General features: G+C 38.7%; 2 protein-coding genes across 4 annotated transcripts; both read right to left on the bottom strand.

Moving 5' to 3' along the window:
- Positions 1–6,277: 6,277 nt before the first annotated feature.
- Positions 6,278–37,420, bottom strand: LOC114654691 (uroplakin-3a-like). 2 transcript variants are annotated; one of them, XM_028805398.2, is made up of 7 exons: positions 37,202–37,420; positions 36,570–36,737; positions 13,253–13,505; positions 11,589–11,665; positions 10,989–11,121; positions 7,662–7,804; positions 6,278–6,411 (listed from the first exon to the last, which is right to left on the bottom strand). In XM_028805398.2, exons 1-6 carry the CDS (start codon positions 37,407–37,409, stop codon positions 7,684–7,686), a joined length of 960 nt encoding a protein of 319 aa, XP_028661231.2. In that variant the 5' UTR covers positions 37,410–37,420; the 3' UTR covers positions 6,278–6,411; positions 7,662–7,683. The 2 variants fall into 2 exon arrangements, with proteins under 2 accessions (XP_028661231.2, XP_051785560.1); XM_051929600.1 differs by lacking the exon at positions 6,278–6,411 and having other exon boundaries at positions 7,348–7,804.
- Positions 37,421–50,774: 13,354 nt separating this feature from the next.
- On the bottom strand, positions 50,775–127,095 carry LOC114654679 (protein mono-ADP-ribosyltransferase PARP12-like). 2 transcript variants are annotated; one of them, XM_028805388.2, is made up of 12 exons: positions 126,579–127,095; positions 122,362–122,497; positions 115,190–115,442; positions 111,301–111,351; positions 104,403–104,529; positions 86,546–86,708; positions 84,566–84,686; positions 76,927–77,023; positions 76,511–76,604; positions 67,324–67,454; positions 63,627–63,778; positions 50,775–58,872 (listed from the first exon to the last, which is right to left on the bottom strand). In XM_028805388.2, the coding sequence occupies exons 1-12, from the start codon at positions 127,058–127,060 to the stop codon at positions 58,439–58,441; spliced, it is 2,241 nt and encodes a 746-aa protein (XP_028661221.1). In that variant the 5' UTR covers positions 127,061–127,095; the 3' UTR covers positions 50,775–58,438. The 2 variants fall into 2 exon arrangements, with proteins under 2 accessions (XP_028661221.1, XP_028661213.2); XM_028805380.2 differs by having other exon boundaries at positions 86,546–86,711; positions 126,579–127,002.
- Between the last annotated feature and the right edge of the window lie 17,084 nt (positions 127,096–144,179).

The raw sequence follows: 144,179 nt of genomic DNA, 5'->3' as shown, positions 1-144,179 counted from the left end.
ATTTATTTTATCTGCATTTGTAAGAAGGTTTTCATTTCGGCCTTGCATCCGTTTGTTCAGGTCATTCAAATGTTGAAATATATCAACCAGATATGCCAGTCTTGCATCACTTGACAGCAACTTAGCGTCATCACACCTCTCATTTGTCAAAAACACTTTTAGTTCCTCCCGCAGCTCATACACACGGGCTAAAACTTTGCCACGGAACAACCACCAGACCTCTGTATGCAGCAATAGCACTTTATGCTCCACTCCCATTTCCTCACACAATGACTTTTTACAGATCTTATTTTCACAAAGTTTATCATGCACACAACATTGTCCAATACAGGAGCTAGGTCTGCTGGTAATGTCTTGGCCACGAGTGCCTCATGGTGCAGAAAACAATGCGTTGCAATAACATCTGGATGTTGCTCTTTCACTCTGCTTACAAATACTTTGGTGTGCCCGAACATGGTGGCTGCTCCATCAGTGCAAACACTTATGCAGTTTTCCCACTTAAGTCCTCCTGGTTCAAGGTACTCTGATACAACTCAAAAAATTTCCTCTCCTGTTGTTCTTTCTGGCAATTCCTTGCAAAACAGGAAGTGTTCTCTGATGGTGTCGCCAAATTTTCCACTGACATGCAACTTTTCCACTTTGCATCAGAACAGGCAAGAAGTTCTCCCAGTTCCAGCCTTGATTTATTATCTGGGAGTGAGCTACCCAAAATTGTAAGGGGAAATAATTTGATGTGTGTTTTGTGTCTACAACAATCTATGTAAACACATTGTTAAACAGAAACATTTTTCATGTTTTAGTAATAAATATCAAAATGTAGACATGAACTGTATAATGTGTGAAGGCTGATGACCAAACATCAAATAAACACTTTCAGCAAAGGTTTATCCCTCCAGATCAGAGAATTTCCAGTTCCATTGTCTCAAAACACCACTCACATCTGCAGTTATTCCCAGCTTCAGATAAAAAGTAACTGTGTCAGATCTGGGGCAGGGGAGTGGGTGTTGTATCGTGATCATGACAGAGAGTATAAAAAAAAAAAAATGCTAACTTTTACAAGTACTATAAATTTACACCGGCTGTTACAGACACAAATTAAATGTATGTTTTTATTGTATAATATTAACAATAAGAGCAGTTCACTACTCAAAACGGTAAATTTGCCGGGGAGCTGGTTTCGAACTCACGACCTCTGGATTATAAGTTGTCAGTTCTAACCACAGCACCACAAAAGCTGTTGTACTGTACTTGCACCTTTTGTGAAAGTGTTTATTTGATATTTGGCCATCAGCCTTCAATCATTATACAGTTCATATCTACACTTTGTTATTTATTACTAAAACATGAAAAACGTTTCTGTTTTAATGATGTGTTTACATAGATTGTTGCAGACACAAAACATATATCAAATTATTTCCCCCCACAATTCTGGGTAGCTCACTCCCAGATAATCAATCAAGGCAGGAACTAGGAGAACTTCTTGCCCGTTCTGAGGCGGTGGGGGGATGGCATAGAAGGCTGCTTGCTGCTTGGGCTTATCAACACATTTAGAAGACAAAAGACGCTGACGGAGAGGTGTGAAGGGATTTAAGGTGGGCCAGATTTACGAGTTTTTTTGTTGGCTCTGGTAATTTTAGTGTTAAGAGTGCCAGGGCCAAGCATCTCATTTACAATGATTTTGCAGGCAGGTAGTATTAATGTCTCTGCCACCGTGTGGGGCTGTTTTGATTTGGCGATGAGTTCAGCAACATGATAGCTAGCTTTGAGAGATCTCTCATTCATCGTTGTGGTTTTCCTCACTAAAGCTGCCTGTTTCTCAGTTTGTTCAAGAAGTTGAATAAAATAGTCTGTGTTCTTGTTTGTGAATTTCCCCTTGGGATTAATAAAGTATCTATCTATCTGAAGTGATGGGTGTTTTGTTTGGCGATGACATTTAAGTTTGCTAGGAACCATTGCACTGTTGGACAGCTTTTCTCCACATACCAAGCATAATGGAATCGGTTTGGTTGGTTCCCCAGTAAAAGTAAATCCAAAGGAAAGATAACTTTCATTGTATTGTCTTAAGCTCACCTTTTTGCTTTCTTCTGACCACTACTCATACTAGGGCCTTCATCTGGGTTACAGTTTTCTCCAGAACCCAGTTTGTGTACTTTTTCTTTTCAGATATTTATCCATCGCTATCACTGCTGTCACAGCCGAAGCACCACTAATTCATTTGTTTGAATGGCAACAGGTAGATACACAGATTAATTAGCCATCTGCTGCCAGCTAGTGGAAGAGTATTTAATTGTTCTGCCTGTCACTGTAGCATAGACGAGCAAAGACAAATTATTTGCAGTAAATAATTTTCAGACCAATTAAGTGAAATTGGATAATTTTCCACGGTACACCTGATGATCTCTCACGGCACACTAATGTGCCGTGGCACAGTGGTTGGGAATCACTGCATTAGAGGGTCAGTTTAAGTTGAACGGTTGGGAGACAAAGTCAGAGAGGCGAGATTGCATTGGTTTGGACATGTGCAGAGGACAGATGCTGAGTATATTGGGAGAAGGATGCTAAGGATAGAGCTGCCAGGCAAGAGGAAAAGAGGAAGGCCTAAGAGAAGGTTTAGGGTAGTGAGAGAGGACATGCAGGTGATGGGTGTAACAGAACAAGATGCAGAGGACAGAAAGATATGGAAGAAGATGATCCGCTGTGGCAACTCCTAACAGGAGCAGCCGAAAGACTGTACTCTATCAAAAGCACAATGCAGGAATAAACAGAATTGAATATTCATGTAGGCCTACTGTATTTCTGCATTTTATTGTATTTACTGTAGGTTTGCTCTTAGAATTTAACATAGTGGTCAAAATTATATATGAACAGGCTGTGCACTGTAAGAAATCATATCAATTTTATCCAATCATTCAGTTTCTTAACTTGCTTATAAAGTCAAGTTTAAGGTATTTTGGTGATGCAGCTGAAATGTTCTTTTAAAAATGAAGGTTTTTTTTTTTGTTTATTGATGTTCTGATATCATTATGTTGTGTTTTCAGATCATGTTGTAACCAATGATGCTTTCTTCAACTAACATGAGATACGCCATATTTGAGTATGGCTACAGAACAGACTGTGTACGTACATGGAATATAAAAAATGCACCACCAACAACAAAAACCACACCACGTATTCTAAAAGAATTCAAGAGTAAGGTATTGTTTTATAAGTGAATTACAGGCTTCCAAGTGTAGTCTGAAGATGAATATTTCTTGTTTGCTTCCTAAAAAAATTGCTTGATCCAATGAACTTTTGTTTCAAGACAATTATTTCTATTTAGCAGTCCGTCACCCAAGAAACAAACAATTAGCCTTGCATACAAGCTATGATAAGGTGTGGGGTTGAAGAAGCACTTAAACCTTACTGTGATCATGGTCAGAGACCATGATAGCACCTCAGTACCAGCATGAACCTGGTTTTTAAAATAGTCTATCACCTTCAGCTGATCCTTGTTTGTCTGTCTGCTAAAATTATAAGTAGTGTTTTAGTACTATTTACTAGTGCTACTAATGGCTGAAGTGTGAAGAATCATTCTTACCCCTAACACCCCTCTCTCAATTGGGTGTCCTAGTTATATTCTATAGTTACAGTCCTCTGGTAGATCCCATTTTCTTATAATGATTATTAATAATAATTATTTACAATTCTATAGTGCTTTTCATAGTGAGTGGAGAGCCACTTCAACCTCCACTAACGTTTAGCATCCACCTGGCTAATGCAATGGCAGCCTTATTGGCACCAGTACACTCACTACACAGTAGCTGTTAGGTTGTGAAGGGGTGAGAGATGGTTAGCCAGTTACAGACAGGGATGATTAGGCGGTACAGTGACTACTTTGAGCTGGGCAATTTAGCCAGGACACCAGATTACATCCTACTCTTTACGAAGGATGCCCACTGTGTCAGGAGCTTGGTTTTATGTCTCATCTAAAGGACGTTGCCATTTTTACAGCACAATGTCCCCATTATTGCACTTGGGCTTTGGGATCCACACACAGACCACAGGGTAAGTGCCCCCTGCTGGCCTAGCCAACAGCTCTTCCAGCAGCAACACAAGCTTTTCCTAGTTTGCCTCCCATCCAAGTACTGGTCAGGCCCAATCATGCTGAGGTTCGGGTTGATGACCTGTTGTGAAGTGCATGTGGTATGGATGCTGGATATTGACAGGTAGAAAGCTCTTTTAGTCCCCCTTCTTGGCATCATGTAGTCCAATTAAAACAAATTTGATAACAGTCAATTGGATTACCAGTTTAGCGTAGGAGCCAAAGTAAAACACAGCTTTAATAATGCTTTATTGAGATGTAACTGGTATTCAGGATTTACAGAAAAATAGTACTTAATGGACTGTTCTCCTAGTCTGCCAGTCAAGAATGCCAGGAAAGCCAGAAGTGGCAGGAGAGACTTAAAAGGGAAAAGGACTTTGAATGAAGTACTTTATTTAAACGGTGAGGCATCAACACAACAAAATGTAGAAGTCTGATCAAAAGAAGCATGTTGTGTCTCACTCAGAAATGAGTGCCACATTCAAATACTGGACAACTACAATTATCTGAAAAATCAGTTCATCTCCCTACTGAAATTCATATTTCTTTTCAGTTTAGGTACCCGGCCGTTAATATTGATCACTTTTTAAATTGAATTGTGTTAATCCATTATCAAGCAAATCTCTCTCTTCCCATTTAACAGCCATTTTCTGTTTTCACTCAGGTTGGCAGATACCCACACCACTCCCTCACCCCCAAAAATCTTGTGTATTAGGACAGAAATTTATGAGCAGATACCCTTTACAAACATGCAAGAAGAATTGTAAAATTGCATAGCCAACACACAGTTAACAAAAATAAACTAATGAAGACTTGGCGAAAACTAAACTTTTATACAGAGTCCCAAAGTGACATCTTTCCCCTCCTACCTAAAAGGGCATAACTCAAAGTTCTCACTTAAAATGATCAGGTCTGCAATATGATGCCTTTACCTGCTCCAAATATCCTCTTGGATTATGCCATTCAGATTTACACATGTAATAAACGGGCATTCACTATAAACTTCATTCAAATTTGGATTAACCAATATGCATCCCTTTAAAGACTCTTCTAGAATAAATTCAATGATTTCCCACCGATTCTACTAATATTAAGCTCTTAGTCCCTTCAAAATCGTATGTAGTTGATACTAACAGTTGAAAAAGTTGGCAAAGTGTTTTGTCTTGGCAGAGTAATAATTTACTCTACTTTCCCCTTATGCATTATTAATATGTAGACTTTGTCAGAATGCCTCAAATCTCCCAGACTTACCACTGTTTATAAAGGTATTGTACCATAGAACTTCTCCCCACCTTCCCTTCTACATCTATAACCTCAGGCAATTAGGTGTAGTAAAATACAAGCAGGAGTTAAGTTACAATTTAAACAATGTACTATTGATAATATTCATAAACAACAATATGCAAAATACATTTGAATATTGGCAACCAGACAACTTGATAATTGGTGATGTGTAGCTTCAGGCAGCACACACACTTGTTAGTAACTTAAAATGTCTCTGCTTAAGGCCTCATTTTGTGGTCAGCTTTCTTCAGAACAGGTCGCATTGCCCGTGGCTGCCAAGCTGTGCTCTTCATCGTGTTGTCCTTTTCAGTTCATGGTGTGAGATGGTCATCATCAGTTTGGTAAGAGAGGGCGAGGGAGTGAGCAAATTTATAGGTTTTCTGTCCAACGCCTAGAGCCAATAGGACATCATGGTACTTAAAGAATTGATACAAGCCAATTCCAAACAGCCATACTTCAGACCAATGGGGGGATAGAACATCTTCACACCTGCCCCCCAAACAATATGTTAAGGTAAAGCTTGGCAGTTGGACAGCCTGGCTTTATGGGGTAGGGTTGACAGAGAGACTTTAGCAGAGAAACAATTACCAAACTTGTTTGAGGCACCCCCCCCCCCCCCCCCAACTGTATCGTAAAATTCAAAGAGACCCATTCCTAAAAAGGGGGTGGGAATGAGGGGATAAACATGAATGCTTCTCACTAAATGTAACACTAATATTACATTGCTTTGCCTAAGTTACAAATAAAAGACATACAAAATATTTATCAAAGTTGTATGCAAAATTTCACATCACAACAACACAAAGTCATTGGAATGTAATTTTAATTAAATTTAATTTTTTTTGTCCTTTCATTAGTATGATTTCTTGAATTTTGATAAGCACAAAAAAAAACCAAAAAACAAAAACAACACACACACATTCAGCTTTTACAGATATTTAGAGGTCAATTCCAACCTTTAATTTCAGTCCCCTCCTCGAGCCTCTTTTAGAGTCGTCTAAAGAGGCATCTCCCCCACACTCACCATTCAATATGAGTGTTCCTGCCTGGATTGGGATACAAGGAAAGAACATATGTAAATTTAACTTGATTGAACTGCTGAAAAAATGTAAACATGACTTGTTTAAATTGTATGTTAGACTAATAACCCACATTAAAATAATAAAAAAAAAGTGTAGATTAGTAAAAATGTATCTTTATTAAGCCACAAATGAAAGCACAACTAAATTTTTTTTTAAAAAGTTGAATTTTCCAGTAATGAAAAGGGCCAGAATGTAAATTTCTATTAAGAATGTCTTGGCATCACCACAAGAACAAAGTTAATATTTCCTAAATAAAAGCTATATTAACTTTCCTCAAAAAGAGATTCAAGGCTCACTCACTTAGCCCTGAGTTAGGCATATATTACTGAAAGCTAGTGAGGACCAGCAGTTCAATGCCAACAAATTTGATGGATTTTAAAAACTTAGTTTTCTGAAATATAGTGGCAGTCTTCATAGAGATTTACATGTTACAATCTGTGAAGAGAAATTCAGAGAAAAAGTATAAGACCATTCGTTTATAATGCCCTATTACATTGGGGAATCCTTTTAAAATCTACAGCTAAGATCCAAAATTAAAAATAAGAGACTTCTTCTAGGCAGAGGTACTTATTGGGCTGAAAATAATATTGAAATCAATTTTCTTCTAACTTGGAAATGGGTGTTAAAGACCAAAAGGGTTTTAACAAAACAGAAAGATGTAAACATACAGTTAAGGAAAAAAATGCTCAGAAGTAATATAGAAGGGAAAAGAAAAATCATTTTAAAAGATACTTCCCCAATTTTCCACCTACTTGCAGAAACCCATTTTATGGTCTTTACCCCCGAGAATGTATCTTGGCAAACCTGACCAAGATACAGATAAATATAAAAGCAATAACACCATTTATAAATATGCTAGGACAAAACTGTTATAGCATAAATAGTATAGTGAAATGTCTATTTATTAAAATGGGTACAAAAATGGTACAATAGTAAGTGTGTCTGTTTCGATCATACTGTGCATTTAGGAAACTGTTCAAGCAATATGCCAGTTCTTATGTCTCTTTGGCTTCTTGTTGCCTTTGATCATTGGACATAGACAGATACACACATGCTCTAGATTAAAGCATCAATCCTAATATTCAAATACTGGTCTCTAGGTTATGTATATGGAACCTTTATTAGCCTGTATTGCAGCTTTTATGAATGCCCAAACACAAGATACTTTTTGACATTTCCATTTTCAACCATCTTGAGTTTAAGAGTTTACATACTTTTCTTCAAGGTTTTGCTTCTTTATTGCTGAGCGTTTCCAGCTTCACCCAGTGACACTCTCTTATTAACCATTGTGAATGTGGTCTCTACCATTTGAGGTTTGTTGGTTACATCCTGAGAGCCACTTCCCTTCACACGATGACTTTTAAAGCAAAAAAAAAAAAAAAAAAGAAATTAATAATATTAATCTCTGCAAAACATAACCTTTCATAATAATCATGAGTGACCAGTTGGTTCTGCAAAGGATATACAACTACATATACAGTATTACTCAGTGCACAGAAAATTAAGACCCTCATATAGTTATAGCCTTGAAATGCATCTTAAAAACATGCAACAAAATCTATTCATACTTCAGCAGGTTCTTATCACCCTGTCACACAATTGGAGGAATTGTCACATATTGACCTAGAGGATATTTTATAGAAGGCTGAATATAGATAGATGCAAATCCATTATCAATATTGAAAACTCTTAAAAGTTACAATCCCTATAGTCTTTCATGGATTGACTACCGCACAGATTAAAGAAGGCTGACATTTGTTGTACAGGGACAACAGATAAGAGCTTCTTGGCCCTAATGTGTCCGGCGTTAGATTGATATCTTTAGTAAATGGTGAAACGCTGGGTTGCTGGTAAATTAAGGATAATTAGTGTTGACTGGAGCATACAAAGAAGATTTAGAAAAGTATTAGCTTTCCATTGCAGACCATGAAGGTGTAAATATATGAACTTGTAACAATTTTACTGTACAAATATTAGAAGTCAATAAGCGGGAATGTGCCATCTGGTTTAGATATCTGGAACTCAGAATGTCTCTACAGAAAATTGTTACAATTGAGTCCAACTTCTTAAAGTATAGTAGCCTTCTAAGGATACTCATTTTGGCAATATGGATTCTCCAAGCTAAAGAGGGAGAATCACCTACTAACATCTTGTTTAATGTTTTGTACACCAAAGATGTGTTTAATGTTATTTAAGTTTTTAGCAATGCTTATTCCATGTTCTTAGTAAGAAGTTATCCTGACTGGTCTGAGATGCTAGACAGTACAGGAAAACAAGCATTTACACAAGGTAAATAAATATCCCCATTCAATTCTACAGTATCAGAGGGTTTTTCTGCATCCAAAGATAGTAAAACCTCTGGAAAGTCAGATTCTGCTGGCAATTAAATGGCAAATATTAGAATTTAAATATATATTGGCAAGCATTTCAAATTCCAAGAAAAAGCAAATTCCATAAGTAAGAGTACTTCCAGCCTTCTTTGTTACAATATTTGAGATGGACAAAAATGTACCTCAAAGTCAGCAGCTGCAATCCTTTCTAAAACTTACACACAGGGATGTAAACAAAATCAAGTGCACTGTGGATGTATACACCCAGAGTCATTTCCAGGTCTTGTGTTTTGCACAACACTTCTGTGATAGTCTACCTCTTTGAGGAAACATAAAAAGATACAGTAGTTTGTTTCAGCAACAGAAAAGGTGCAGTATGCATGTACATGCCTGGGGATATATTCCCAGACTTGATGGAGTAATTCTTGCTTGAACAAACCATGTTTTGCAATTGAGATTCAGTTAGTTCCACAAATGCTAAATTTTTCTCAAAAAAATAAAAGATCAGTGGGAATATCTTTACTGTCAATTAGACCTAGAAAGTACCTCTCTACTGGAAGGCTCTCCCCTTGAGAGACACCGTTCCCCACCACAGAGAGGCAATTGCTGCATTCATAACTTTATAGTTTTGTTTATTTATTATTACAAACTTGAACTGAATATTTTTCAGACACACACACACATGCACATGCACACGCACACACACACACACACACACACACACACACACACACACGTCATTCAATGCACACTGACACTTTATGGACAAAGTAACTGCTCCTTACTGATTTCAACACACTTAAAAGGGATACATAAATTCAGCAGTTTGAACATCTAAAGTACCAATTACAGCCTGTCTGGACTGATGGTAAGGTTTATATTAAGCAATTTGTCATTGTCAATTCAATGATCAAAGGATTCCTGAATAGGTAGGTGTTGATATCTGCAGGTCTGGAAAGGGCTACAAAGCCACTTCTGAGGTGGTTCTGGGATATTATAGCACTCACATCGATTTAGTAATCTGCCAAACTGAACACAACTGGAAATGTAGCTAGTCTTCTCAGGAGTGGCCAGCTTGAAAAGCCACAGAGTAAAATCCAAAATATCATGTAGGACCCAAAAAACAATCCAAAGAGACTTCTCTAGCCTCAAACTTCAATGAGCAAGACTGGACAGTCGGAAAGAAACAAAATTGGCTTCACTGGAAAGTGACAAGGCATAAACTGCACTTAAAGAAGAAATACTTCTCTGATTTGCCAGAAAGCACCTTAATGTTCAAGGATTCTGGGAAAATGTTCTATAGATAGAAGAAACAAAAAAATGTAACTTCTGAATGATATGGATCCTATTTTATATCCAGCATAAAGCAAACATAGCATTTAAGTAAGAACATCATACGAACAGTGAAACATGGTAGTGGTAGTGTGACATAGGGATTTTGTGCTTCAAGGGTCAGACAACTTGTAGTAACTTAAAGATCCATGAGTTCTGCTCTGTATCTGCAAGTTTTTAAGGCAAATATGAGCAGAAGTGTAATTTGGTCATGCAGCAAGATCCGGAATTACAAACTCCAGACAAGAATGAGGCAAAAATAAAAGGTTTTGGACTTTTACTCAAAGACCAGTCTTGTAACCATTAGGAATGCTGGGATGGGGTTCAAAACAAGTAATTCATTCCAATAACCCTTTCAAACTTTCTGAATCAAAGCAGTGGTGCAAAGTGTTTGATTGCAGTCACTGTAATTAAAAATGTTGAAACCAACAGAGTAAGGGGGCAATACTTTTTTTTTTTTTTTTTTTTTTGGGGCCAAAAAAGTACAAATGTAACAAATGGATTTAAGTATCAGACCTATCAGTACACAGAATAAATGCCCATCTCTTGTATATGTCAATTAACGTTAATTGATTCCAACATTTAAGCCAAAAATTAAAAAATACATAAATTTGTCATGAAAACTCAAGCAAAATGACACCTTTTATTGGCTAACTAAAAAGATTACAATACGCAAGCTTTCGAGGCAACTCGAGCCGCTTCTTGATCTTGCCTCAAGAAGGGGCCTGAGTTGCCTCGAAAGCTTGCATATTGTAATCTTTTTAGTTAGCCAATAAAAGGTGTCATTTTGCTTGACTTTCCCTACATTTAATAATGGTTAACATGGTACGACACCCTAGTACTATAAATTTGTCATAAAACTTCACACAGATGACTTACACTAATTCATATATAGACATTGGAATAAGCAGGCAAAGCAGAAGAAAGGTGACTGAACTAAGGACACTAGCAATGACCACTGAACTCCCAGTCCTTTTCCCAATCCAGGTGTCCAAGTCCGCAGGATCCAAAGCTACAAGCACAAAAAAAAAAAAAAATTAAAATGTAAAGTAGTTTAATGTTAAACTAATTTTACAAGTAGTAAACACAGATCAGTGACATACACAAGCATTTTATCATTTGCACATCTTTATGAATCATATACAAATGAGGAAGCAAAGGTTTCTCTCAGTATGTTGTTGCATTATGATAGCTAAAGGTCATCTGAAATGAAAAAGTGTAAATAAAATCAGGGCATGGCTCAGTACCAGAAATTCTGATAAATCATTTCATTACTAAGAGAGAAATGAACAAGTTTTCCCCATCTGGATCTGAAAATAAATACAATTCCACCTGACTGAGACACTACTTCACCATGCCACCCACCAGGACTGGACTGGGTCAGAGACGTGGGCTGTGCAATCTGTCATGAAAGGCAGGTTGCCTTTCTCAAGAATTGATACTCTGTTTTTGTGGACAATGCAATAGGAAACCACTCACCTTGCCTCGTGAATACAGGCTCAGACCACGATGTCTCTCCTTTAACTAAGGCACCATCGATCAGCAAGAATTTAAACCTAACAAAACAGACTGGTTCAGAATAAAAAAGTGCCTTTATTTGCACAAACAGCAATGCTAAACTTAATAATGGATTTCTCCAATAAACTATTACAAACAGAAAAACCTTGCACAGACTAGACAAATAATACTATTGTCTAGTATTATTAACCAGAAAGAAAATTTGCATAGGCTATAAAACTAACACAACACAAAAAAGTAACTTTCAGAATTTGGCATCACCATCATATTCCAACATCTCTAGGGAGCTTTGGTTTAATCTGGACTTGTACTGGGATGACCTTACGGAATTAATAGCATCATTCAGGAGTAGTGTAAATTAAAAAAGGTTCAAGAACTATACAAAACATTTAGGAGTTACCTGAATTATACCACACTTAAGAATATAAACGATCATACCCCATACACAACCACAAAAATACAACTCGGCCTCAACACTGATAATAGTCCTCATAAGAACATTTGGGCTTTTTGTTTAATGAGTCAGTATTGCGGCGGCACGGTGGCGCAGTGGGTAGCGCTGCTGCCTCGCAGTTGGGAGACCTGGGTTCGCTTCCCAGGTCCTCCCTGTGTGGAGTTTGCATGTTCTCCCCGTGTCTGTGTGGGTTTCCTCCAGGCACTCCGGTTTCCTCCCACAGTCCAAAGACATGCAGGTTAGGTGGACTGGTGATCCTAAATTGGCCATAGTGTGTGCTTGGTGTGTGGGTGTGTTTGTGTGTCCTGCGGTGTGGTTGGCACCCTGCCCGGGATTGGTTCCTGCCTTATGCCCGGTGTTGGCTGGGATTGGCTCCAGCAGACCCCCCGTGACCCTGTATTCGGATTCAGCGGGTTGGAAAATGGATGGATGGAGTCAGTATTGCAAGAAGACCATCATTTATCTTATTTCATTCAAACATAGGCACCATACATAAGATGCTTTCCTCTAAGAGAAAAACCAAAATTTATCATTAATACTTTATTCTATTTCTCTCTAAAATAAAATTTTACTTAAGGTGGGAGTTATTGTATATAAAAAAAAAAAAAAAAGTGATGCATGCTTGCAAGATCCATCAACTCTTTGTGTTGAGAGATCAAATCAATTATAAAATGATTACAGGAAAACAAATGCGTTTACAGTCATGCAACTATTTCATCAACTACTCAGTTTCCATTGCATACTGGAAAAAATCTACACCATCAAAACTGTCCTGTGGACCTGCAATGGTAAAACATGCCACCTGATCCAAGCTGATCTGCATCAGAGTACACCATAAAACACTAAATCTGAGGGAATAATCCCAGAAAGAGCACGACCAACTGATGCATTATTTTCATGGACTCTTAAAGGCCTGACTTTCTTAAAACCGCAATATTTAGACAACCTTCTGAGAAAAAACACTTTATTTTGCAGGACAAAGCAGGATTTGTTATGGCCAAACATACTTTTAATAATATCTTCAAAATCTACCATATCCCACAGAAGGCTATACTTAGAGTGTTAACATTTCTGACAATGTGTTTACCCTGATTGGGCAGAATGTACAAAAGGAATCTTGAATCAAAGAAGTTTTAACTTGCACAGTACTTTACATTAAGCAACTGGTTACCTATAAGCAGCTCCCACACCAAGTGGACCATTGCAGAGATCTGTGGCAGCAGGATCATTAACACAGGCTGAATTATTTCCAATCTGGATTAGGTACTCATTCAAAGTACTTAGCAATTTACTAGGAATGGACAGATCTGAAAGCTTTGCTGGAGATGCACAGTTGGGAAGTTTGAAAGATGCAGCTCTGTAAGGTCCTGTGCTACCACCATTGGTCCCTTTATAGTTCTTCCATGGCGTAAACGTTGAAGAAGCTAGAAGAGGCAGGAAGGAAAAAAAAAAAAGAAGTCTGGTGAGAATTTTCTAAATTAAAAGTACCTCAAATTGCAAGGACACTACCCATTTAATTGACTTTTCACTAGAATTGCTTGTGTGTTTTTTTTGTGTTCAAAGACCACATATTTAGAATCTGGACTGTTATTCTGAGCCCCACACCCCAGACTATAAAAGGTATATTTCATCTAATGCATCACTTAAAAGGGTGGGGTGGAGGATAGAGGGAGTCATGCCACATGGTTGTCATTTTGTAATTAAGTGTACTGCTATTGGAACCCATGTACTCAGTTAGGTTGCTAGTCTAGTGTTTCGGCAGTGAAGGAAAGTCTCAGGTTTCTCACCAGGTACTCCACGTTGTAAAAAAATAGGTCTTATCTGGTTTAGTAAAGTTTACTACAAAGCATGCTTCCAATCCCTTTTAAGTTTAATCCAATTTTAACATGCTGAAATTAGGACAAAGGGCTAAAATCCAAAACAGAATCAGGATCATGTCACTCACCTTGTGTGCAGTGTGCTGCTTCCTGTAGAGAGACAGAGAGAGAGGCATCCTAATAGCAAACAGGAACACCATGCTGCAATTTTGAAACACCACTTCCCAAATGGTTAAGCAGCAACCAGCAAAAGCATAAAACAGGGAATGCATAGCATTCTTGCCATGACAGACATTCTAAAGGAGGAGTCATCAAATACTGTAGATGTGATGTGAATTCTCTTTGGGACAAATCCCACCCTAACAAAGCCCATCCCCTGAAATACACATGCCTTGCACACTTCATCACACATACACTTTAAGTCCACACAAGATAGAGAATGGGGGATTCAAAGAATAATGTGATCATCCGGAACTACCTCATCTCTCTTATGTTTTTGCACCTATTAAGTTTCCCTGCTTTTTTCTGCTCAATGACTAAAAAATACTGTTTAAGAGAATGTCTTAATCCTAGGCTCATAATACTCTAGTTGAAAGGAGTGACAGACCCCATCGGCATGAGCTGATTTGCCACTGTAGCAGCTACTCCCCGTGTAGGACAGCCATCAAAGCGACCAGACCAATAAAAGGTGTATCCACCTATAGAGATCTGGCTAGTCCCAGGTCTGTGCACCTCAGAGTGCTGCCACTGAAATGCAGAGTTTACAAAGCTCCTCCATGAGCAGAGGAAGATGATCATCGTGCCAGAGATACGAGACATTCCACGCACCTACCCAGAGGGGCCATCTCAAACTGGAAAACTAGTGCTGCCATGCAGCAGGTGACACCACAGTACCACACCAGTTCTGATCTTCAACAGGCCTGACACCATGCCGGTTTTGACTCATAAAGGATGAGGTGCCCAAGGGCTGTCCCCCATCTCTTCATAATGCGGATGGCTGCAGCACAGCAACTCCTACAGAGAGCAAAAAGGAGGCCTGTCTGCCATTTCGGAGCTGCATGAAGTTTACGGAGGCTGGAGTGCCAATCCTGCAAACCCACCAAGATTTTAGTGCAAGTTGGAGGACCACCTGCAGGGCCAGATGCAGTTAAACGTCATACCCAGGACATTTGCTCTGATGAAATTTATGCTTGGATCAGTATATGGAGGAAACACATAATAATTTACTGAAAGGTAATAGATGGCAAACAAATCAAATGAATTCATGTTTCAAATATCACAAACTCCCAATTCTTTAATGTTCCAGTTCTCTTCCTATAATCAACGCTACTCTTGTGAAACCATACCTATCAACTGAAGAATAATTAATCTTGTCAGAATTCCTGCAAGGTAAGAGGAAAAGAGGAAGGCCGAGGAGGAGGTGCATGGATGTGGTGAAAGAGGAAATGCAGGTGCTGGGTGTCACAGAGCAAAATGTAGAGGAAAAAGATGATCCACTGTGGCAACCCCTAATGGGAGCAGACAAAAAAAGAAGAAGAATTCCTGTAAAACAGCCTTTGAGGTGTAAGTAAAATGCTGCACATAAAACTGATAAGACTTTGTTATTGCTTAGGTTACACACTAAATGTAAACTTATTCTTTAAACTCGACTGATCACACCTGCAGCGATTACTCCCAGCTGAACACTATTTTATTCTCTCCTGTACAAATCAAATATGTTTCATCACATTTTACTGGTTATGCTAATGAACATTACTCTGGCTCAAAAGCCACAATGATCAATATAAATTTTGTTTGCCAATTGAATGGTGCCAATTATACTGCCCCACTTACTGTTCATCTTAGCAATTATGCAGTTCCATTAACACAATAGAGCGCATATCAGAGTGGTGTGTTTTGTGCTTTAAAGCCAAATGAATGTCCAGCCAATATGGATGTTCTCAAGCACTAAAAAAATTCATTTTAAATTTTGGAATGAATACAGAGAACATCACATTTGTAGAATAGCTACAGGTACAGATAAGCCAGTGGGAAAATTGAAATGTAGCCAACAAGCCATATTCATTACAATCAGAAATAAAGAAGCCTCCATTCCTTTATCAATGTAATGTAATGTATGGTGCTGCATTAAAAGGTAATTGATTGCTACCATTTGTAAGTCACTCATTCAAATGTGTGATGCAAGGTAAAGCGATTACAACTCCCAGATGATTAGTCACAAACTCATTACCTTCTCAAAACAAACAAATCATTTTTATTTCTGATGGGATAAATATAGCAATAATGAATACCCTTTTTCGCTTTGAAAAAGAGCAGCATTATTTAAACTTTATCAAATTAAACCAACCAGGATTTTTATATTGTCACTAAAATTCATGTGTTGTAAATTGAAGAGGCAAACCAGGAATTAAATTACTTCACTGTGAATTCTCTCCCACACTTTGTTAACTTTAAGAAAGCCTGTTATTTTCAAACTTTGCATTTGCCTACTTTTATCAAAGCCTTGGATTTACAGATTCTACATAATTTTAATATAAGTAAAAAATGAAATAATGAATTACAGGATGACGGGTTTGGTCTTGAGAAAAATTGCACACAAGATGATTTTGGCCCATAGCCACCAACTTCCAGTGCTCAACAGGGTATGCAAATACTATTTCAATATTCTACTCTACCAATTTTGAGCTACTGTAATTTGACATTAAATTCAGAATTGTGTAAAGTTCTATAGGTTTCTCATGCTTTACAAAACAAAAAAAAAAAAAAGTATAAATCACTAGCATTTTAATTTTCCTAGTGACTTCCTACCTTTTATGTAATCTGAGGTATAGAAAAACATTTTCATGCTTCAAATAAAAGCAATAAATCCACTAAATGTTAATCATCAGGGAGTGTTTCCTCAAATAATTCTAAAAAATAGTTTTTTATTAATTAAAACTAATATAAAAAAAAAGCCTGAAGAAAAAAACACACCCCCAAGAATAAATGAAAATGAAAGCATTTGTTGTAATTTTATATTTTCACCACACTTGACTTTGTGTATAATGCACTTGTCGATATATTTAAAAACTGCCCAGCTGTAATATTATCTTGGAGAAAAACATTAATGTGCAATTACTCCTCATTACACCAGCCTCAACCTCACCATCAGCCAACTTATTCTGTCGATTTCGTTGGTCAATTTTATCAGTCAGTTTTCCTCTCTAGAACAGAGAAAATACTGAAGCCTCATCACTTGCCAAGGACTTATTCTGTGGATTCATTAGCCAAAAATGGACAGTTAGTCACAGATTTTCTAATGGTCATTAGTGAATGGCAAGGAAAATTTACTGCCTTATTTTACAAAGATACTACTTGCTGGCTGTTGGGATCATTCCAGTGAATTATTAAGCAGACAAGTAGCATGCAATCAATGTCATCAATCAAGCCAGTACTAAATGTATACATTTATTTTTAATCAGGTTATCAGTACTTATGTTTTAACGTAGCGGTGCTGTGTCACAAAGCAAGCTTATATCACACAGTACATTGAAATCAGTTTTTGACTGCTAGCCTGATCAGGGTCTATATAGATGTTCTCCCCATCCATATAGGTGTCAAGTGTGCATAACTGCAGATATTGTTTAACAGCTGGATATTAAATGTGCTTAATACACTTTTAACTACCATACTAAAGTTCATTCCTGCATGTACTCTTAAATTACATGCACTCTGCTTAGGTTTACAGGGAGCTACCTTGATTTTACATGTTTCTTATTGAGTTAATAATCTGAGACATTGCTGTAACAGAAGTTCAGTATTTGATGTAAATATGCTTATAGAAATGCACTATATGCCTAGAAAAATCTTTCATCTATATTTCCATTATTAACACAGTTCAAGTAGCAGCAGTGATTATTTTTTGGAACAATGTCAAAGTAAGAATTCCCTGGAAGAAGTTGGTTAAAGTCTTTGTTTTTCAAATAAATATTCCTGCTGCTTGACTGGCAGGTTAAAAAGTGGACTCAATCCATGTTCTGTTATTTTCAAGATAAACTTGTTGGTGGCTAGCCACACATACACTCATTCCCAAAAAGGTTGGCTGTTGGAATCTCATTTGCAGCAGCGGGAGAGATTAATAAGGGCTTTTGGAACAAAGAACATGAAGAAGAAAGCAATTTATTGTGTTATAATAGTGACAGTTCTTCAAAAAGGCCCACGAGAGCACTGTAGTTACTAGTTCTGCATACAACAGTGGCGATTTTGTACAAACTGTAAACTGACACCACTTCAACACCTGTATAGAATAACAAGGCCACTCGCCAACTTTTTCAATGATCTTCAGAGCACAAGACAGGATAGAGCAGATGCAGATGATTCCTTACAGAATTTCAGTTGGTTTATAAGTGATGGAATATTAGATGCAGTTCTGAATGAGCCCAACATATATGCAAAGAAACTGATCCAGCAACAGACACTGAAACCAAGTTACATGTGCACATGTGGTACTGTGTCAGTCGTGACAAGATGCTGGCCTTCTTTGCGCTTGCTTTATAAAATTCAAAATTCAAATGTTGAAACATACAAGGCATTTTCAAACAAAAGCTTCCTTGTATACACTTCTCAGGTATTTGCATTTTATTACCCATCACTTCGCACAGTAGAAAGAAGCCCTTTTCAAAAATAACAGGGCTCCAGATGGCGACTAAAATGGTCACCAATGCGACTTGATTTTCTATTTTGCGACTAGTTTTTTCATTCCAGTCGCTGGTGGCGACTCAATCTAAGAAAAGTTTTAAATTTAAAGCAGCAGAAACGGCTTTTAATGATGTGCGAACACTCTCAGCCCGCGTCTGCCTTTCCTATTACACTATCACGTGATTAAAGCCAAACCGAAGCGAGGCATCATCTGACACGCCCACTCTGCTTCAAACGTCATCTCGCTAACTGATGCAGATAGGGATCTGAAATAGAAGAGAATCGGGCCACGACAACTCCTCGAATTCTGTCCTAACTTTCCACGTAACACGCAAAATGGCCAAATGAAAAATTTCCGACTTTTTCTCAATGCCCATTCATCCAAATCCTGCCTGGTCTACTTCTGAACGAACCGAAGATAATTCAGTCAGTGGGTTATCTGAGGTACAGCCACCAAGGATGACAACTCCATCCCGTTAGCAAAGTCTTCTGTGCCCGCGGCTCCGACGCCTGGAAGACAGTTTAAAGCGGCTTGGTTACGGTATGACAAGGGAAAGACGTATTGCAGCTTTTGTGCACAAGCCGGACAAGAAATTGCTGGTAAAACAGAATTCATTTGTGGTACGAGCCATTTTAAAAAGGAAACTGAAAAAGCATGGTGAGAGTAAGAAACACTAGAATGCCAGAGACTGTGTGATCACTAGGTCTGCTCCTCGTGACACCCCCATAGCAAAGGCAGTACAACGTGCTTGTGAGAAAGTGACAGAAAATGAGATGAAAGAATTAAAAATAAAATTCAATGCAGCATATATGATTGCACTGGAAGAAATACCGTTCAAAGTTTAAATCTCAAATTCTGCTGATGAAGAAGAATGGCATGGATGTGTCAAAAACATATGATAATGATACAGCATGTGTAGAGTTTGTAGGTTGCATTGTAGATGAATTAAAAAGTAATGTGCTGGAAGAAGCTTTAAAAGGTAAACTACATCTGTTATAACTGATTGTGGAACAGATGTCTCAGGGAAAGACTGTTATCACATACTGCAGGTATGTATCTGATGGAACACCTAAGACTCATCTAGTAGGTCTGGCTGAGATTGATTATGGTTATGCAGAAGGGATTCAAAACACCATTAAATCACTGCTTCAGAATGCTGACCCAACCAACACAAATTGGTGGGTACATAAAATGAGTGCTTTTGGAACAGATGGTGCAAGCGTGAACATGGGTGCAACAGGGGGAATAGGGGCACTTTTCAGAAAAGAGATAGTGGAAAGACAGAGCATGTTCACCTGTCTACCCCATCGGCTAGAACTGGCAATGCTAAACACACAAAGGTCAGTGCCAATGATTGAAAAAGTTTATGACCTTCTACAACTAGTGTGGAAAACGTATCATTTCAGTCCCAAAAGCAAGCGGGAGCTGAAGGCTATAGGAGCAGAGTTAGGATGCACAGAACGAAACTCATCAGCAGTAAAAACTCAGCGCTGGTTGCCACACATTTATCGGGCATGCTCAGTTTTTCTCCATTCAAACAATGCAACAGGTCAGGGGCAGTACACTGCTGTGCATCATCATATGGAGCACCTTGCAGTCATGTCCAAAAACATAGACATAAAGGAAAGAGCCAAACACATTGTTCAGCAAATGGAAAGCCTGTCTTTCGTTGCCTTTTGTCACTTTTTACATGACCTTTTTTCAGAGGTCTCAAAGCTGAGCCTTACACTTCATAAAAATTCTCATATACTTCCTCAGGCAGTTGCTGCAATTGTGGGCTGTGTGGTAACAATTAAAGAATTGAAGGAAAACGCTTTGAGAGAAGGGAAGCTGCAGGAATTCTTACAGCACATAGGTTCTCAGCCTGAAGGTTCAGTGCAACAGGAAGGGCCATCAAGCAGGAGTGAGAGGGCTGCAAGTAGCCACACAGTCATAACCTTCCAAAATGTTAAATTGAAAGGCCCCCAAAATCAGGCCACATTCAGAAGTGATCTAAAGGCAGCAATTGAAATAACAGTTGAGATTACTGTTAAAGAATTGGAGATCAGGTTTGCAAACATGATGTCAAGTGTTACACAGCATGGACATTCAAAGGGATCAGAAATCATCAAGTCATTTTCAGTGTTTTGTCATGATGCATGGCCAGAGGACATTAATAGCTATGGCAAGTGTGAGTTAGACACACTTGTTAAATGGTACAGGGAGCTCTTATCAAACAATGGCTGTGATGTCACAGCTGTGCAGAAGGAATGGCTAATGTTGAAAATATTAGTGAAGGGTCAGTTTATGGATAAGACTTAGTGACCTATGGACAGTGATGCTGAGCAAGGAGCCGTTCTGTACAGATTTTAAAAATCTGCTTCACTTAGTCGAAATAATGCTGGTGCTTCTGATATCTGCAACTCAGTGCGAGCGAGGATTTTCAGCACAAAACAGAGTAAAATCAAAAGTGCGCAACTCCCTAAGTGTAGAAACACTGGAAGACTTGGCAAGGATCAGTACAGAGGGCCCTACACTTGAACTTTTTGACCCAGAGCCCAGTGTAAAGTGCTGCTTGTCAGCCAGCCAAAAAAAAAAAAAAAAAAAGCAGACCAAAGTATACTGACTGGCCTAATGATGCTGACATTGTAATGGTTAGTGACAGTGAACTTGAAGAGTAAGTAATTTCTTTAGATTTGTACACTCATTGCGAAGTGATTATTTCAGGAATGATTGTTTATAATGTTTGTTATTGTGTTAATTCTTGGGTTATTATGTGTAAGACATTTTCAGTGTTTGTATTTGTAGTGTTCCTTACACATGTTGTGTATAAGACTCTGGACTTGAAGTATTGCTTATTAGTAAACATTTGCACTGTTCACATTTATGTGTCATTTATTCTTCTGTTATTATCTATAAGACCTTGCAGAGGACACTAGTAGGCAGGTCAAATAGCTCAGATAGGAGAAAGGAAAGGCAGTGTGAGGTAGACCGAAGAAACAAATAAACAATACAAGTAAATATTATTTGTTTATTTCACATTTGGCATGCGGTAGAGATTATGGCTCCCAAAAAAAGCATTTGGCTCCTAAATATTTTGGGTTTAGGAGCATATGTACACAATGTACACAAGCATAAGCAGTAACATTTAATCCTAATGGGACATATGTTCATTCATTTCTGTTATAGCAATTGTAATTGGTTTTCTGCAATGAAGAATGCTGTTTTAGCAGGATTGCTAACAGCAAATCTGTTCATCCATTAATGCATTACATTTCAAGGGTTACGTACAAAAGTGGTAAGTGCTTTTAAAATCCAACAGTCAAAAAACAAACACTGTCCAAATAGTGCAGTGCAAAAGTTCAATAAATAACCCAATACAAAACAGTGTTGGAGGCTAAATTTTAATCCAATAAACAGTTCATAAAAACAAAATTTCCCAGGCAAGAAACTCCTTTAAAATCATGTCCCTGGTACATCCCTTTAAAAGGGATATCTCCTCAGCTTACCTCTAAATGGGACCTTGCAGCCGAGGAGACACCTAACCGACAGTTCAATGAACCTTCTCTGTCAGGTTCAGGTCCTGGCAGTGCATGGCTTCCAGCAGGACAAAACTCCAAACCACCTTGCTCTTGGGCTCGGACCCCTACAGCCATGCAACTCCTACTACCTGGCTCACTTCCGTGCAATCCATGGCTCCCACCGCAGGACATCTCTTCACCTGGAGCTCATGCTGCCTTTCTCCCAGACAAACAGTGAATCACTCCATCAAGCACAGCGTTGCTCTAGCTCCCTAATCGCTCATCAGGAGTGACCTTCAGCCCTGGAGTGTTGGCCGCACAATCCCTTAGGGTCATCCTACCGGCTGCCTGTCTGCCTGCCCTCTCTCAAGCACCAGCTCTCAATGCCATCTACCTTCTCTCCATTCTCTAGTTTTAACCTCCGCTCTCTTCTGTTCTTTTCTTTCAATTCTTTCATTCAATTTCTTGAATCTTTGAGTTTCCTTTTTCCCTGTGCCGGCTCATTTCTTATTTGCCTCAGTGGGCGCAGCTCTTCAATTGCAAACAGCGGAAAGCCAATGCATCAATCAAGACAAACCACACCCTCACGCACAGGTGCACTGCGCCTCAATCTCCACACCAACCTCCCACAGCCGTGCTAGCATACATACCCATGGAGATCGAGCTGGGTATTTAATTATTTAAAACGGATCCCATGCTGCTGAGCCACAGACCCACTATTCAACAAATTGATCACATACAGTCAAAGTAAAAAGTATGTGAACCCCTAGGAATTATCTATATTTAGGTCTAATTCCCATATAAAACATGGTTGTATCTTCATGTCAGTCACAATAATGAACAAACACAGTCTCCTATAACTAAAGATACACAGATTTTCAGAGAATTTTTGACCATATTGAATAAATCATTCAAACTGAAACTGAAGGTTGGAAAAAGTAAGTGAACCCTAAGCTAATGACTTTTTAAAAAGCTCATCGCAGTCAGAATTTAGCACACCTGGAGTCCATTTAATGAAACAAGAGGTGTGGCCTAGAATTACTTTGGTTTTTTTTTTTGGTTTTTTTTTTTTTTTTTTTTTTAATCAATCACACTATAAAGTTGGACTTTGAGCTTTTGACAAGAAGCATATCCAGATGGGAATCATGCCTCGCACTAAAACAGCTGCGATTGATGAAACCAAAATTGAACTATTTGGGAGGAACAAGCAGAACTTCATTTGGTGTAAAAAGGGCACTGCATATCAACATCAAAACATCATCCCTACAGTAAAAGTATGGTGTAGTGAACATCATGATTTGGGCCGCTTTGCTGCATCAGGGCCTGGGCAGCTTACCATCATTGAGGGGAAAATGAATTCACAAGTTTATCAACAAATTCTCCAGGATAATGTGAGGGTGTCTGTCCGTCAACTTAAGCTTAGAAGAGGCTGGGTGATGCAACAGGACAATGACCCCAAACATGGCAGCAAATCCACAGCACAATGGCTTCAGAAGAACAAACTCCGCCTTTTGGAGTGGCCCAGTCAGAGCCCAGATCTCAATCCTATTGAGATGCTGTGGAATGACTTGAAGAGAGCCATACACAGAAGACAACCAAAGAATACGAAAGAGTTAAGGCAGTTGTGCAGGGAAGAATGGGCTAAAATTCCCCCCGCACGATGTGCAGGTCTGATCTGAAGTTACAGGAAGCACCTGGTTGAGGTCATTGCTGCCAAGGGAGGGTCAATTAGTTATTAAATCCCAAGGTTCACTTACTTTTTCCACTACCACTGTGAACGTTGATTGTGTTTGTAAAATATTTACATGAAAAGAGTAGAATTTTGTGTGTCATTGGCTTAAGCTCATTGTGTATCAGTACCTGTGACTTAGATGAAGATCAGATCACTTTTTATGACCAATTCATGCAGTAAACCAGATAATTCCAAAGGGTTCATATACTTTTTACTTTGACTGTAAGTATTCACCCCCTGTAATATGACATACCAAATTTTTGCTGGTGTAGCCAACTGGTTTTAGAAGTCACATAATGAAATCAATTGCTACAACGGGTTTGTAGTCAAGGGGCTGGGTTTCAATTGACTGCAGCACTAAAGCATTTCTATCCATGAACAAAATTGACTAAAAAGCATTAAGAAAAATATCCAAGTGTCTGAACAGCTCTAAGAGTACAGTAGAGGTCATTTAGAAATGGGAAGTATGACACAGCTAGAAATCTGGATAAAGCAGGCCATACACAAAACCTAAAGTGATTGAGCAACAAGATAACTATCAAAGGAGGCAACCAAGAGAACTATGTATACAACTGTTGGCTGGGTCCTCCATTAGTCATACCTTTATGGAAAACTGGAAAATAGCAATTCATTTTTAATAAAAAGAGGAAACCAAAATTGATCCTTCTGGTAATCATATTAAAACAGCATGTCAAACACCACACATTATCAGACACACACAATTCCCACCACAAATCATACCGATGGCATCATGCTGTGGAGATGCTTCTCTGCTGCAAGCCCAGAAAGGTTTGTGAGTTTGGAGAGTTACATGAACACAGAAAAATACAAGTAAATCCTGGGAGAAAAATCTGATGCAGGCTGTAAGATACATGTATCTTGGGAGATTGTTTTCCTGTAAGACAACTCCAAGCATAAAAGTAAAAGCTACAAAGGAATGGTACAAAACAACACTGCTGATGTCTTGGGGTGGCTAAGTCCAGATCTGAATCTAATTGGGACTAGACTTGGGAGACTCAATGGATTCAATGGCTTCCAAACATGCTTGAATCATGCGCATACTTATGCGATGAATTATTTGGGGTTTTACATTTCTAATTTACACCACTTTGCAGAGGTCTGTTTTCACTTTGACAAAGAAAAAAAAAAAAAAAAAGTCATCTTCTGAATAGTGGCTTTAATTTGCCATTTTGACACTGTGATTCAATGTTGTCTAACTGTAATAAACTTCCAAGAAAATTAATACTTTTTAAATAGGCACTGTATTTCTAAATACCACATTCAAAATGTGTAACACTAACTTGAAACAAATGAAACACATCTAATTAGTCACATCATTTTGTCAAAGCAATTTCAATTTTTTTTTTATTTCTGAACCAGTTACATAAAAGTGGCAATAAAACAGTTTCTTTGAAACACGTGCAGTATTTTACACTTTATTAAGTTAAACCATATAAAAGATCTTTAAATGTGCTCGAAACCAACAAGCCCATGCTGAAATTCAAGCCCTGGCAGACTATTTCCTCATTCCTGTAAGATCATAAATGAAATCCTGTATCTGATCTAAGCCACTACTTTTCAAGTTACTGACTCTTTTCAGAATAGATGAAGGTAAGGATTCAACCTCTTCAGAAGAAAACACTTTCCGGTCATCCAACATCATCCAAGTCAATGAGTGGCAAATTAATTGCAAAGAGCACAATAAAGGAGGCAATGCTAATTTTTTTGGTTGCATGCACAGTCTGGCATTGAAGCAGCAGCAGCTGTGATGGCAGTCACTCCTGACAATGGACAGGAGCTGAACATTACTTTTAACATGTGAAAGGGAATACAATTGTTCAAATGTACCTTGTGAAAGGGCATGATTCCCTAGAATGTGCCTTTCAGTTATACTATAAACTAACCAACCAGATCTGAAGACATACCATAAAGTCACATTGTGTGACCAGTTATGCAACACTGAAATTAGCATAACGTAAAAGGTCAATACCTTTCTTACATATTCAAATGACAGTTTGTCTTCAAGTAAGATCATAAATTCAAATTATAATCTGCTAGTGAAATCTGATCGTTTTACCTACCCTACCAACAACTAAAAAACTGCTTGGTAAATCTATACAGAGCATCTGTTGTTGGAAACATACTACATACATTTAATCAATTTCCGCGTAATGATTTAATGAAAGAGATGATGGCATCTACCCCAGTCCCTTTCATAATTAACATTTAAACCATGTTTCTTCTTATTTCTTTTAAGTTTAAAAAAAAAAGAAAAAAAAGTAGATGTGTCAGTCTTTCCATCTACAGTAATCCCTCGCTATATCGCGCTTCGCCTTTCGCGGCTTCACTCCATTGCGGATTTTATATGTAAGCATATTTAAATATATATTGCGGATTTTTTGCTGGTTCGCGGATTTCTGCGACAATGGGTCTTTTAATTTCTGGTACATGCTTCCTCAGTTGGTTTGCCCAGTTGATTTCATACAAGGGACACTATTGGCAGATGGCTGAGAAGCTACCCAACTTACTTTTCTCTCTCCCTCTCTTGCGCTGACTTTCTCTGATCCTGACGTAGGGGGATTGAGCAGGGGGGCTGTGCGCACACCTAGACGATACGGACGCTCGTCTAAAAATGCTGAAAGATTATCTTCACGTTGCTACCTTCTGTGCAGCTGCTTCCTGAAGCAACATGCTGCAGGGTGCTTCGCATACTTGAAAGCTCGAAGGGCAAGTATTGATTTTTGCTTGTTTGTTTTTCTCTGTCTCTCTCTCTCTCTCTCTGCTCCTGACGGAGGGGGTGTGAGCTGCCGCCTTCAACAGCTTTGTGCCGCGGTGCTTCGCATACTTAAAAGCCAAACAGCCCTATTGATTTGTTTGCTTTTCTCTATCTCTCTTACATTATCTGCTCCTGACCCGCACTCCCTTGAAGAGGAAGCTATGTTTGCATTCTTTTAATTGTGAGACGGAACTGTCATCTCTGTCTTGTCATGGAGCACAGTTTAAACTTTTGAAAAAGAGACAAATGTTTGTTTGCAGTGTTTGAATAACGTTCCTGTCTCTCTACAACCTCCTGTGTTTCTGCGCAAATCTGTGACCGAACCATGACAATATAAAAATAACCATATAAACATATGGTTTCTACTTCGCGGATGGCTCTGGAACGCAACCCCCGCGATGGAGGAGGGATTACTGTTTATACATATACAAATTATATATAATTATATATATATATATACACACACACACACACACATATACATACGTACACATATACTGTATATATACATTTCTACTTATTGGCTCCTGTATTTAGGATATAGCGGGTTGGATAATGGATGGATGGACATTTGTATGCATAGCCCTATTTGCCCGTTTTCGTTTTTTTTCCTTTCTTCAGTAATATTTCAGCAAACCCGGAGCTTGTCAGTTCAAATCCTGGTACTGACACCACTGTGTGACCCTGAGGAAGTCACTTCACCTGCCTGTGATGCAAAAAACAAAAGTAATGTAACAAATTGTACCTCAGATGTTGCAAGTTGCTGGAATAAAGGCATAAGTAAAATAGATAAATATGTATTACACACATAGGAAGTATTAATTTATTTTCAGTCAAGTCATCTGCAGCAAACCTTTATAAATGAGGGTTTCTCCTTTTTAGATAGTGCAAACTGTTTCTTCTTCATTGAGGTTTTCTCTTGGAGAGCTTTTTTCATTTCATTGAAAATTAAAGCAGCAGCTGCCAAAATATGTAGCTTTCTTATTAATTTTTCAACATTGTGTAAAATAACTTTATAAAGTAACATAAAAGGTTTAAATACTGGTTATCCTTTTACACTAAAATATTACTAAAGAGATACAAAAAAAGTAAAATGCATATGTTCTTTATCTTTAAGGAGATTTAATATTATTGAAGAAAGAAAAAAAAAAGTAAAACAGCCAAATGGGGCTATGCATACAAACTTAAAAGGTTTAAATAAAACAGAAATATACACTTTTATTTTTACTTCCTTAACTTGTGGAGGGTGTATCCTGTAGCAAAGCCCTAACTTTTTTTGTGAAAGCCCGTTTCAGTCAATAAGTCTTAAAAACAGGTGTAAAGATATTGACAATAAGCTACGCAAACCCACCAAGACATGGAATCGTTTAAATCAAGTATCATTACATCTTCCTTTCTTAAAGAGAAGTAAGGCAGTACTTATAAGCTTACATATTATATATATATATTATATTATATATATAATCTATCTAAATCCCCGCGAAATACTGCTTTTAAATTTTTATTAAGAAGAAAAGCTTTTTAAATTGAGGGAAAATATCCCAATAGCAATTTGTTAAGGATCTGTTTTTTTGTGAAGCACCCTTAACAGTTTTTCCGCTGTTTTATAAACCAACGCCATATAAGGTCTTCCTTTTTCCTTGCTTCGCCAAGGAAGGAGCCTTTTTATTAAATCCAAGGGTTCTTCGCTTTTTTTTGTTTGTTTATTACAATTGTTATAGTTCTGTTTGTATACGACGTTGTCAGTTCAGCACTCAGGTTGTAATATGACCAAGTTGTGCAAGCTTACTTTTAAGAATGCAACGTATAGTTGTACATGAGTAAAGCAATCTTGCCTCAAATCAATGGCAACCTTTTGTAGGTCTATGAACTTAATTTAAAGTTTAGGTTTACATGGTGCTTTCTTTCTGAAGTACCTGCACTCATGAATATGTCTGTATGCATCAGTCGCTCAAATCCCCGCGCTTCGCACCGGCGAAGTACTGCTTTTAAATTTTTATTAAGAAGAAAAGAAAACCTTTTAAAATTGAGGGAAAATATACCAATAGCAATTTGTTAAGGATCTGTTTTTTTGTGAAGCTGCCTTCACTCGAGTGATCACTTCGAGCTGACTAACCATAAGCGTTACCTGGTAGGTAACCACCCATACAATCAGATTGTGAATCAGACTACGAATGCCGTGAATGTAATTAACCCGATGTACATGCTGTCAAATAAACGAACCACACACCGTGGCGCAATTTTAGGGGCTTAGCCTCTAGCGCTGACGTCCGAGGTTCGATTCCCGTAAGGGAGTGAAGTGAGCGCTTCGCACTGGCGAAGTACTGCTTTTAAATTTTTATTAAGAAGAAAAGAAAACCTTTTTAAATTAAGTCTTAAAAAGAGCTGTAAAGATATTGACAATAAGCTACGCAAACCCACCAAGACATGCAATCGTTTAAATCAAAGCGTGAGTCGAAAAACACCATCCCATAATATTAGTTAACGATTAACACATTTCTATATGTATTGTAAGCATACAATACAACTGATAATATGTTGCGCTTATTTATCTGGTGTACTGACATTTTTGCGCGTTTAACAGCTGAAATCTAACGTGGTTTGTGCCCTTCAGAATGAAAAGAGTTTGCATTTACCTTTTTAATAAAAGGCGAGCTTTTAAGCCTGAGAAATCACCCCGTAAATGCACACGTTTAATTGCACATGTGTTAATATGTATGCTTACACAGTATTAAAAGACACTCAACAAGTACACAGTATTAAAAGACAGTCAACAATTAACGTCATTTACCTTCGTTCCCGCGTTTGACTTGTGCTGTAAATCTCTTCCTCGTTTTCAGTTCACGTGATTACGTAGGAGGCGTAATACGTGATGATGCGATACGTGACTCCGCCTCCTCCATTAGAGTATATGGACAAAAAACAGGTTCCAGTTATGACCATTACACGTAGAATTTCGAAATGAAACCTGCCTAACTTTTGTAAGTAAGCTGTAAGGAATGAGCCTGCCAAATTTCAGACTTCTACCTACACGGGAAGTTGGAGAATTAGTGATGAGTGAGTCAGTCAGTCAGTGAGTCAGTGAGGGCTTTGCCTTTTATTAGTATAGATTTACATTTGTCAAATTACTACTCCCTCTAAAAAATGTATACTTACATGAAGCCATCTGCCCAGCTCTGAATCTAACAGTAATAATTTTCCAGATGATAGGTTATCTGCTAGTATTCTTAATATGTCACCCATGGTTCACTGGCAACTGTCTGCAACTACATGCTGCTGCAACAAAATGATGCTTTGTAAGTCAACTGGAGAAAAACACTACAGTATTACGTATGGATTCTGGTGTCCATGTGTTATATCAACCGGTTATTCTACCTGCCCCAACAAAACCCATTCATCATGCTGTTCAAACACAAAAAACATACCACACTTTAAAAAACATGAAAGTTCTTCTGCAGTGCCGAGAGTGTACATTTCTTTTAGGGATCATTATGCCCCCTAATTTACGTAACATAGCAAGAACAGCTTGATTCTACCCAAATCTGTGTTTCTGGCTCAGATTAAGCCAGGATAATGCAATTCATGTGGCCAAAAGATAGATATTTTTGAAACCCTTCTTTCTAGAATGAGCTCCAAGACAGAAAGTAGGGCAATCAAATTTACACAATTATGGCATTTCTGAGCAATAAACTGATAATAGATGTGCTTTTGAAACAAGTGACTCACATTCATCCCTTCTGTGAAGGCCCTTGCCTTTAAAAGAAGCCCCTTTGAAGACATTCTCAAACTGCAAATATCTATGCCTATACACTTATTAATGCAGTTTTCGTTTCAATTTTTGTAATGGAATAAAGCAACAATAAGACTTTGTATCGTATTCTAGTTCATTAATATGTCAGCTTTTACTATTGCTTATAGAACTCCGGACTACTACATTATCATTGCCACTCTTGCTTTTATCAATTTGGCTGTTAAAAAAAACCAAAAAAACACATACACATCTTTATCAAAGCAGCACAAACAGAATCAGGATGGAGCTCTCAACGTGGTTTTTATTATGCGTTTCTTTTATTGTTAATATTGCAAAAACAGATTACAATGTTTACTTCAATGCATATACTATTTCAAGTAAGGTAATATCATTAGTGATACATTTTAACAATCTGCTTCTCGCCCTTCATTCACTGGTCAAGAATTCTGAGCATGTGAATGGCTAACTGACATGTGGATTATGCTACAATCCCCTCCACATTGTTTGCCATTGTCTAGCACTGGTGGGTATTTTCTGTATGTCGCTTAAATCATCCGAGATCAGATGCCTCATCTTGGATGAGTTAATGCCAGTGAAACTCATCCGGGATAAAAGTCGGTTTTTCAAACACAGCCGTGCAGTAGATTAGTCTAGCTGGATCTAATCATCTGAGATGAATGCGCGCGCCCGCGCTGATTGAAAAGCCCATATATATTGGGTCTAGAAGACATGATCAGCGGCGCTTTTTTTTTTCTTCACACAAGCGGAGCAAGACCTTTTATTCGAAGGACATGAAGAATTTCAAGATGTAATATGCACAAGGGGTAACACTGCAAAAGCAGCAAAAACCAGAAGAGACGGCTGGCAAAAAGCGGCCGACAAATTAAACGCGTGTGCATTGTACTTACCGATTAATTATTATTTAATATGTCATCATTCCAGGTCAAACATGAGCACAAGGAGAACATGGGAACAGGTTAAAGTGAAGTACAAGAATATACTTCAAACTGGTAAATATTGGTATATAACTATTTAAAGAATTGTTGACATAAATAATCATATATAATATAAAAAACATTAAATTTTAAAGCTAATAAGAAGGCAGACAAGCAAAAAACAGGTGGAGGTCCACGCGGTCCAGACCTAACCCCTGTAGAAGAGTTGGCTCTCCAGCAAAATGCCCATCGCCCTGTTTCTGAGGGCATTCCAGGGGGAAGCTCCTCCTCAAAACCAGTGGCAGGATGCAGTGATCACTTCATTTCAGGTAAAGGATGGTCATTGCATATATTTGTCCTCCATGTGTGCCATAGGTATGTTCCATATAGCCCTCTTTTTTGTTGAGTCAGTTGCAGGGAATGTCATATCCCTTGAACCTGTGTCTGACCAACGAGATATTGACGAAGGTCAAATATTTGATGAAGACACTGTGATTATTCATCAGGAGGAGATGTACATTTTCCAAATAATGTTTGATCAAACTCCACTCTGATCAGTCCCATGTGCCCCAATCACATTTGGAAATCCTGGTAATGAGAATGTTAGGCTGATTGAGATTCTTCATGGAACTGTGGGTGTTTCATGCCATTGCAGGTAGGTAATACACAGACTAAAACGCCTCTTTTATTGTCTGCACACGCAGGTGTCCAGGAAACACTATGAAAACCTGAAGGAAATATTTCAGAGCCAAACAGACTTTACGAATTGCCTGGCAAACTGCACTTTGTTAGATTTTCCGCATCGCTTACAGTATATAAAAAATTGCCACTTGTAAAAAACCTCAAAGCAATGCATGCTGTCTGTGTGGTTGTGAGAGCCCGACTTCGCCTAGTTTGACTTCGAATATAAGGTGCTAATAAATCTTTGAGGTACAATATTCCCCCTCGGCTAAAGCGGTATCTTTCGAAAAGAATTTCCTCCAGGAGCAATAAAGGATCTTGCCGATTGCGCAAAACCCTCTCTATATGAAATTCTCTTCGTATAATTTGCGCACCACTATCCATTGGTCGCTCATTCATGAACAGCGAAGCCATGACTGGATGACTTCCACACACCGTCACTGATTACGTGTGTAAACTAATCCTTGTTTACGTAGAACAAACCTGCTCCGAGCAGGTTTGAGGATTAGGATGTGTTGCTATAACAACACTTCCAGCAAGAGTTTAGAAAAACCGACAGATCCAGGATCAGGCCAAATCGTCAACAATTACATCCAGCTAAACAACTAATCCATGTACGAAAAATATCCCCCTGGTCACTATTGGGTCCTTTCTCTAATCTTTGGTACAGTATGTACTGTGATGGACGACCGGCTATGGATTCCGGTCGCCACCCCCAGGCCGCTAGGAGGAGCCCTCCAGACAGCAGGATGGTGCCCCGACTTCCAGCAGGGCCTCACGGACTTTGCAGTTTATACACACAGCCCTGCTGGATACCTTGGGGGCCACCGGGAGTCGCTGTAGGGGGGCTAGTGGGCTCTTGCGTGCCCTATAACCCGGGAGTGCGTCAGTCACGTTACTGGAGGAAATGACGTGCTCCCGGGATGAAGAAGAGGACTGTTTGCCCTGACCCGGAAGGAAACGGACTTGTGGGTTGTGCCAGGAACCACTTCCGGGTCAGGGGCTATAAAAGGACTCTGGGAAGCCCAGTACACTGAGCTGAGCTGGGAGGTAGGGTGGCAAAGTGTCTGGGCGAGGAGGTATTGGTTTGTTGAGAGAGAATTATTGTTATAGGAGTGTGGAGTGGAGGGTGCACTGTATAATTATAAAATAAATAGTTATTATACATTCACCAGGTGTTCAGAGTGGTACCAGAGGGTTCAAGAGGTGGCTCCACGCCTCTACTGCTACAGTACTTTCTCCATGAAAACGGAACTACATTTTTTCGGCAGCCATGACAAACTACACGGGTTAACTTTTTTTGAGACGGAGTATTCCTTAAATTAAATTTACTACAACACTCAAACAAGGAGAACAGTAACACACAAAATACATACAATGCAATTCACACATATGGGTAAATATTCTGAAGCTGCATTCCACCTATATATATATAATTCACTAAGCCGACAGAACAAGCAAGACAACCATGGGATACACACGACATAGCCACGTCCGCCAACTCACAGAGACCCGCTCACCAACGCTAAGACCATGGGATACGACGACAACTCAGAGCCACGCCCAGCAACTCTAAGAATTCACTAAGTCCATGACAAGCAAGACGCACGCAAGACAGAGCCACGCCCACCAACTCACAGAGCCCCGCCCACCAACAATTCACTAAGCAGCCGACCATGGCACACGCACGACAGAGCCAACAATTCGAGCGAGAGCGAAAGCATTTGCCAAGAATGTTTTCATTAATCAAGAATGAAAGTCGGAGGTTCGAAGACGGTCACATACCGTCGTAGTTCCGACCATAAACGATGCCAACTGGCGATCCAGCGGCGTCATTCCCATGACCTGCCGGGCAGCCAACCGGGTAACCAAAGTCTGTGTTCCGGGGGAAGTATGGTTGCAAAGCTGAAACTTAAAGGAATTGACAGAAGGGCACCACCAGGTGTGGAGCCTTTCGCTTAATTTGACTCAACACGGGAAACCTCACCCAGCCCGGACACCGAGAGGATTGACAGATTGATTGCTCTTTCTCGATTCTGTGGGTGGTGGTGCATGGCCGTTCTTAGCAGGTGGAACGATTTGTCTGGTTAATTCCAAAAACGAACGAGACTCCCGTCTGCTAAATAGTTACGCAACCCAAAAGCGGTCGCTGTCCAACTTCTTAGAGGGACAAGTGGCTTTCAGCCACATGAGATTGAGCATTAACAGGTCTGTGATGCCCTTGGATGTTCGGTAATGCACGCGCACTACACTGAATGGATCAACATGTGTCTTCCCGGCGCCGAGAGGCGTGGGTAAGCCGTTGAACCCCATTCATGATGGAGACCGGGGCTTGTAATTGTTCCCAACGAACGAGGAATTCCCAGTAAGTGCGGGTCATACGCTTGCACTGATTACATCCCTGCCCTTTGTACACACACCCCCCCCCGCTACCACCATGGTCGGGTGGCTTGATGGATTATATATAGAAAAGCAGCCGGAACCGCAAAGAACAATGAAAAATCAGCATGGCTCAGAGGTGCATGTGGACTGTACACAGACAAAAGCTACTCAGGTGAGGTGTTGGGGGCGGGCACATGAGCAGGCAGTGTGTACTGAACGATGACTAAGATGACTAAGAAATCAGCAGACTAGAATGGCGGGGGGGCCAGGACGGAGGGGGCGGAATGGGCGTCCTTCCCCTCTCCCCCCTTTCCGCCCGAGTGCTGTCCAGCCCCGTCCCTCGCTCTGGGAGGAGAAGGCGCGACGGCGGTCCTCCAGTTTTCAGTCAGGGACAATTGTATGTTGGTTCGTAGCGTGCATTGTTGCAATGTTACTTTTCTTGGTGGTTTATTAAATTACGGATTTTTCAAATGTTCATTTTTTTCCCCGTGCTTAAAAATCATTAAAAAAGCGGCGTGATTATGCGGCGTATGGTACGCCGCGGGTTGGCTAGTGTATGATATCAAGCACTTCAAGGAGAGTTGCTTCATCTTTAAAAGTGGCTTCATTTGACATTCCAAGTCTGTTGTCACATCACCAAAAGGTATTGATGGCAACATTATACAAACAATGGATTTGTGCAGAGATTAAAAGGACCCCCAAAAGTCCAGCTCCCGGTACAACTTATCATCCCATCCACAATCCTCACCCCACCTTGCACCCCTGCCTGTAGGAATGAGAGTTTTCTTTTCTGCCACTTTACTTTAAATTTATCTAGTACTGCTAATGGAGCATCCTCTAAGTCAGGGGTCCTCAATCGCAGTCCTGGAGGGCCGCAGTGGCTGCAGGTTTTTGTTCTAACCTGGTTGCTTAATTAGAAAGTAATTCTTGCCAATAATTTAATTTCATGGTTTGTTAGTGCTTTAACTATGTCAGGTAATTTATATCCTGGATTTTCTTTCCCTTTCTAAGGATATCATCCAAATGATTTGAAGGCTAAAATGGATGAGTAATTCTCAGTCCTTCACTTTTTCCTCTTCAATTTCCTTCCAAGTATTTAATTTAACCCAATAGTGCATGATAAACACAGGTGTAAATGGTAACAAGCTAAATGGAGAAATGCTGGTCTCTTTTGCCATTTGCATGTTATTGCTAATTAGGAGCAATTAAAGGCCAAGAATATGGCTGTTTAAGACTAAAATAAGCAATAAGGGTTCAAAATCTTAATGAGCAAGACAACTAGAGTGAAACAGAAGTGTTACTTGAGCATTAAGTGCTTCTTATTAAGCAATTGGGTTGGAGCAAAAACCTGCAGCCACCGTGGCTCTCCGGGACTGTGATTGAGGATCCCTGCTCTAAGTGATTAAACTAGCAGCCAAAAGATTAAAGTCAAGGAAACACACACACACACAAAATGAGATGCAAAGCTAGCCAGCATATGACAAGCTAATTTGTGGTTGTCAAATTCAGTACCCAGAGGACCAACATTTCTGGCTGCAAACAGTCCCTTGTATACAGTAGAAGTCTGTTAATGAATCACATTAATTCAATAGCGTCATATTGCTCTCATTCTGAAATACCACACATTGCTTTTCTTTTTTTCTTAAGACCACCAATGTTTCATTGCTCTGGGTAATAAATATTTCTTGGACCGTCACTCACCTCCAGGGCCGTGTTAACATCATTATAAGCCCCATGGCAAAGCAGTGCACTGGGGCCCCTACCTACACAACCACTCAGCAAGTCACAACATACATAGATAAGCATGGGGATAAGCAACTGCCCAACATGCCCATGCGTTAAGACGGCCCTGCTCATCTTACTCCAAATATTTTATTGAAATAGATATTGTTATGGACACACAGTGTCACATGTTATCATGTTAGTTGGTTATCGATTGGCTCACATTCTTGTTTGGCTGCTGGAAATGTAGTACTCCTTAAACGGAAGATTATAAATAAGATCTTTACTGTTTTCCTCACGAATATCTTTATATTCATACATTCATCTTCCAAACCCGCCGATCCAGAGATGGGTGACGGGGAAGCTGGAGCCTATCCCAGCAAGCACTGGGCTACCCGTGCGTACGGCTGGAGCAATGCCAGTGTAGGGGGTCAGTGCGTTGTACGGTGAACACACAAGAACCAGTTTACCTAAACTTTATAGTGACTCAGTGCTTTGTGAAATCTGTACTTACCCACCGAACTCAACACGACGTACACGTCCACGTTGGCGTTACTTGAAGGATTCAGCGTGTCGAAGACGCAGAAGGGCTTCTCCAGCGACACAGTGGTCTGCGTTGGATTGTAGGGCAGCAGGAGCGGCGAAGCCAACTGCGGTTGTACCAGCACTACCGGGTTATTTGCTAAAAGAGGGATAAGAAAAAAGGTAAGTTATATTAAATAATTTCTTAAATATGATTTAACGCCACGCATTGGGGAAGTCTTCAAAGTCCTGGTTTCTGGCTTTACCTTTAAAGCGTTTCATCGTTTAAAAACTAACATCGTTTGGTTAGACATTCCCAGCACTTTCTTGAAACCGTCTTACCAAAAAAAAAGCCTTGATTCACACGGACAGCTTTAGTCAAGTACCAGTGTGAGTAGGAGGCCTATCATGTGGAACACACTTTACTTTGACCGCCTTAAAGTACATTAACGCCGAGGATCCCCCGTCCACATGGACGCGTTCTTCAGTCTTTGGTGGCATCCCAAGTAATCGGTTTAGGGCAACCGAGCGCAAAAAACAAATTACCCAATAAATGCAGCACCGTGCAATGAAATAATTAAAACCATGCTTCGAAAGCGCTTAAATATAACAAAAAGATTTTACCTGAATAGGAATTCTGACCAAACCATATCAGAATAATTCCGCAAATCAATAGTTGCATTTTGTTTAATCTAAATAACGGGACAAGCCCAATTAAACAGAAACGAATTTCAACGTGCACAGCAAAATAACAAAACTTCATGGGCTTTTTGTTATAGTTAGGACTACGAAAAATATTGATGCTTACTTGTGTAAGACACACAATGAGCATTTATAGCGGTCCCGAATAATTACACTGTCTTATTGGGCACTGCGAAAGGAGACACCGCCTACTTGATGAATTGATTGCACGATGATGTTCTCTTGGCTGAAAGGTTTCTGTCACTCGCCTGCCTGAGGAATCGGTGTAAATGTAGCCTACCCCAGCAACTTAAAAAGATCTGCGTGTGGTTTGTGGTAATGTAGCACCCTTTTAATATTTTTATAGTTGTATCGTGATCATAAAGAAAAGTAAACGAAAAACAAAAATTGCTGTTCATCTTTTAGTTTGTAAAATGATCGATTTTTATATTAGTCACCACTTTTTTTAGACTAATATATTTTGAAGAACAAAACATTGTATAACAAAGGTTGTGCAGATCACAGAGCAGAACATTTTCATGTACTATTTCCTAGGTGGGGCACGTGTTAGTTAGATTTTTGTGTGAGTCTAGAGTGAGGTGAGCAGGCTGATCCCCTCCCTTTCAGTGCTGCCAACAAAGGCTCCAGCCTCCACATTCCAAAACTGGAGAAGTCCATCCATTCTAACCCCCTTTTCTTGAGCAGGGTCACATCAGACACAAGCCAGGGGCAATCCCTGGACTGGGGAGCAGTGTATAATGTGAATTGGGTAAGTGGGTTAGAAAATAGAAGAGTAGACGTATTAATTTCCTAGATGTTAATTTAAAATTAGCATATTTTCTAGGTATTCTACAAAAATAGGTTTAGGTTCACTTTGGCAACATCACAGAACCGTAATCAGTTGCAGCACTAATTTCAGAGATGGTTTATATCCTTAGGACATGAGGTTACTCAACAACCATTCATACTGAAAATGGCAGGAGTGTTTCCTGTATATACAATATATTGTCTGTATGGTTACAGTGGCATGTAAAATTATTCAATCCCCTTAAAAGTCATCATAATTTTCTGCAAGACAAAAGATTTGTGACGTCAGTATTCTTAATGTGATCTCTCACGCTGTAACAATATTATTTTCTTTAGATATTTAACTTTGGAGTTTTTCTTTTTCAGTTAGTATTTGCATAAGTATTAAAACCCTACACATGAATACTTTTTATCAAGAACCCTTTTGCTGCAATAACAGCCTTAATTGTTTTGAGGAAGATATGTACTGTACTGTACCAGTTTTGCACATTGTTCAGGAGTGATTCTTCCCCGTTTTTCTTTGTTCAGGAGTGATTCTTCCCCATTTTACTTGGCAGAATTTATAGAGATCCTCTAGATTGGTGGGGCAGTGCCTCTGGACAGCAGTTTTCAAATAGTTCCACAGTTTCTCAATAGGGTTAAGATCAGGGCTTTGACCTGGCCATTCCAAAACATTCGCCTCCCTACTGCTGAGCTATTCCAGTGTCGCTTTGTTCTTATGCTTAGGGTCATGTTGAAAGATGACTCTTCTCCTGAGCCGTAGGTTCATAGCAGACTAGAACAAGTTCTCCTGCAATATTGTGTGGTATTTGTGTCTATCTACTGCCCCTTCAACTCTGACAAGATTCCCAGTCCCAGCACCTGAAAAGCATCCCCATAGCATGATGCTGTCACCACCATATTTTACCACAGGTATGGTGTTTCTTGAGGCATTGGCAGTGTTAGTTTTATGCCACACATACTTTTTGAAGTCTGGCCAAGAAGTTCTGTTTTGGTCTCATCTGACCATAAAACCTTCTCTCACATCTTAACTGGGTCTTTCTCATGCTTTGTAGCAAATGCCATACATAAATTTATGTGTCCCTTCTTAAAGAATGTTTCTTTCTTGCTACCCATCCATAGAGGACTGTTTTATGGAGAGCTCTTAAAATTGTAGATCCATGCACCCTTACTCCAGTTTCAGCCAAGGAGCATTGCATACTTCTGAGTAGCCTCTCTCACCAATTGACGTCTTGCTCTGATTTTTTAGTTTTCAGGGTCAGACACCTGTTCTAGTAAGGGTCTGGGTGCTCTGATGAATCTACTACTTTCCGATGTTGGATACAACAATGCTTAAATGGATAGTCAAACTCAAATATTTTCTGTAGCCATTCCCTGCCTGTCTACATTTCAATGACTTTGTTTCTCACATCAGCAGAATGCTATGGCCCTTATAATGGATGCTGGTGATATCCAGAGAGAGATAAAGGACTCACAAGTAGTACCTAATTATGCTTAATTTTCGTCAATTGACTGCTACCATTGTAGCGGTTGTGATTAATTTGTCATTTGTATAACCCTGAAGCTTCCAAAGCACAGAGGTTTAAATACTTATGTAAACACTAACTTTTGGGTTTTTCCTCTTCAGTTAAATATCTACAGAAAATGGTTTATTTTGACTTTGGAAATGTATTATTACAACATAACAAGTCTACATTAAAAGTACTGAATGGATAAATATGTGTAAAAATCTTTTGTCATGCAGAAAATCATAATGGATTTTGCACGTCACTGCATGTGAAAAATTAAGTACACCCTATGAAATGTTTTTCCTTTATTAACATATGTGGATATATTAAGATTTGCCTTCATTTTAATAACATGGCATAAATAAACGTTGCACAGCAAATATCATGCCACATGTACATTTTGTATTATAATTGTATCTAAATAAACAAACTTTTTCCACATGCAAAATTTGAAATTTAAGTTTACCCCAACATTTATCACTACCTACAATATCCAAAATTAAAATCAGGTGCTCCAGATCAGTTTGCCCTTGAATACCTAGGCAAAGACCTGGACTTTTGAAACAATGTGCTATGGACAGGTGTGGCAAAAATAGCTATGTGACCACAGTACCAGAAGGCATGTCTGCCAAAGATTAGCAGCAGCAACTGACCTGATAGGATGCTTGAGAATGATGTGAGACCAACTGCCATAAGACTGAAGTTCAACTGAAAGTGGACCTTGAAAATATGACAATGTCCTTAAACATAGTAGCAGTACATCCACCAAGGAATGGCAGAAAAGAAAGCAATAGCAGGTTCTGGAATGGCCAAGTCCAAGCCTGGATGTGAATTCCATTGAAATTCTTTGGTGGGATTGAAATGGGCTCTGCACGTAACCCATCCTCAAACATCACACATATAAAATATTCTGCATGGAGGAGTGTGAAAAACTTCCTCCAAGTTGATATCAGAAACAGGTAGTTCATTAAAGGAAATGTCTGCTTGAGTGGGCAACAACATTTATTTATATAGCCTGTATTCATACAAGCGGTGTAGCTCAAAGTGCTTTACAAGATGAAGAAAGAAAAATGAAAAATATAAAAATAAGATTAGGCAGTACTAAGTAACAAAGAATAAAGTAAGGTCAAAAAGGCCAGGAGTGCAGCTGTGGCACAAATTGAGCAGGATGGCCTAGAACCTGTCTCAGGCAAAAGTATGGTAGCTCGTTGTGTGAATGCACAACATGCATGTACCTTAAAGCTGACTTAGTCTGCATGAGAAATGAGGTGCATGCATGTGCCATCTCAACCAAGTGCAAGTGACACTTCTACAAGGTTCTGGATCTTCTGTAAATTCACATCAACACAACTGCTTTGGTCATGGTGACTCTTTCATGTATCTATTTAAAATTACAAAACAATAATACAAAAAAGTTAAGTGTGTACCTAAAGAATTGCATATACATCCAGTACTGTATTTATATACAGTACTACCTTTAAAAATGTTATTAAATAAAATTTTCATTTAAAGGTTGAAAATTTTATATTCAGTTCACAACGATACACACATCATCCATCCGAAAGTGCTCCAGGTGCTTGATCATTTGTTTCTGATTGCACTTCTGGGCATGGCTGTAGAGTTGTCCAGGCCGGCTCAGGGACCCATGCAGCACCCCCTGGTGGCCACCCCAGATTCCAACAGGGCTGTGGAGAATTCCCTCTCCCATGAGGCTGCCATCAAGCATCCCGGGGGAGGTACTGAGACGCCCATGTGTAATGATTATCTGCACCCATTACTCCAGTTTACAGTATCTTCACTAATTTATGCAAAGCACGCAACATAACCATCCAAGTAATGCACAATGTCATTTTTTTAAGTGAGATTGCAGCTACGGAGATCTTTTTTAGATCTTTTTTGTAGGTACAGCAGTGCCTTCCAAAGTTTTTTCTGTGGTGGCCACTTTTTGTAACCCAAAAAGTCCCAAGGCACACCATGATTCTGCTAACAAAAAAGCATTATATATCTTAGATCTGCTAAACTGTCCAAATGGTCAGGACAAGGGGTGGTAGCTAGGAAATTGCCATTCTCAGTCACAGTACTTAGTGAGCACTTTGAAAGCCTTTCCCAGCTGCTTCATCCCTTTGTACACTCGTAGAGATGGTCCTCTCTCTTCCTTACCCCACTGATCCATGGTCAGAGGCAACTTGTATGCCCACTGGCTCTCGGCATTGCGAGAGTCACTGGCAAACATGTCAGGGGTCCATCTACCTGGGTGCATATCTCCTGGCTGCTAAAGTGCTCTCTAAGTGCCGTGTCTGCAAAATGGTTGATCACAGAGCTGCTTTTATGTTGGCTTCTCCAGGTAGTCCTGTCTTCCTCTGACGTGTCTTAACCACCTGATGAGCGTCTCTGGACTTGTGTAGAGTATAATTATCAAGTCATTGATGGTGATGAACAATTGAGGAACATATTATTTCCGGCAACCAGAAATGGTACTTTACCTGAACGCATTTCAGATTTTTTCAAGTAAACTATGGCTATAAATAAAGATATATGATTCAAATTTTGTGTGGATGTTAGATCTGAAAAATAAGTAGATATGAAACTTGAGAAAAATCGCGCAACAGGAAGTGGTACTATGGTTATTGTAAGAGCCAATCTTAGAAAGTTAAAGCTTCGAGTTAAACTCATATTAGTGTTTGCTTAATTTGAATAGAATATAATTTCTTTCATAGCCATAGACAATGGTATAGTCTTTTCCCTCAGTAAGTTAGTAAAGATAACACACTGTATCTCAGTTATAGCAAGAAAGTTCTAATTGTGTCAGTTGTTGTTTAGAACAGATCCCAGTTCTCAGGGACTTAAAATACCCATTTTCCATACAAATAACTCAAGTTTACAAAAAAAGGTTCAAAACAAATAAACACCCACCCCCTGAGAAATAGAGCTAAGCCAGCAGACTAAAACTTTAAGCTAGTAAAAATAAGTAAATAGATAAATTAATAAATGAAGAAAGATAAATGGAGTAAAAGATGGGAGAGAACCTGCTTCTTCAATTTAAATGCTTATTCTAAAATGTTATTGATTAGGTCCTGCCAGGTTTTGAAAAAGTTCTGCACAGATCCTCTAAGTGAGAATTTGATTTTTCCAGTTACAAATTACAGTAGTATATAACATCAGTTACACACTGACTTAGAATAAGAGAGTTAGGATTCTTCCAGCAAGATAAGTCTGCGTGCCAATAACATAATTAGTAATATTTAATAAACAAGTACAAGACTCAGTTGGATTGAGCAAGTTTGAATTTGTAATGGGTGGGATGGAGTGATCTCATTTTTTTGAGTTTGGGGTTCTGGGTCCTTCGTCTGTGCATGTACAATGCAAATTTGGAAATAACAGATCAAATCAACATAGTTTTATTTGGTCTTTCATTTAGTACTCTTTCTGACAATGGCCCAAAGGCTTTTTTTTTTGTCCTTCAGATCTTCAGAGTACATTTCAGGATCTTCCACCATGGTTGTGTATTCTCATCTCTTTTCTAGTTTTCAGTTCTTCTTTTTTGTTCATCTTTTTATTGGTCAGTTTGATGGTTAAAGAGTTAAGTACAATGTGCAATTAGGTTTGATCATATCTAAAACTGTATTCTGTCCATTGTACAGTGGGTAGCATGAGTAACTAGTAGTCTCTATCACAATAATATAACATAACTCGCTTTCTTTCATTCCGCTTTCTTCACGGTGCAACGTTTAGTGGTTAATCTGTTATCCTAAAGGATCTGGACAAGAAAAAGAAAAACTAAAGATCTGAGCCTAGTCAGGGTTCTTGTTAATTGTAAAACACCAGACAAAAGGAAAAAAACGCAAAATAAACCGTTCTTTTTGAATTCTAAGGTCACTGAGCTTGAGGTGGTGAAGCTTCATAAAAGACATTTATCTCTGTCTTTTATCTGTTCAGCTAAACTACCTTTTCTGCCTCCGTGGTCATAAAGACTCTTGGATGAAGGTGGAGGATGAATTTTGAATTGGACAGCTAGTCTGTGGAGAGACCTGAATTCAACACATTAGTCCAAATGTAATTGGAAATTCCATTCCATTTCAAAATCATCATTAGTAGTGTAGAGTTTCCCCCACCCTGCCCACTTTGTGACTATAACAGACGCCTGAGTGGGAATCTGTCCATTCAGCCAAAAGAACTTGCAATTAGCATTCCAGTTCATAAAGGTTTTCAGTAAGGTTGAGGTCAAGTTTGTCCATGCTAAACTCCTTATACCATGTCTTTGTGGACCTGGCTTTGTGCACCGTCATGTCGGAACAGAAAAGGGCCTTCCCCAAAATGTTGCCAAAATGTTAATAGCACATAGTTGTCTAAAATGTCTTTGTATGCTGTAGCATTAACAGTACTTGTAACTGCATTTATCCAAAATTACCAAAGTTCTGCAGCTTGTAGTTTGCATCATAGGATGATTCAGGCAATAGTGTGATGCATGTGCAAATAATTCCACGGACCAAACATCTTCATTTTGAACGTTTTAGTAGAATTGAAGGCATAACACTTAACATTAAAAATAGAGAAAAAAAGTAGCATTAAATAAAAGTTCTCTTTATTTTGTTTAATCTCTCTAAGTTTGGTCATACTATCATACCTGAGTCACATTAAGCAAGTTAAGCACAGTCAGAAAACTGTATGCCATCTGCTATTCTATTTGCAAACATGCAGTCGTGGCCAAAGATTTTTATAATGACACAAGTATTGGTTTTCACAAAGTTTGCTGCTTCACTGTTTTTAGATCTTTTTATCAGATGTTTCCATGGTATACTGAAGTTTAATTACAAGCATTTCATAAGTTTCAAAGGCTTTTATTGACAATTACATTAAGTTTATGCAAATATGAGTCACTATTTGCAGTGTTGGCCCTTATTTTTCCAGACCTCAGCAATTTGCCCTGGCATGCTGTCAATCAACTTCTGGGCCAAATCCTGACTGATGGCAGGCCATTCTTGCATAATCAGTGCTTGGAGTTTGTTAGAATTTTTGGGCTTTTGTTTGTTCACCCGCCTCTTGAGGAGTGACCACAAGTTCTCAATGGGATTAAGGTCTCAGGAGTTTCCTGGCCATGGACCCAAAATTTCGATGTTTTGTTCCCCAAGCCACTTTTGCGTTATGGAATGGTGCTCCATGCTGGAAAAGGCATTGTTTGTCACCAAACTGTTCTTGGATGGTTGGGAGAACTTGCTCTTGGAGGATGTTTTGGTGCCATTCTTTATTCATGGCTGTGTTCTTAGGCAAAATTGTAAGTGAGCCCATTCCCTTGGCTGAGAAGTAACCCCACACATGAATGGTCTCAGTATGCTTTACAGTTGGCATGACACAAGACTGATGGTAGCACTCGCCTTTTCTTCTTCGGACAATCTTTTTTTTTTGGAAGCCCCAAACAATCATAAAGGGGATTCATCAGAGAAAATTACATTACCCTAGTCTGCAGCACTCCAATCCTTGTACCTTTTGCAGAATATCAGTCTGTCCATGATGTTTTTCTTGGAGAGAAGTGGTTTCTTTGCTGCCCTTCTTGACACCAGGCCATCCTCCAAAAGTTTTCACCTCACTGTACGTGGAGATGTACTTACACCTGCCTGCTGCCATTCCTGAGTAAGCTCTGCACTAGTGGTGGTCTGATCCCACAGCTGAATCAACTTTAGGAGACGGTCCTAGCATTTGCTGGACTTTCTTGGGTGCCCTGAAGCCTTCTTCACAACAGCAGTGGAAAAGGGTTTTACGGGATTAAGTTCATTTTCATGGCAAAGAGGGACTTTGCAATTAATTATCGTCATTCTCAAAATTTTTGGCCATGACTGTACAGTATCTAACAGACCATGCTAGAAGTAGGACTATTTCCTCACTGACTTAAGTAACACTCTGTTTTACAGATATATAGCTAAGAAAGTTCTATTTCTTGTAAACTTACAGGGGGTGAAATGCTATACCATATTCTAGGTAGCTGTAAGAAACTGATATTGAATAGAAATTTAAAAATATATTTTAACATTAAACATTAGCTTTCTAAGATTGGTTCTTACAGTACTTTTCATTGGAACCAAGACCATTATCGGCCTTCCACGAAACGTTACTGTAGGCACTATGCAGGCATTCAGCAAATTAAGATTCATCCATAAGGCAGACAGATGGTGAAGCGCAATGTTATCACTCCAGAAAACACGCTTCCACAGCTGCACAGTTGGCATTGTCAAGAACAGGCTTGTTAAAACCCATTGTGACACTCCTTATGTGATTTTTGGGCAATACAAAAAATAAATTGTTGTTGTTCATTACAACCCATTCTACTACTAACAATGGGGAGGCTGAAATACCTCACTCAACTCAGTAATTTAGAGGGGTGTGCACATAATTTTGGCCATATAGTCTGCTTCTGGTTCCTGTTAAAGGGATAGGCCCGGACTCCCCCCATCATATATTGGAAAAGATATTAAAATGATTCAATGCTCTACAGCATGTGGCTTAACTGAGTTTGTTTCTCATTATATTTTTAACTAACTTGTTTACATGTTCAGTATGAGAAGAGTGTGAGAGACGGGATGGAGTGTGGAAGGTGCTGAAACGGAGATGCCCTGTCTTGATGTTGGTGAGAGGGAGGAGGGGCACATTGTTTGGGAGCAACAACTGTATGGATGAAGAAGAGCAGCACAGTGTGCAGGAACAGCACAGCACAGTGTTCAGTAGCTTTCCAGCCACATAGGACCCTTGAATCTCTAGCCGGATCATTAAAGTATGATGTGTGGCAATTACAATTGCAAGGCATTGCTATTACCCCGATAAAGGAGTTTAGTTCTCACTTCATTTATTTACTGTTGCTAAGAGATAGAGTTTTACGGAGTCCCTAAAGAAATGTGGGCAAAGAAAAAAAGTCCTTTAAAGTTTAGTGTGCGCACATGAAACTTTCAGGTTTTTTGTTTGCCCATGACCCATTAGGGACTCCTTAGAGTTGGTATGGCCGTGAAGCTAATTAAATTATAGCCTGCAAAAGCACTGACGTGTGTGAAATTTTGAGAAGGAGGCAATGTATGGATTTACGGAAATATTTCAGCTCTACTCGGCCAAAACAGACCGGTCAGAATGAAGAACAGGGACAGAGGAAGAACAGCAGACCGCCACAAAGCAGCAAAATTCAGAAATAGCTGACAATAAGGCAAAAAGAAAGTGTAGCTTTTTGGTTTCACAGACAAAACAATTTCCATGGCTAGGACATGATAAAGTAAACAACACGATGCTCTGTCGGTTGTGTGCTGTCAATTCACTGCAATTTCTGATTCGTCAAGCACTTTTGTGACTGAAAGCAGAAATTTTAGCAAAGACCCTATCAAAAAGCATGACAAATCTTTGCATCACAAGAATTGTATGGGTGCCCAGTCTGTAGCTTCTATCCCAGAACAAACACCAATAGCAAAGAATATAATAAAAATGAACAAAGCACAACACTAAGTACTGAGAAACATTTTTAGAACAGCATACAGCTTTGCCAAATGTGAACTGCCATTAGCTAAATTTAACACCCTTTGCAAACTTCAAGCAGCAAATGGCTTAGATTGGTTCTTGGTTCTACTTGTCTCAGTGATCATGCATGCAGAGATTGTATTGGAGCAACAACACAAAAGTCAAGAGATCGGATTGAAAAAGAAATACAAGAAAGTTCTTATGTGAAAATTCTTATCAGTTCTTGCAGATGACAGCACAGACACTTGCATCATAGATCAGGTAACTGGTTCATGTCAGGTGTGTGAAAGGTAATGGTGACATATGCACTTGCATGACGAAATGTCAGCCAATGTAGACCGCAAATGCTCCTGGAGTTTTAGAATTTGTTGATGAGGTAGGGGACACCATGGATACCAGTAAAGAGACATGGAAGGAGAAAGTTGCGTGTGCAAATTTTAATGGAGCTGCAGTGGTGATGGGCGAGAAAACGGGAGTAGCTGAGATTGAAACAACATATACCCCACATCATAATAATCCACTGTGTGGCACACAAATTAGAACTAGCAGTACTAGATTGTGTGACAGGCTTGTGAGCACCTGGTCAAGTTTGAGGAGTTATTACCCAGCATTTTCCCAATATAATCATATCGAGATTTGAAGGGCATCCTTATGTGAGAGAGAAGTCATGGGGCCAGAAAGAAAACCAGCTGAAAGAAAGATGGTAGTCAGCCAAGGGTGCTTAACGAAACTGGAATACACAGGGCTGCTAGAGGAAGCTCTGATGGGAAAGCTAGAGTTTCATTTGCAAGGGATTATTATTCTACAATATGTAGTTTTGTGCAGTATTGTAAATAGAATCCCAAATTATGGTTCACATATTTCATATTTTCCTGCATTCAGTGTTGTTTTTTTCTTTTGGTGGTGGTGTTACATAAAAAACCGTCTCTTATCTGAACCTGAATCTTTCAAGGTTTCTGCAGCAAAATTTGACTTTTTGAGTGTGTATATATGTCTGTCTTGAATGTTCGCCGCCTGCACAAAAAGAATAATTTTGTCAGGCAGCTGCAACCTAATAAGACAGATACTGGTTGCTGCGCAAGATCATATTCTAAGAGCCAGACATCTGCAAATGCATCATGACAGAAAAGAATTAGAAAATTGCCCTATATGTATGTAGAAATCAGTGACCATGGGACTGGAGCCAGGTCTAGTGAGAACACTGTGTTTTGGATGTAAAACAGTGGTTATGAAAATAGAGTAAATCCATTGTGAAATATTCTGATTTTGTGTTGTTTTCTGCTGATCATACTTCTCTGCAAAGTTTCAGATTGGCATAACATGAGTGAAAAAATGGGAATTGAGCTACACTGTGAATGTAGTACTATTTGTTAATTTTTTTTTTTTTTAAATCAAATGCAAGGTTGTACATGTTTCACAGCATATGGGCTTTAGGTTCTCATGGTTTAGTAATAACATTGTTGCAATCAGTAACACAGTGGCTTTTATGTAAAGGAACAACAATCTCAAACAACAAAAAATACAATAATTAATAAAGTATTTAATAGAACAAACTAGGACATGTTCAATTTGGATTATAAATAGTAATTGCACAAATAACTGCAGTGAAGCTATAAAAACAAACTAAAAAAAACTTAAAAAACACGGCAGTCCCAGACCTGTACTAATTGGGTTTCTGACAAATTAGTGACATACTGCTTAAATCAGTCCCTAGAAAAATGCTAAATGGGGGTTCAATTGTATATAGTGCTATCAGTTTATTTTCAATATGTTTGTTGTACTAGTCAAAGTACCCAGCATTGCCTTAGGTGTGTTTGTATCATGGATTAAGATAAGAAAGCAAATATTATGCTGATCCTTTTGTCATTCCTGGTTCATTTTATTTGTACTGGTTGTAGTGTTTGACTGCTTTAGGAATGGAAAGTGATTCAGTGCAGCACGGTCAAGGTCTCTTTCAAAAAATGAAAGCTTGCACTTAAATGTCAAAACCATTTTTAATAGTGAAATAGTTGTGTTTCTCTTACCTTGCAGTTTCATGCTAAGGCCATTCAAGTGTGAAGTTACATTGACCAAAAAGTAAAACTTCGCCAGCCAAAATGGATCATCAAGATGATTGGAGGGGTACGTTCTTATGTAGAACAGCTGTAACATTCTCTGAGCAGGTTTCAAATCGTTTTAGCACCTGTCCTTTGGAAAGCCATCGAACTCTAATGTGCATTAGAAGTTCAGAACGTGTAATTCACAAAATTGTCTGTGGTTTAATTCCACAGTTTTGTTTATAATCTATGCAGTATCGTTCATCACGTTATGAAACTCAACAAGCAAAATTTATCCTTAATTCTCTGTTTATTCTAGGTTAATTTTGAAGTTATTCGTTGCATAAATTTTGCAGATTTTATCTGTTTGATTGTACACTTATAATCTTGAAATAATTATTTAAAAAAAAAAAAAAAAAAAAATGAAACATAGCGCACAATACATTTTGATGAACCATGCAATGAAAAGACATGATAGTGTGATTTACTGTCTTTTTTCAAGAGTGTTACAAATCTCATTTGTGACTCTCACATACTCGGTGCAACATCAGTTTCAACAGAAATCAGATTTTCAGTACAGAAATTTTTGACTCTCAAATAGTCAACCAGAGCCTTGAGTAAATCTCTCTGTGTTTGGCCTTTTAGGCAGTTCTTCAGTTTTTGAGAACTTCTTCTTGGAGGCCATTAGAGTTGACATATCAACAAATATCTGCACAGTGTCACACATTGCAAAGAGATACGGGGAAAACATTAAATCTTTAATTTGCTGATGCTGATATTGTTGCCCATTTTCACAGTCTGAAAGTGGCATGTCCTTAATTTGTTTAATTATATTTTTATTTTTGAAATCTGTAAACAGATGATGATCCTTTTTGATATAACACTCTTTAAAGGACTTTGCATCAGTTTAGAGCTTTCAGGTCAGGTTGGGGAGCATGCAGTAGTACAGTACTTTGCCGCACCCAACACACGACAAACCACCTCAGGATCACGGTTGACAACCCCCCAGGCAGACATGCGGTCCAGTCCCACCCTCTGGAAATGACCCTCTATCTGCCACAGCCAGGTGTTACGTGGGCATCCCCTTGGCCTGGTCCAGATGCTCGAGTCCTCAACAATGAAGATCTTACAAGCTGGATCTCCCTTGGGGAATCACACCACATAGCTGTAGTGCCATAACTGACGCTCCCTCACGATGCAGATAATGTGCCTCATTCAGGACTCCATGAGCAAATGTTAGTTTGACACAAAGTCAAACCAGGGGTATCCAAAGATTCTCTGAAGAGAGACAATACTGAAGGAGTTTAGTCTTCATCTCCGGTCATGGGATAGCATCCATGTCTCGCAACCATATGGCAAATCAGGGAGCACCAGGACTCTAAAGACTTGGACTTTCATCCTTCTGCAAAGATATCGGGAGCGCCACATACCCCTTTCCAGTTCCCCTCATGATCTCCCAATACAGCTGCTGACTTCATAGGAAGAGTCATCAGAGACATGAATGTTGCTGCCAAGGTAAGTAAACCTCTCGACATCGTCAACATTACTTCAGCAGAAAGACACACTGATGATGGCTGTGTCCTGGAAGTCATTAAAGGTCTTGTGATAGAGTGTATATATTGCAGAGTTCTTCATTAATGCAGACCATAAATGGAGATGCAACAATACCCATCAGAGAGATACCACACATTTTTATTTATCAGTTTATTGTCTTATCAATAATACAAACACAAGCCATAATCATGTAAAATAGGCACAGCACAAAATATATAAGGAAAAACTAATTTAAAGTACATAATGTAAAATACTGCATAATGGTTATATCAGGACTGAGAAAAAGTATATGGCTTCTACAGCTGTCATGTCTACTTAAACATCTGTCTTATTAAAGAAGTAATCCAGGACTCTTGTAGTTTTACCAAATAATGTATGTGCTTTAATCTCAAACCTTGTTCTGCAATTGCACATTTTAGAGTATATTATGAACTCTGGTGCCACAGTTATGCTGTCTCTAATAACTCTAATATGACAAACCACACAAGAAAATTAATTGTGTGCAGCATATTTTATAATTTTGTTTCATTTAATTAGGAATTTCATGATTTAAACTTAATTTAATGTTGCATTATCATTTCAAAAACAAAGAACCACAACCATACCAAAATATCAGATAAATTACACAGAAAACGTTAAATAACTGTCTTATACATTAAATAAGGAAAGAAGAATGGTGTAGTGGTTAGTATTACCAGCTTACAGCTTCAAGTCCTGCATTCAAATTCTTACAAGTTTACCGTCTGTGTGAAGTTTAAATATTCTCCTTGTGACTACAGTATATGGGTTTCCTTCCAAATTCCCAAGACTTGCAGGTTACTTTGGCATCTGGCCCTGCCTGAATAACCACGCCCTGTGACAGACAGGTGATGATGCATCCCAATGCCTGTCCTTGCCTGGTGCTGCCAAGGTAGGATTTGGGATGCCTGTGGCATGTTACTATCAATCCTTAAAATAGTACTGCATAGTCAAAATATGCAAAATAATGTTTGTATTTAAATTTTTATTTGCATTTTACTTTTTTTTTTTTTTTTTTTTTTTTAAAGGAAATCAGTATAATCGCTACTGTGAAATATTTTTCATGATTAAATAAATTTTAGGAGGATTCACTGGTATAGACTTGTATTTCCTTGTATCTAATAAAAATGCAAAAGATTACATGGCCAGTAATGATATTCACAAAGGTTGTCTTGAATTAAGCAGCAGCTGTGACACTCATTTCAGAACCCACTGGGTTTGTTAAGTCATACAAATTTGGTATGCAGAGGCCCTGGTATATGCGTTTATCTGCCTTACTGTTGGACAGATGTGAAGAAGGGACAGACAAACAGACAGGCCATCTACCTGTATGTATACATAAAACTGTAATTGTCAAAAAAACACTGGCACAATGTGCAGGGTTGGTTTCTAGCTTTGGAGGGGCTTATAACATAACACAATATCAAATACAAATGACATGTGTAGTTTAGATAACATACATTATAAGGAGCTGCAGAACAGGGCAGTTCTAAAGGAGATGTGTGAGGTGCTGTAAGGTATGTTTGGAGTGGACCGTCACTGAAACAAACCAGACAACAATGGAGAATGTATTCACACTAATGTACTAGGATTTGCTGGGAAATATTTAATTTCTTTATTGGCTTGAAAAGTACAACCACTGCTGAGTGTTAGTGATGGAAGCAGTGTTAATGTCCCAGCTGAGAATGTTTGTAATAGCTGTACCCAAAAATCTGAAGGATTCCACCATACTGACTGCAGAATCTTTAATTACTAGTGGGAGAGGCTGAAACTGCTATTTACAAAACGTCAATTACTGTCTCAACTGTCTTGGTGATACTAAGTACCAGTTTATTGGTAGCACACCAAGACAAAAGACGAATCATTTCCTTTCTGTAAGCCGTTTCATTACAATTAGTAGTTAAGTCCAATGGTGGTGTCACCAGCAAACTAAATGATTCTTGCTGAAGAATCAGAGACAGTGTTTGGTGTGTGGGGGGGTGTGGGGATAATGTACACAGCCTTGAGGTGCACCTGTGCTGATAAAGAGGTAGTCTGAGAGGTGGCAGCCCATCCATTTACAGGTGGAAGCATTCAGTTCAGCTTTTAGAAGTTAGCAGCAGCTTGGGGACAATGGTGTTAAATGCTGACCTAGAAATATCACTTTGGCACAAGTTCCTTTACAGTCCAAATGCTGTAGCACAAAGTGCAGTCCCATGTTAATGGTATCGTCTACACATCTATTTACTCTATATGCAAACTGAAGAGGGTCAAGATGAGCAGCAGTAACAGAATTAAGAGGGTTTAGAACTTGTCGTTTAAATATTTTTATTAGAACCGCTGATGTAAGTGCAGAAGGGCCTGTAATCGTCGAGGCAGCTTATTTGTATCATTTTTGGGAACTGGATCAATAACAGAACATTTAAAGCAATCTGAAAACAATACACTGCGTAAGAGACTGGTTAAAGATGTCAGTGAAGAGAGGTGCAAGCTGGCTTGCAGAGTGTTTGATTGTTGCAGGCAAGACTGAATCAGGACCACCAGACATTCTGCAGTCATGTCTTGTAAACAGTTTCCAGACATTGTATTCCTTGATAGATAAGGAAGAAGAAGGGAGAGGCTTTTGCAAAGAAGTGACTGGTGCCAAAACCCCTGCAGAATTGGAGAAAGAGAGGTATTGTTGATACTCAGCACCTCATTGTCCAAATCTGCTAAATAAGCACTGGGAGATGCGTTTTTATAGACAGTAACAGACTGAAATCTTCTTCATACAGAGGACCTGTTATTTGCTGAAAACTGAAATTCCAGTTTACTTTAATGTTTCTATTTAGCATATCTGAATGCATTGTTTAGCCGCATCCCGACCTCTTTGTAGGCATCATTACCACCAAGTTTATAAACAGTTTCTATTGTGTGACAAAGAATCCTCAGTTGTTTGGTGAACCACTGTTTTCCATTGTTGTAAATTATAATGGTTTTGCTGGGAATGCAAATATCTTCACAGAAGCTAATATAAGATGTATCAGTATTAGTCTTATAGATTTTATTACTGGTTTAGCTGATTTTAGCCTTGGTTTATAAGTGAGTCGCAACTGTATTATATCATGGTCAGAATTACTCATTGGAGTGAGAGGCAGAGCTCGGTCAGCATCAAGTATAGCGCAGTAGCAGTGAACCAAGGTCTTCCTGTCCCTAGTAGGGCATTTAACAAGCTGTTTGTATCTGGTAAGTTCAATGGTTAGGTTTGCGTGATTAAAGTTGTCCATCACTATAATTGGGAAGTTGGCGTGACTGTTCTTCAAACTAATGATGTAATCTGCTGCCATTGCGCTTCATTTACATTCATCTCAGATGGGATATAAACTCGCATGAGAAATTATTGAATATTCTGTAGGTGAAAAGAATGTTGTACAGTTAATAGCAAATATTAAGTCAAAAGCAAATAGTTCCAGATTGCCAGAGTAAGTGCCATGATAATATGGAAACATAGTTGCACCAATTTGACCCAATTGCCTTTTGACTCATTAGATACTGTGTTACTGTCTACTCTGTAAAGCAGGGGCCCCAGCAGTTCTAATGCAGAGTCAGGGACTGATGTGTTAAACCACACTTCCACAAAGCAATATGCTAATGTCAAAAAATAATCCTTACTAGTTGTGAAGATGTTTAAATATGATAAAACAACAACATAAGTTAGTTATCACAAGCCTAGCATACTTATTCTAAAGTAATGTTAATTCTTTATCCATTTTAAAAATGTTTTGCACATTTCCTCTGAGAGAATTTGATTTGTTCTAATTTGAGAGAATACAGAACATCATTTACCCTCTAAGTTATAGAAGGTGCTAGTGGTGCGGTATTGGCTATTACAATTGATTTCCCACTATGCACTCTAATGCCATCTAGGAGTACACCAAATACCATTATTAATGGATCAGGAGTGATTGTAGCACTGAGGCTATTTGACAAGTATTTACAACATTTTTATCCAAAATTATGTTAATTTAGTGTAGTCCCAAAACATGTGGCCTACTGGTGCCTAAGCTAGATAACATCACTCACAAGTTGGGTTTTACCCTGGGTACATTTAAAATGACATAAATGTGATTGATGAAAGACCTTTAACTGAAATGTGGAATGCTTGGTGCATATAGAACTAGAATGTATTCTATGTACAAGTGTAGATAAGATACTCTCATTTTCTGTGATGCCATTTGAGAGGTTCCTTTCTCACTGTTTCCTAGGATCTTTGAAGGGTGAATACTATGAAATATTTTTATATACTGCTGAGATGCTCACCGATGTCTTCATCTAGACTAACAAGTATGGCTTGTGGGGCTGATATAGGTGCGAGATATGGTAGGTTCAGCTGGTTTTCTTTTAAGAAAACTTCTCATTCACATATAGAAAAAACTGTATAGCCGCAAATTTTACATTTTGAAGTATAATTGTTTGTAAGAGGCAAATTGTCTATAAGAAGATCTGTAAGTGTCTTAACCTTTAGCACATTCCATAATTTAAATTTTTAAATACTGAGTGGATCTGAGAAGGTGATTATCATGGTTAGGAGCAACAGATAAGAGCTTCCCTAATTTTAAGTAATAGGTGGACAACTGGATTGCTGGTAAATTGCCAATAGTTAGGAGTGCAGCACAAAGCAGGGTATACAAGGAAGATTTAGAACAGGATTTGTTTTCCACTGTAAGCCAGGCCAGTTTGAATTTATGAATTTCTGCCAGATTCCAAGATTTTATTGTGAAAGTGCCACAATGCCTTCTGCTTTAGATGGGGAGTTGCCATTAGAACACATGGCTATTTCAACATTTCTTGAAGAATTTTTGTTTATGTGTATGGAATAGATAGAATAGTTTAGGGAGGATGTTAATTTTGAAAGTACAGTACAGTGATCCCTCGCTATATCGCGCTTCGCCTTTCGCGGCTTCACTCTATCGCGGATTTTATATGTAAGCATATTTAAATATATATCGCGGATTTTTTGCTGGTTCGCGGATATCTGAGGACAATGGGTCTTTTAATTTCTGGTACATGCTTCCTCAGTTGGTTTGCCCAGTTGATTTCATACAAGGGACGCTATTGGCAGATGGCTGAGAAGCTACCCAACTTACTTTTCTTTCTCTCTCTCTTGCGCTGACTATCTGTGATCCTGATGTAGGGGGTGTGAGCAGGGGGGCTGTTCGCACACCTAGACGATACGGACGCTCGTCTAAAAATGCTGAAAGATTATCTTCACGTTGCTACCTTCTGTGTGCAGCTTTTAAGTATGCTGCACGGTGCTTCGCATACTTAAAAGCTCAAAGGGCACGTATTGATTTTTGACTTTGTTTTTCTCTGTCTCTCTCTCTCTCTCTCTCCCTGCTCCTGACGGAGGGGGTGTGAGCTGCCGCCTTCAACAGCTTTGTACCAGCGGTGCTTCGCATACTTAAAAACAAACAGCCCTATTGATTTGTTTGCTTTCCTCTCTGTTTCCTTTGAAGAGGAAGATATGTTTGCATTCTTTTAATTGTGAGACAGAACTGTCATCTCTGTCTTGTCATGGAGCACAGTTTAAACTTTTGAAAAAGAGACAAATGTTTGTTTGCAGTGTTTGAATAACGTTCCTGTCTCTCTACAACCTCCTGTGTTTCTGCGCAAATCTGTGACCCAAGCATGACAATATAAAAATAACCATATAAACATATGGTTTCTACTTCGCGGATTTTCTTATTTCGCGGGTGGCTCTGGAACGCAACCCCCGCGATGGAGGAGGGATTACTGTATTCATTCTCCCTGCAAAGATGAGATGGAGGGTGGACCATCTGTTAACATCTTGTTTGATTTTGTCTAAAGCGCTTCCAAAATTGTATTGGAAAAGATCTTTATACTTACTTGTGAAGGTTAACCCTAGATATTTAAACTGTTTTGATATTATGAAGAAATAGTTTTCTAATCTAGTATGGCATGCTAAAGACTTCACTGAGAAAAACACATTTAATTAGATTAATTTTGAATCCACAAATCTTATGAAATTATGTTAACATGCTATAGACTAATTGCAGATAGTAGATAATTGTAGGTTTGACATATAAAGTACCATATTGTCTGAATATAGTTGTATTTTCTTCTTCTGGTCCCTTTCTGATAATTCCCTCTATCTCTGGTTTCTTTCGGAAATAAATAGACAACGGCTAATGCAAACATAATTGGTGATAGGGGGCACTCTTATCAAGTACCTAATTCTAATCTGAGTCTCTTTTATTAATGTAGACTGAGGCTTCTGGACTAGTAAAAATTAGTTTAATTAATACAAATATTTTGATGCCAAACACATACAGTATCTATGCAGAGCAGCAAATGGATAATCTCATTTATCACTATCAAAGGATCTTTCTGCATCCAAAGAGTATAAGAAAGACTTCTGGCAAGTCAGAATTTTTGGATGAATGTTTTACATTAAACATGTGCTGAAGGTTTGAAGCTGTGTGTCTGCCTTTAATAAATCTGGTGTGGTCTTTGCGATATTACAGAGGCAAACACATTAAGACTCGTTTACTTCAGTTTCACTTCTGGATAATGATGTTAAAATACTAGCGGAAGTCTTAACTAGAACTAAGTACTTTCAAAAATGCATAGATGTATGAATGTCAAAATACTTTAGGTGCAGTAAACGGGTCACAAATTGGGCAATTTTATAAATATTTATTTTGAAATATTCTTATTACAATTTTACATTTCAAATTGGTTTTATTTCATTTTCATTACTGTCTTATTACAAAAGCACCTTTTATAACCATGTGTTAAAAATAACTGTCCTTTGTTGCTATAATATCAACTTTGTATTGCATAATTAAAATGTGTATAAGTTAGTGTTTCTTCATCCATAGTGGAATATAACATACACAAGATGGGTAACAAAACAGCTGGTTTGCTTTTGATGCTGTGAGTGTTAAATGTGCTTTATATACCCTGCATGGAACTGAAATCAAAGCTATTCAGATACAATTCAGATTATTAAGAAAACATGTCAGAAAACTTTTAAATGTTTTTGTATGTATTAAAAATATTTCAGACATTCCTTTACATGCCCAAATTTAACATAAGCCTGAAACAATGCTGAAAACAGGCCAGGTTTCCTGTAGTGGTGCATTTTTCAGAAGACGAAAAGGGAGAAGTTAATTTGTAAGTAAAGGAATGCATTGAATTAGAAATGTATACCTCACTGTATTATTCAGTACTGACTGACTCAGAGTTTAAATATACACTTCTGTAACTATGTCCAAAGCAAAATTACTATATATATTGCAGTCCATCTTTCTATTAACTACTGAACCATCATTTTTCATTATAGGGTTCTGAGGATCAGTAAGGATGTGGGAGGAAACCTGGGAAAAAAACAAGGAAGCACAGAGAATATTTAAACCACACACTGAAAGAAAAACAAGCAAAAATAAAGACATTAACAATGCATTTCATACTGTCCAAAATTCACATTATCACATAAAATAACTGAATAAAAATGTTAAAAATCTGAATTGCACTGGGTTACTTTTGCTTTAGTTGTGTTAAGTTGTCCAGCAAAAATATGTTAAATATAAGGTTTTACATTAAATGTGTGAATTTTACATTACTAGTTAATTTATTAATTACATTTATGTGCATTACATTATTTGTTAAAAACACTGTTGCATTTATATTCTGTATTTTTTTTTTTTTTTTTTTTTTAGCTTTTCTCGTTCTTCATCTTCTTGAAAAAGTAAGTTGGAGTAATCTCAAAATTTTAATAAAAAGGTCTGTTAAGATAGTAAACAAGAATCTTGTTTTTGTTGTGGCTGAGGTGTTGGCTTTGGGCGTACTGGTGATGTAGTGCTGTACATGCTGGTTGAATTTTGTTGCCAGCTGTTTGATGATGAAACGCTTGTTTGTGTAGTAGTATATGTGGGTTGAAATGGAAAATATGAATTTGCCCAGCTATTTTCAAGATACTCTATGAGGTATTCTGGGTATACCTGGTGTTTTTCAAAAACAACAAAAATGGAAGGATTCCGAGTATTGTTAACACAGCTGTCATAAAAGTTGCAGTCTCCTCCATCTTTTGATGGGGGTCTGACATAACTGGAGTTTCCTACCACATAGTCGCCCACTAATATTCTAGCAACAAACATGGTCCTGTGAGATGATGAACCAGTGTAATCATGAGAATAATTTGCATCCCTTGCAAAGTAGCTTCCTGAAAGAAAAAAAATAAATAAATAAAAGCATATGCTGCACTCTAGTGGAAAAATATAATAAAGATTATTAAATTCAGTGTATACCTTTAATTTACAGTCAGAATATCTATGGTGATTCCCAACAACAGCACTAATATAAATATCTAAGTAATGGTTGTAATGGACTCTTTTTAGAACTGCAATGCTCAGAATGACGTGAGGAGTTGAGTGTCATTGGATGAAGCACAACAAGTGAATGCACAGGTCCACCTCACTCCAGCCCATGAATCCCGTTCCATCCTTTCAGGGTGACCACAAGGACAATCTCTGAATGTAGGGACATCATTTGGGAGAATGACTAATGTTAGGATTGAACATCATCAACAGCTAAGCCCTGACCCCAAACAGCCAGCCATGCTTTGTTCCTTTCACTGCAGCAAGGTATACTCGGAATAACTATGAAGATGATCAGGTGTTAGCACTTAGCAGCATGTTCTGAAAAGCATCTCAACAACTGTACCCATTCAGCTTCATATCAGCACTACCATCTGAAGACTCTGACTTTCGTTTAGGAGCCATGATAAGGGCCACAAAGTCGCCAAATAAAGCCACACAAACGGAACACTTCCTCCATGTGCAACCAAACTAGTTTGCCAACTCCCTCACTCATACACTGCTTTACTGCGTGTTCTTTCACTGTGCGCCACCAAACTAGTTCGCCCACGTAGTCTGTGTACGATGCTAATGGCATAAGTCAAAACACTCCTGTCTCAATTTTTTTTTAAGTTTTTATGGGAGTGAGCGTTGTAAACTCGAAACGTTGTATGTCGAGACGTTGTAACCCGAGGACTCCCTGTATTCATAAAGCCTGGGAGGCCTGTATAGCCATGTAGGCAGTTCCACACAGCATCAGTACACAAAATACTTTTTAAATTTTGAAGTAAGGTACTTTAGCTGTGGAGCTAGAGTGGCAACGTGCTTTATTTAGATTAGCACATGCAAGAAAGAATTTCATTTTGCTATATATACTTGACAATAATAACTTGTCATCTTTGGAAAGAAAATTCTGTAGACTGTCAGAAATAATGAACCATTTTAACTGGCTAGCCATAACAGCAGCTGTGTAGAGTGTGTGTGTGTGTGAGAGAGAGAGAGAGAGAGAGAGAGAGAGAGAGCGAGCATGAGAGGAGATAAGATCTAAATCACTTAGATTACACCTCTTGCAAGATCCAAACCTCTGCTTTACTCCATTGGACTGGGCACATAGCTGCTGGTGAGCCTCATGAAGCATCCTGGCATGAATGGTTTTAGAGAGTTTGAGAAAGGTGCTTCCTCTGACTCCAAGTGAGCAGAGCTGGCATCAGAAATGAATAGGCAATGGACATGGAAGAAAAAAATATCACTGGAGCTTTATTGGATTAGCCATGGAAAATCAGAGTGGTCTTGGAGGGTAGTCGAGCAAGGAGTCACCTTTCAGTAACACTCTCATGAGGGAGTGATTCAAAATAAAGAATTCATTTGCAGTTTAAATTTATGGACATTAATGAAAATACGTCACACATCCTCATATATACGAACTGAAACAAATGTTTAATGTAGATTTTACTTATTGTTAAGGTTCTATATTGAATTCAAAGATTCCAGGCAATGAACCAAAACAATGGAAGAATTGAAAAATTTTATCATGTTCTTTATAATTTTTAAATTCCAATTACTGAGCAGAATCTTGGTCACTAGTTTTCATTTATTGTACTGGGCACTGTTACAACCTACTCTAAATCTACTGTTGGGTAAACTAAGCTTGTTTTCTGTAATTTGGTGCAGATGACTTACATTTGAGTCCTGCCCTAATTACCCACCTATTGAGATGCCTATTGTGATTAAATCACTTGGGTTTGTGGTTGGGGTGTAAGTTATAAAAACAAACTTGTTTTGGTTTTAGGGTAGAGAGTGGGAGGAGAAGGATTTGGGTTTAACAGAGCAAGGTATGGAAAGTTGAGGTTGGATGGTCTGGCTCTGGGGTTTTTTTTGTGCTTGTTAAAAGAAATGCAATTGTTTTCAGCTAGCCATCCAAGTGGTAATTGTGGAGTGTGGATTCTGTTTAGCTAGATAGCTAAGTTAATGTTGTCCTCCTACCTTGCTTCTGTTTTGTGTGTAACTGTCTCCATATTTTGTGAGGTTTTCTGTTTGAAAATAAATGGTGTCTGGTTTTGTTTTTAGATGGTTTAGTTTTCTTTGTCTCCTTTTCTCTTTCTCTCTCTCTGTGCATGGCTTACTTGCAGTACATTCTTGCGTATAAGTCAGGTGTCCCTATTTAAGGGTGCTATATTATGGCTTATTGCTGCTGTTAACTACAGAAACAAACTACAACTGAGAATCTGACTGATCATGTCCTCCTAATGTGAACAAATTCTTGCTTAGCCATACACTTCAACCACTGGAACCAACACTGGTATAACATGCACAATTTGAGCCCACACTGCACTATAAAAGACTCGCACATTACATTAATGCAAATTAAAGTATTCATCAAATTACACTTTTTCACTGAAATAAAATATGGTATATTAAGTGTACAGTTAGGTCCATAAATACAGTGTATTTGGACAGAGACAACTTTTTTTCTAATTTTGGTTCTGTACATTACCACAATGAATTTTAAATGAAACAACTCAGATGCAGTTGAAGTGCAGACTTTCAGCTTTAATTCAGTGGGGTGAACAAAATGATTGCATAAAAATGTGAGGCAACTAAAGCATTTTTTTAACACAATCCCTTCATTTCAGGGGCTCAAAGGTAATTGGACAAATTAAATAACTGGAAACAAAATGTTCATTTCTAATACTTGGTTGAAAACCTTTTGCTGGCAATGACAGCCTGAAGTCTTGAACTCATGGACATCACCAGATGCTGGGTTTCCTCCTTTTTAATGCTCTGCCAGGCCTTTACTGCAGCGGCTTTCAGTTGTGTTTGTTTGTGGGCCTTTCTGTCTGAAGTTTAGTCTTCAACAAGTGAAATGCATGCTCAATTGGGTTAAGATCAGGTGACTGACTTGGCCATTCAAGAATTTTCCACTTCTTTGCTTTAATAAACTCCTGGGTTGCTTTGGCTGTATGTTTTGGGTCATTGTCCATCTGTATCATGAAACGCCGCCCAATCAATTTGACTGCATTTAGCTGGATTTGAGCAGACAGTATGTCTCTGAACACCTCAGAATTCATTCGGCTGCTTCTGTCCTGTGTCACATCATCAATAAACACTAGTGTCCCAGTGCCACTGGCAGCCATGCACGCCCAAGCCATCACACTGCCTCCACCGTGTTTTACAGATGATGTGGTATGCTTTGGATAATGAGCTGTTCCACGCCTTCTCTATACTTTTTTCTTGCCATCATTCTGGTAGAGGTTGATCTTGGTTTCATCTGTCCAAAGAATGTTTTTCCAGAACTGCGCTGGCTTTTTTAGACGTTCTTTAGCAAAGTCCAATCTAGCCTTTCTATTCTTGAGGCTTATGAGTGGCTTGCACCTTGCAGTGCACCCTCTGTATTTACTTTCATGCAGTCTTCTCTTTATGGTAGACTTGGATATCGATATGCCTACCCCCTGGAGAGTGTTGTTCATTTGGTTGGCTGTTGTGAAGGGGTTTCTCTTCACCATGGAAATGATTCTGCGATCATCCACCACTGTTGTCTTCCGTGGATGTCCAGGTCTTTTTGTGTTGCTGAGTTCACCAGTGCTTGCTTTCTTTCTCAGGATGTACCAAACTGTAGATTTTGCCACTCGTAATATTGTAGCAATTTCTCGGATGAGTTTTTTCTGGTTTCGCAGCTTAAGGATGGCTTCTTTCACCTGCATGGAGAGCTCCTTTGACCGCATGATGTCTGTTCACAGCAACCACACCTCAAATCAACTCCAGGCCTTTTATCTGCTTAATTGATAATGACATAATAACGGACTTGCCCACACCTGCCCATGAAATAGCCTTTGAGTCAATTGTCCAATTACTTCTGAGCCCCTGAAATGAAGGGATTGTGTTAAAAAAAATGCTTTAGTTGCCTCACATTTTTATGCAATCGTTTTGTTCACCCCACTGAATTAAAGCTGAAAGTCTGTACTTCAACTGCATCTGAGTTGTTTCATTTAAAATTCATTGTGGTAATGTACAGAACCAAAATTAGAAAAAAGTTGTCTCTGTCCAAATATTTATGGACCTAACTGTATTTATTTATATACTGTGGTTATTAACCATTATGAAAAATACCTTATTTTACCTTTTATGCTCAGGATTTAGAATGTTATAACTCTTTGCTTGTTTCGATTGCAGTTCCCAATGTAAAAAAGGTGTTGTATATGTTTTACATAATACTTAGGGAGGCAGCTGAAAGCTGCTTTAAAATAACTAGAATAGTTAATTATTTTAAAATCTCAATATATAAATAAATAGCAGGCCTGTGACCGTGTGGCATGATATACAGTACACAGAAGATTAAAGCAAGTTTGAATGCTTTATACAGAAATATTTTGTTCAGATATACTCACGTCAACCCCCAGATGTCACTTATTAAAGTATGCTGTAATTAGAAATACCTGTGATAATGTGCCATGGAGCTTTAAAACTCCTTTTGATAGCCACACATTCTTAAACTGGTTCAACAATACATGCCATAACTAGTTCATGCATTTGTTATCTTTGGCAAATGAACCATGTTTAGGTACTACAATTTTTTCTACAAATCAAGGTACCAGGAAATGAAAGAAAATTTAAGATAGTATACCTTTTCCATATAATGTGCCATGTGTTCCACAAATTCTCCAGTCAAAGTTCTGCTTACATATGGCTTCAACATAATCTGAATCAGTTCCATGGAACAGTTGTCTCTCATTGACTGGCTTCCCTCCCTTATTTTTTTTCATTTGTTCCTTTTGCCTGAAAAAGCACACTTTGGTTACTGCTACGTAGTTAAGGACAATACCAGACAATACCTTATCTTGGTGATATTCACAAAATATATCTGCCAAATCATTTTATACGAATCTAATTGGACATTTAAGTATTTTAAAGAAATTTTGATAACATTGTTTTGAATAAAATTGTATACTGACTAATTAAAAAAAGAACAGACAGACAACCTCTAGCTCACCAGTTACCGTAAATACCCGCATATAGGACGATACCATGTATAGGATGCAGTGGATTTTTGACCCTAAAAACCATGGAAAAACCTGTGTACCTGTTTATAGGACGCATCCTGATTTTGTGTTACCGGGGTACTAATTAAAAGCTGCTGCTGCCAGCACCAGTGATTGTATCCATGTGTTTGTGTTAGGCTGGAGTATCTCTGAACAACAACAAAGAGCAAGAAACATACCGGTACTAAACGGCGAAAATGAAGTATCGGTGACGTGAATACAGTAGTCTCCTGCTTAAGTACGCAACTTGAACCTGCGAAGTTTGTGCGTACTTAGCTGGTAGGTGTGTACTTTAGGTTGGCCACTCCCAAACGCAACTTGAACCTGCGAAGTTTGCGCGTACTTAGCCGCCACTCCCAAATAGCTTGCATTTCGCTACGATGTCAAAGAAACCAAACGGCAAGCGTCTCAATGAGTCTCAACGCTGCAAAATCATCTCGAAGCTAAGCAAAACGTCTGCACCCAGTACGAGGGCCATAGCGTGCTCTCGACATCGAGGATTAGCTGCTCTGCTCTGAAGTTCAAATTGAAGCTGAAGATACATTCAATGATCTTAAGAAATCGTTTGAATCCTTTCAGAGCAAGATCCGGGCTGTCTCCCTCAAAGCCAAATGCAAGAAACTTCAAAACCTTCGCCAAATGACGATTCATGACATGTTTAACTAATAAATCTTGAACCTAGAATTTTAGGGAAAAATATGCATACTTAACCGGGATGCATACATAAACGGGTGCGTACTTAAGTGGGAGGCTACTGTATTCAAAATAAAACAATTTCCAAATGTTACAATAAGGCATACAGGTGGATGTATAGTAAAATGAGCTTTCAAACACCGTGTCATTCTCCAAAATTGATACAGTATTAGCGACGCTACATCTGAAAAATACTTTAATTTGAAATGGTGTGAAATGCCAGTGCGGGGGCAACGGCTAATTGCGCATGGACTGAGGCACACCCCGGTAGCTACAATTGCAGCACTGCTAACCGACTGTCGCTTGAAAACAAACCTTGAAATTCAAATTGGATTCAAACCACTCCTCTCTGTCCCCGTCACACAGCCATCAAAGGCGAAGGAGAGGCACTGACACATGCGCACACGATCATAAAGTCCAATATCTCATTACGTAGTTTTAAAGAGGTAGCTGTTCATTATTACCCAGTCAACATGGCGAAGACAACACGACAGAGCTATACTGCAAAGTTTAAACTGAAAGTGATCACGTACGCGAAAGAACACGGGAACCGGGCAGCTGAGCGGCAGTTTGGTCCGACAGAATGCGTAATCAGAAAATGGAGAAAAGCCGAAAGTACCATCAAAGAAATGCGAAAAGAGGGCGAACAGAGGCTCGTTTGGGAATCGTTGTGTGCAGCATGTAAAATAGTTTGCGTGTGTGGCAGCAGAAGGGTACCATAATCACTTTTGGGAATCGCTGTGTGCAGTGTGTAAAACAGTTTGCGTGTGTGGCAGCAGAAGGGTACCGTAATCACGTTTGGGAATCGCTGTGTGCAGCGTGTAAAATAGTTTGCGTGTGTGGCAGGAGAAGGGTACCATAATCACATTTGGGAATCGCTGTGTGCAGCGTGTAAAATAGTTTGCATGTGTGGTAGGAGGAGGGTAGTCGCGTTTGGGAATTGCTGTATGCAGCGTGTAAAACAGTTTGCGAGTGTGGTAGGAGGAGGGTTAGATTTGGTGGGCGGGGCTCTGTCGTGTTGTGCGTAGTGAATTGTTGGTGGGCGGGGCTCGGTGAAATATATATATAGATTTATAATTTTTGTAATAAAAGTATCCATGTGTAAGACGCACCAGGGTTTTTAGGCCTACTTCTTAAGAAAAAAAGTGTGTCCAATATGCGGGTATTTACGATATGTGTTACTTGATAAAAAAACTAAACCTCCCAAAAATATCAGTGTGCTTAAAAAAAAAAAAAAAATCAGAAATTTTGTGTATAGGTGTGACAAGTAATGTTCATGGCGTGACACATGGTAAATAAATCTGGAGTCCCAGTTTGTGCAGACTCACTTTCACACAGTTCCCAGTTCTTTCTCTTCTCAGAGTTTGTAACATACTTTTTCAAATAGTCAACAAGAGCTATACAGGCAGTCCCCGGGTTACGTACAAGATAGGGACTGTAGGTTTGTACTTAAGTTGAATTTGTATGTAAGTCGGAACAGGTAGATTATTTTAATAAATGCTATTGTTGACCGACTGTAACCAAGTGCTCTGCCAATGAATGATGGAGTTTCACCTCTCTCTGACCTTTTATTATTTCTACTTTATTTTCAATGGTGATGGTTTTTCTCTTCTTTACTGTATCACCAGCACTTGCATCAGTTTTGTATTTCAGAGACATTCTTGACGGGTGAAGACAAAAGGTTAAGATGAGATCTTCTGCACAGCACTGTACACGCTATCACAGCAGGCAGGCATCCCTCGTCAGCACGTCTGGTATACTGACAAGAGACAACTTCCTGCTAACAGTAACAGTACAAGCAGGCTTGCTATTGAGAATGAATTGGAGTAGTGAGGGGCGGTTCACCACCCGCCCACCACATAGTCACCTCCACTACAGTGTGCAGCCTGCAGCGTGCGTCCGCCCTCTGAGAACGAACACGGTGCGGCCAAAGGCGTGTAGTGAATCGCCCACCACCGCCCCCATTCAACAGGCAGCCACCCGAAGCACACTACAATGCTACCCCCTGCTGCCCCGTTCACCCTCAATGGCCTCCGTTCAGCCACAACTGGGTCACCGGTTGCAGCATTACCGGCCGCCCACCGAAAACGATCCGGGGGGAGCCGTGTGTAGTGGGCGGGCAGTGAAACGCCCTACACCGCTCAGGAGCAGTAGCTGCTGCGGCGGCGTAGTGGGCGGACAGCGAACCGCCCCATTAAGCCTCCGTCCTGCACACGAGCGATAGCTGTGGCCCCAGTGACTATGGACCACGGGTCACCGCTTGCTTGCCGTCCGAGTGACACAGGGACACTACACTACACTGCACGAGCAGCGAAATCGCACCCCTCCAGCCACTACTTGCAGCGTCCTCTAGCCAAAGATGACGGAGCAGCAGTTAATGAGGCGCATGCGTCACAGCTGCGGCTTCGTTCGTAAGTCGTAGGTCGAGTGTCCGTAACCTGGGGACTACCTGTACTGAAAATGGCACACTATTTTTCTGGTTAAATCCTATTTCACATAATATTAAAAAAGGTATCTCTAAGCAGAAAAAAAAAACATACATTGATGCTGCCATTCAAGGACTAGGAAGTAGACATAACATTAACGTACCACTGAAAAACCTCCCAAAGTGATTTGTTTTGGATTCTTTCTATTTTCACAATGGTATATCCAGGCATGGTGTTTGTGAAGAGATTCTTGATTTTAGTGTACTCCTCACTGGATTCAAGCAATTTAACAACCTGAAAGAGAGGTCATGGGAGTTCAAATTAGTGCAGATCATAGTAACTACTTTTGATAAGTACACATTTGAAATTATATGGATTTAAAAAATGGATATATGTATACGGATACATCTTTTTTTCTCTTTAATGCCCTCAGCTTGTTTTTTCCCTTTACCCTCAACCACTCCATCCTGGTTTATAACCAAGCACCACTTTTCTGGACATACTAAAGTCAGGATTAATTATATAGCAGATTTAAGAAAAGTGGCTTTTACTGTTTTTATGGAATGTGGCCACCAGGCAGTGCTCCAGCTCCCCAAACACCTGACACAAAGGCTTGTACACAGGTTCTGCAAGCACAAATAGGGTTTTATTGTGGGAAACGCTTCCTGTAACACCTCAACCACAATACAATACAGGACAGCAACACTCTTATCTTCTTCTCTCTCTCTCTCTCTCTGCCTCTCCCTCAGCTCCTCCCAGCAAGCTTTGTCCACCTATTCCCAACTCTGGCTGATAGAGTTGTGGCAGGCAGTTCCTTTTAAGTAATCCTTGGAAGTACTTCTGGTGTCCCAAAGGCTTGGGCAGGGGCACTTCCAGGTAAGGCGGAAGCCCCACAAAGTAAGATTCGCTAGTCCTCACAGCACCCCCTGGCGGCACCCACGGACACCAACAGGGATGAGCTGAAGAACTCCAGTTCCCATGATGCTCTGTGGGAATCTGGGGCACTGCTGCAACCCAGGGGGGCTGACATCTAGTGTTCCGGTGCAGACAATACCCTGTGCATGCAGTCTCACCCCCCATTCCTTCCACACTTAGTGCATCCTTGGCAGTTAGGGTTCCTGGAGGTTCCTCACAGGAGGTAAAAACATACAAATTCCATTGTCCATGAAACTACTTTCCTACTATAAACACAAATTTCTTTTATCCATCCATTTACAGGTGTGACACATTTGTGCATGGGGGTACCTTCAAGACACTGACAAGGTAATGACACCACCACTAGAAGAGAGGAGGGTGCTGTCACTAACAACCTTGTCTTTCCATCCCCAGCTCTTAAGGACCACAGTTGGAGAATATTTGCCCACACCCCGAAGACCTCCCAAGCCCTGCCCCTTCTGGCAGCAGTAGACATTTTTCATTCTGACCCTGAATATGCGAGAGAGGAAAAAGTACAGCAGCGTCACTCATTGTTAAAGAGCCTCCTTATTTGGCAGAGTATTTATTTTTGTATCATTACAACTCTGGTTTTTGTACTTAAAAGGGGACTATTGGATTGCTTCTTCAACAGTTTGAACCTGTGTTCATCCTTCTTTCCACACATGATCATGGAAAGTAGCTGTTTATTCAGGCAGTAGCTAAGCCATGACAAAAAGCAACTCTAGAAATGCCACCACTAAGAACATTTTCATTTACTGTTTAAATTTATTTTCAGTACACGATGCCAATTTTGGATTGTAGCAATCAGGGGGATACCTTATTTATTTGGAAGAACAACACCTGCTGGACACACTGTGCTTATTGCAAAAAAATAAAGTGGAACTCCCTGTGAATACCCTGTCATTATTGCAATGTATTAGAATTCGTTTTTCTCATCTAAAGCTGCGTAAGGAATAACTGGAGTAAAAAATGTAAATGAAAAGCAATTACTGATTACAATGAAAATACAATACATTTTAATGGAACAACAAAGGGTGAAACTGATAAAACAAAAACATCGCTAAATAATAGTGTATACTATGAGGTTGACAGTTCTAATGTTAGTGAAACGTAACAATATGAATATTATATATCATATTTCTATGCTTCTATCGCCATAAAAAACTACTGTGTAAAAGAATTTAAAGATCTCATAGAAAAACATGAACACCATCTAGTGGTCATTTCAGAAATTGTGAGTTACTGATTTGGGAAAACTGACCAATTAAAAAAACAAAGTTTACAGACTAATAATACATTCTATACCGAGTCTTCTGCTTGGCAGTTTTAAGTTAAATAAAATGGTAAGTAAAAGGTCAATTAAAAAACGATTTAAATGTGCACTGTAGTTTCAATTTAACAATTAAAAAAATCAAATATTTTGTGCAAGATCAAGATCACAGCAAAGTTTTAAAAAATAATAAGTTAAAGACCACCCCTAATTTAAATATGATGTCTATACTTTGACTGTATGTATATATTATATATAAATACATATATACATACAGTCAAAGTAAAAAGTATGAAACCGTTGGAATTATCTTGTTTACTGCATGAATTGGTCATAAAAATTGATCTGATCTTCATCTAAGTCACAGGTACTGATATACACAATGAGCTTAAGCCAGTGACGCACAAAAAATTCTACTCTTTCATGTCTTTATTTTACAAACGCATTCAACATTCACAGTGGTAATGGAAAAAGCAAGTGAACCTTGGGATTTAATAGCTGGTTGACCCTCCTTTGGCAGCAATGACCTCAACCAGTCGCTTCCTGTAACTGCAGATCAGACCTGAACATCATGCGGGGGGAATTTTAGCCCATTCTTCCTTGCACAACTGCCTTAACTCTTTCGTATTCTTTGGTTGTCTTCTGTGTATGGCTCTCTTCAAGTCATTCTACAGCATCTCAATAGGATTGAGATCTGGGCTCTGACTGGGCCACTCCAAAAGGCGGAGTTTGTTCTTCTGAAGCCATTGTGCTGTGGATTTGCTGCCATGTTTGGGGTCATTGTCCTGTTGCATCACCCAGCCTCTTCTAAGCTTAAGTTGACGGACAGACACCCTCACATTATCCTGGAGAATTTGTTGATAAACTTGTGAATTCATTTTCCCCTCAATGATGGTAAGCTGCCCAGGCCCTGATGAAGCAAAGCAGCCCAAATCATGATGTTCCCTACACCATACTTTACTGTAGGGATGATGTTTTGATGTTGATATGCAGTGCCCTTTTTACACCAAATGAAGTTCTGCTTGTTCCTCCCAAATAGTTCAATTTTGGTTTCATCACTCCACAAAACATTTTCCCAGTACCGTTGTGGAGTGTCCAAGTGCTCTTTCGCAAACATCAGGCATTCAGCAATGTTCTTTTTTGATAGCAGTGGCTTACTTCTTGGTGTCCTGCCATGGACTCCTTTCTTGTTCAATGTTTTGTGTATAGTTGACTCATGAACAGAGATGTTAGCCAGTTCTAATGACTTCTTCAAGTCCTTTGCTGTCACTCTAGGGTTCTTCTTTACTACATTGCTGACTTTGCATTGTGCTCTTGGGGTCATCTTGGCAGGGCGTCCACTACAAGGCAGAGTAGCCACAATACCAAATTGTCTCCATTTATAGACAGCTTCCCTAACAGTAGACTGATGAATATCTAAAATCTTTGAGATGACTTTGTAACCCTTTCCCGCCCTTATGTAGATTAACAATTCTCGAGCGTAGCTCTTCAGACAGCTCTTTCGTGCGAGGCATGATTCCCATCTGGATATGCTTTTTGTCAAAAGGTCAAACTTTATAGTGTTACTTATCAATCAAAGTAATTCTAGGCCACACCTCTGAACTTGTTTCATTAAATGGACTCCAGGTGTGTTAAATTCTGACTGCAATGAGCTTTTTAAAAAGTCATTAGCTTAGGGTTCACTTACTTTTTCCAACCTTCAGTTTCACAGTTTGAATAATTTATTCAATATGGTCAAAAATTATATGAAAATCTGTGTATCTTTAGTTATAGGAGACTGTGTTTATTCATTATTGTGACTGAATTATTGTAACTGACGTGAAGATACAACCATGTTTTATATGGGAATTGGACATAAATATAGATAATTCCTAGGGGTTTACATACTTTTTACTTTGACTGTATATATATATTTTTTTTTACAGACAATGCAGAGATTTATTATAAAATTCAAGCAGACCAGCTTTTTCCCTGTATTACTTGCTTATGTTGCTGACACATTGACTAATCAACTCCAAGACTTTTAATGTTATAAAATGAACTTTGAGGCAAAAAGGAAGGGAAAACATAAAATCTAACTTAAATTAAGTCATTGTGTCTTTTATAGGAACTGGGTAAGGAGAATCTATTGAGCAAAAAGCATTACTGTGTTTGTGAAATATGTGCAAAAACCCCAGGGCACATCTTCTACTCCATTTCATATAACAAGGTAAGCTGCATGTTTCTAAAAATAACCAAAATATATTAAAATATAACTCCTTATTTTACATTTAAATCAAGACAAAATTTGTTGCTTCTGAGGTAAATAATGGCAATAAAGGATGTCACTTTATTTTGCCAAATTTGTACTAGATAATTAAATCTGATCAATTTAAGATTTAAACTTTTTTTGTATTAATAACATAATGAAAATGAAATTTACTATTGCAAATAGACATAAAATAACAGAATTTTGTGTACTGGAATAGCATACTCAATAGTGTGCAGTCCCCAGCTACACTAAATTACGGTCCTCACTGCCACAAGTATAAATTCATTTAGTATTCACTTTCAATCACAGTTACATTCCCATAAGGCCGCCTTAAGTAGCATGCCTATATATAAATAAATCATAGTTTATGCACTTCACATACTTCTTACTGACTTTAGACACTATTACAGTCAACTAAAATCTACATCAATCCAGCTGTCACAGAAAAATCCAAAAAGAATGATAAAATCTACCAACTTTGAACAATCAGTTCCTAACTCTGCTTGGGAGCTTAGGTGTGTAATAGTGGTGTTTTTGGCATGAAAAGTCTCAGAACGAACCCTCATGGACGTGGGAGAGAAATGCTGCAAAGTGTCCGGTGGCTGTGGCCTCAAGAATAGAAAGGCTAGATTGGACTTTGCTAAAGAACATCTAAAAAAGCCAGCACAGTTCTGGAAAAACATTCTTTGGACAGATGAAACCAAGATCAACCTCAACCAGAATGATGGCAAGAAAAAAGTATGGAGAAGACGTGGAACAGCTCATTATCCAAAGCATACCACATCATCTGTAAAACACGGTGGAGGCAGTGTTTATTGATGATGTGACAAGGACAGAAGCAGCCGAATGAATTCTGAGGTGTTCAGAGACATACTGTCTGCTCAAATCCAGCTAAATGCAGTCAAATTGATTGGGCGGCGTTTCATGATACAGATGGACAATGACCCAAAACATACAGCTAAAGCAACCCAGGAGTTTATTAAAGCAAAGAAGTGGAAAATTCTTGAATGGCCAAGTCAGTCACCTGATCTTAACCCAATTGAGCATGCATTTCACTTGTTGAAGACTAAACTTCAGACAGACAGGCCCACAAACAGACAGCAACTGAAAGCTGCTACAGTAAAGGCCTGGCAGAGCATTAAAAAGGAGGAAACCCAGCATCTGGTGATGTCCATGAGTTCAAGACTTCAGGCTGTCATTGCCAGCAAAGGGTTTTCAACCAAGTATTAGCAATGAACATTTTATTTCCCGTTATTTAATTTGTCCAATTACTTTTGAGCCCCTGAAATGAAGGGATTGTGTTAAAAAATGCTTTAGTTGCCTCATATTTTTATGCAATCGTTTTGTTCATTCCACTGAATTAAAGCTGAAAGTCTGCACTTCAACTGCATCTGAGTTGTTTGAGTTGTTTCATTTAAAATTCATTGTGGTAATGTACAGAACCACAATTAGAAAAAAGTTGTCTCTATCCAAATATTTATGGACCTAACTGTATTTTGTCATGCAGTACTACCATAAAAAGACAGTATTACAAGACATCTCAACATCAAATATTCAACACATAAAACAAAATCCAAGTGAATATTCTGAAATTTAAATTTTTTCTTCAACACACAAAGTGCTAAATCGTATCATTCATAAGTAATCAATATGATTTATGATAATGATGACAACTACTCCAAAACCTCAAGACACACAAGTTCACTCACCTCTAAATTGTGTCAGAGAAAAAAAAATTAAAAGGCCGCTTAAAAGGTCTCATGGAAAATTGGAAAAAACTGAGTATGACAACAACGTTGGGTTTGCTATATAACATATATTTCACAATAAGGTAAATTATTGTGCCATGTCACTACCTATTTAATTTTTGTACAACAGCATTTGCTCATAATTAGGGGTCAGTGTCTCTCCAGCCCTTAATGTACAGATGCCATTATGTATAAGAAATACTAACTAATGACATTTGTGGCATGTTTACATGTGATTTTCTTCAGTTGCTGGCCTGATGTTACTTAGTCTGCAGCTAACAGACTACAATTTGAATTAGTATCACCCAGGGGAGGCAAATGCAGATCCTTGAGGGTCACAGTAGCTGCAGGTTTTTGCTCCAGCCAATTTCTAATATGTCAATGACTTTCTCTTAATTATAAATCTCTTTATGTAAGTGTGCTTTATTTATTTGTTGTATACTATTTATTCATAATTATTCTTCCCTAATTTTAATTTTTCTTAGCTTGTAACAATTTCTTGCACATCTTGAGCTACATTCCGTGTACAAAAATGTGCTCTAGAAATAAATGTTGTTGTACTGATGCTAAAGGAACAACACTCTTTAATTGACTTGCTTTTTAGGATTCAGAACCCATCATTTCTTTTTAATTTTTTTCTTAACCAGTAGCCAAACAACAATGAGCTGTAAAGCGAGCCAACAAATGACTTGTTTAGAATTCCATAAAACATATAAATATTATTAATTTGCTGAAGGTCGTATTCAGTATTTCACTTAATTCCATACATTTAAGTGCTTGTGAGGTAGCGTGCAAGTAATCACTGCAATACGGTCTCACACATTAAAGTCAGCTAAACTGCTGTGACTTATAGGGTATGTAAACTCTTTGCTGATTTTTAGAAAATTTTGAAGATTATAAAATGTATGGTTATTAGGGTCTTATTGTTGGTAAAAAGCAAAAGAATAATTTTTGTACATATTTTTTTAAACAAAATAAGATGTTATTAGTTATTTATACTCTATCTGTTTATAAACACGCTAGAAGGGAATTTGGATAAAAGTAATTCCCTGAACCAATTTTTTTTAATAGTTTTTCCCTTCTTCCATTGGCCAGTCATCCACACAGTCTCTACTGCATCAACAACTCCTACCACTTCTATGGAAAGTGACGAGTGCACCTCTGAGCATTAATATGATGACCAAGTGAGGAGACAACACAAGGCTACACACAGAAAAAGCCATTGAGCCATATAGTATGAAGTCAGTTCTCTAATTCTTAAAGTCTGCGCTGACCAAATTTGTGGTATCCTACCTGCTCATTCTGTCACTAAGGCTCTAGCAATTGCCACTGCTGTGGAAAAAATCCTGTATTGTTCCAGCTTCAAAGAGATGCCTCATCATCTACTCACTACCTGTCAGTGGCCCTTACATACTATATCCTGAAGACTTTTGACAGGCTGATGTTGGTCTCCTACATGACTCCTTTTGTGAAAGGCCACTTGGACCCACTGCAGCTTGCCTATCGGACACACATTGGAGTGGAAGATGCAGTTATCTCCTCCACAAGGCTTATTCCCATCTAGACTAAGCTGGTAGCACCGTGAGGACTATGTTTCTAGATTTCTCCAGTGTGTTTAGTTTAATCCAGCCATCCCTGTTAAGGAGTAAACTCAAAGATATGCATGTGCATAAGCCTGTGATTTCCAGAACATTGGACCATCTGTCCAGCACACTACAGTTTAAGAGTTTCAAGGACTGTGTCTCTGATATGGATGTAACTGAAGCACCACCATGTACAGTGCAGACTATAAATATAACACCAGATTGTGTCACTTGAAGAAATTCTCTGATGTACTAATATGTATTGACAAGGGAGATGACAGTACAGGAGTCAACTTTGTTTCTTGGTGCGAAGAGATTTGTGTGCATCTTAACATCGGCAAAACCAAGGAAGTGGTTATTGACCACCGCAACAAACATCCTCTACGCCTGGTCACTATTCTATCAGTGGATACAGAGGTGTAATATTGCTACAAGTACTTGGGGGTCCACATCACTGACAAGTTAGACTTTTTTAGTAACATAAAGGTACTATGTAAGAAAGGGCAGAACATTACCTATTTAATAAAATGTGCCAACAACATAACACAGCAAAGCATGATATGCTTTATAATACACACAGTATATCATAACTGTAGGGATTGAACAACATGGTTTGTGCTCAGCAGTAAACTACATTAAACTGCAAAGCCAATATGTACTGCTTATAATAAGCAATCCATTTCACTGAGTAACATAAACAACATTAACAAAGCATGCATGGTGTGTATGATGGCACATCTCTGGTGCATCCAGCTCCAATTCTGCACGTGGCTGCATGTTCACCTGCTTGCTACTTTCTTAACCAATCACCAGTGCCTGCTGTTAACTGACTTCTGTTCTCTTCATTTTAATAGACTTGTTTATATATGACTCAGTCTTCTCAATTTCTTCTTCTTTTCTTAAACGGCAGGCAAACAAAAATGAGATGTGAAATAAGCCAACAGATGACCAGCTAAGTTGGGGACTCAAATTCCAACCAATTTCACTGCAACAGGTTTCTGAAGTCGATTCTTGTTGTTAATTAAACCAGCTATTTCTTTCTGTGGCTTGTTGGTGCTCTCATTCTGTCACAGCAGCATTTCCAAAACTGTTCAATTTTTTTTTTCTTTCCAAGAGCGCCATCAAAAGGTTTTATGGGCATGAGCAGATAAACATTACTGAGATCTTCACCTTTCTTTATATTCAGATATTATATGATGGACATGTGTTGGATCATGTTGTATGTCATTATTGTTTCTGTTAATGTAAAAATAAATAATTAAGGGGTCTTTTGAGTTTTAAATAGCAAGTCAAATAAAATCAAGGCAAAAGAATTTGATCAGCAGCACAAACTGGTCACTAATTAAGAGTTAGAATGAAAGTCTGCACTCATTGTGCCGCTCCATGTTTAGTGTTAAACACCACTGACATAGCTAAAAAGACAAGGATGTGCTTAATATACACAAGTGGAAGACAGTAACAAAAAGAACAATGAATGAACATGTGAACCTTTGTTACAGAATGCTCTAAAATGTTAGCAGATGGCGAGGAGCACTTGCCTGTATTCTACTGAATCAATTTACCTTGTATCCTGTTTCAGGTATAAGTGTCTTGTCCCAGTGAGGTGGTATTGCTTTGAAATTTGTGGTGAAATCTGCGATTATTGGTGATTTTTTGCTGAAATACAAGAACATTCTTTTTTAAAGATCTGTGATTAAAAAAAAATCTTAGCAAATTGGATTTAGAATGCCATTTTTTTATTTGGCACTGTAGCTCATTTCCTTTTTAAGTATATCCATACAATCCAACAAGTGTCTCTACCAAGGTCTTGTCAAAAAATATGAAATATGTTCTGAAACAGTAGCTGTAAAAGCTGCTCTATTTTTAGATTCCCATACTTCCACCTGGATTTATCAGTCTGCCAAACAAAGGCAAACATTTCCACTACTTTGAAAATAAAACAAAAAATAAATGCTAATAAATTGTAATTTAATAATACCTTGTTCTGATCTTCACTACATCTTGTTTGGAGACAAACTCTGGTCGCCTTCGAACAGTCCGTATGGTTCCATAGTGTTGATTAACCTGAATCATTTCTTGGGCAATAATAAAAATTTTGATAGCTTTTTTACTTTATAAATAGAAATAATAACTTTTCTGAATTGTAACATAAGTGAAACATTTACAAGTTAACAGTTTAACATTTCAAAAAAAATTAAAGGTGAAAGGTTTGATATTTATTGACTAGTTTTCAAATAAAACCTTTTCTAAACAAGAAAAAAAAATGTGTAGTATTGTTAAGACTAGTGTTTCTCAACCTTAATTATTTCTCGCCAATGGGCTGTGAGGACCTGTTTTTCATTATGGTAAAGGGTCACACTCTCCGATGATGATTTACCAAAGTGGGGTGGTTGTAGCCAAAGGTCTGAAGTGTGCCACTGTGATCCAAGGGGTTTCTTCCAAACACATTATTTGACAGAAAGAACCTAACAGGGAGATGGGAAGAAACGAGTTTTGACAATGATCAATATATGCCCAAGGGGCCATTGTCTGCTACTTAAAATAGTTTTCTCTGTGAATGTATCCATGTCTGGCAAATGCATGTTTTTATTTTGGAACCTGAAAAAGTATAAAACTCAGGCAATTGCACTGAACCTTAGAGCCCACCTTTGGACAGATGGATGACATCACTCCTGCCCCTACCCAGGACAATATTCCTTCCACACTCTCTCTCGAATTGGACAACTCTGACTGCATCACGCTTTCGCCAATAGCTGTCCTTCAAATATTTATTGTGACTGTACAGTCGATATTGAAGTGAAATGAAGCTAAGTATATTCTTCCCTTAACCTTATTTTGTCTTTCTTCATCTTAGAATCACTGCACTGCTGTACCACTAGGGAAGATAGTATTATACTGTAATATTATATATATATATATATATATATTTTTTTTTTTTTTTTTTTTGAAGCTGGAGATCCACAAAGGGAGAAAAAATGAATCACGTATCATAAAGTAGTTTTTATTCCTGAGCTTTCAACCCTGCTTTCAAGCCATGGGTCTTCATCAGAGGATAATGCTTCGACTTACAAGAATCAAAAGCAATATATAGCAAAACATTACGTGGAGGGGGTGGGGGGGGGGTATTGGGTGTACAGTTTATTTATTATGAACATGTTCTTCTTAAGTTTGCATATGCTGGATTTATGTCCAAGTGTCTGTTGATGGCGTTCTCATTTGATAGCCAAGATTCGGCCAGCTCTCTGCCACTTTTAGTACTGGCCTTAAATTTTACTTGTACATTGTCCCAGTTAAATGTATGTCCTGTTGATTTAGTATGCGTGTAGATCAATGAAAGTGAGTCCTTCCTTCTGACACCGTTGCGATGTTCCTGTATACGTGTTGTGATTCTTTTTGAAGTTTGCCCTATGTATACCGCTGAGCAAGAACTGCATGGAATGCTATAAACTAGGCATGTCAAACATGCGGCCCCCGGGCAGTATGCGGCTCGCAACAGAAATCTGTGCGGCCCGCATGACAGATCCTAGTTAGCACTAAACTTGTACAAAATGATTACTATCGTTTGTGATTGAATCATTCTGCATCTTCGGCTTTACTTATTGACTTTTCTTACTTCTGCAGTCTGACAAAAAAAGCGCATTTTCCCATGGCATTACGGTACTGGAAACGTCATCTGCTAGTATAGCCACGAGCCTTGTCCAAATTTAATGAGCTGCAACATCGCAACTGAAGTGCTAGGCTGCAGCAGCCTGGCAGCAGGGGTGGCCTTAGGCATGTGCAAACTGTGCACCTGCACAGGGCCGCCACACCAATATATATTGAATATAAAACAAAAAGAGAAAATAACGACACACAGCTGACGGCGATGTGGCCGAAAAACATTGTGTTTCTTGTTAATTAGTACGCTGTATTTACTAATGTCGCTTGAGTCAGAGCAGTAAGCTATATGTAGTATTATAACGTTCTGCCGTAATGAGAATATCATGGGCCGCCACTTGGTTTTCATATAGAAGCGTGTCATGAGCACGAGGCGGCTATGCAGTGTCCGCAACGGACGTGGCCATCTGCCAGGCATAAGATACCATATTGACATTGGCGGGCGAAGGGGCCACCGATTCTTTCTCTGCCCAGGGCCGCCACGAGCCTAGAGCCGCCCCTGGTAGGCTACACTACTGGCTAGGCTGCTGAGACTGGCCACTGGGCAGAACTGACCATCACGAGTAGTAATAGCTTGCATATTTTCACGTTTTTTTGATCTAGTTTTATGTAATTTTGTGCTAGTATTGTAACGAACAGTTAGTGCAGACTACAGCTGAAGATCTGAAGTGGATGCGAGAAGTTGGTGAGTTGTTTATTAACAAATTTTTGGGATTTTGAGTTTGTAAAATTAGTGTAGGTCAGGGGGCTTTTTGCATATCGGCTTATTTTATAATATAAACTTTGAAGTAAACTTAGTAAAGTAAAATTTGATTTTTGGAGGATTTGTTTTCCAACTTGAATTACTGAGCAATGAATTCAGTGAGCGTTTTCGTAATTTCAGTTCACACGAACAGGACTTTGCGCTGTTTGCATCACCATACTCTTACAACGTTGAGAATGCGCCTGAGAATATCCAAATGGAATTGATTGAACTGCAGTCAGATTCTATTCTGAAGGCAAAATACAACGAAGTTGGTGTGCCAGGCTTGTATGCTTACCTGCCACCCTCGTATGTGCAGATCCGTAAGTTGGCATCGAGAGTACTGTCTACGTTTGGAAGCACTTACCTTTATAAGCAATTGTTTTTGTTAATGAAAGCTACCAAAACCCCACATCGCTCAAGACTTGCTGTCTAGCACCTTTCACCCCTCATAAACGCTGCAGCTGCACAAGATTTCAAGCCTGATATTGACAAACTGGTTACTAACAAGAGATGCCAAGTATCGGGACAAAAGAAATAGATCTCACACTGTAAGACTCCTTTATAAGCAATGAATATCCAAATTACTAATCGAGAATGGTAAACAGGATATGGACGCAGGGACCTGCCCGTGGACGCAGGAGACATAGTGCACTGGCACCACACAAAGCCCCCCTCCCCAGAGTGAAACGGGAGAGACTACAAACCGTCTGACATGCCGCAAGCAGGATAAAGCGAGGTCAGAAATAAAAGACAGAGTAGGAAACAAAGTAAAACGTCATAAAGAGGTTAAAGAACGGGGCCAAACACATGGAGAGAAGGTTACAGATGCTGAAAACTGGAATGCAACAGCTTAAAAAAAAACCTAGGCACGAAACACATGCACAGCGAGATACAGAATATAAAAGCAGAAAAAACGACAGTTAAACGTCCACACCACACAGCGGAGGCAGACCCAGAAGGTGCAGGCACCTACATCGCGCATCGGAAGGAGCGGGAAAGTACGAAAGGCAAAGGCGCCTACACAGCATGGTAAAACCTGACATAATACGGAAAGCGCAGGCGTTGCCGCCATATTGTGAGTGGCACTAATGCGTAATGAATGCGCAGGCGTCACCGCCATATTGTGTGTGGCACTACTGCGGAATGAAGTTAAGAATAATGTGCTGCTTGAGATCGTACAAAACGCGACCCACCGTCTGAAACTGCGGAGGCAAAGCAGGCACGGGTTCAAACCAAACGAGCTCGACTGACGGATATACGCCTACAACGCGTGTCTCAAACCGCAGAAGCAGGGCAAGCATGGGTTCAAAAACAACGCAAGCTCCTACAACGCGCGTCTGAAACTACGGCTGTCCATCGGGCACGGGTTCAAAACGCTGGGGGGTAGGCAAGCGAAGCCCCCTTGTAATATAATAATATAAGGACCTAGCTAAGAGGCAAAGACTCTTAATTGTACGCTGTTGTACGGAGATTGTATGGAAATAAATTGCTTTTCTTTAAACATTTAAGTGTTACATTTTTTAAAGTTTTCAGTATTGGAAAGAAAGCTACAGTAACTTTGTATAATAGTATACTAGTATTTGTTACAGTGCGGCCCGCTGACGCATGTATGGCAGTCGAAGCGGCCCACCAATAGTAGTGAGTTGGACATGCCTGCTATAAACTGCGTTTTGTGTTTCTGCTATCGATTTCTTGTCTTTAGCATTAAAGAGGACCGTGAGCAAATTGTTCGTGGGTTTGTGTGCTATTCTGACGCCTGACTTGGCCAGGATGCGCGCTGTACCTTCAGACACCTTGTGGTGATAAGGGAGTGAGTGCCAGGTGGGGTGGGGGGTTCTGATTCAAGTCGATTGTTTGCCGAGTTTTTTGGCGTCTTCTGTGTAAGCTCTGATTAATGAATGTTTTTGAGTATCCGTTTGAAGTGAAAAGATGGAAGAGATAGCGTCTCTCATTCATTTTTGTTTCCTTCGTATTACAATGGGTGTGGACTCTTCTGAATAGAGTTTTAACACAGCTCTGTTTATGAGATACCGGGTGGTTGCTGGTGAAATGTAATATCTTGTCTGCATAGCATTCTTTACGGTAAACACTTGTGGTCAGGGTGGCGTCAGTATTTCTTTTGATGTAGATGTCCAGGAAGCTGATGTGTTGGTTAATTTCTTTTTCCAATGTGAATTGGATTGCAATATATATAGTAAATGCCACATGGGTTGGACAGGCATCCCAACCTAGAAAGAGGATGGAGCCAAACCTAGAAGAGAGGGCCTGAAGAGATGGTGGACGGACAATGCATCAGTTGTAACAGACGTCACAGGGGATACGTTACACCCCCAGGACAGTAGATGGCAGCGGCCCTGGATATCAGTCCCCAGTACGGAACCAGTAGGGCTTGCTGGGAAATGTAGTCTGGCAACACAGCCCTGCTGGGGTCCGTGGGTGCCACAAGGGTCGTTGCAGGGAGATGCACTCCCCAATAAATGGGATTTCCGTATGACCCAGAAGTGCTTCCATCGGGCAGTAAGTCTCCCTTATCCAAGTGAGTCGTAGCCGGAAGAGGGCAGTGCAGTGGTGAGAGATACTGTGAGGAGAGGTATTGCGGAGAGTAAATACTTGTGCTTTTTGTTACTTTTGGAGGTTTTTGTAATAAAAAAACATCCTTTATTTAAACTCGGGACTGTGTGATCATGTTTGGGGTTTGATGATGCTCTGGTTTCCATCACAATTTATATATTTATTTTTGCTTTAATAAAAGCTGCAATCTTTAACGAAAACAATTCTCTGGGAGTGTGCACCTCCTTCAGGATACAGGGCACTCTCCATGCTATAATGTTCAAGCTCGATTCAGCAAAGTGCACATACAGTACTATGAAGACTGCATTAGGTTCCCCATGAGGACCCAATGGTGGGTCACAAAGATACTTGCTTTGGAAAAAAGCAGGTCACGACACCAGAAAGGTTGAGGTTAAGACAACTGGAAAAAGTAGTTTCATTAGAACGTACTGCAAATGTAATAAAAAAGGTTTAATTCACTTATTAGTGCACCAATTAAAGACAAAAAGTGCACTGACAAAAGTGTGCAGTGACAAATATGTATAGGAAAAAAAAAAAAAAGTGACAAATAGCCACAGCTCAAGTTCTGCTCTTTTCATCTCAAGCAGGTCCTGTGGAGAAAAGTGCAGGAATTTAATTTAGTGGACACCTACAAAAACAACAGATCCCTTGCACATTAAAACATTAATAGCTTTCAGTTGTACCTTATTATGACATTCCTATGGATTTCAGAGCTTGTGAATGCTTTTAAATGTAAATTAATTCCAAAAAAAAATTGGAAGTGAAATTGTTATGATGGTGTGCTTAATGTCTTAAAATATGTTTTAGCATATTACCTTTTTTGTGATCTGTGTGTAATAAGTGAACCTACGTCTTTAAGAACACTTCCCATTGAAAAGGAAACAGGAATTTTTTTTATTATTATATTAAGGGTATGTCTTTGTGTATGGCCTTATATATGAATTGTGTATACAGTAATCCCTCGCTATATCGCGCTTCGACTTTCGTGGCTTCACTCTATCACGGATTTTATATGTAAGCACATTTAAATATGTATCGCGGATTTTTCGCTGGTTCGTGGGTGTCAGTGGACAATGGGTCTTTTAGTTTCTGGTACATGCTTCCTCAGTTGGTTTGCCCAGTTGATTTCATACAAGGGACCCTATTGGCAGATGGCTGAGAAGCTACCCAATCAGAGCACATATTACATATTAAATAAAACTCCTCAAATATATTGTGAGCAGGACACTCCTCAAAAAACGCTGAAAGACTACCGTCACACTGCTCCCTTCCTTGCTGGGTTTACTTGTTACTTTGTTGCGCGATATGCTTCCCACACGGTGCTTTGCATACTTAAAAGCCCAAACAGCACCTATTGATTTTTGATTGTTTGCTTCTCTCTCTCTCTCTGACATTATCTGCTCCTGACAGAGGGGGTGTGAGCAGGGGGGCTGTTTGCACCCCTAGAGGATACGGACGCTCGTCTAAAAAATGCAGAAAGACTACCTTCACATTGCTCCCTTCCTTGCGGCTGCTTTGTCACGCGATATGCTTCCCGCATTGGGGCTTCGCATACTTAAAAGCTCGAACAGCTCCTATTGATTTTTGATTGTTTGCTTTTTTCTCTCTCTGACATTCTCTGCTCCTGACGCGCATTCCTTTGAAGAGGAAGATATGTTTGTATTCTTTTAATTGTGAGATGGAACTGTCATCTCTGTCTTGTCATGGAGCACGTTTAAACTTTTGAAAAAGAGACAAATGTTTGTTTGCAGTGTTTGAATAAAGTTCCTGTCGCTCTACAACCTCCTGTGTTTCTGTGCAAATCTGTGACCCAAGCGTGACAATATAAAAATAAACATATGGTTTTTACTTCACGGATTTTCACCTTTCGCGGGGGATTCTGGAACGCAACCCCCGTGATGGAGTAGGGATCACTGTAATAAGGGAGCCTATTCCTTTAAGGAGTTTGCCCAGAATGCTATGCGATTTAAAGCAGAAGGAAAGAGACCAAAAACCTGCTATCCAATCCATTTGAGCAGCAGAGCATTAAGCTTTTCAACAGAAAAATAGTTGCACAACTAATCATGAATACATGTGTTATTTATTTAAAATTTAAACAGAAAATTCACATTATCTTACTGAAACCGATTTCTGGCCACACAGACTACTCCTACATTCTAAATATGATATTCACAGATTAATCCCTGCCTGCAACAGTTACTAACAGTATATAGACAGGTTTCACTTTTAAACTTGGTGCTAAGCAGTGCACAATACACTTACATGGGTTTGTATTTCCCGTGCATTTGTGTCAATACATTTCATTACTAAAAATGTTTGTGATGCACCATCTTTTGGAATGACAGAGACAAAGCAACCGGATGGACAAACACATTTATCCTTTTATTATGATAATTTGTAGGAATTTTTAGAAAATAATCTTACATTCAGTTCTAAGATTATTTTATGCTTATTTTTATAAACAAGGCCCCTCCTTGACAATTTCTGTACTTTGCCCTGCTACACGATACCACAAGTTTTTTTTTTTTTTTTTTAGTAGTTAACTTTGAGCAGAATTTACCAAACAATGTATATATTGAAATAAAACACAAAGGACAATGCTTTATTTAGACTATTGTCAAATATGTTAATGTTTACTAAATACCTGGAAAAATAAGATTGTAATCTTCTCTTCCAGCCTTGAACTGTATAGTAGCATTGCTGTCTTCCATATAGCTCTTTTCCAGGTCTTCACTTTTAATAGTGGATGCATCATTACTGCCACTCTAGAAATTCCAACAAGTAAAAATGTAAAATTTATTCTTGACATATATAGATAACAGATGATTAAAAAGACTTACTCTAATTTAAAGGGGATACTAAAAGGATGCAGAAGGCCAAATAAAAAACATCAAATGTCAAAAACAAAACATGATTAACAAAACAGATCCATTAGAGAAATTAAATGAGGTAAACAGCAGTAATGCAACACAAAAATGGAAACAGAAAGAAGCCCTGAAGATGTGAATGGTACAAATTAGCTAATACGCTTCCACCAAAATACCCCAGGCTGCTAATTTCCTTGTAAGCTTGGCCTGTTCACTGTAACTGAAGGGTGAACCATCTCATAATACTGATAAAACTTTGTGAAAGACTTTGGACTGATTTTTTTTTTTAAAGCTTGTTAATCTCATGATTTATTTCCAAAGAGGCCCAAAGAGAGGATGCTGGTAAGTGCAGTTCATGCGTCACATCTGGCAGTGACAGTTCATTCACATTAGCCAGGATAACTAGAGCATAGGAGTTTGACAGAAATGTTCACCTCAGACTGAGCAAACCAGAATGTGGTTGTGTCTTTTAAAAGTCTTAGTCATCATGAGTCCAACGTCTGCTCTGTAACTTTGTGACCAAGCACAACTTTTAACAAAGTTTTATTTAATTCTGAAATTTTAGTCCAAAGCTAAGGCAAGATCTGAGGCAGTATGCCAGCAGAAAATACAGCTGTTTACATAGGGGTTGACTTACAGCATCAGGCACCTTTGGTTGTTTAGTAAGGAACCATGTGTTGTGTTGCTCAGTCTCTCTGGGTGATCTTGGTGATCTTGGCACCCTATTGGTCACAGTATATATGTCATTTTGATAAACTGTGGTGCACGGCAAGGTAGCCCTTAATCACCAAGAGTGTTACCTCCACTAAGAAAATAATAAAGACAATTTTGAAAAGGAAAACTATAAATAGCTTTGACAGGAAACATGTTTTATTTCATGCTGGTTATAAACCCAATCATAACAGGGTCAATTTACACCCACCATTTAACATAAAATGCTGAACAGGAGGAGACCATGTGTGTGCTAGATACAAGAGACACAGTGAAAAAGTAAAGATGTGAGAAAAAACAGTTCCAGGGGAAAAGTGATGGATATTCTTGTTCTTTTTTTTCTTGTGTCTGGAAACTTCTAGATTTTCTCAGGGCAAGGTGATCGTCATTGGTGGCAGTTTGAATGGGTATGTTGAAGCCAGTGCTGATGGTTATGAGGGAGTATAGAAGTAGAACCAATGTAGAACATAAAAGTTATTATGATGTCACCCAAGAAGCACAGTTTATAAAAAGTTAAGGGCTGTGTGATGGACACTGAGGGGTGCTGTTTATGTCATTCAAGCTGCACATGCTCTGGACACTGAGGGAGAACCCCGACCCATCTCCCCCGACCCCTCCAAGTCTAATAATTGTAACTGTGTGCTATGGGCATCAAGGGGCGCCTATGTAACTAAAGCAATTTACTTTTCAGAAAAAGGTGGAACTTCTCACTGTCATTGTATGCTAGGAAGAAGATACATGCTGCCTACACATTTGGCATTCTAGTCATCTGTATGAGTTGAAAAACCACGCTATGTTCCAATTCCATTCTAACGAAATCCCCATTAAAACCAATTATTTTTTCAGCCCGAGCACTTAATTCTAATAGAAGTTGACCTGTATTCTAAATGACTGTGTCAGATAAAATGTTTTTTTTTCTCAACTGGAGTCCTACATTTTTAAATGGAAAAAGAATGACTTTTCATTTGATATTTCTAACATAAAATAAATTGGCACCATTAACAAGCCACAATGTGTGTTTTGAAAAATTTTACATATTAACATACCGTAGAGCCATAATCGGTCCAATTGCCATGTTCGTCTTCCCAATGCCAGATCCAACGTGTTGTCAGAATAAAGTTAGGTTTTTCCACAGAAGAAGCCGTTGAAAGGCGCCGCACTTTTCTTTTTCCTTGTGTCATTGTATAAAAATTTATTGATGGGGGTCCACTGCTGAAAAAAATGCAGAACAGTCAAGTTTTATTTGTGCTTCTTCATTATTTATCTTTTAAAGTTAGGATGTCAGTTGTCTGCAATTCATTCACATAATTGTACTATGATATATTAAAAGTCATTAAATTCCACTATTGTGTAATGACAGCACACAAAAATTCAGATATACAAACATCTGAATCAATTTACTGCTTATTTGTCTTAAAGAACAAACGCTAAAAAAGAAACAAGTAAACACAAGTGTACAATAGTGGCCAAAAGTTTTGGCAGTGACACAAATGTTGCATTTTGCAAACTGTACTGGTTTAGCATTTTCAGATAATTTTTTTTACATGTTTCTGTGGTACAGTGATCCCTTGCTATATCGCGCTTCGCCTTTCGCGGCTTCACTCCATCGCGGATTTTATATGTAAGCATATTTAAATATATATCGCGGATTTTTTGCTGCTTCGCGGATTTCTGCGGACAATGGGTCTTTTAATTTCTGGTACATGCTTCCTCAGTTGGTTTGCCCAGTTGATTTCATACAAGGGACGCTATTGGCAGATGGCTGAGAAGCTAGATTGCTTACTTTTCTCTCTCTCTTGCGCTGACTATCTGTGATCCTGACGTATGGGGATTGTTCGCACACCTAGACGATACGGACGCTCGTCTAAAAATGCTGAAAGATTATCTTCATGTTGCTATCTTTTGTGCAGCTGCTTCCTGAAACGACATACTGCACAGTGCTTCGCATACTTAAAAGCTCGAAGGGCACGTATTGATTTTTGACTGAAAAACAAACTCTGTCTCTCTCTCTCTCTCCCTGCTCCTGACGGAGGGGGTGTGAGCTGCCGCCTTCAACAGCTTTGTGCCGCGGTGCTTCGCATACTTAAAAGCCAAACAGCCCTATTGATTTGTTTGCTAGAGATTGTTTTCTCTATCTATGTGACATTCTGTGCTCCTGACACGCACTCCTTTGAGGAGGAAGATATGTTTGCATTCTTTTAATTGTGAGACAGAACTGTCATCTCTGTCTTGTCATGGAGCACAGTTTAAACTTTTGAAAAAGAGACAAATGTTTGTTTGCAGTGTTTGAATAACGTTCCTGTCTCTCTACAACCTCCTGTGTTTCTGCGCAAATCTGTGACCCAAGCATGACAATATAATAATAACCATATAAACATATGGTTTCTACTTCGCGGATTTTCTTATTTCGCGGGTGGCTCTGGAACACAACCCCCGCGATGGAGGAGGGATTACTGTATACTAAAGAACAATTATAAACATTTTATAAGTTTCAGAGGCTTTTATTGGCAAATTCATTAAATGTATGCAAATAATCAATATTTACAGTGTTGACCCTTCTTCATAACTTCTGCAATTCACTCTGGCACGCTGGTTCATCAGCTCATGGGCCAAATCCTAACCGATGGTGATCCATTCTTACCTTTTTAGTGCTTGGAGTAGATCACAATTTGTGGGCAGTCGGATGGAGGATTCAGCTGAAAAAATAACTTTGTACCAGTCTTTGGCTGTCCAATCCTTGTACTTCCTGCAGAATTTTGGTCTGTCCTTGATGCTTTTCTTGGAAAGAAGTGGCTTCTTCGCTGCCCTTCTTGACACAAGGCCATTGTCCAAAGGTCTTCGCCTCACTGTGCATGCAGATGCTCTCACACACCCACCTGCTACTAATACTGAGCAAGCTCTGCACTGGTGGCAACACAATTCTGTAGCTGACTCCTCAGGAGGAGGCGGTCCTGGCACTTGCTGGATATTTTTAGCTGATTATTTTATTTCAGGGCCAAAATAAGTGAGAATGGGTTTTTGTGATAAAGTTAACTTTTTATGCAAATAAAGCTCTTTGCAATGAATGAATACACATCTGATCATTCTGCACAATAAATATAAAAACAATGTGAATTGCCACCACAAAAACTGAAGCTACACACTTTGCAAAACACAACATTTGTGTCATAGCCAAAATTTCTGGCCACTACCGTACAATCACTTAATACCACTTTTGGTTCAACATGCTCATATCTGTGTTTTCCTATGGTAATAATGGTACACAGCACTGTCAGCTATACTATAACTATCTTCTCCTCCAGATTCATGTGCTACATTCCTTTTTGCATGTTACTCCCTCTATATAGCACTTTATAGATGCTGTCCTTTTACTTTGTACATAGAAAGTCAATGTAATCAGAATAATAAGTTTAATGTCACTGTGCTCTGTACAAAAATTATTTTATAAATCCACTCACATGTACAGGCCAGGCCAAAGTTAGCACACAGGGGCTCTTAGCATTTAGAACTACTAGGTAAGCATTTGAAGAGAGAAAGGTATAACTACGAAAATGGGCACTGTACTATTTCTGTATGTTAGACATGAAATTGAATCCTCTCCTTGCCTTGTTTGGAACCTAAGTAAGGGCCTGCACGTGGAGAAAACAGTATAAAACACTTGGACAGCAGCCAATTCTTCGAAGCCGATGGACTGATGGAAGATTACGTCATCCGTCCTGAAAACCCTTCCAGCACAGCGACAAAAAATGGCAGACTGTATACATCGAGATCCCACCTTGATAAAGTATTGTCATTCGGCTTCCTCCATCTGTAATGCCGCGTAAATCGTCATTAAAGAAAGCTAAGGTATTTTCTCTTATGTGATTTCTTACCGCCATATCACTATGGGAGAGATATCGCCTTTTAATATTATATCTATATAGTTTTCGGTTACTTAAAACGCTGCAATTACAAAAGAACTTATTCTAACTAGGGAGCTATCGCCCCCTACAGGAAATAGTCGCAAATAAGAACACCCCAATGCAGCTCCACTAGAATTACACTTTATCCACTTTATGAAAAAGAGTAACGTCTAGTCTGTGTTAATGCTTGCACTTTTCCAGTTACGGGCTCTCTGATCCAATAATCCCACTAAATTTTATAAATCTCTTAATGTTTATCCAGTAAATAAAAAGATATTAAGTTTTCATGTATATTCAATGCTGCCAGCAACCCTAAGTTGCCTACTGCATCCCTCCATAGTAGAATCCCATAATTTTTTGGGGGGGAAACGGAAATTAAAACTCTATCTTGCCAGCACCTGACACATGGTGAGAATTAACTCTAGGGCAGATGCCAGTTCACTGCATCACCGCCAGTACACACATACTCTTGTAAACACAAATGTTCCTTCCTATCTGACTAATATAAAGTTGCCAGTTGACCTCATATACATTTTTTGGGAGAAATGCAGCATTCAAACTGCACTTAAACAATTGTAAAAGGAGTATGGTGGACAAAGGTTGATTGATCTTAAGGTTGCACACATATTTTAAAATAGTGTAGCCATGTTGTTTCTGAAAACATCATACATTTTTCTGAGATTTTAAAAGAAATCTAACTGTGGTTTTCAACTCATTGCCTTAATGTCTTGTGATGTCTCACAAACTTTTTCTGAAGTAGGTGAGGTAGAGTCCCACAGTGTCACTGATGGGGCCACTTTTTATGAATTTACATAAATTATGGCACCACTGATGAAACAAACCTACAGTTGGTGGTTTAGCATATATCCTTAAGTCTGTAAAATAAACAAACCAAGACAAAATTTAAAAAATACTCGGTATAATTTCAGACTGGATGCATGAAGCTAGAAAGTACAACTTTTGAGAAAGACATGACTACCAGCAGCAAGATACTATATGGAAGGAATTCAAATTCTAAATAGTATGTTTGGATATACTGTAGGGCAGGCATGTCAAACACACGGCCGGCAACAGAAATCTGTGCAGCCCGCATGACAGATCCTAATTAGCACTAAACTTGTACAAAATGATTACTATTGTTTGTGATTGAATCATTCTGCATCTTCGGCAATACTTATTGACTTTTCTTACTTCTGCCTTCTGACAAAAGCGCATTTTCCCATGGCATTACGGTACTGGAAACATCATCTGCTAGTATAGCCACGAGCGTTGTCCAAATTTAATGAGCTGCGACGTCGCAACTGAAGTGCTAGGCTGCAGCAGCCTGGCAGCAGGGGCGGCCTTAGGCATGTGCAAACTGTGCACCTGCACAGGGCCGCCACGCCAATATATCTATACTAATAAAAGGCAAAGCCCTAACTGACTCACTCACTACTAATTCTCCAACTTCCCGTGTAGGTGGAAGGCTGAAATTTGGCAGGCTCATTCCTTACAGCTTACTTACAAAAGTTAGGCAGGTTTCATTTCGAAATTCTACGCGTAATAGTCATAACTGGAACCTCTTTTTTGTCCATATACTGTAATAGACTGCAGCTCGATGGCCGTGGGAGGCGGAGTTGTGTATCGCGTCATCACGCCTCCCACGTAATCACGTGAACTGACTGTGAACGCAGTACGTACAAAACAAGGAAGAGCCCCAAAGAGCGCTGAAGAAAACATTCATTACACAATTGAGAAGGCAGCGAAACAATAAGAAGCGAGCGAGTGACGCATACAAGCATATTCATAAGTGCAGGTACTGCGGAAACAAAGCACGGTGTAAACCGTAAGTTTAAATTAAGTTTATACAAACGCTCCCGCTGCCGTTTGCAATACCATATTCGCGACACACAAGTTTAATGAGAAGACACGAGGTATAAACGAGACTTTGGATCACTTTGTAACGGAGTTAAAATTGCTGTAGCGAGAAACTTTTAAGTGCCAGGTCTTAGCTAACATTAAATAAAGCCGTGGACATCGCAACATCACACAAGAGGGCGGCTCACGTGAACTGACTGAACGCAGCACGAGTGATCACTTCGATGAATCAAACCTGTTCAAAAAACACATTACGCAATTGATAATGTAGGAAAACAATATGAAGCGACTGACGCATACAGACATATTCATGAGTGCAGGTACTTTGGAAATAAAGCACTGTGTTAACCTAAAGTTTAAATTAAGTTATAGACCTACAAAAGGTTGCCACTGATTTGAGGCAAGATTGCTTTTCTCCTGTACAACTAGACGTTGCATTCTCAAAAGTAAGCTTGCACAGCTTGGTCATATTACAACCGGAGTGCTGAACTAACAACGTGGTATACAAAGAGAACTATAACAATCGTGATAAACGAACAATAAAACAGCGGAGAACCCGTGGATTAAATAAAAAGGCTGCTTCCTTGGCAAAGCAAGGGAAAAGGATGGCCTTATATGGCGTTCGTTTATAAAACAGCGGAGAAGCTGTGTAAAGTCTGCTTCACAAAAAAACAGCAGAGCGCCTTATATGAGCAGGCAGTCAGCTAAAGAAGGGAATCAATAAATAACTATAATCGTAATGAACGAACAAAAAATAGCGGAGAATCCGCGGACTACATAAAGGAAATGGGTACCTGAACAGAAAAGTGAGTCTCAAATAGCTACACAATAACTATAACAATCGTAATAAACGAACAATAAAACAATACAGAACCGCTAAGCAAGGAGAAAGGACGGCCTTATATGGTGTTCGTTTATGAAACAGCGGAGAGGCTGTGTAAAGGCAGCTTCACAAAAAAACAGATCCTTAACAAATTATTATTGGTATATTTTCCCTCAATTTAAAAAGGTTTTCTTTTCTTCTAAATAAAAATTTAAAAGCAGTACTTCGCCGCTGCGAAGCGTGGGGATGTATGTATATATGTATGTCTATATATATATATATATATGTGTATGTGTATATATATGTAGATATATATATGTGTATATATATGTAGATATATATATGTAGATATGTAAATATGTATATATATGTGTCTGTATGTGTATATATATATATATATGCGGGGATTTGGCTATATATATTTATATATATATATATATATATATATATATATATATATATATATATATATATATATATATATATGTAGATATATATATATATATATATATATATATATATATATAGCAAAATACCCGCGCTTCGCAGCGGAGAAGTAGTATGTTAAAGAGGTTATGTAAACATATATATACATATACATATATACATATCTACATATACACATATCTTTGGTTTCCTCCCACAGTCCAAACACATGCAGGTTAGGTGCATTGGCGATTCTAAATTGTCTCTGGTGTGTGGGTGTGTGTGGGTGTGTGCGCCCTGCGGTGGGCTGGCACCTTGCCCGGGGTTTGTTTCCTGCCTTGTGCCCTGTGTTGGCAGGGATTGGCTCCTGTATTTAGGATATAGCGGGTTGGATAATGGATGGATGGACATTTGTATGCATAGCCCCATTTGCCCGTTTTCGTTTTTTTTCATTCTTCAGTAATATTTAAGCAAACCCGGAGCTTGTCAGTTCAAATCCTGGTACTGACACCACTGTGTGACCCTGAGGAAGTCACTTCACCTGCCTGTGCTGCAAAAAACCAAAGTAATGTAACAAATTGTACCTCAGATGTTGCAAGTTGCTGGAATAAAGGCATAAGTCAAATAGATAAATATGTATTATACACATAGGAACTATTCATTTATTTTCAGTTAAGTCATCTGCAGCAAACCTTTATAAATGAGGGTTTCTCCTTTTTAGATAGTGCAAACTGTTTCTTCTTCATTGAGGTTTTCTCTTGGAGAGCTTTTTTCATTTCATTGAAAATTAAAGCAGCAGCTGCCAAAATATGTAGCTTTCTTATTAATTTTTCAACATTGTGTAAAATAACTTTATAAAGTAACATAAAAGGTTTAAATACTCGTTATCCTTTTACACTAAAATATTACTAAAGAGATACAAAAAAAGTAAAATGCATATGTTGTTTTTCTTTAAGGAGATTAAATATTACTGAAGAAAAAAAAAAAAAACTTAAACAGCCAAATGGGGTATGCATACGAACTTAAAAGGTTTAAATAAAACAGAAATATAAACCTGTTATTTTTACTTCCTTAACTTGTGGAGGGTGTATCTTGTAGCAAAGCCCTAAGTTTTTTCATTAAGCCCGTTTCAGTCAATAAGTCTTAAAAAGAGGTGTAAAGATATTGACAATAAGCTATGCAAACCCACCAAGACATGCAATCGTTTAAATCAAGGCGCGAGTCGAAAAACACCATCCGATACTATTAGTTAACGATTAACACATTTCTATATGTATTGTAAGCATACAATACAACTGATAATATGTTGCGCTTATTTATCTGGTGTACTGACATTTTTGCGCGTTTAACGGCTGAAATCTAACATGGTTTGTGCCCTTCAGAATGAAAACAGCATTTACCTTTTTAATAAAAAGCGAGCTTTTAAGCCTGAGAAATCACTCCGTAAATGCACACGTTTAATTCTTGATCACTTCAAACAACTGAACTATCCAGAACATTTCAGGCATACATCCAGCATTCAAACTATGTATAAAAAGCACAACTGTTAAAGGAATTCAGCATTTCTTAATTGAAAATGTTCCTTTAATCCTCAACATGTCTCAATGAGTCGTTCTGGTGGTTTTACTTGACATTTTGATATTCTGGTTAATTGTGTTTGCAGTTGAGATGTTCTTTCCTGATTTATACTTGTTTTCTCGTTAATATTTGTTTCGCTGGTGTTAGTGTTCTGATTAGAGGTTATCCGTCCTTTGATGTCTTGACGGTTTCTTCTTAGAACAGCTCCTATTACGCAATTCCGTCACATACTGGTCTATTGTTTCTCCGCTTTTCTGGAAACATGTAAAAAAACTTGTGCCGCTCAAACGTCACATTGCGCTTTGGGTTGCAATACGTTTCGAATTTTTCAACTATTTTGTTCAATTTCATATTGTCTCCATCTTCTTCAAACTGAAAATTGTTATACACCTCTAGCGGCTCTTCACCAATTACATGTAGAAGCATAGACGCTTTCATTTTTTCACTTTTCCTATCTGCTTCAATCATAGCAAGATACAACTCGAATCTCTGTTTAAATCTTTTCCAATTTTCAGCTACATTTCCCTTTAACTGGAGATTTGGTGGGGGCTGTAATCCTAACATATTTTTTTTCCTCTTTTGCTAGAACGTCTTAGCGCTTTCTCATCACCTTTTCGGGTTACTCACAGACACGCGACTCGTTCAAAAGCTTAACCTCTTCTTCACATTCCTCTTCCAATCCGCCACTTCTGACACCATGTAGTGATCTTGTTAGGTTCGTAGTTTAATCAACACACAGAATTGAAAGATATAATAACTTTTTAATAGACAGACTTTAGAGACATTTACTGTACAAGTTACTAATCGTTCTTTAGTTCACGCCCATTCTCCTACTTGCATCGGCATTCACAGGCATTACTAATCATTCTGTAAGTATCCCCTAATAGACCTTACTAATCAACTATCATTACAAAATCCAACGTGGTTTGTGCCATTCAGAATGAAAACAGTTACCATTTACCTTACGCAATTCCATCACATACTGGTCTATTGTTTCTCCACTTTTCTGGAAACATGTAAAAAAACTTGTGCCGCTCAAACGTCACATTGCGCTTTGGGTTGCAATATGTTAATTTTTCAACTATTTTGTTCAATTTCATATTGTCTCCATCTTCTTCAAACTGAAAATTGTTATACACCTCTAGCGCCTCTTCACCAATTACATGTAGAAGCATAGACGCTTTCATTTTTTCACTTTTCCTATCTGCTTCAATCATAGCAAGATACAACTCGAATCTCTGTTTAAATCTTTTCCAATTTTCAGCTACATTTCCCTTTAACTGGAGATTTGGTGGGGGCTATAATCCTTCCATATTTTTTTTTCTCTTTTGCTAGAACGTCTTAGCGCTTTCTGATCACGTTTTTGGGTTACTAACAGACACGCGACTCGTTCAAAAGCTGAACCTCTTCTTCACATTCCTCTTCCAATCCGCCACTTCTGACACCATGTAGTGATCTTGTTAGGTTCGTAGTTTAATCAATACACAGGATTGAAAGATATAATAACTTTTTAATAGACAGACTTTAGAGACATTTACTGTACAAGTTACTAATCGTTCTTTAGTTCACGCCCATTCTCCTACTTGCATCGGCATTCACAGGCATTACTAATCATTCTGTAAGTATCCCTTAATAGACCTTACTAATCAACTATCATTACAAAATCCAACGTGGTTTGTGCCCTTCAGAATGAAAACAGTTAGCATTTACCTTTTTAATAAAAGGCGAGCTTTTAAGCCTGAGAAATCACCCTGTAAATGCACACATTTAATTGCACATGTTTTAATATGTATGCTTACACAGTATTAAAAGACACTCAAAAATTAATGTCATTTACCTTCGTTCCCGCGTTTGACTCGTGCTGTAAATCTCTTCCCTGTTTTTAGTTCAAGTGATTACGTAGGAGGTGTGATGACGCGATACGTGACTCCGCCTCCTCCATTAGAGTATATGGACAAAAAACAGGTTCCAGTTATGACCATTACACGTAGAATTTCGAAATGAAACCTGCCTAACTTTTGTAAGTAAGCTGTAAGGAATGAGCCTGCCAAATTTCAGCCTTCCACCTACACGGGAAGTTGGAGAATTAGTGATCAGTCAGTCAGTCAGTGAGGGCTTTGCCTTTTATTAATTAGTATAGATATATATGTAGATATATATATATATATATATATATATATATATATGTAGATATGTGTGAATGTATGTATGTATATATGTATGTATGTCTATATATATATATATATATATATATATATATATATATATGTGTGTATATATATGTAGATATGTATATATATATATATATATATATATATATAGATATGTAAATATGTATATATGTGTCTGTATGTGTATATATATATATATGTGTGTATGTATGTATGTGTGTATATATATGTATGTGTATGTATGTATGTGTATATGTATATATGTGTGTGTATGTATGTGTGTATATGTATGTGTATATATATGTTGATATGTGTATATATGTGGATGTGTGGATGTGTGTATATATGTATATATATATATATATATATATATATATATGTATATATATATATATATATATGTGTGTATATGTAGATATGTATATATATGTATATATATGTTTACATAACCTCTTTAACACAGTACTTCTCCGCTGCGAAGCGCGGGTATTTTGCTAGTATTGAATATAAAACAGAAAGAGAAAATAGCGACACTCAGCTGACGGCGATGTGGCCGAAAAACATTGTGTTTCTTGTTAATTAGTACGCTGTATTTACTAATGTCGCTTGAGTCAGAGCAGTAAGCTATATGTAGTATTATAACGTTCTGCCGTAATGAGAATATCATGGGTTGCCACTTGGTTTTCAAGTTACGGACACACGCATATAGAAGCGTGTCATGAGCACGAGGCGGCTATGCAGTGTCCGCAACGGACGTGGCCATCTGCCATGCATAAGATACCATATTGACATTGGCGGGCGAAGGGGCCACCGATTCTTTCTCTGCCCAGGGCCGCCACAAGCCTAGAGCCGCCCCTGGTAGGCTACACTACTGGCTAGGCTGCTGAGACTGGCCACTGGGCAGAACTGACCATCACGAGTAGTAATAGCTTGCATATTTTCACATTTTTTTGCTCTAGTTTTATGTAATTTTGTGCTAGTATTGTAACAAACAGTTAGTGCAGACTACAGCTGAAGTTGGTGAGTTGTTTATTAACAAATTTTTGTGATTTTGAGTTTGTAAAATTAGTGCAGGTCAGGGGGCTTTTCGCATATCGGCTTATTTTATAATATTAACTTTAAAGTAAACTTAGTAAAGTAAAATTTGATTTTTGGAGGATTTGTTTTCCAACTTGAATTACTGAGCAATGAATTCTGTGAGTGTTTTCGTAATTTCAGTTCACACGAACAGGACTTTGCGCTGTTTGCATTACCATACTCTTACAACTTTGAGAATGCGCCTGAGAATATCCAAATGGAATTGATTGAACTGCAGTCAGATTCTATTCTGAAGGCAAAATACAACGAAGTTGGTGTGCCAGGCTTGTATGCTTACCTGCCACCCTCGTATGTGCAGATCCGTAAGTTGGCATCGAGAGTACTGTCTACGTTCGGAAGCACTTACCTTTATGAGGAATTGTTTTTGTTAATGAAAGCTACCAAAACCCCACATCGCTCAAGACTTACCGTCTAGCACCTTTCATCCCTCATAAAAGTTGCAGCTGCACAAGATTTCAAGCCTGATATCGACAAACTGGTTACTAACAAGCGATGCCAAGTGTCGGGACAAAAGAAATAGATCTCACACTGTAAGACTCCTTTATAAGCAATGAATATAATATAATAATATAAGGACCTAGCTAAGAGGCAAAGACTCTAATTGTACGGTTTTGTACAGAGATTGTATGGAAATAAATTGCTTTTCTTTAACACTAGAATTACCAGAGCCTACGAAAAAACTCGTAAATCCGTCCCACCTTAAATCGCGTCTTAAATCCTTTTGCACCTCTCCGCCAGAGTCCTTTGTCATCTAAATGTGCTGATAAAGCTACTAGCAGCCAGCTATTCCATCCCCCCCACCGACTTAGAATGAACTTCTCTCCTAGCTCAAGCCTTGCCTTGATTTGATTACCTGGGATTGAAGTGGAGTTTTACAGTGGAAATAATTCTAGCGTTATTTGGAATACACGCATTTCATGTGTGTTCCATTTCTATAGTAGGCTGTCCAAACACATTTTTAAAACAGAAACGTTTTTCATATTCTAATAGTAAATGACAAAATGTAGGCATAAACTATATAACGTATGAAGCCTGAAGTCCATATATCAAAGAAACACTTTCACAAAAGGTACAAATAAGAGAACACGTGCGCTTTCATTCAAAAAAAAAAAAAAAAAAAAAAGCCGCGTTAGCATGCCATATTGACACACTTATTACAACTGCCGCGGTGGCGTAATGATATCAGTTCCTGACTGGGGATCAGAGGGTGGCGAGTTCGATCCCGCACGGCTCCACTTTGAGAAATTAACTCCTCTTATTCTTACAATTTTAGAATAACAATATAAATTTGATTTCAGTCTGTAACAGGCGGTGTAACTTATGATACTGGTAAAGGTTAGCTTTTTTTTTTTTTTTTTTTTTTTAAATTCACTTTTCATTCTCGCAGTCACATTCAGAATCAATCCATACAACCCCATCTGACACAGCTGGTTTCACATAAATAAAAGTGCACTTTTATTCAAGACTATAACCGAAGAATAAAGAAAGCAAGTTACAGTTGGTGGTTGATACGACAGCTTGCGTGGTGCAATGTTAAGAACTGCTGATTTCCGATCCGTGCTATATAAAATCATCACATTCAAATATTAACAGTTCCCACTCACCCAAGGTCCGCCATTCCTACATTTACAACATGTGTACTTGTTGCAGTGTACACACCTCTCTGTGCTATGGTTCCTATTACAGTGAATGAACACCTGACACTGTACTTTCTTCCCTGGGGGAAGCTGAGGTCTTAGAACGGAAGTTTGTTGACGCTGTATCATCTTTTCTTTTTCCATCGCCTTTTCCTGTAAGAAGCGACGACGAAGTTCCTCTGCAAGGTGAGCCATGAACACTCTTCTTTCCTCAGCGGACCCCGTGCATGCCTTATACAGTACGTGTGCGTTCATCGCTGCTAGGTCAAGGATGTTGTACAACACAGCAACCGGCCACCTGCGTGTTCCTGTGCGCACTGAACAAGCACACGCCTTCTGGTCCATGATGTCAACGCCACGCTGGGGAAAAAAGAAAGACAAATATATGTGACATTTTGAAGAAATCATTTTATCACCAGAAGAGCACCAGAATACTTCGTCACACTAATATTTTTTTCATTAGCATACCTTCATGTGGTTGTAGTCTGTGACCGTGTTTGTTTTTTTTTTTTTTATCTTGCCCAATCTCCACATCATGGTGCATTGTGCTGAGAATGCAGACAGACTTCATCTTTTTGGGCACATACACTGTCAGCATGGCACTGGGAGATCTAAACACCAGCGTGGAGAATTGTTTGTGTACTGAACTGACTTTAGCTGCAGGTGGAAGTTCCCGTCGCACTTTATTCATGGTGCCAAGCAGAGTTGTATTGCGGTGCAGCAGTCTATTAGCCAGCGAAAGTGACGTGAAGAAGTTGTCTGTTGTTACGGTTCTGCCTTTTTGGATTGCGGCAGATTTGGAGACAAAGTACATGTGCAATGCCACTCCTTATTTAGGAAAAGATCCCAGTCGTCCCACGGGAGAAAGACTTTCCGAGTCTGTGGTCATAAAGCTTATGGAGCCATTTCTGGAGAAAGGCAGAACCGTAACAACAGACAACTTCTTCACGTCACTTTCGCTGGCTAATAGACTGCTGCACCGCAATACAACTCTGCTTGGCACCATGAATAAAGTGCGACGGGAACTTCCACCTGCAGCTAAAGTCAGTTCAGTACACGAACAATTCTCCACGCTGGTGTTTAGATCTCCCAGTGCCATGCTGACAGTGTATGTGCCCAAAAAGATGAAGTCTGTCTGCATTCTCAGCACAATGCACCATGATGTGGAGATTGGGCAAGATAAAAAAAACAAAAACAAACACGGTCACAGACTACAACCACATGAAGGTATGCTAATGAAAAAAATATTAGTGTGACGAAGTATTCTGGTGCTCTTCTGGTGATAAAATGATTTCTTCAAAATGTCACATGTATTTGTCTTTCTTTTTTCCCCAGCGTGGCGTTGACATCATGGACCAGAAGGCGCGTGCTTGTTCAGTGCGCACAGGAACACGCAGGTGGCCGGTTGCTGTGTTGTACAACATCCTTGACCTAGCAGCGATGAACGCACACGTACTGTATAAGGCATGCACGGGGTCCGCTGAGGAAAGAAGAGTGTTCATGGCTCACCTTGCAGAGGAACTTCGTCGTCGCTTCTTACAGGAAAAGGCGATGGAAAAAGAAAAGATGATACAGCGTCAACAAACTTCCGTTCTAAGACCTCAGCTTCCCCCAGGGAAGAAAGTACAGTGTCAGGTGCTCATTCACTGTAATAGGAACCATAGCACAGAGAGGTGTGTACACTGCAACAAATACACATGTTGTAAATGTAGGAATGGCGGACCTTGGGTGAGTGGGAACTGTTAATATTTGAATGTGATGATTTTATATAGCACGGATCGGAAATCAGCAGTTCTTAACATTGCACCACGCAAGCTGTCGTATCAACCACCAACTGTAACTTGCTTTCTTTATTCTTCGGTTATAGTCTTGAATAAAAGTGCACTTTTATTTATGTGAAACCAGCTGTGTCAGATGGGGTTGTATGGATTGATTCTGAATGTGACTGCGAGAATGAAAAGTGAATTTAAAAAAAAAAAAAAAAAAAAAAAAGCTAACCTTTACCAGTATCATAAGTTACACCGCCTGTTACAGACTGAAATCAAATTTATATTGTTATTCTAAAATTGTAAGAATAAGAGCAGTTAATTTCTCAAAGTGGAGCCGTGCGGGATCGAACTCGCCACCCTCTGATCCCCAGTCAGGAACTGATATCATTACGCCACCGCGGCAGTTGTAATAAGTGTGTCAATGTGGCATGCTAACGCGGCTTTTTTTTTTTTTTTTTTTTTTTGAATGAAAGCGCACGTGTTCTCTTATTTGTACCTTTTGTGAAAGTGTTTCTTTGATATATGGACTTCAGGCTTCATACGTTATATAGTTTATGCCTACATTTTGTCATTTACTATTAGAATATGAAAAACGTTTCTGTTTTAAAAATGTGTTTGGACAGCCTACTATAGAAATGGAACACACATGAAATGCGTGTATTCCAAATAACGCTAGAATTATTTCCACTGTAAAACTCCACTTCAATCCCAGGTAATCAAATCAAGGCAAGGCTTGAGCTAGGAGAGAAGTTCATTCTAAGTCGGTGGGGGGATGGAATAGCTGGCTGCTAGTAGCTTTATCAGCACATTTAGATGACAAAGGACTCTGGCGGAGAGGTGCAAACGGATTTAAGACGCGATTTAAGGTGGGACGGATTTACGAGTTTTTTCGTAGGCTCTGGTAATTCTAGTGTTAAACTTTTAAGTGTTACATTTTTTAAAGTTTTCAGTATTGGAAAGAAAGCTACAGTAACTTTGTATAATAGTATTTGTTACAGTGCGGCCCGCTGACGCATGTATGGCAGTCAAAGCGGCCCACCAATGGTAGTGACTTTGACATGCCTGCTGTAGGGCATGGTGTATTAAAAATAAGTTAAGTTACCCATAAGGTGTGCAATGCTTACTGCTCCGACTCGAGTGACATTAGTAAATACAGCGTACTAATTAACAAGAAACACAATGTTTTTCGGCCATATCGCCGTCAGCTGTGTGTTGTTATTTTCTCTTTCTGTTTTATATTCAATATATATTGGTGTGGCGGCCCTGTGCAGGTGTACAGTTTGTACATGCCTAAGGCCGCCCCTGCTGCCAGGCTGCTGCAGCTTAGCACTTCAGTTGCGACGTCACAGCTCATTAAATTTGGACAAGGCTTGTGGCTATACTAGCAGATGACGTTTCCGGTACCGTAATGCCATGGGAAAATGCGCTTTTGTCAGAAGGCAGAAGTAAGAAAAGTCAATAAGTAACGCCGAAGATACAGAATGATTCAATCACAAATGATAGTAACCATTTTGTACAAGTTTAGTGCTAACTAGGATCTGTCATGCGGGCCACACAGATTTCTGTTGCAGGCCGCATGCGGCCCGGGGACCACGTGTTTGACATGCCTGACCTATGGTGTTCATCTTCCTGGACCCCTGCCGCTTCCTACCATCTTCCGTCATAAACAAGTTACCTACGTGAGTTCTGTTTGGACTTGTGTCTGGAAAGACATCACCGCAGCTAATTGCGTGTTTACTCTTTTTCAAACTGTCAAATTATATGGAATTACCAAGGTGATACCCAAAATCTTTATCTGTGTTCTTTGTGTCTTTTACCAAGGAGAATGTAACATAGTTAGTTTACAATGCTAGAAACAGTAGTAGTGTAATTGGTCTAGGAATCACAAAAGAAAGGTCTCATCGTACAGGATGTATCAATTGGTGGTAACAAACACAGTTGTTAACAAGAAAAGGGTTAAGGCTAGTCTTGCCTATATCCCATTTACAAAGCTTTCTCCTAGCTTCACCAGGTAGAAAAATAGTGCAAGAAAATCAAGAATATCCACAGGGTATAATCAATCAGAGTATAATCAAGAATATCCACAAATATTCACATTTGTTTTAAAATAAAATTTACAGCAAGCAATATGAAAAAAGCCAGTACATTCACTGCACATGTTTGCTGTGTTCTATTAAATATATGTGACACATTTCTGGCATGGAGGACATGGATTTCTGCATTATGATCAATGAAATTGCTTTAAAATACATTTACCCCTAAGTAAATAGATTGTATATGAAATGGAGATGTACTTTCATCAGTGTATGTAAATTAGAAATATTTCCTTTCCCAATTCAAGCTTTTAAAATAGATTGTTTACATGCTTTACTTTGCAGAAGGATTACAAATGTTTTTGGTATGTATTAATGCTTTCTACTGTACTTCATATGCACCATCAAGTTCTTTTTTGACTTGTCTTCTATTTAGGAATGAATTTAAAAAAATGATATAACTAATTCAGACATAATAAAGATTTGAACAAATAGCGATGCTGCATTGTCAACTTAAAAGTGCAGACCACCCACTCTCTTGAAATGTTCTGTTTGAGAGCTGCCCTTTAAAACAGCAAAATGATGAGAGGAATCTATATGGGGAAAATGGACTGTGTGTACAGCAGGGCTGATTACATTTTTTCTGAGTGGGTCAAATTTAAACATTACACATGTTCATGGAAAGGTGTATCTATTATGTAACAGTGCAAGCAATCAAGAACAACATTTAAAATGCATGATGATTTAACAAGTCAGTAACAATGTAAATAAGATATGTGAGACAAAAAAGATAACTCACATATTCCCGAACAACTAAAGAGTATATCAGTTGAGCCACCCTGCACATATTTGGGATGTAGGAGGAAACCCGAGTAAGTTCAGCGACTGAAAAAAATCCCCAAAACTGTAGGGAAGCAGCTCCAAAAACTTCACTACCATATGTTACCAATGAGGCAACCATTTTCAAAAAGCAGCATATCATTAGCAGTTTAGTCTCTTTGTATTCCTGGGTAGGAGAGTCTGAGCACATATACTTATAAAATGTAACCAAAACACAAGCAGGGGACAATCTTTTGTACTTTGTCAAAACCAGAAATCACAGTCAAATGGAGTAGTTTGATCTGTATTTATTGATTGTAAAGGGTTTTTTATTTTTCATCTTTTTAGGCTTGGGTAGCACAACTGATGTATCCACTCAATCTCAAATAGCGTGGTGTCTGACATGTCATTATAGTTGACATATGTGCAACAAAGATATAGTGATGGAAAGCATTGAGACATGAAAACTGCAACACAAGTTCAATCATGTCATCAGAACAGTGACAAAAAGACAACAGACAATCAACAAAATTGTTAAACATATTTCAAAGCTGCAAAGGTTTTTTAGACATGGCTGGACATCATAACACCAGGAAATAATGCTTTTGCTGTTCTTTGGGATATATGGAGCTGATGGTCCATTTTGTTTGAAAATGTGGTTTTGAAAACTCCATTTGGATGGAATGGGAGCAGTATGGTAATCCTTGTTAAATGTTATCTTTTCAAGAAATTAGTTTGTTTTGGCAAAATGTAAATAATGTTTGTTTAAAGATTAAAATGTTTAGCTCACCTGCATGTATTTGCAGGATTGCAAAATTCCTTTTCAATGTTTTCGTTATCGGGAAGATCTGACCACTCCAAACCATCCTGCACCTGCCATTGGTAAGGCATACTGAAGTGTGCTTGGAAACAATTTTCTGCACAAAGAAAAATGTTACAAGTTAACATAAATACAATGATTTGTCTGGAGGAGGAAATTGAACCAAACATACAGTAACTCATCAATTCTTATATTTTCAGCACGTCTAAACAGAAACCAAGGCTAGATCTTGAAAATACTCAAGGCGAACCATTTTGTAACAGTATTTTATCACCATAACTTTCCAAATTTTGACAATTTCATCTAAAGAAGTTGTACTTATTGTCCTTATCTGAGTGTTCTGCACATTTCCCATTTCTTTCATAACAATAACCCTTTAGATCTAAAGCTACAATACACTAATCAAGATGGCAAGAGTAATACAGTGCACAATTCTGTCCACCTGTCCTGACTCCATCCTCTCCTCCCACATCCCTTTATGCCAGACCTGGGAACACTTCCAGCATCACAATACTGCATGGAGGGTCAGGCATAAGTCTCCACAATTAGAGGTACCTGTTTTCAGTAGTTCCCTTTGGTGGCACCCACAGCATCCTGCATGGCTGCCCAATGACACTACAAATCCCAGGTTGCCCCTCAGGTATGCACATGGGCAGCCCAACAAAAGAAGGCCACAATCTAGTACATTTAGGAAGTATACAACCTTGATGAGTAGTCACCCTAATCTTTTCATTATATGGGCCTTCCAGCCAGGCAAGGGTCCATTCATCCCACTCAGGAAGCCAGACCATGCCTGCCTTCTATTAACAAGGTAATGTGCTTCACTGGGCTTTATATTCTGGAAATGTCATCCACAATTAACTTTAATCCTCTAACACAGTGGTCCCCAACCTTTTTGACAGCAAGGACCACTTTATTAGATGCAAATTTTTCCACGGACCAGTGGGGGGGGGGCAGTTTTATACACAATTTACATAACATTTCTATTATTATTAAGCAGTTCGCATACGTTTGCAACCTGAGATTTTTCTTCTTTTTTTGCATATAACAAAGACATATGCTTTGCATTTGCCATTCCAACAGATTGCACATCACAAACATTAACACTGTTACCGTTTTTTTCGTGTCTGCCGCTTCTATAGGAGGGTGACAATGAGTTAAATTCCAATGGATGTTTTTCAAATGTTGACAAGCAATAAGCAAAAGGTATCACTGAAAACCACAGAAAACAAAAACAGCAAAAAAAAAACAGTACGAGGAAAGTTCGAAGAAAGAATTTTTTTTTACAATGTTTCTGTTTGGGGATCGTTGTGCAAACGTGCACATCTGAGCTGCGACCACAGATCTAACTGCTCTGTGGATGATTCATTCGGGCATTTCAAGGTCACTTCGTTGTAATGAAAGCATCTGCTGAATGTACTTCATAGTAACGCAATTTCTATAGACTCGTGTCATATGGGGAAACTGTCGGGACCGTAACAATACTTTGTTGTAATACTCTCTCACCTCGGTCTCTCTCCTCTCTCTGCACCGTTGCAAAGCCCCGCCCGCCAAGCATTCTGAAAAGTCTGAGTGAGTCTCCGTTGCCGGCAGTTCTCTCGCGGCCCGGCTGTCAGACGGCTGCGGCCCGGTAGTGGGTCGCGGACCGGTGGTTGGGGACCCCTGCTCTAACACATTTGCTTAGGGTAATGCCTAATAGTAAATCACTACTTCATAAACAACTTACTGACTTACTATGATAACTTATTCAGAACAGGGACAAGAACTGCTGCCCCACTTGATGGAGATGAGATAATGTAGCTATAAAGAGAGGACAGAAACAAGACTGCTGCATACTGATTATGTATTGGCAAACTGTGCCTCCTACTAGACCACTGTGGGCAACCGGTGCGCCAGTGCGCCATGGAATTTTGTAGGGGCGCCGCGAAAACTTTTGTAAAATATTTAAAATTGCTAGTGTGTTTGAACTTTTGGAAGCTCTTATCTCTGTGAGCAAGGTTTTTCAACACTTACGTAAATGAAGTCTAAGAAACACGAGAGACTTCAAATGATCAACAAGGAAATGCACGTCTGTCTTTCGAAAATTGATCCTCGCATCAATCTCATATGTGCTGAAAAACAATCTCAGCGTTCACATTAATTAAATTTAAGATTTATCCTTTGATTCCTTTATTAATAAAATGTCTTTCAAACTTGTAAAATTAACTGTTTTTATTGGCGATTGTCCATAGATTGTGTCGTCACGACTTTATTTATGGGCAGTCCCTCAGGTGCGCCGCGAAAGAAAATTTTTGGACTTAGTGTGCCACAACTCGAAAAAGGTTGCCTTTTGCTGTACTAAACTGAATATCTATATAATAATTTGGTGGATGGCACAGGAACAAAACTGTCACAGCCTCACAGGACAGGCAACATGTTATAGCCAATAGTCAGAAAAATATTCTGAGTAGAAAACACTACAGGCTCAATAGGTCAAGATAGGAATATCGATGATATTCAGGAACAAGACATATTCCCTCAGTGCAAGGTACTGAAGATGAGAGTCTCAGTTCCAATGCTAAAAGATCAAAATAAAAGGTAACAGTTTGAAACAAACACTAACAAGTTCTTTACGTCAAAAATAAAACTTAAAAGATACCAAATGTATCCTTTAAGTTGAAGAGTTGCAAGTGATTTCTTCACAACCATGGTATATATTACTTGCCACATGAAACTATGTTCTAAATGTACCGTATATACTCATGTATAAGTCGGATCTTGAAATCTGAAAAATCGATCATAAAATCAGACCCCGACTTATATGCCCATTCAAAAATTCAACACTTGATATTTATTTATTTTTTTTTTACATCTTCTTGCCTCCTCCAATCTCGTATCAGTCTCTCAGACGCATTGAATTTTGTTGCAGCAGCGCAGTTACCAATTTCTTTCGCTACTTGAATGAAGTTTAATTTAAAACCAGCTTAATATTTTCTTCTGATTGAACGCTCCATCGTAGATAAGGGATGCTCTTACGATAAAGGTGTATGCGGGTGTGAGATACCAAAAACACAAATCAGTCCAAACGTTGTTTCGGAATAGTTTGGATATTACTGTGTGGTCACTTAGGCACAACATAGAGAGACAGAGAGGTTAGGAGCACTCACTGATACAGCGCATTGCCGCACCCACATAGAAAAAAAAAGGCAGGCAGTGTGCTCCGTGGTTACTCTCTCAGGTGGGTGTTAGCATATCATAATCTCTTGTACCAATAGTGTGAGTTTTCCGCATTCGACTTATACAACCGACATTATAAAATACCAGAAATTATACTGTAAAAGCAAGTCCCGACTTATCCACGAGTATATGTGGTAAGCCTTTTTCAAATTTTAAAAACTCCTTTTCTGTTCTTGCAGCTTACAATGGGACTAATGGATACATGGGTCTATAGACGAATGACATGCCAACTGAATGTCAGCTTTTCTGTGGTGTGTTCTATACATGCCTGATAAAAACAATGTAAAGGCAGACTGAAGCTAAACAAACCAAATTAACAACTTTTTAAATGCTGGATGAGTTGCTGTTGCTGAGGATATGGTAATAAAAGAAATTAGTACTACAGACTGAAACTCACTGACACACACTCATATCAATTAAACCATAAATACACAAGAAGAATGAGTGAAACTCATGTAGTCTCTGGTGCTGCAAGGCAGGAATAACAACTCTTTGCTACCTGGCAAAGTCAGCATAAAAGAAGCTCTGCAAGCAGCAGTGGCAGCACCACAGGGTAGGGGGGTGATGTACAGACACAACATTTGCTGAGCCTGTAAAATATCACTTTGTTTGGAGGCTATATTAGCCCTATATCACATGACAGATTACTAATACAGTTTCCATGTTTGGTAGAAAAATGGCAACTAAGATTGTGCTACTAATGTGTATCCACCAGCAAGGAGCTGGGGGGAAAGAATGGCACACGATTTGCCACTGACCCTGGGTAAGTGAAGTGAGGCGGAAAAGCATATCACTGCTTTGTGGAAGCAGTCACTAAAAAAATGAAATAAGCTTCCATATAGTGAAAGAATATAAGCAATCAGTTATCGTTGCCTAGTTATCTGCAGAACACACACAGTAATTCACATCTGGGCATCAACATTCACTGTCAATACCAGCACTTCACAATGACTTTCTGAGGTGAATTTGTGGCCCTGGACCTGAAAGATGCTGTGGAAAAAGACTAGTGGCAGAGTAAAGTGCACAGATTCTTTGTAAAACTATCTATCTATCTATCTATCTATCTAAAACAGCTAAATGTCACAATAATGTTTTGCTTTGTGCTTTTTTCTTTCTTAACATGAGACAGATAAACCTTTTTTTTGCAATTTTATGTAATATCAAGACATGGATCGATATGCAAAAACATAACTAGCTTTTTCACTCACCTATGGACTCGTGTATCCATTAACCCCATTGTAAAGTGCTGGAACATACAAGGAATTTTTTAAATTTATAAAAAGTACCTCACTTTTAGGCTCAGTAGTAGCGTTGCTGCCATGTAGTAAGGAGACCAGGGTTCGATTCCCGGGTCCTCCCTGCGTGGAGTTTGCATGTTCTTCCCGTGTGTTTCCTCCGGGTACTCCGGTTTCCTCCCACAGTCCAAAGACATGCAGGTTAGGTGCATTGGCGATCCTAAATTCTCCCTAGTGTGCGCTTGGTGTGTGAGTGTGTGTGTATGTGTGTGCCCTGCAGTGGGCTGGCACCCTGCCAAGAGTTTGTTCCTGCCTTGCGCACTGTGTTTGCTGGGATTGGCGTCAGCAAACCCCCGTGACCCTGTGTTAGGATATAGCGGGATGGACAATGGCTGACTGGTTGGCTTCACTTTTAAACACAATTTTACTTGGCAAATTAATACAGTATAAACCATGATTGAGAAGAAATGATTTCAACTTGAAAAATACCAAACTTATCCTTTACTTTTTTCTTGTTCTATCCCATAGATTCATATACAGAAATTGTGATATCACACAATTACATTCACGCATGTGAATTCACTTACTCATAACATGCAGTGATGTGATGATGTAACAACACACAAACCAACAAACAGAAATAAAGCAACAAACGTAGTCCAAGATAAATATAGAAAATGGCCCCAAATGATGAAAATGCCACAGAAGAAAATCTTCAAAATCTCCATAATCTTTACACTTAATTGAGAAATACTCACCTTGACATCACAAAATATTACACTGTCTATAACACTATTAAAACATGGGAATTCCATTGCAAGCCAGTGGTGGAAGCAAAACTTGAGAGTGCCACTAAACACACATTTCATCACTCCCCCCAGGGGTAACAAAGGACAAGCTTGCGTGTTTCATAGAGCTTAGAGTCAAAACTGCTGCATGAAGCACTTGTAGTGGACAGCTAGGATGGATTGGTGTCCAAGCTGGATGACCCCACTCCCTTGCCTGGCGGATAGTCGGGGGGCAGGACATTTCCTGTTTCAACCAGCAGCTGGACACACCATGCCAGCATGAATGGACTGGCATTTTAGGAGAATTCAGCAGAAGATCCTTGTTGTGCTGGGTTGCTAGAGTAGTGAATGAACATGGGGAAGTAGCCTTCCAAGTCTACATGCACCTCTGGTGTGGAGGATGGCAGCATTGCCAGGCCAGTGTACCAAGATGCACACCCACAGGGTGTACTGGGAATTGTAGTTCCATGGGGCAGACCTGTGGGGTTATAGGGAATGGCTATCCCAACTTTGTAAGGCTTCTGCCTTAACCCAGAAGTGCTTCCTAAGTGCAGTGTGACAGGACTGAAGTACTCCCGGGTCTGTTATAAAAGAGACCACTCCACCTCACCAACGTGAGTTGGAGTCGAGGCAGAGGACACGGCTTGCCTGGACTAGATTCATCATTAGATTGTGATAACTTGGGTGCTGGAATAAAGAACCTGTGAAAGGTACTTTTATATATTCGAAATTCACTTGATTTGAACCTTTTACTGTACTTGGAGTCCAGGGCTATGAGGCATCCCCATTTGCTCACACACTATAACCTAGGATGTACTGTATATGTATAGATGTATTCACAATGCAGGAACAGCCCTGAACAGGGTGCCAGGCCATCGCAAATCACACAGACACACACTCACACCCAACCTTACTCAACACAGAGCTAATTTACAGTGATTAATCTACCTACCATGCATATCTTTGGGAATATGTGAAAAAAAAATCAGAGCGAATACAGGAAAACCCACAAGGACCCAGAAAAACATGCAAATTCTACACAGATAATCACTGGGAACTGAAGCATATTTTGGCAGCTTTTAGTGCAACACATAATCAATTCTATACAGGACTATTGGTTCTGGACACGATTCCAGTTTATTTCAAGACATGCATTAACTCTCACTGATTAATGCACACTGGGCAAATGCATTACCACTTAAACTAATAAGCACCTGTTTGAAATAAGGGAGAAATAGTATCCAGAAAAAATCCACCAGGACACAGGTAGATGAGTAAACTTCACACATCTACATAATGTGGAACATACAAGGAGATGGCAACTGAACCTAATCTAGAGGAGCTGTTTGCACATTGTTTACCAGGGTTGCCTAACAGCCAATCATAATACTGTATTTTAATGATTACTCTGGTTTTGTATGCATTAGATGGCATTACCATCCAGTACTTAGTTCGACTTTTTGGCCTGGCAAGTCCAGAATAAAGTATTTTTCAACTTGTCCCCATACTCAACATTTCCAATTTCAGCTTCAGATTTCACCATATGAAAAAGGTTTAAAAAATTCAGCTATTACATGACAGACAGCAAATGATGAAATGCTGAGACTGTGAAGAAAATGCAATACTCACGTCCACGCCTGCAGTCTTTCCATACAGAGAATATGCATATCTCAGTTTTATCTGTGGAGGAAAAGTTTATAGCCAGTCATTGTGTCAACAAACAGTCGTTGCAGCGACTCACTTGAAAAGCACAAGGTGTACTGCAATGCATGCACATGCAATTCTATTATTATATCCTACTACTGTCATAGGGTCACATGACCAGAGTTCTAAGTACAGATTCTGACTCATAACAGATTCTAATTGTGAACACAATGGAAACGGTACTGACATTAATTAAATTAAATTCTGCTTACTTTTGTATATTGCTCATCACAGTGTAGGTGCAGAGTAGTGTGACAACTTCTCATGTAAAATGCAAGTATAAATTTTGCAAACTAATAAATTCAGAATTAGTACATGTAAAGATGCAGATTTGTTAAAATACAAAGAAGACAAAGTTGAAACATTAAGGTTAAGAAAATGTATGAACCGCTATCAGGACATAGTCTAAAACATGTGAAAGTGCTAGGAACTAAAACTCCTATTTTATATACTGTATAAGGTGAAAACCATCCACTTTTAATTTCTAGTCCAAGCTCTTTAAAAGTAAAATGAGAGGGTATGCCTGCTAATTTAAGAAGATGTCTTAATCTGGATTGTATATTGTGAAATTATGCTTAAAGGAACGATGGAAACCCATAATTGTAATCTACTTTGTTCAGTAAATGTGAACATGCATGCTTTAAATGACGGATTCAGTGATTTAATACTGTACTTTAAGGAGCTGCACTAGTAGAATCAAACAAGATAGTTGGACAATACTTCTTGGTGTTGTGTAGATGGCAAATCGGCCTTGTTATAAATGATACTTCTACTAAATGTTACATAAGGTTTTTTATAATTATTTTTATTATGCTTCCCTCTTTATTAACATGGTGCCTGAAAAAATGTTGTTCACTCTCTAAGTAACATCTGCAAATTATTTACAAAAAAGGTCACTATTTGGTAACACTGGGCTGTTCAACTGGTGACCAGTGGGACATATCCAGCCTGTTAAGATATATTTATCTCCACGTATAAACCTTTTTCTGTGAAAACAAAATCCATCCATCCACCTTCCAAAACCACTTATCCCAAGCAGGGTCATATGACAGCTAGAGCCAATCCCAGCAAAGCAGGAACAGCCCCTAGACAGGGAGCCAGCCCTGCTTTTCTCATTTGATCCACCTCTACCTGTCAAATGCTAGGCAGTTTAATAGTAACTGGACTGAGAAAAATCTGTAAATGCTGCAAGAAAAACATAGTATTTGCTCTGTAACAAGCCTACTGCTGTGTGAGAACAGTACAGCTTGAGAAGACACTTCAATAACAAGCACTCAAATTTTGACATAAATTTTCCTAAAGGCTCCCATCATTCCAGACATATAGTACAGAGCTTGACGGTGGACTAATAAAGCAGACAAGCTATCATGGCCCTATCATGTTCCAAGCAAGAGAAGGCTACATCGGTCTGCCTCCATGTTTCATGGATTCTCAGAAAAAAGAATAAAATACACTGACCTAGACTGTTAAAGATTGCATGTCAGCTACTCTAGATGTACAGCCAGGTGACAAAAATAAAAAAGCATCATTTCATCCATTCAGAAAATACCAATGTCTGACATGACAACCATGAGAAGAGCTGAAGAACTAGCAAGCAGTATTTCTGAACCTCTTTTAAAGAAACCGAAAGTGGCTGATGCAATGTCACTGACTGTATACGAGTCCGCCGATTGCAATTGTGTGACACAACTATCTCTCTTTTGTCAGCTTTTTCTATGAGGAGTACTTTTGGGAGGAGTTGCAGAGTCTAATTACATTAAAGGGGCTGGCAACTGGGAAAATTATTTTTCAGAGAATTATTTTTGGTTTGTCATTGAGAATGAATTAGATTTTCAGTGGGTAAACATACTAGTAACAGATGATGGTCCATTTGTGTTGGGATGGATACAAAGTCAGCCTACCCATAACCATCACATTTCTATTAAAAATTTGATACAATATACACTTGCAAATCCATTTGGAGTATGAATGCAATAAAAATGGATACTCGTTCCCACCTTACAAATAGCTACTTCCATTATTGTCTGCAGATATTTTTCAATTCATATGAATCAAAAATTAGTGCTGTTGCTAAGGCGAATCTCACATTATGCAACTTGTCGGCATGTCGGATTTGCTGAGACCAGTTGCTGGATCATGTCAATTTAAATGACTGAAAAACACTGGCTATGTTACATGTAACGATCATGTGACAATTGTCCAGGGCTGTTGTGCTCACCCCCTTTTCTGACAGCCAATAGCACGCTGCCTGATGAAGCAAGCTCTGTACAAAGGGTTAATAGCTGCCACTTGTTCAGCAGCAATCTCAGCCCTTTACTTCTTTCCCCCCTTTTCATATGGTGTGTAAAACACAAAATGTCAGAGAGAAATGCCTCTCTTCTGTTTGTAAGGTTCCACACATATGTACTTCTTATTCCTTGTCAGGGCCTTCTATGGGTTATACTTCAGAGAAGTATTCACTAGTTGTTAGCTCTCCTGCATACACAGCCCATAAATACAGCTAAAGACAAAATGAAACATATTGGATTTTATCATTGCGAGTTACAGATCAGTTGTAGTGAGTCACTGGATATGTCACACAAGGCAATTGATTTCAAAGGAGCAGCGCACTGCTGATGGCTCCCAACTTACTAAGATTGTGAAACTGAAGGCTATGACTGAAAAATTGCTGGAAAAGTCATCTAATGAGACATAAACTTAAGACAAGTCAGTGCAATGTTAGTCGTGAGAAACAAACAGCACACTGATTTTTACATTTTTTAAATGCGTACCTTACATCAACAAGATAAATCAGTCGAAACACAGGATGAAGTGCAACTGAGAAAGGACCATTCTGTTATGTAATTTATTGATCTACGGATGTGCAGTTTTCTTACAATGAAAAATTACTGTGGCAATTGTAAGGAATATGTTACAAAAATACAACACAAAGTAAAGAATTAAGAGTTTGACAGTCCAGCACACTTTTACACAGTAACAAGAGCATCCCTCGGTAATTTTTTATGTATGTTTTATGTTGATTTAAGTATCAATCTTAATGTTAAACAAAAGCATTTGATACATAGTGTTGTATGTACTTTTATTTTTCTTGTTCACCCTGACTCTAATTTCTTGTTCACTTGTAAGTGCTGAAATCAGAGAATTATATTTGGTCCTACCCAAATTTTACATTTGATTACCTGAGCCTTCATAAGAAAACAGCTGAAGAACCTCAAGTTGAGTATACACTGTGTTACACCATTACACCAGCATGCCTATTCAGAGGAACAGTAACACAGATGTGTGCAGAAGCAAAACTGTACAATATTTAGCTTATTTATTTCAGCTGTCCCCCACCTCTCCATTTTAGCCCAAAGGTACAATTATGGCTGCATCAAATCATTTTTTTATTGAATCATGAATACATTCTAGCTATCATACAGAACACAGTGGTATAGAGTGGATTCAGGGGGGCTTTTCAGATTAACACAATTAGGTTTATTTAAAATGTTATGGCTCTATTTCTTTGCATTTCTTTATGCAAGCTATTACAATTTTAAGCACAGACTTCTGCAGTACTAAATTCATCTTTGTTATTTTCACATATACTGTATGTGAAGAAATTCCTGTTAATCTATTATAATCTACTACTAATACTGTAATTTAGTTAATATAATTGACAGGGATTTTGTTGCTTTCTAATCTAACTATTATTGTAAGTGCATATGCTTAGTCTACTTTTAAGTATGCCATAAAACACAGTGTAAGGAGTACATAAAAAGAAAGTGAGACAATATGATAGGTTAGTAGTAGACATGATATGCAATTTCCTTACTTTTTTCAGTGGGTTTTCCTTTAGAATTCTTCATGTTCAATATATTAAAATATACATTTGGAATGGTGCTAATTAACTCTGGAGTCAGTCCACGTCCTTCTAAAACTCTAAGAACTTCACCAGACAGAAAGTCATGAGATTTGCTACAATTGCTGTGTGGTTTGCCTTGAAGGAACTGCTCACACATGTGAAGACGGGTGCAGGATCCATCCTCGGAGCAGGTACCATTTCCTCTGTTGTAAGAAAAGCACACCTAAAGAGTAAAAAAAAAAGGTTGCAGAAACATTCTTTAATGCAGCGTAATTCCTTCCATTAAAATTACAATTAAAAAAAATAGGATAAAAATCTCCAAAGTTATTCTGTGCATTTAATATCTGGTGAATGACACATGCAGACGATAAACTAGCTCTCACTTCTTTACAGCTAAAACAAAGTGTGACAATAATCAAAACATATTTTGCAAATTCTTTTTAATAGTAAGTACTAGGGGTGGGCGGTATGACCAAAATTCTATATCGCGGTATTTTTCTAAATTATCCCGGTTTCACGGTATTTGACGGTATTTTTTCCCATGCATGAGTAGATGTTAACCTCATTTTCCACTGCATTAGACTGGCTAAGAATAACCTATTCCACTGTCAAGAGCATTGCACATTGTACAAAAAAAACATTTTAATGTGCACACAAGTATTAATACAGCATGGCATGGCCCCATAAAGTGCTAGTTTTCAAGGGGGTGGCACTAATGAAGAGAAGGAATCACACTGCATGACAGATGCAGTCAAAATATAGAACCTTTTTATTGAACAAATTTTGCAAAAACTTAAACTATAATTTTGACAACATATTTTCAACCATCCAAAGAGGCAGTTAGACTTAGTAAAATATCCAGACGTGCTTGTCAAAAGTTGTATTGCACTGAACATGTCTTAGAAAAGGAATAAATAGTAAATATTTTTTGTAAAACAACTACATTTTCTGTTAATGTTAACAATCTCTGTCTACTGACATGTTAAAGTGACTTTTTAAACAACTTTACCATCATTAAACTGCATAATATTTAAGCTAATAAATAATGACAATAAAATAAATAATAGTATTATTACTGATAGTTGTACTATTACTTCAAGGCATCAAGCCCAGGTGCATTACACAGTATTCACCAAATTAAAATAAAATAAAACAAGTGCAATCTTGGTGATGACATCTTTACCAACTGAACCATCATTTAGGCAAACTGCATTAATATGGACCTTGCTTCAAGCTAAGCTATATGCATAAATAATAAAACTAAAACTTTCATTTATAATGCTATTTGTGGTATAGCCCTACAGAATCGCATTAGGACCACGGTGAAGAAAAAAAATACGGACATAGGGAAGAAAAAAAACAAACTATATGTCGAGAATAAAGTCGACATTTCCACTTTATTCTCGCCGTTTATGTCGAGATTAAAGTCGACATTTCCACTTTATTCTCATAGTTTACTTTATAATTAAAGTAGAATGTCGTAAACTAAACTTCATCCTAAAATCATTGTTTAATTTACTAGATTTTCTCAAACCCCATCATAAGTTAATGTAGCACATTAAATGGTTTGTGTTAAGTGTTCCCCGACCCAGTTGTTAATCACTACGCTTCTTAAACTGACTTCTCCCGCACTAAGAGGAGACAGTGATCACCGCACAGAATCTATTCACTTCATGATATTCCTGCTCTCTGAAAATTTACAATGCTAAGATAAATACTTGATATCATTTTCAGGATAAAATGCATTAAAGCAGGTATTAAACATGCACGGTAGTGAGGCGGTAGTGCTGCTCCCTCGCAGTAAGTGTATGTTCAGTGTAGAGAACTTTATGGCAGGTGTGACAAGGCTCCAAAAAACTGGATGTATGAATGGGTATCGCACAGGTTTAACTTAAATATTGTGTAAATGTTGGGTTTGTTATCTGGTGGTCGGAGACACGAACACAGAATTCAATGGTTGTTCTTCTGAGCAGGCTTTCTTTATTGCACGCGTGCGGTCTCTATCTGATGTACCAAAACCCCAATTCCTATCCTTCCTTTTTCTTTCTCCACATAACCAATCACCACACGATAAACGTCTTTGTGAAATTAAAACTAGTTATAAACTTAGCCCACGGAGTGTTCAGAACTTTAAAAATATCTTCGTTATACATGTTTAATTATGCCATCCATTCAGGGTGGCGCCCATCCCTGAACAAGTCGCCAGCACATCGCAGGGTGAATACGAGCAGTACATACACTAGCAGGGTCAATATAGCATAACAAAACCCCACATTCTACATGACTTTGAAAGGAAACTGAAGCACGCCGAGTAAACCCACCACAAAAACATGCAAATGCAAGGCAGGGTACACCCGGGACCCCATTGCTGCGAGGCAGCAGTGCAACCTCCACACCGCGGTGCCCCCACATGATTAATACATGCTTTAATGCATTTCACCATGAAAATTATATCAAGTATTTATCTTAGCATTCTAAATGTTCAGAGAGCAGGAATATCATGAAGTGAATGTGCTGTGAGGCAGCAGTGCAACCTCCACACCGCGGTGCCCCCACATGATTAATACATGCTTTAATGCATTTCACCATGAAAATTATATCAAGTATTTATCTTAGCATTCTAAATGTTCAGAGAGCAAGAATATCATGAAGTGAATGTATTCTGTGCGGCAATCGCTGCCGGCGCCTCCTCTTAGTGCAAGAGGAAGTCAGTTTAAGAAGATCGGGGAACACTTAACACAAAGCATTTAATGTGCTATATAACTTATGATGGGATTTGAGAAAATCTAGTAAATTAAATATTCATTTTACGATGAAGTTTAGTTTACGATGTTCTACTTTAATGACAATGTACGAGAATAAAGTCAACATGTCGACTTTAATCTTGACATAAATGGCGAGAATAAAGTAGAAATGTCGAGAATAAAGTCAACATGTCGTCACACTATTACACAGTACCCAGGTATATTACACTGTATTGAAAACAAATAAAACAAGTACAGCTTGGCTTGCAGTATTATCCAGTAGTATAGAAACCGTCATCTGACCTTTTAAAACCAAAGTATCTCCAGACAACGGACGTGACTCCTTTTTTTCGGCAGAAGTTCTTCTGTGTCATCATGTTCAACTTTATCGTCAGCTACAGCTTCAGTTTCGGAATGTTCTCTGTCCATTTTCACCGCGCAATACCTACACTACCACACCTATTTAGCAGTGTAGCAGTGAAAAAGAGCCCCCGTGCAACAAATCTGTGTTTAGCGATGTAGCAGTGAAAAAGGTCCCCACTTGAACAGTTTCTCGCTGCGCCACGTTCCGAATGTCGTTTAGGCAATTTAAACCGGTGTTGCGGTATAAGAAAAATCTATATCATAACAAAAATAAAAAACGGTTTTCGGTATGAACCGGTATACTGCCCAGCACTAGTAAGTACTGACTCGTAGTCCAAAAGGCAACTTTGTAAAGCCTGGAAGTAAAGCAAGAAGCTGCACATTTCAAGGCCCATGCATTCTTTTTTGCTTGCCAAAACATAACATAATATACACTTAGTTCTTCTGATATACCGTAAACACTTTGTATAACTAAAAAAACACAGAAAAAACAATTAAGAAAAACAATTTGAAAACAATTAAGTTAATAAAAAATGGAGTTACATAGTGTCACGAAACACCGTTTCGGTCAGTGTCTGCTAGCAATTCATAGTCGGACGGCGCTCAAGGTACCCCAAAACCCAGATAAAATACAAAGTCTCTTGAAAGCAAAGTCACCAATGTTTATTGTGAAAAAAAAATGATAAACCAGTATTTGTGGGTAAGATAAAGGGCAAAATCCACAACAACAACAGAAAAACAATAATAAAATGTAACAATCCAGCAGAACAAAACAGTCGCATCCAACGAACAGGACGAATTCACTAAATTATTGAAAAAATTCATGCATAGTAATTATAGGCAAGGGCTCATAAAATGCACATAGTCCAAAGTTGCCAAAAAAAAAAATGGTAGAAAGAAAAAGGTTGAATAACTGGTCCAATGGCTCTGTAGCAGCCAAAACCTCTCTCTCCCCAAGTGCTGAAGCTTTCCCCAAAATCTAGGAGACTCGCTGGCTTAAAAAGGTTGGAAAAACACCTTTAATAGACAACTTTGAGCATGGGGGGAAAAAATTAACCTTTGGAATACACAGAATAGAGACACCCATCCCCAACACTCACCTCCTTATCCTCACTTTATTCCTACATATACACCATCTTACATACATCTCACACATCCCTGGGGATTACATCTAAATTCTTAAACAACATGAATGAATGGAGTAAAACTATTACCATCCCTGTACTGCGATTACTCTCCCCCTTTCCCGTTTCATTCTTCCTGACTGTTGCAAAATCAGCTGCTTGCCGGCATTTAGCAGCATAAAGGGAGTATGCAGCCACGCGCGCATGTAGAATGAAAACTGCCCGTCAACTGACCACTAACGCGGCTGTCCACTTCAGAAGAGGACTCCGCCAAGCCGGTACGTGAAGGGATTATCTGAATTTTAAAAAAATCTGATATTTACCGGAATGATGCACTAACATTAAGTGTCTTATGGGGAATCTTTCAGCACTGCACCTGTCAACTCTTTACTGTACTTTATTTGGTTAAATAGTGGCTGCTGATGGTTCTTCCGGCTCCCTGCACCTACAAAAGACTCGGTGACGGTCCTACTACTGTCACACATAGTAATGCTTCTTACTCTTATTTATGAATTAATAGTACAGCAGCCCGTTAAAACTTTGACCAGTCTTAAAATAAAGTACAGTAATCCCTCACTATATCGCGCTTCGCCTTTCGCGGCTTCACTCCATCGCGGATTTTATATGTAAGCATATTTAAATATATATCGCGGATTTTTCGCTGCTTCGCGGGTTTCTGCGGACAATGGGTCTTTTAATTTCTGGTACATGCTTCCTCAGTTGGTTTGCCCAGTTGATTTCATACAAGGGACGCTATTGGTAGATGGCTGAGAAGCTACCCAACTTACTTTCTCTCTCTCTCTCTCTCTTGCGCTGACGTAGGGGGGTGTGAGCAGGGGGGCTGTTCGCACACCTAGACGATACGGACGCTCGTCTAAAAATGCTGAAAGATTATCTTCACGTTTGCTATCTTTTGTGCAGCTGCTTCCTGAAACGACATGCTGAACGGTGCTTCGCATACTTAAAAGCACGAAGGGCACGTATTGATTTTTTTATCTGTCTCTCTCTATCTCTCTCTCTCTCTGCTCCTGACGGAGGGGGTGTGAGCTGCCGCCTTCAACAGCTTTGTGCCGTGGTGCTTCGCATACTTAAAAGCCAAACAGCACTATTGATTTGTTTGCTCCTTTGAAGAGGAAGATATATTTGCATTCTTTTAATTGTGAGACTGAACTGTCATCTCTGTCTTGTCATGGAGCACAGTTTAAATTTTTGAAAAAGAGACAAATGTTTGTTTGCAGTGTTTGAATAACGTTCCTGTCTCTCTACAACCTCCTGTGTTTCTGCGCAAATCTGTGACCCAAGCATGACAATATAAAAATAATCATATAAACATATGGTTTCTACTTCACGGATTTTCTTATTTCGCGGGTGGCTCTGGAACGCAACCCCCGCGATGGAGGAGGGATTACTGTAATACAAAACTTTTACAAGTATAATAAACTAATGAGTCTGCAGCAGAGCTACGTAAAATATAAAATATAGGATATATAAATATCCTACATTTCCCATCACCCCCGGCAGTATGACGCTATTGGGAAGATTCGGAAGGTGTAGGGGTTGCTGAGATTAATTAAATTAATTAATTAATTAATTAAAGATTAAATCAGGCATGCTCTTTAAAAAGGGGACAAAAAGACATAGAGGGGATCACAATTATCTGTCAGTTTTGTTTCTACTTATTACACACGCTACTGAATTACGAACTACTACTACCACCTTGGATTATAGTTTTATCTAGATGTATGTGCTGTCTTGTGCATGCTTGTTGGTATGGACTCATCTATTTTAAGTAGCACTGCTACAGCTAATATTCTGAAAGTACAAAATGGTAAAAAGATATTACTATAAGTGACAGCAATGATTATATAAAGAATGGCATACCTGTGTATTTTCATGATTACTTCAGTGTGCTAATCCAACAACCAAACCAAATGTATTTCTAGGACTTAAATTGTAATTTTTATTACTGTGTGTGTGTGGTTTACAAACATCTAATGACCATTTCTGATATTTCAAAATTAAAAGTAAATGGTGTTCAACTCAATTCAGTAAATCTTAGTTTATTATAACCAGCACAGTAAAGACTATGCCTAGAATCATAACATGTTAACAATATCTGAGTTTTGCCATGTAAGTGTCAGAGCTGAAACAAACATGAAAAAGAAATATTGAACTCCTCTATCCTACAATCCAATACATTTTATTGTTTCACAGAATTTTTTGACAACAATTAGTCATATGCTTTACCCTTCTGCATGGTTGCAGATCACTTGCCTTCTTGCTTGCAAAATATTTTATTTTTCACATATGGCCACATTTCTAATTAATACTAAGTATTACATGTTGTGCATTTGCCAGCCAACTCTGTCTTACTTCCTTCATCATAATCCTCTTGAACACTCACTTATTCACTTTGTTTGGGTATTAGGATTAGAATGAGTGAAGAGTGTGGTGATAAAAGCTGCTTTTAATTTTGACAATATGGAAAATACAAAGGCAGTGCCAGGATTAGCAATTATGGAACAACAATGCAGAAAAAATAGGTTCAAAAGAACAAGTCAAAGTTTTCGTAAAAAACACATGTCACAAGCCAGAAACACTAAGTAAATAAAAAAACAAGCAAAAAGCTACAAGGCTAGGATGTAACGTAATTGTCATGCGTTCCTGAAAATATACAACTCTGCAACTTCTGTTGTAATTGGGAGGTGGGGGACAAAAGAGGTACTCTACTCTGGAGTATGACACTATTATTAAGTGTGATTCTTGATTATAAATTATTCAGGCAACACATATCTTTCTTCTACTGCTGAAAACGTAGACATACACATCATCAATTAAAAAATATAAAGAGTCAGAAGTTGCTTGTTAGCATTAAGGAAGAAAGTACAGTTTTCCAAAAGTGATATACTACCGGTGGGAGCAAAGTCGGTTCATTCTGAAGGAGTAACTGACAGAGCTCTTTCTGGTTCAAATCTTGTAGACCATTGTCTCTCAGGACTTTGGAATTATTTTCTGAATGAAGATCATGACAAAACCGACATCCATTTCTGCAATAAATACAATGTTTAATTTTAACACCAAAAAACAAAAAGTTTCAGGTTGTCATTCCATATATTTTCAGTAAAATGTACAGTATATAAGAGACATATGTACATATTAACAAGAAAAATAATAAAATTGCATGCAACTTTGAACTAAGAACATACAAGTTAACAAATGATAAATTGCAAAATTACATAACTGGCAGATGTAGTCTAAAATAAGACAGTTTTATAGAAAGTACAGTACTATTTCTTCATTATTTGTTAATAGTTACCTGGCTCCACCTGGGAAATTTCCTAAGATATTGGCCATCAGTTAATCAAGTGTATCACTAAGTGATTTTCTGCACACAGTAAGTGTAGTTTTTTTTTTTTTTTTTTAAACCAAGGGCTAATATTATTGGCAAGCAATGTGTTGTAGTAGTTAAAGCTTCGGACCCAGGACTTCGAACCCTGAGGCTGTGGGTTCAAGTCCCGCTACTGACATTATGTGACCATGAGCAAGTCACTTCAAATGCCTGTGCTGCAACTGAAAAAATAAAAGAAAGGTAACCAATTATATCTCAAATATTGTAAGATGCCTTAGATAATGGCCACAGTCAAATAATAAATAAGAATATTAGGTCACTAGGTCTGGTTACTCTTGATCATGCTATACACAACTGTCCAAGAGTAGAACATTCCTGGATTAAATTAATTCCTGCTTTCTTCTGCTTTTGCTAGTGACTTGGCTTTTGTTGACGGTCATTGCAAAACACAGTTTTAGAAGAAAGTGTATTCTTTTGAATTGGAACAGCTAATCAGTATGAATAACATCCGAGTATACTGTACATTTTTATTAGATGCTTACAATTTCCATTTGTTTATTCTGTTTAATCAAGTACAGCATTTCTTTTTGTGTTTTTTGTCAGAGGAATGTTATACAAAACAAGACACTCACCATTAATGATATGTAACAGGTACAACTGGAGGTTTTGAAAATACTATTAGCCCAAAATGTGCACAAGGCAAATAAATGTTTGCAGGCCTAAACCTAATCTTTACTAACATGAGGGACCCTCTTAATGGTCAGAGTGTGGCAAATTGTAATGCAGCCCTATACACTGATCAGTGGCTGTGGTCAACTAAAGCTAATTGCTGAGGTCTTGATTAGATCTGAAAGCAAAATTTAAAAATACAATACTAATGCAGTATTTCAGTTCATTTTTGATAAAATATTTTTTCTGTACATTGGAAAATGCATCAGCATGATATAGTAGAATCCTTTAAAAATAATCTATTTGCTAAAATATTCTTTTCCAAGGTGGTGTTTACATTGTGATAGAACATGGTGCGTTATGCACACGTGTACAATAAAACAATATACAATATAGACGTTGTTGTAAAAAGTTGCAAGTAACCCTCCACCCTGGATATAAACTTGGCTACCAGAAAACATACTTGGACTACCAGGTTTACAATAGTGGTAGTCCAGCAGATGACCTTATGCATTTAAAATTTGTCCACTCCTGTGCCTTATGCAATTCAGGTTCACAGGCCACTACATAAACTGCTACAAATGTTTAAAGTTAATTGTGCCAATATCTGAATGAAAAACTTGAAACATTTTTAAAAACCTTTACAGGTAATTTATACAGTAAATACATTTTATATTTGATGTTAATTTTTTTAGATTTATCATCACATGATACACGTATCTCATTTTAAATTACAATGCATTGTTTCAAAATGATCAGTTTTTTTTTATTATTATTATTTTTAAATTAGCTGTAGAGCCATGGGTGTTTTACTGTGGAAAGGTCCTAGCATTTGTGTGGTTTCATCTGTTGTAGCCTCTGGTTTTCTCTGTAAGCTCAGAGGATTGCTTTCCTGTGGGTATGGAGTACTGTAGTAGTATTAGCAGTAGCACTGTCACGTGTGTACAGAGCACAGTGAAATTCTCATAGTACTTGCATGTCTGAGCAACATGCAATAAACAACAAATCAGTTTATCAAATATTCAGTTATGTGGGTTTGGAAGGGATTTGGGGGAAACTGTGAGGAAAAACTCCAGTGTAGTTAGGAAACCTAACTACTGTATAAATCAGTGAAAGGCAACCTTTTTCGAGTTGCGGCGCACTAAGTCCAAACATTTTCTTTCGCGGTACACCTGAGGGACTGCCCATAAATAAAGTCGTGACGACACAATCTATGGACAATCGCCAATAAAACCAGTTCATTTTACAAGTTTGAAAGACATTTTATTAATAAAGGAATCAAAGGATAAATCTTAAATTTAATTAATGTGAACGTTGAGATTGTTTTTCAGCACATATGAGATTGATGCGAGGATCAATTTCCGAAAGACAGACGCGCATTTCCTTGTCGATCATTTGAAGTCTCTCGCGTTTCTTAGACTTCATTTCCGTATCCGTACAGTGAGCGAGATCTTCTAGCAACGAGACTTTTTAAGTCTCACGAGATGTGTGGTGTTGATATTATAATGAATGGTGAACAGCGAAAATTTTAACTTGCATTCAAAATAAATACATTCGTTCATTCAACAATCTGATTAACCGTTACCTGTTTTTCCAACATAAAATATATTTTTTAAACATCAGACATTATCTTTTTAATCAACCAAAAGTTCAAAAACACTAGCAATTTTAAATATTTTACAAAAGTTTTCGCGGCGGACCGGTTGCCCGACAGTGGTATAAATGGAGTCTGTGCATCAGTATCACAGAATGCACTGCCATAAATAAACGTATCACGTCTTATCACAATTATGTAAATGGCACCAGACCAGGTCTTAATCTTAAAATGTATTATTATCACCACAAAAGCTCTACCGACACTAACCTAACTGTCGGTTAATATACGTGTGATGTGTGCTCTAACATTCAAAATATAAACTATGATAACCCTACCTACAGCCTGTGGCTTGCATTTTTTCTGGAGCAACAATGGCAGACAGACTGGCTAGCTATAGTAAAGAGTGGCAAGATATAGTGTGTTTAAAGATAATTGTAACAAGCCATCTATCCATACCTAACCACTGAAGTCCTGAATCATAATTTTTGTCTATCCCAGAATTTTCAGGCACATGGAAGGCGAAACACCTAGATGCTGTGTACCAGTCCTCATAATCCCATTCAATCATATGTTCTTATAACTAATTTCTGTGTACTAATGGACTCAATTTCATTGAATTGTTTATTGAATTCTGTGAATTCTGACAGCATATTGTGGCTGAACTAAACTTTAATTTTCAATGTTATGAAGATGCCCAGGGTTGGATTTAAAATCCAAACCCCTATGGAGTCAGAAATTCATAATTTATGCTTCTTAGGTTTACTTCTTTCTTCAGTTTTTTCAGCAAGACTCGATTTTACAATTTTTGATCTAAAAAAAAAGTTGCCCTTTTTCTAATACCTTGTGACTAGAAGACAGATTAAATAGATACTACGAATTTGCTTCCCATTTCCGGTACAGTACTGGTTGATTTTGTTATGGATCTGCGCTACTACAACACAAACAGATATAAATAGGTGAAACAGCCCTTCCTCGGGGGCTTGCCCTTCCCTTCACTGGTTATCCTAACCAAGACATCATCAGAACCTCTAGTATATTTGTATCTAATATTCTTATGTCGCGAAAATACAAATATTACTCATAACTGCCAATTTATTATGTAGTGAAAATAAAGTGCATTCGTCTATTTTAGAGCAAAGAGTGCACCTCTGGGCCGGTGTCGTCATTTTACGTTCGATTAACAAAATACCCTGATTTTATTGCTATGCACTTAAATGTTATTAGACTGTATGAGTAACAGTATAAAAATCACGAGTATGTTCTCCATTCATTTAAGATGTTTTTAAGTTTGAAAAGCGATTAAACCTATACGTCACGCTAACCTCATTCAGTTTTTGCTGTCTACGCCATACTGCAACATAAAATTTAATTTTGTAGCATTAAGTTCAAATACGACATTTGTCGGAAATTACTTTTATATAGGTCATGTCGAACGTGCCTCCATAAAACAGGCACTCGATGACATTATACAAGGTATCATTTCTTAAGGTGAGCCCACGGAAGGGGCACTTACTTTCTTCGGCTGAACCTGCAGTCCCCGAACAAGTAGAATTTACACAGGTGTAAGCCAGAGCAGCCCTGACAGCCTTGGGCTTTGCACAGTTTCACCAAAGTCTTCGCTATGATCCTTCTGGTGTCGTCGGCAGCTGTCACTACGGCGAACTTCTGGCGGTTTGCGAGAGTCCTCTCGAGCTCCGCATCACCGCCGATGTTGACCAGCAGTTCGTCGTATCTCATCGCTCCATTATTTGCACACAGAAGTTTAGTGACAGCCGCAGCAGTCATGATACCATCTGATCGATCACGAAGAAAACAACAAGATCTTGAGCCCTTTCCTTCCGTAGAATACCTAGAAGATTTGGAAGAAACGAAACCGAAAGGTGCACAGGCCTTGCCAGTCGCCCGTGGGCTGCTGGGTAGTCTCTCCTCTTTAATGAAAGCGACTTTTACTGTATAAGGAAAACAAATTCCAAATGTACATAGCGCACAGTGCATTCGAGATTAAAAAGCCATCTGTTCATTCTGTCATCTGCATGGTACTGGTGTAATGGTGAGGAGCAGCGGGCACAACTCCAGGTTATCACAATCAAGTTAGAAAAAAACCTCAAACAAACGAGTTACATAGTATGTTGCTTACTTTTAAAGCAGAAGTTCGTTTATAATATGATATGTGACATTTGTTATGTATTGCAAAAATAAAAATGTAAAAAATAGTTTTGAATGCAGAAATACATTCCACTGAAATCGCTTTATTTTTACCAAAATCATAGACACTAATCCACATCTTCAAGATCAGATCCTATGAGCCTGCAGATTGTCACTCCAGACACTTTCATTAGTCACTACTGATGAAACATTTAACTCACTTGATTTTTAAAATTCAAAACCCTTGTTTCTTTTTTTTCCTTAACCAGTATTCAAACAATAATATGATAAGCAAGCCAACAGGTCTATCTCAGGGTTCCCAAACTCACTTCCAAACAATTTCATAATTTGAAGCCAGTTATGGCTGCTAATAAAACACATTATTTTATTCTATGGCTTGTTAGTGCTGTCATTCTGCCACACCGTTGCCTCATTATCTCGAAATTTTCAGTGTACTTTCTATTTGTTACTATCTTGCATTGTTTTTTTGTCCTTTCTAGTTGACAAAATACACAAAAGCTGCTGTACCAAGATGTGTACGTTTATATATGATTAAATACGTAAGCATTCTTGTTTATTTTTAGTATGTTTAGCAGTTAATAACATTATTAAAATGGCACATTGCAATATCAGTCAGTCATTTTCCAACCTGCAATATCCTAACACAGGGTCACGGGGGTCTACTGGAGCCAGTCCCAGCCAACACAGGGCGCAAGGCAGAAACAAATCCCGGGCAGGGCACCAGCCCACCGCAGGACACACACGCACACACACACACACACACACACACACACACACACACACACACACACACCAAGCACACACTAGGGACAAGTTAGGATCGCCAATGCACCTAACCTGCATGTCTTTGGATTGTGGGAGGAAACCGGAGCACCCGGAGCTACCACTGCGCCACCCCCATTGTGATATGTAGTCTTTATATAATATACTAGGCCCTTTGTTCAAAACATGTCATTTGGAAATTAGACAACTATTGTGCAATAAAAAACATGTTGACTTGCTGTTATGAAGACCTTTTTAGAAGAAATATGAGCTGCATATACAGTGCATCCGGAAAGTATTCACAGTGCATCACTTTTCCACATTTTGTTATGTTACAGCCTTATTCCAAAATGGATTAAATTCATTTTTTTCTTCAGAATTCTACACACAACACCCCATAAAGACAACGTGAAAAAAGTTTACTTGAGGTTTTTGCAAATTTATTAAAAATAAAAAATTGAGAAAGCACATGTACATAAGTATTCACAGCCTTTGCCATGAAGCTCAAAATTGAGCTCAGGTGCATCCTGTTTCCCCTGCTCGTCCATGAGATGTTTCTGCAGCTTCATTGGAGTCCACCTGTGGTAAATTCAGTTGGTTGGACATGATTTGGAAAGGCACACACCTGTCTATGTAAGGTCCCACAGTTGACAGTTCATGTCAGAACACAAACCAAGCATGAAGTCAAAGGAATTGTCTGTAGACCTCCGAGACAGGATTGTCTCGAGGCACAAATCTGGGGAAGGTTACAGAAAAATTTCTTCTGCTTTGAAGGTCCCAATGAGCACAGTGGCCTCCATCATCCATAAGTGGAAGAAGTTCGAAACCACCAGGACTCTTCCTAGAGCTGGCCGGCCATCTAAACTGAGCGATCGAGGGAGAAGGGCCTTAGTCAGGGAGGTGACCAAGAACCCGATGGTCACTCTGTCAGAGCTCCAGAAGTCCTCTGTGGAGAGAGGAGAACCTTCCAGAAGGACAACCATCTCTGCAGTAATCCACCAATCAGGCCTGTATGGTAGAGTGGCCAGACGGAAGTCACTCCTTAGTAAAAGGCACATGGCAGCCCACCTGGAGTTTGCCAAAAGGCACCTGAAGGACTCTCAGACCATGAGAAAGAAAATTCTCTGGTCTGATGAGACAAAGTTTGAACTCTTTGGTGTGAATGCCAGGCATCACGTTTGGAGGAAACCAGGCACCATCCCTACAGTGAAGCATGGTGGTGGCAGCATCATGCTGTGGGGATGTTTTTTAGTGGCAGGAACTGGGAGACTAGTCAGGATAAAGGGAAAGATGACTGCAGCAATGTACAGAGACATCCTGGATGAAAACCTGCTCCAGAGCACTCTTGACCTCAGACTGGGGCGACGGTTTATCTTTCAGCAGGACAACGACCCTAAGCACACAGCCAAGATATCAAAGGAGTGGCTTCAGGACAACTCTGTGAATGTCCTTGAGTGGCCCAGCCAGAGCCCAGACTTGAATCCGATTGAACATCTCTGGAGAGATCTTAAAATGGCTGTGCACCGACGCTTCCCATCCAACCTGATGGAGCTTGAGAGGTGCTGCAAAGAGGAATCGGCGAAACTGGCCAAGGATAGGTGTGCCAAGCTTGTGGCATCATATTCAACAAGACTTGAGGCTATAATTGCTGCCAAAGGTGCATCGACAAAGTATTGGGCAAAGGCTGTGAGTACTTATGTACATGTGATTTCTCAGTTTTTTTTATTTTTAATAAATTTGCAAAAACCTCAAGTGAACTTTTTTCACGTTGTCATTATGGGGTGTTGTGTGTAGAATTCTGAGGAAAAAAATGAATTAACAAATGAAATGAAATGAAATAACAAAATGTGGAAAAAGTGATGCGCTGTGAATACTTTCCGGATGCACTGTAGGCTTTTTAATTAACACAGTTACATGTGACTACATCAAATATAATGTAAAGACATTCTATTTTGTAATAAAAATCTTTTTTTTTTCTTGTGGCATATTTATTTTAGTAAGTGGTTAGGTTACACTATAAGGAATAGCTTCATTTGATTTTTTTTTTTTTTGTGATTGCCGTCCCACAACAGACACTGCTCCGGTTACACTTCCTAGCTCCTGAGCAAATCTCTGGCTTTGGCAACATTTTCATCTCACTGCTCAGGAACCCACTCAAGTTGTTGCTGTCCCACCTAGCTGATATGAGGTGGCACTGCTTATAAAACAACAGTGGATAGGTTATTCATCTCCTTGCAGTGTGGCATATATTGAAGTGATGGTAAAACAATTTGTTAATATGAAGGATTTACAGGTCTTATATTAAATATGGAATATCAAGAGAAATGTGTTTCAGTTAAGCCACCTCAGTCCACTCCAGAGTGAAGTGTTGTTAGTAGGTCACATTGCAGAGATAAATAAACACTTTACAGATGCTTTGTAAGTGTTAAAAAGAACCAAAGAAGCCTTAGTTAATGTCTTGTTACATAAGAGTAAATGAGTAATAGATGCATTTTTGCAGTACCTAAACTAAAGTGTTACCAAAGTTGACAGCAGAATGTGTAATTCTTATTTTCATGTCCAACCAACATACAGTATGTCACCACTCTCTGGCAGTACGATAAATAAGGTTCTTTAAAATAATAACAAAAGTTACAATCAGAGGCACTCGTACAGTTAAAACTATGTAAAGAGCTTCAAAAGTGCATAAAGCTGTCTTGGGGTCACATCACTATCTCCAGTTATGATAACTGTCATTGGCAGCACATCTACTGAATGCTCCATGGTACACATTTATAATGACCAAAATTTACCTCCGTGCTCACTTGACTGAAATACACATGGTATAAGCAACTGTTAAAGCCAGGAGACTGATGGGTAGGATATGATAATCATGTGGACCTGTTTTTCTCTTTTGTTGGAAAACAGTTAAGAATTTCAAAAGGATTTCAAGCAAATACAGTACAGCCCAATTTTCATTTAAATAATTGTTAAAATGAAGTCACAGTGCTATCGAGAGCAAAACTGTTCCATAGAGAAATGAAATGAAAATACCAAAAATGCTCTAAATGAAATCTGAATATACTAGGGGGCTCCGCCCCCTGCTCGCTTCGCTTGCCAACCCCTGGTGTTGGGAATGACAAAGAGCGTGATGTATGAATGAGATATAGAATAGTGTGACGGTGTAGATGATGCAAATAGAAGCAATAAAGTGTGTGGCACAGTGTAAAGGTTTATTTGAAAATTTCTTTGTACACGCCGTTTAAGTGTAAAAGGTAATTCCAGCTCAGAACTTGTAAGGTCATTTAAGATGGTTATTGTTGTGATCAGAGTCAAGTTTGTCAGAGCTTAGAAAGAGTTGTGTCTCTCCAGGAAGTAATGGAATGACTTGGGTATTTATGTTTTCCACATTAATATTTTTTGTACATAATATAGTGCGTTGTGTTAAAAGGGGCATTTGGTCTAATGAGATTGCTGTTCCAAATCTCCCTGTAACTAAGTCGTCGCAGATAAAGGCTTGAGGAATTGTAATAATATGTGGCTGAAGTCCATCTGTATTGGTGAGTGTACCATCTCTCAGTTGTAATAAGCAATTGTTATGATCTGGTTCTGGACATCGTATCTTTTTTACTAACTGTATCTTTTGAAAGCAATGCCAATTGTCTGCGTATTTTAAGGTGCACTGAACAATAGCTGAGTGCATGGCATCTGGAAGAATAGCTAATCACTGTCTAAAATCTCCTCCTCATAAAAGTACCTTTCCTCCAAATCGAATATTATTATTCATAAACGTTTGTAGAAGTTTATGAATGGTGTTGAGTAAGTGACTTCATGCCATTGTACATTCATCAATAAACAACATTTTTTCAAGACGGATGTCACGTGCAGTGCCACCGTTAATGTTCATAGTGGATACCGATTTGTAGGATCTAATGTAGTTGATAAAGATTTCACTTTCAGGTACATCGTCAGTTATAAGCTTCTGTAGATATTCAGTATATGAATGTAAAGGAGGCAGTCTAATTTGACCCTTTTGACAACAACGTGTAAATGTATAACTTGTATTGCCAGTTGTTTCTTCAGGGAAGTGAACTGAATGACAATGATTGCAAATGACATTCATTAATCCGAATGAATTTTCCTGGTGTATGTTTTTCTTGTGCCGTTTGAGAGGCACGTTGTTGCATGTGTAGTATTTGGGACGTGTTGTTTTGGAGCTGTAATCGATTTGCCTGTGCTGTGTGAGAAGCCCGTTGTAGCCTTCGCTGCCATTAACGTATGTCTGAGACGGGAGGTGTTTCGTTTTGAATCCGTGCCTGTTGCGATGCAGCACTTTGATTGATAGTTTGCGTCATGTGGATCTAGGATGTAGATTTGTGCATATTTGCGTTGTTGATTTGTTTCAGGGTGCACTGTTCCAATGTGATGCAGTATTTGTGCACATATGCGAAAGCAGTATGGGCCATTGCCTTTTGGTGGCCTGATATTTACTCCGGTAGATGCAAAAGCAAATGAACTATTGTAGGATCTAATGCAGTTCATAAAGTTTTTACTTTTAGGTACATCGTTAGTTAGAAGCTTTAGTTGAGCTTTGCGTTTTTGGAGTCGAGACATTTTTTATTTTAGAAATATGGATAAGTAATAAGGAGTATTGCACTCACTGTTAATATGGAGCCTTTTCTGCGGTTGAACGGTTAATAGTGCCTTATTGTAATGAGATCCACCTATGCTGCATAGCCGTCTATTTTGTTGTTTCTTTCGTGTTCGTGTGTTTGTTCCTGTTATCCTTTCCTTTTCGTTTTGTACCCGTGACCGTGTATTCATGACTTGTTTCTTTCTCAGCATGCGAAATATGGATAAGTAATAAGGAGGATCGCAGTCACTGTTAATATGTTTCCTTTTCTGCAGTTGAACGGTTAATAGTGCTTTATTGTAAGGAGATCCACCAATGCTGACACCTATGCTGTCTAGTGTGAAGGTGTTGATGTTCACTTTAGAATATGTGGCTTTGGGTGTCACTTCTTATGGATGTGTGTGTGTGTGTGTTTTTGGGGGGGGGGGGGGGTTGAGGATTGTTGTTGCGCGAGCGTCTTCTTTCTTTTTGTGTTCCTGTGTCTTGTTGAATCCCCCTCTTTGTGTGTGTCCCGTCCCTTGCTTGTAGGGTCTGTGGGGTGGTTTTGTGTTCTTTTTTTTGTGTTCCATGGGCTTGTTGAATCCCCCTCTTGGTGTGTGTCCCGTCCGGTGCCTGTGGGGAGGGGGGTGCCTTGCTGTTGTGCGCGAGCCTCTTTTTTTTTTTTTTTTTTTGGGTCTAGTTTCGTGTGCAATGTGTTTTGTGCTTTGCCTGCGTTTGACTACTTTTTTATGTGCCTTTTCCTTTTTTCGGTGCTCGTTGCGCCTCATTTCTCCATTTTTCCTGTGCTCACTCCTTTTTTCTGTGGTCTTGTCCGCCGCTCGCGGCCCCTCATCCGCCTCTCTCGCCCTCTTTTGTCCGCCTTTCTCGGCTCCTCAGCCGACTCTCGCGGACTCTTTTTGCGCCTGCGCAGTACGTCTTTTTGCAGCTACGGCCCATTGCCGGATGTGCCTGCATCCATCATCCGGTTTAGCATTCTCGGTTAGTAATATGGATTGCGCCTCATTTCTCCATTTTTCCTGTGCTCACTCCTTTTTTCTGTGGTCTTGTCCGCCTCTCGCGGCCCCTCATCCGCCTCTCTCGCCCTCTTTTGTCCGCCTTTCTCGGCTCCTCAGCCGACTCTCGCGGACTCTTTTTGCGCCTACGCAGTACGTCTTTTTGCAGCTACGGCCCATTGCCGGATGTGCCTGCGTCCATCATCCGGTTTAGCATTCTCGGTTAGTAATATGGATAATTTTTCACAACATTTATTTGAGACTTTATCCTAAAAGGAAATCCGAAAAAGTAGCAGTGTTTCATGTTTGATAACAGTGTCAAATTGATGCTGATGGGCTGATTCTTTCAAAAGTTACACAGGCTACAGATGCGCAGAGAGAGAGAGACCCACGCGTGCACATATTACATTGGAAATAGTCAAAACTTGCCTAAATTATGCAAATCTGATAAAAAGTGCAATTAAAAATTTACAGTACTCTTTTGCATATTTTGAATGGAGAAAGTAACACGCAGAATAATCAGCCAAGCCCGTTTGAAAATACAGTATACATTCTAACTAGGGGGCTCCGCCCCCTGCTCGCTTCGCTCGCCAACCCCTGGTGTTGGGAAATTACAAAGAGCGTGATGTATGAATGAGATATAGCATAGTGTGAAGGTGTAGATGACGCAGATAGGAAGCAAACAATAAAGTGTTTGGCACAGTGTAAAGGTTTATTGGAAAATTTCTTTGTAAACAACATTAGTAGTAAAGATGGTGTCTTGTCCTTGAATGAGTTTTCCTTGGCATGGAGCATTTATGACCTTAACTTTAACGTCAGATGAACGTCGAAGTTGTGAGAAGGCCACATAAAGTTGTCTATGTACAAAAACGGGCTCAGATAGGTAGATGCCAACCTTGTGCAAGGTTTGTCCTTGTGATTTGTTGATGGTCATGGCAAAGGCAGGTTTAATGGGGAATTGTTTCCGTTTAAGTGTAAAAGGTAATTCCAGGTCAGAACTTGTAAGGTTAATTTTAGGAATTAGAACAGTATTGTTAGCATGTGATCCTGTAAGAACTGTTGCTTGAATAACATTGTGTGTTATGGTGTAGACGACTAAACGTGTACCATTGCATAAACCCTGTTTAGTGTTAAGGTTTCTTAATAGCATGAGTATTGTGCCGTTTTTAAGGCTAAGACTGTGTTGTGGTAATCCGGCTGGGTTAATAGTGTTCAAATATGCTAAGGGGAAATTAAGATGGTCATTGTCGTCATCAGAGTCAACTTTGTCAGAGCTTAGAAAGAGGTGTGACTCTCCAGGAAGTAATGAAATGACCTGGTTATTAATGTGATCAACAGTAATATTTTTTGGACATAATATACTTCGTTGTGTTAAAAGGGTATTTGGTCTAATGAGACCGCTGTTCCAAATATCTCTGTAAGTCGTCGCAGATGAAGGGTTGAGGAATTGTAATAATATCTGGGTGAAGTGCATCTGTATTGGTGAGTGTACAATGTTCTAGTTGTAATAACCAATTGTTATATTCGGGATCTGGAAATCGCATGTTTTGTACCAAGTGTATCTTTAGAAAGCAATGCCAATTGTTCGCGTAACATTTTTTGTTCCGTGGTTTTAGAAGCGCGCCGAGGTGAATTTTTTTTTTTTGATGCGGATTCGTGTTTGTGGTCCCGTTACTCGAGCCGTCTAGTTTTGTATCTGTAATCGTGAATTGATGACTTGTTTGATCTTCATCGTTAGGAATATGGATAAGTAATAAGTAGGATCGAACTCACTGTTAATATGTGGACTGTTCGTTTCCTCGTATTATCACCAATCAGGTCTCGCGCCTGTATATGTATTGTAGTTCGGTCTCGTGTTGTTTATATGACGTCGTCGCGTATTTTAAGGTGGACTGAATAATAGCTGAGCGCATGGCATGTGGAGCAATAGGTAAGCACTGTCTAAAATCTACTCCTAATAAAAGTACCTTTCCTCCAAAGGGAATATTATTATTCATCAACGCAATGCCAATTGTCCGCGTATTTTAAGGTGGACTGAACAATAGCTGAGCGCATTGTAAGTGGAGTAATAGTTAAGCACTGTCTAAAATCTCCTCCTAATAAAAGTACCTTTCCCGCAAAGGGAATATCATTATTCATCAACGTTTGTAGAAGTTTATCAATGGTGTTGAGTAAGTGACTGGATGCCATTGTACATTCATCTATAATTAATAGTGTGGCAAGACGGATGTCACGTGCATTGTTACTGTGCATTGTCATAGTGGATACCGATGTTTCTGTGATTGGGACCGGTATTTTGAATAAGAAGTGACATGTGTTTTTGGAGCCGAGACATTTTTTCTTCCGCGGTTTCAGAAGCGCTTTGTAGGTGCCGACGTGATTTGTGCATATTTGCGTTCTTGATTTGTTTCAGGGTGCACTGTTCCAATGCGATGTAATATTTGTCCACATACGCGAAAACAGTATGGGTCATTGCCTTTTGGTGACCTGATATTTACTCCGGTAGATGCAAAATCAAATGAACTATTGTAGGATGTAATGCAGTTCATAAAGTTTTCACTTTCAGGTACTTCGTTAGTTAGAAGCTTCTGTAGATATGCAGGATATGAATGTAAAGGAGGCAGTGTAATTTGACTTTTTTGACAACAACGTGTAAATTCATTACTTGTATTGCCATTTGTTTCTTCAGGGAAGTTAAGTGAATGACAATGATTGCAAATGACATTCATTAATCCCAATGAATTTTCATGAAAAGTGGACTTATTATTGAACGCGCTGTCAGCTAACTGGCGCAATCGTTAGTGTGGTCGTGGGTCTGAATCGTCTTTGTGGCCATGGCCCATGGCCGGATGTCCCTGCGTCCATCCGGTTTAGCATTCTCAGTTAGTAATATGGATGTTAATGGCTGTACATTTGATGTCCGTGCTACATGTTTCATTTGGTTGCTGAGAAAAATAAACATTTCTGACCTGGAAGTCCTTTGCTGATAGATCCATTTACCAGAAGATCTCAGATGAGATCAGTACAAATTAATGGAAGATATTTCAACCATTTCTGAAATTAATCAGCTGAAAGAACTAGCTTTATGCTAGCCAAAGTTTGCTAAACAGGAAGAACAGCATAGGAGAAGATGCTTGAAATTTTATGTTCACATAAGGAAATGGTTTTAAAAAGTCAACATTTAGAAATGATTCATTATAATATTAATCTTGCTGTTAGTTAAATATGGCACATAGATAAAGAGGTGAGAAAGTGTAGACTTTTAGGGGAATGAATACCAAATATGGCGTATCCTCTTCAAGCAATGGTCCAACCTGTCTTGTAATGACAATGGAGTCTTGCCGGTTTCTTTTTTTGTCTGGAAGTACAGTACATTTCACAGACATTGTACTCTAATATTGTCTTAATGATAACTAAAACTTTTACATTTCTTGTTCCTTCATTGTAAATTTAAGGCTTTCTAGGTTCTTCCTGTCTTGGGGATTATTATTTCATTCTCATTTATTTATACATTTCTATAAATAATAAGAATCATTAATTCATTTTCCATCACTTATCTAGGAGCTGCTCACAGGGGCAACGGACTTAGTGAGGCTCACAGGTGCTATTCCACAGCCACATTTGCCAACCCATGCTGTGGGATCCCAAAGCATTCCCTGCCAATCTGGGCAGTTTTAATCCTCCCAGCAAACCCTGTGTCTTTCCAGGGGTCTCCTCCAAGCTGGTTGTGTCCATAAAATCTCCACAGGGAGGCATCTGTATCAGATGTCTGAACCACCTCATTTGGCTCATCTTGATATGGAGGGTCATTGGCTCCACTCTGAGCCTCTCCCAGAAGCCTGCACTTCTCACCTTTTCTCTAAGGGTGGGCCCAGCTACCCTGTGGAGGAAGCTCATTTTGGCCACTTATACCCTCAGTCTGCTCCTTTTGCTCATTGTCCAAAGCTCCTGACCATAGGTGAAGGAAGGGACATAGATGGACTGGTTAATCGAAAAGGTTTACCTTCTGACAAAGGTCCTTCTTCACCACTACAGATCAGTATAACAATTGCATAACTGCACTCGCCGCCATGATCTGTCTGTCGATCTCAATATCTCTTTTCCCCTCCACTCATGAACAAGACACAAAATACTTAAACTCCTCACATTGGCTGAGAGCAGATCCATCAATGAGTCATTGATGTTCAGAGAGTGCCTTTCTGTTGTATTGTTTTTCAGAATATTGGATATTTTGCTTCTGTTTGTGGTTTTTGAGTACTGGATTTCATACAGAGACGTGCCTGCTCTGGATAACTTTTAGGAATACCTTTGTGTCATTTTTGCTCAGCCTTTGCTGATTTAAAATACATTTTTCATTTGTGGAGGGTTTTTTTGGACTTATCTCTCTGGGGAGAGAAACTATATACCCTCTGGCTAGATGAGACATGTTTTGTGCATTTTTGGAGTATTTATATTACATTCTAAACCTTTGAAGACAAAAACCCCTTTAGGCCTGCATACGCCAAAGCAGGCCAATAGATTTTGGGGGCAGGCTGCTCGAGGTGAGACTTATTTCTAAAAAGGCTAAGGACTGCCCTGGCCTGATTTATGGGTGTTTTCTGAGGTTCCATGTCCTTTCACAATTTTGATTGCACTGATTCACAAGCTTCTGTTCTCTTTGTTGTGTTTTTATATTAAATTCTTTGTGTTGTTATATCACACACATGCGCATAGTGGGGCCCCTTTAAGGCTCAAAAAGGTAAGCACTACCAATCTGGCATTGTTGCTTAACAACCCTGTTTCTCCCTCCACAGCTCCGAAATACTGCAGCCAGATGACACCTGACCACGTCTCCATCCTAGGTCCCACTACCTTAAAGACTAGGAGGTATATAAACAGAAGCCGGGGTCTTCATTTGCCCCATTTCTGAGAGAGAGACCGCTGAATCCTCACTGACTTAAAGAGTATACTGATTGGTAACAGTATTGGCCAATAATTTGTTTTGTACCATGCTATTTTTGTTTTCTTATCATTTAAATGGAATTTGCTGGGTTGGTATCCAAAAATTTTGAAATTGTGCTCATCCTTCCTTTCTACAATGTCACTGAATACATTTTGATGTTCTTTCATTTTGTTTTGTATAATTAATTTTTGTCTTGATCATTAATCATTTTATACTTTATGTTAAATCTGTTATTGTGTTTTTGATGTGCTCCTCATCTTCTATATGTTGAGCCCAAGGGGGCCGGGTACTCTATCTATCTATCTATCTATCTATCTATCTATCTATCTATCTATCTATCTATCTATCTATCTATCTATCTATCTATCTACCCCGCTGTAGCTATCAATGGTAACTGCCCTCGGTCTATATAATGCCTGAAGAGTCCTTACTTCACTGCTGAGACATCTGTTTCCCCGCTTCTTTGTCTTGCACATATTCTTAGATATCTATATTACTAAACCACAGTTTAATTTATGCACGGATGCACCGAAACGCATGCGCATTGCACCACGCCGCCCCAGAGTCAAACGCAGCGGCCTCCCAGAGTCAGTGGGTGGTGCCCAAACACCACAACCCAGAGTCAAACGCAGCGTTTGCAGTCATTGTCATTCACTTAACTTCCTTGAAGAAAAAACTGCCATTACAACTGATAACTGTACACGTTGTTGTCGAAAAGGTCAGGTTAAGCTGCCTCCTTTGGATGAATATCCTGAATATTTATGGAAGCTTTTGACTAACAATGTACCCGAAAGTAAAAGCTTTATGGAATGCATTAGATCCTACAATAGTTCATTTGCTTTTGCATCTACCGGGGTAAATATCAAGCCACCACCTGGGAATGGCGCATACTGCTTTCGCGTGTGTGGACAAATATTGCATCGGATTGGAAGAGTGCACCCTGAGCCAAATCACCACCGCAAATTTGCCCAAATGTATGTGTTAGATCTAGATGACGCAGTTTATCAACAAATGAACCTTCCTGAAAACAAGCAATGCACAGAGCTGATAATGAGAAACGTAGCTAAAGTCATAAACAATCACCCATTAGCAAACTCTATAAAAATGCTACATGAGGTTCAAAAAGAAGCCAATACAAAAGCGGAGGCGGATGGTGTGGCACCAACTAAAATTGCCTTAGTGCTAATAAAGGACAAAGAACACGATCCGAGACGATATAATGTTCCCATCGTTAATGAAGTGGCAATTGTGTTTCAAAGTAAAGACGGTGAGCCTCCGTTTCACCGCGATATTGTCATGCATTTACGTCCTGATGGAACCAACCAACCTAAATTCCAACGCGTGGACATTTGTTTTCCTAAACTTGATACTTTGACATACCCCATTTTGTTTCCAACTGGCCAGGAAGGATGGAGTGCTGGAATTTGAAAATATAAAAAAAATCAAGCACAGAAAAGATCACGGGTATCAATGAAAGAATATTTTTCCTATAGACTCTCAGTAAGAAACGAGTTTAATCCATTAATCAATGCAGGAAAGCTAACTCAACAATACATAGTTGATGTTTACGTTCGAGCAGAATCAAATGATCTCCAATGGATTAAAAACAAACAACCTGCACTGAGGGCCGATAACTACAAGTCACTGATATTGAGTACATAAATCGTGATGCAGACGTGGTAGATCACCCTGCTGGAAAAGCGGTTATTTTACCATCTAGCTTTCAAGGCAGCCCACGTAATATGCAGCAGCATTACCAAGATGCAATGGCTATTGTTAGAAAGTTTGGCAAACCTGATCTATGTATCACTATGACTTGCAATCCTAAATGGAAAGAAATTACAAATAATCTTATGCCATGGCAAAACGTGGAACATCGTCCTGATTTATTTGCAAGAGTCTTTAGACTGAAACTAAATAACCTGCTGGAGGATATCAACAAAAAATCTCTATTTGGGACTGTTACAGCAATTATCCACGTTATAGAGTTTCAGAAGAGAGGTTTGCCGCACGCCCATATTTTGATAATCCTTGATGATTATTCCACAATTCGCACAGATGATGACATCAATAAAATAGTAAAAGCTGAAATTCCACACCGTCACAATTCTCAACGTCTCTTTCAAATTGTTATCAGAAATATGATCCATACACCGTGTGGCGATACAAATCCAAACAGTCCATGTATGGTGAATGGCAAATGTTCTAAGGGCTTTCCCAAAGATTTACAAGAGGTTACACTTGGAAATGTGAACGGATATCCTAAGTATGTGAGAAGACAAATGAATTGCAAGTTGTACCGGGTAGTACAATTGACAATACCTAGGTAGTACCATACAATCCCTATTTATGTTTACGATACAACTGCCATATAAATGTTGGAATCTGCGCTACAGTGAAAAGCGTTAAGTATTTATTCAAATACGTTTACAAGGGCCATGATTGTGCTAATGTTTTAGTGTCTGAAACAAATGATCACGATGAGACTTGAATGTATGTGGATTCACAGTACGTCAGTGCTCCAGAAGCCATGTGGAGAATATTTTGCTTTCCAATGCACAATCAGAGCCACACAATATGTCGCTTGCCAGTTCATTTGGAAGACGAGCAAAATGTCTGTTTTCAGCCAGGGAATGAAGTCCAAGCGGCACAGAGAGCAGCTATAAGAGATACTACAGACAGTGATTGCCATTCGTGGATTTGCGATTCTTTCGAGAATCGCGGGCTTACCGGTCCCTTGAGAATTGTAGGTTCTTGTTTTTGATTCTTCAGTTTTTTTGGACTTTCTGCTCTTGTGATTTTTGAATTAGACTCCGTTTGTTTTTAGGTTGCTTTCTTAAGCAAGCAATATTTTGTAATTATTTATGTTTTCCCCTGTGCCTCTTGAGATTTACCATTTTGGCCTCTTTTGGGTGTGTAAGCTAAAAAGTATGGCTGTTTTTTGTTTGTTTTATTTTCTTCTAGGCCTCATGGGAGTACTGAGGACCAAATTTTCTTTTACTAAGGCCTGCTTTTAAATTTTGAGAGCTGTCAGCTCATAACACCTTGAACATGTCAACCAAGCTGCAGTTCTCTGATAAAAGGAAGAACATACAAGTGGCAGAGAGCTATTACAACATAAATAGGTGCAGTGGGTGATGGATAGAACGAGAGTTAGTCAGAAGTTCTAGGAAGTGTGGTGTAGTTTTTAAAGCTTTGGACTTCAAACCCTGAGGCTGTAGATTCAGTTCCAACTACTGACTCTATGTGTCCTTGAGCAAGTCGCTTCACTTGCTGTCATCCAATTGGAAAACAAAAAAATCTAACCAGTTGGATCTCAAATGTTGTAATCCACCTTGGATAAAGGTGTCAGCCAAATAATAGGTAATTGCCGCAAATGCTGTAAGATGAGCAACTTGTGATACACGTTCAAAATATATGATGCCTGAAATGCAGTTATTTCCATGGGATTATCAGCTACATGCACAATACTGATTTGGCAACACAACAGTCCATCCAATCTGTTTGTACCATTTAGAAGACATTTCCTTCTTAACATGAGCAGCATGTTCTCAATGTCAAAGACTACCTAACATTTTCATTTAAGTAGAATGTGTCCAGACATTCACTTCCCACTTGCTTGTGCTAAGCAATTAGTTATGAAAGACGCTGAACAGAGGAATTGGCTCAAAACATGGAAGTGCATATCAAGGCTCATTAGTAAAGTTCTTAACAAGAAAACAATGAATACAGGAATCGGTGAAAAAGTTGTTTATTAAATCTTTAATACTCCTTGTTTTATTTCATTATCATTTATTTTTTGAGAAACAAAATACATAGCAGAAAGGTGAGGCATCAAATTTTGATCACAGCAAAGATTTGACTCTTACCTCTGATGCCACCAGCAATCTGTAATACAGCCTATTTGTTCATCTTCGGGAAGGAGACTCTATGAACGCCTTTTTCATGACTCTATAGTCATGGCCAAAGGTTTTGAGAATAACACAAATATTAATTTTCACAAAGTTTGCAGCCTCAGTTTTTATGATGGCAATCTGCATATACTCCAGAATGTTATGAAACTAATGAAATGCTTGTAATTATACTTCAGTATACTATAGAAACATCTGATAAAAAGATCTAAAAACACTGAAGCAGCAGACTTTGCGAAGACCAATATGTGTCCTTCTCAAAACTTTTGGCCACAACTGTAAATTGTCCCGCAGAGAGCATGGGTTTGCGTGTTGTGGAGGACGGCCAGGGTCCATGCCTGGCCAGGACGTCCCTTCTACTTGTATTCCGGGGGAGCAGCCATGTCCCTGGTTAATGATGATGCCTCAGTTTCCCACAGTGAATACTTATACTTACAGTGAATTAATGTAAACTGCAGCAAATAACAGTACAGAGATTTTCAACAGAAATACTTTATTGAAGCAATCAGCAATGAGAAACAACTCTGAAAAACATAAATGGCAGCCTTTTATTATAGGTGTTAGGCATCATCATCTGATTTGAAAAAGTTAACTATTAGTGCAGTTACATACAAAATAAACAGCAGTAATTGCTATTTTTCTTTCACTTTAAAAGTGATCGTGCATTTAAAAAATATAGAAACTGCAAATTGCAATTTGTTTCATGAAACCAGGAGTAAGTTGTGATGTAAAATATAAATGACAAAAATTATTAAAACAAGTATTCTAAGTTGGTTTAAAACATCAAATATGCCATGTTTTACAGCATCATTGGGCATGAAGAAGGAACCAACATTAGCTGGTGTGCCATTTCTTCAGAGGATACAAACAATATCAGGGAAAGCAAATGATCTAAAATTAAAAACCCAGAGAATGCTTAAGGTGACTTGCTATGCCTGTTATGACAATCCATGTCTACAAAGATACAGCACAGAGATAATAACCTCTTTCCGGCTTTGCTACTTTCTGATAACTAAAACAATTAATTCAGTTATGGCAAGCCAAACTGACAAGTAACGCTAACCTAAAATAAATCTTAAATGTCTTAAAATCACAGATCTGGTACTGCAGTATATTCTGAGATATCCCTAATGGATTTGAAGGTAACCCAAATACATTTTCATTTACTGAACATTTATTTTCATTTGCACTTTAAGATATCTGAAATTAATTTTCTGTAAACCTTTCTATTTTTCATTGGAATACTCTGTCTAGTTTAAGGCATATCAAACTGTACTTGTGATTTCTTAAAATAACGTTTTGAGATATCTTTTGTGTTTTTGATCTCTCAAAACAGTATTCTAAAACACTTTAGGTACTGCAAAACTGCATCTATTGCTCATTTACTGTTGTTAATAAAGGCTTCTTTTGGTGTTACTAACACTAACAAATTATCAGTAAAGTGTTTATTCATTTGGGCCTACAAAAATAACTTCACTCGTGTTCTTTCCAGAGTGTCTCAAGTAAGACATATATTTCTCTTAATATTGTACACTTCACTGTATGGCTCTTCATATTAGCAAGAAATATTACCAGGATATCAAATACCACACTGCAAAGAGATGAAGAACCACTGTACAGATGTTTTATAAGCATCATGAAGACCAAGTGTTTGTTAAGGTATTGATAAATAAGAGCAAATGAGTAATAGAAGCATTTGTGTCACACCTAAACTAAAGTCTTAGCCAAT

Source organism: Erpetoichthys calabaricus, chromosome 1 (genome assembly GCF_900747795.2).
Source record: "Erpetoichthys calabaricus chromosome 1, fErpCal1.3, whole genome shotgun sequence".
NCBI lineage: Eukaryota > Metazoa > Chordata > Cladistia > Polypteriformes > Polypteridae > Erpetoichthys > Erpetoichthys calabaricus.
The sequence above is the reverse complement of the archived record's forward strand: the minus strand, read 5'-3'. Positions and strand labels throughout refer to the sequence as shown.

Excerpts from the sequence above, each read along its gene's own strand:
- LOC114654679 (XM_028805388.2), bottom strand. The coding sequence starts at position 127,060 with ATGCACTGTGCGCTATGTACATTTGGAATTTGTTTTCCTTATACAGTA. Across the intron at positions 111,352-115,189 it reads AGGAAAACCCACTGAAAAAA|ATAAAACTGAGATATGCATA; the intron begins GTAAGGAAATTG and ends TTTCCTCCACAG. Across the intron at positions 86,709-104,402 it reads AATCCTGCAAATACATGCAG|TGGACCCCCATCAATAAATT; the intron begins GTGAGCTAAACA and ends TTTTTTCAGCAG.
- LOC114654691 (XM_028805398.2), bottom strand. The coding sequence starts at position 37,409 with ATGCTCATTGTGTGTCTTACACAAGTAAGCATCAATATTTTTCGTAGT. Across the intron at positions 11,666-13,252 it reads GGTGTGGGAGCTGCTTATAG|GTTTAAATTCTTGCTGATCG; the intron begins GTAACCAGTTGC and ends CTGTTTTGTTAG. Across the intron at positions 11,122-11,588 it reads GCCTGTATTCACGAGGCAAG|CTTTGGATCCTGCGGACTTG; the intron begins GTGAGTGGTTTC and ends TTGTGCTTGTAG.